General features: G+C 42.9%; 1 protein-coding gene across 1 annotated transcript; it reads left to right on the top strand.

The window, feature by feature from the left end:
* The first annotated feature begins 49791 nt into the window (after positions 1-49791).
* LOC147437053 (Transducin/WD40 repeat-like superfamily protein) lies at positions 49792-108479 on the top strand. Its single transcript, XM_086486466.1, has 10 exons — positions 49792-49939; positions 55064-55164; positions 55276-55376; positions 55540-55606; positions 55693-55792; positions 55866-55982; positions 56067-56204; positions 92804-92888; positions 107713-107762; positions 107835-108479. The coding sequence occupies exons 1-10, from the start codon at positions 49850-49852 to the stop codon at positions 108006-108008; spliced, it is 1023 nt and encodes a 340-aa protein (XP_086342592.1). The 5' UTR covers positions 49792-49849; the 3' UTR covers positions 108009-108479.
* Positions 108480-140366: the final 31887 nt, after the last annotated feature.

Genomic DNA, 140366 nt, shown 5'->3' with positions numbered 1-140366 from the left:
ATGGATATGGCGGGTGTAAGTAGCAATGTGTAACGAGCCTTATTACAAACTAGTATGTGATCCGCGCGTTGTTGCAGCCAAGGAAACATCGTTTCTATTTTCATAGGGTTATTTTCTCTTCCAAGTAGAACACTATTAATGCTCTCTTCCTACATGTATAGTCTATTGCATTTTTTAAAGTGATGCATGACACAATCTCTTGACAAATTCTAACAAACATGAATATATGTAAGATGCTACAAAGCATTCTTTGATAACCAAGCTTGGGAGTTTCTTATAGACATTATTTTTCATGAGGTCCTTGTTCAACAAAATTAGGAGTGTTCTACCTTTATTGGGGTGGAGAGAGAGAGAGAGAGAGAGAGAGAGAGAGAGAGCTCCTTTTGGTCTATATTGGTCTAACAATGCTACCAAGGTTGATTATACATATTAAATAAGTTAACATGGTGTAAAGAGATGAAAGCTAAAAGAAGTCAATTGTAATCATAAAACTTTTTTTGAAAATGAAGTAGATTTTAGAATTCGTTTCAACAATGGTAACACAATTGGATTTAATGTATATGCTCCACTCTCTTATTTTCTTCTATCCTTGCATCTTTCTTGTGAGCAAGACACGGTAGTAGTGCACATCATAACCTCCTATATAGTAGGAAGGACATCTTTCCCTAGGTCTACCTAGGGTTGGCAAAAGTGCTACCAAGTCCTGAAGTACAAAGTGGGTAAGTCGGCAAGTTTTGAAAGATGAGGACCCATAACTGTTACACTTTGTAATCATAAAACTTTTCATGTCCAGTAGTGGAGTTGTGAAAAGATTAGGTCTCATAATGTACCAAGAGCGCTTCAACTTTCAAATATATGAGTTGGCTTTCTTTAATATCAAGAATGTGATTGACCCTTCCATCTATGTTTCTCTATAGATGCCTCACTTGCTTGCATCTCTTTCCATGTTTTGTGCTCAAGCATGGTAATAGTGTACAACATCACCTAATCACAAAAATGCATAAGCAACTTAGTAGTATGATACGGTACACACTACTTGTTAATCACACTTTCACGCCGTTTGCACCTAACAATGTGATAGAAATGAAAACAAAATAAGGTCGCTCAATTGTTTATTTTTGGAAGAGTTTCGGCCATTATGTTAAACTGAAGAACGTGGTGCAAAATTCAAGTTGTGACTTGAAATCATATATATCATTGATCTCTATCTCCCTCACTCCCCAATTTATAGAGAGAGCAGACTGTATTCAACCATTCAAATGCTTGAGCCTATTGCCTTATGCACAATCTATACCATACAATCCATTCGGCCTAGCTCCTACTCCATTACATGTGAGACCGGACAATGAGGTAGTGTAGAGGAGCCTCTTTTTGTATACACAACCACCATTAATATCCATAGTCTTCAAGCATGCTACATGTTGTGTTTGTTCCCATAAGTCAATGTAGCCTTTAAGGACAATGAATCTCTCTCTCTCTCTCTCTCTCTCTCTCTCTCTCTCTCTCTCTCTCTCTCTCTCTCTCTCTCTCTCTCTCTCTCTCTCTCTCTGTGTGTGTGTGTGTGTGTGATTGCTTCTACATTATTAAAAAATCCCTTCCCCCTCTCCCTTTGTGAGATAATATGCAAGCATGCAAGCACTTGCGTTCAAGAATCAAAACTCATTGACTACATTTTTTACGTCTCATGTGTATTTCTTCTTCCTCCTCTCTCTCTCTCTCTCTCTCTCTCTCTCTCTCTCTCTCTCTCACACACACACACACACACACACACATGTAAGTTATGCAACGGGACGACTCCTTGCTAGCAATGTTTTGAGAAGGTTTTTCTAAGCTTAGTGGGTGAGAATCTATATTAACCAATCTCAAATCGGGTCCATGTGAAGTAAAGAGGGAGAAAATAGCTAAAAACTACTCTAAAATTACAAATTTTTGGTGTGCATCTTAATGGGGAAAAAATGTGAATTGTAGATACATCAACGAAGTTAAGGTCATCTTGGCTACAAAGGGTAGGTGCAAGAAGGTCTTAAGGGCTTGTGCGCGCACACACACACACAACACAGATCATCTGGTCAAAGGAAGACACACATGGGGCCGTCACTCTTTGTTGATATGTTGGGCTACAAGCATCCTTTCTCATCGTCACTATGCACAGATAGAAGGGGAGGGTTACACGTGGATAGGTCAAGAGTTTATGAAACTTTTAGTGTCAATAAATAAGCTATAGAATATTCCAATGTCATAAAAAGACTCTCAGATATTTCAAAGATTTGAAGCATCCGATAAAATGGGAATGATACAGAGATGACATGCATAAGCTAAGATCTCTCTCTCTCTCTCTCTCTCTCTCTCTCTCTCTATATATATATATATATATATATATATATATATATATATATATATATATATATATATATGTGTGTGTGTGTGTGTGTGTGTGTGTGTGTGTGTGTGTGTACACATACATATGTATGTACGTATGTATATATGTGTCTGTACATACATAGATCTTGAAGCCTTTTGATATTGTGTCAATATGACAACTATGATATTCGAAATTTCTATGCTTCCCTCATTCCCCCCCCCCCCCAAGCCTCTCTCTCTCTCTCTCTCTCTCTCTCTCTCTCTCTCTCTCTCACACACACACACACACACACGCACACACACATCCATGTGTTGGGTGGATAGCAGCTTGTGTGTGCAAACACATACAACTTGTCATCGTGGCAGAGTAGCTGACAAATTGGTGCTATGGTTGAAGAGACGGTCCCAAGTCGATCCATCGATAAGGCGAGCGAGAAAAATGTAGATGTCTATGACTTGAGAGAGAGAGAGAGAGAGAGAGAGAGAGAGAGAGAGAGAGAGAGAGAGAGAGAGAGATCCCATAACATTTTCTCCTCACACAAGTTGTCGCATATATATCTTGGGATTGTTCCTATGGAATTAAGATTTCTCTCCTTTGTCTTCTTCTTCTCTCTCTTCTCCTCCCCATAGGTATTCGATCGTTGAAGACTTGTCATGTTGAAATTTAATGTCACTTTGGATTATTCCTACACCCATAACATTTTTCTCTTTCTTTCTCTCACTTCCCTTCTCCTTGTCATGCCATTTGTTGCACACTAAAAAATTAAATTCTCTCTCTCTCTCTCTATATGATTTTTGATATGCACCTATGCTTGTTAAAATTCATAGACATTATAGTTTTTTACATGTGGCCTCTCTCTCTCTCTCTCTCTCTCTCTCTCTCTCTCTCTCTCTCTCTAAGTATAAATGTGTGTGTATGTACACACACACACATATATATACATACATATATATATGACCTATGTATGCATATGTGTGTGTGTACATACATATATACATAAATAGATCTTGAAGCCTTTTGATAATATTGTTTCAATATGGTAACTATGACATTTAATATTTTTATTCTTCCCTCATCTTCCCCCCCCCCCCCCAAAACCTCTCTCTCTCTCTCTCTCTCTCTCTCTCTCTCTCTCTCTCTCTCTCTCTCTCTCTCTCTCTCTCTCTCTCTCTCTCTCTCCCTCTCCTCTCTCTCTCTCTCTCTCTCTCTCTCTCTCTCTCTCTCTCTCTCTCTCTCTCTCTCTCTCTCTCTCTCTCTCTCTCTCTCTCTCTCTCTCTCTCTCTCTCTCTCTCTCTCTCTCCTGCGACCCTAGCCTGCGACTCTGCGAGTCTGCTCACGCGATGGAGGCGCGTGGGTGGGCATCTCTCTTCACCCTCCTGTCTAGCTAGAGCCAGCCCGCGGCTGCGCTACAGCCCTGCCCCAGTGCGACACTGCACCCCACCTGCCCGGCGCTTATCTGCTGCCCGCGTCAGTCAACACACCCAGAGGGGCGCCCTGAGCTTCGGAGCCACTGCAGCATCCTGACGACGTTCCCCCTGCTTGTCGCGGCGCCTCCTTCTCACCCGCTCAACCCAGCCACAAGCCATGGCTTTCAAAAAACCTATTAAGGTTGGACGAGGGCCTGTTCCAATGCCGACTCACAACCGCCCAATCTGCTCCCTCAGTTCAGTATTGAACCAGGCATCGTCTCCAAGTACCCCCCTCTCCAGCACCATCACCACGGTTGGGAGAAAAACCTTTGCATCTGTGTTGCGTACCCCAAAGAAACCGTCCGACATACGAACCTCGGATTGGGATGCCCTCCAAGCACAAATTGAGGCGTTACAAGAGGAGAACCTCCTCCTTCGACAACGCCTAGATACAGTTGAAGGACGTCTCACGAACCTCGAACAGAAGCACTCCACCAACGAAGGAGAGATGGAGGCAAAAGCCTTAAACACCGTTCAAGCACAGGTTCAAGAGATCACCGCAAGTCTTCCATCCCAAATCAAAACTCATGTTAACAAGGAGATACGCGAGTTGAAACGCCGAGATGTTGCATCCCTCAACCTGCGGATTGGAGGATTGCCTCAAGAGTGGTACACATCAGGTAATTTTCACGCTTCAGTACATCAGCTTGCTAGTTTAATGCCAACAGTCAAGTGGGATACAACGCTCGACACATCGCAGGTTCATTCCATAGCCTCACATGTCACCAAAAATGGTGGCTCTCATGGAATCATAACATTCAAGTCCAAAGTAGCCCGTGATACTATGTTGTACCAATCAAAAAATCTCAAAGACACAGAGTTCTGGTTTGCAGAGGATTTGACTCCTTTGCAACTTCGATGTAAGAGAGAAGAGCTTACCAAGGTCCGTGAAGCCAGAGCAGCTAGGAAATGGGCAGTTTACCGTGGAGGACGTGCAATCATTGAGGACTTTCGGTCTACCAAGACAACCCCTAATGATACCACATAACTAGGAGTTTCTCTTCTATTTGTAAAACGGAGTTAGACACTGCCACTAAGTCCGTCTAGGAGATGGCTAGTAGTAAGACCTCTCCATTGCAGGTTGTGAACACCGCCCTCTCTCACGAGAAGAGGACGTACTTTCCACCCTCCTCTTCTAGAGAGGAAATCGATTTTGTATGCATCTTTGGTCCCATGGGTCATATGTGACCTCAGTGGACGATAATGAATCTATCTCTCTCTCTCTCTCTCTCTCTCTCTCTCTCTCTCTCTCTCTCTCTCTCTCTCTCGCTCTCTCGCTCTCTCTCTCAGTCGTTTTTTGACCTAGTAGACAACAGTTCACTCTTTTGATCATAACTTCTTCATTTGAACTCCAATTTAGGTGATCTATAGCCTCAATCGAAGAGCACGAAGCCCTCTATGCATTGATGTAAAGACAGAATTTTTTTAAGCAATAGAAGGCTTTGCTATAACAGCATCTTGGAATTGAAAAAACTATCAAAACTTTGCGTTTTTGTTGCCAACTTGAAGGCAACGTTGGACAAAACTCGCAAGGGTGGAAAATGATGCAAAATCTCCAAGAAATTTGGATGCTAATCCAAACACATCATCTACAACAACAGAAGCAATGATCATGGCTTACTTGGTCTCATTATAAGAAACTGTCAACAAGCAAGGTAAAGAGTTGCGCGCACTTGCAATGGAGAATGGCACTTTGAGAGTTCTTGTTGTGGAGAATGAGCACCTCAAGAAGGTTCTTAAAATGCAAACAACACGCTTGATGCATCTTGAGAATGAAGTTCAAGAATGTAAGCGCTCTCTCATTGACATGAATGTATTGAAAGAGCGCTTGAGCAAAGCTGAGAGTGATCATGTATTGAAAGAGGAAATGATAGATACAATACGACATGATGTATGTGAGATGAGAAATGCATCCAAATCATGGACTTATATATGTAAGGATAATGTGGTTCCTACATCTCCTATCCAAGCAAAGAATGTAGAGAATGTGGACACTCAAGAATGTAGAGAATGTGGTTTCTACATCTCCTATCCAAGTAAAGAATGTAGAGAATGTGGTCACTCAAGAATGTAGAGAATGTCGACACTCAAGAATTGCAAGAACGGCAAAAAGGCTCAAAGAACATCGTCATTTGTGGAATCAAGGAGGAAAGCATGGAAACACCTCAATCTCTTGCGGTTGCTATTGAAGAGTTTTTTGCTACATACTTTGGCATGTCTGGAATCATGGCTTATGGTGCACATCGAGTTGGAAAACAAGGAGTCCCTCACTCGGGAGAAAGACCTATTGCATGTACCATGGTTGATGAGATAAAGAGAAAGATCATCCTTGACAATAGTTGGATCTACCTCAAAAGAACAGGTTGTAATGTATATGAGAATCGCACTCTTATACAACAAAATGTACGTCGCAAAGCATACGAGGAAAGAAACAAGAAGGTTAAGGTATCATCTCAAGAAGAAAAGTCACTTGAGGAGGATGCAAAGTTCACCCAACAAATAGGGACACGTGATCTATGAGACCAACTTACGCTTGCGAATAAGCTTTTGGAATTGTAACAGGTATCCATGGAATTCGGGAATTGGCATTGATGAGCTTACCAATGACTCCGATGTGATACTTTTTGTCGAAACATGGGAGCATGATGCGCAATGAATTCTTGGATTTGACAAATACAATGTGCATTCTTTGATGTGGACCAAAAATGCAAAGCGACGTAGAGGCCAAGGAGGCGTAGCATGTATGACCAAAAAGGGTTTGAAAGATGTTTCCATTGTCAAAGAAGATAAGTATAAACGCTACTTATGGCTGAAAATCAGCCCACCAAATGGTCAAGTCATGTTTGTGGCTGGTTGCTACATTCCTCACTATGACTCCAACTTTTATGCTCGCTTGGACATGAATGGAGATCAGCCCTTTGTTGAACTAGAGGAAGACATTGCTCATTACAAGGACCTGGTGAAGTCATTGTCTTTGGAGACATGAATGCTCGCACAAATCCGTTATAACACGGCACACAACAAGTCGACATGCCGCATCTCTCAAGAAAAATAGATGACTCATACATGTATAATCGAAGTTCTAATGATGCAAAAGAACTAGAACACTATGGAAAGTCACTTTACATATGTGCAATAGTACCGGAATGCTCATTGCAAATGGTGTATCTTTATGGAAAGGCACCAATGACTTTACATGTAGAAAGCACAATGGTGATAGCGTGATTGACTACATGTCGTTTTCGGAAGCCACTCTAGAATGCATACAAAGCTTTACACTTGGTGAATGGATTCCGGAATCGGATCATAGGATGTTATGTATTGACCTCAAGTGTGGTAAAAGACCCGAGCGTGTAGCCTCCAATCATGATGTGAATCATTCGTACCTACGTCTAGACTTCAAACGAGCACTTATATATGCTCATATGGTGGACCAAATGTTAAGCATGACAGAGCATCAAGAGAGCCCAACATTAGAATGCAAGTGGAAAGTTTTCAAAGAAGTAGTTTACTATTGTGCAAAGGAATGCTTTTCGGTGAAACACATGTCTTGCAAAAGGTCTAAGAAGAAGGGTAGCACCAAGAAGAAATGGAGTCAAGCCCGAAAACACTTGCTAAGGTTGGATGCAAGCAAAGACAAGGAACAACTTGGAACGTTCACAAACATACAAAGCACTTGTTCAAAAAAAGAGCAGAAGGTGGGAAGTCAAAAAACAACTTCTTTTAGCGCAAGAGAAAACACATGCATGTGGCAAGTTTTGGCAAAATCTAAAAGGCAAGCGTGTTGAGAGCTTTAGTGACTTGACTCTTGAGGATATGTATACGCATTGCAAGAACCTCTATAAGCAACCCGATGTTGATAAGATGGAGTGTTGTGGCTCCCTGTCGTTTATGCCTCCGTTCTTTACCATTGAAGATGTATGCCGCGCGCTTGAGAAACTTGCTACTCGCAAGGCAAGGGACTTTCAAGGTGTCAAGGCTGAAATGATTAAATGGACAATCAAGAAAACACGATATTGGATACGTGATATGTTTAATCTTGCACTTCAGCATGGCATGCTTCATGATTGGAGTGCAAATTGGATTAAACCTTTGCACAAAGGAGGAGATGTAAACAATGTAAACAACTATCGCACTATAATGGTTGGTTCTTTGATGGCAAAGTTATTTGGATGTATCATGGAGGTGAAGATAAGTGAATGGGTTGAAAGAATGGCAAACATGCGCTTGGCCAAGCAGGTTTTTAAAAGCACCATAGCACTATTGATCACTTTGTCACTCTTTAAGTTCTTATGGAAGCGTCTCGATTGAAAGGAAAAAAGTTGTATTATTGCTTTGTGGATTTTAAGAAAGGTTTTGACATGGTACCGCGAGAAAATATTTGGAGACGTATACAAAGCCTTCAAGTGCCGAGAGAATTTATGCATGCGGTCTTCCGCATCTATGAAAAAGTGATATGGTGACTACGTATGGGAGAAAGAATTTCAGAAACAAGGATGCCCACTTTTCCCAACTCTCTCTGGGCTACTCATTGATGAATTGGAATGCATGGTTCTTGATTTTATGCAACAAGAAGGCATAGAAGAGGTTAAGATCGGAAATGCAGTGATCATGCTCTTGCTTTATGCCGATGATGTAGTGCTCTTGGCACATGCTTTAGGAGATGCACAAAAGCTTATGAGTGTCTTGGAACGCTTTTGCCTACATAGCGGGCTGATCGTGAATGGGTCCAAAACCAAGGTTATGCTTGTAAAGACCCTCAATGACGAAAATCCATGCAATGTATACAACAATGAGCAACTTGAAGTGGTAGATAGCTTCAAGTACCTTGGCCTTGAGGTTCCATCCAATCATAAATGGAAGGATTGTGCAATGCATCGCTTGGAAGCCGGAAAGAGGGTTTATTATTCATTTGAGAACATGTGCAATGCTGGAGAGATCAAGTGTTGGGCTCTCAAAAAGTACCTCTTTGACACATTGGTGACATCGGTGCTTCTTTATGGAGTGGAGGTGTGGGGTGGTAGCATCAGGATGTCTACTTGGAAAGAGTTTGAGAATGTCCAAAAGCGTTTTCTCACCAACTTTCTCCCAAGTCAAGACACAGACACCCTACATGCTCTTACTTCTTGCGTCTGAATCGCTTCCCATTGAGGTCTTGGGCATGTAAATTAGGGTTGTGGAGTACATGCTTAAGACACAACGTAGCCCTTTGTATCGACTTCCTAGAATCGCATATGAAGCAAGTCAAAAGGTCCAAAAGACATGCAAGAGCAAAATACTAAGTTCAAGGTGGATGCTTGACATCAAGAAATGGTTTGGAAGATGGGATGCATGTCACTTGGTCAAGGATACGTCAATTGACTCCCAAGTTAATGAAGCCTTCTTACAACACCAATGTATCACGGCTTGGGAGAAATCCAGAGGTTCTCGCTTCAGCCATTATAGCACACACATTGCCCCAAACTACAAATCTCTCTTCTTCTCCAAATGAGGTAACCGAACCCATCCCTACATCCTTAAGCCCATCCCGTTGAGTGCGATCCGTACCATTGCCTCCATTCGTCTTAGCTCCCATTCTCTATGTTGCGAGACAGGACGTTGGGGCACTGGCGAGGAGTCTCATCAACTTTGCACCTTATGCCCTCGTCAAGTGCGAGAGAGTGAGTAACACACACTACTTGAGTGCTCAGGTTTTGACCACATTAGGTCCTCTTTTTCCCTTATATTCAGCCATGAGCTCTCCCTACATAGTTTCCTCTCCCAACCACAATGTGGACTCTCTATTGCGACGCGCATTTCAATCATTTTTGAGCATCGAGAGTCACTTATGATCTCCACTCACACCACGTGACATGTTCATTTGGTCCCATAGGTCATATTTGACCTCCGAGGACGATAATAGAACTATTTATCTCTCTCTCTCTCTCTCTCTCTCTCTCTCTCTCTCTCTCTCTCACACACACACACACACACACACACACACATACACACACACATGTGTGTGTTGTGTGGATAGCAGCTTGCTTATAGCTATACACGTACAACTTATCATCGTGGCAGAGTAGCTAACATATTGGTGCTGTGATTGAGAAGACAGTCCTAAGTCCTCCCCCAAGTTGGTGCGTGGGTAAGGCAAGCGATCTCCTTTTCTCAATATTTCTAAAGAAAAATATTGATGGTTATGATTGGCTATGACTTGAGAGAGAGAGAGAGAGAGAGAGAGAGAGAGAGAGAGAGAGATCCCATAATGTTTTCTCTTCACACAAGTTGTCGGATATATCTTTTGGGATTGTTCCTGTGGTATTAAGATTTCTCTCCTTTGTCTTCTTTTTCTCTCTCTCCTCCTCCCCATAAGTATTCCATTGTTGAAGACTTGTAGTATAGAAATTTAATATCTCTTTAGATTGTTCCTACACCCTTAAACATTTTGCTCTCTCTTTCTCTCTCTCTATCCCCTTCTCCTTGCCATGTCATTTGTTGTGCACTAAAAATTTATCCTCTCTCTCTCTCTCTAGGTGATTTTTGATATACAATTGTGCTTGTTATAAATCATGACATTGTAGATTTTTAAGTGTGGCCCACATTTTAACTCTTAAAAATAAAAAGTCCCATCAACTGGGTAATCCCTCTCACCCCATTCGGAGTCCAACATCAGAGTTGGTTTTTGTTGGGTATTTTATCCATTTCAAGACATTTTTCTTGTTTTCTATGGGTGAAAAAAGTTAGCTACCCTTTAAATAATACACTATAATGCTAAGAAAATCATAATATCTTGGAAATTTGAAGGGCAAGGGTGCCCTTGGTGAGACATAATCCTTATGCACTTGATGGTAAAATCTCTCTCTCTCTCTCTCTCTCTCTCTCTCTCTCATCACAACCCCGACATTTGCATGCATCACCTCAAAAGCAAGACAACCCCCAAGTCAACGCATAATTATGTGAGCTTTTTTTTAAAATCTCTTAAAAAAACTCGTACCAATTTCTAAAAAATATCAATATTGGTCCTCAAAATAGTCCCTTCAAAAAATAAATCCAAATATATCTTCAAAAATTACATTTTTATCAAATAATAAAATCTGGCTTAAAATTATCTTTTTTTGTTATGTGTATTTAGAATGGTACATCAATGTATGTAGAGTAGAAGGTCTTTTCACTTCACATTGTCAAAACGCTTTTCATTTTCTAGAACTTACCCTTCACTTTTGTATTATAAATCTTACCCTTCACTTTTGTAGTTTAAATTAGATGTTTTGTAAGGTTGATTTTAAAGTGAACCAATGAGTGACAAGTGGAGGGCCTCTCCTTCCTTGAAAATTTCAAACTCCATTATATATAGTATAGATATAGATGAGTACCAGGGACACCAAGGTATTGATCACATTGGACGTAGGGTACGAACTATTATGCCTTGATTGGATTGCTTTGGTTAGAATGTAATGTGCAAGGAGTGGGATGAGAATATTGAACGTTGATCAATTTCAAACTAAGATAAAGATGGTAAATGTGTACGCTTCCCCAATGACAACACGTTTTATAGACACTTCTGAGTGAGAAGAAAAAATCACAAGGACCTAATAGGATGCACACTCGAAGCTCACGTAGAAATCGCAAATATTAAAGGACGTAGCAAAACATGTAAATGACATAGCTAGCATTTAAAAAGTATAAATTTAGCACAACGAATAATATCTTGTTGTTTAAGAGTTTGACTCTTGTCTGTAGTCATTCGCACCAGCGAGGACGGCTATAGGTAAGTACTCATCGATTTGCTTGAAATAGGTTGTATTGCTTAAAGTCGCTTAAATTAGAGAATGTCAAACAATGTAGTAGACTGTAGTGATTGCTAATGAATGAGAAGAAACATAAGCATGCCATATCACGGCTATAAATGAGGTTGATCGGTTGGAAATTTGGAGATGGGGAGCTCACATGCGTGTGATTTGGGATTTGTTGGTGCACGTGGAAAAGATGGTGATTATAGCACATAAGCAACTCTCAAAAATTCAAACTTTTAAATGTGAAAAAAATTGAGTGGACAGTTGCTAGAAGTGCCAAGGGACCTATAGATTGTAGTTGGTGCACAAGGCGAAGAAGGTTTCAGCTTTCAAGTGAGGCCTCCACTGAACTCTGAGCATACATCCAAGGCAGAATGAGACTCCCCAAATGATTTTAGACAACAAATTAGTAGTATAATAACGTACTTGCAGAGGGGAGGTTGATAACCAGACCTCTCTCTCTCTCTCTCTCTCTCTCTCTCTCTCTCTCTCTCTCTCTCTCTCTCTCTCTCTCTCTCTCTCTCTCTCTCTCGTGAGGCCGCAGCGTGGGCAAGATGCTTTGGGTTGAGGACAAAGGCAAGAAAGCTCGAACGTAGCACAAGCAATAACCCCAATACGAAGGGGGTGTGTGTAGGCACCCTGTACCAAATCGTGATCTCTCTCTCTCTCTCTCTCTCTCTCTCTCTCTCTCTCTCTCTCTCTCTCTCTCTCTCTCTCTCTCTCTCTCTCTCTCTCTCTGCAGGCTTGTCACTGCAGCGGTCTACGTTGAGCGGTGTGGCGATTGTTCACTTCCTCTCTCTCTCTTTGGTGTTGCTTGCCATTGTCATGGAAAGCTCAGAATTCATTATTTTGTTTATTTTTCACATGAAGTGCCCGTTAAGGGTTGGTACTCCCCTCCAAATTGGTTCAAGGGAGCATGCCCATCCCGGGCATAACCCCCTCAAGACCCCTCTCCTAATGGATACAGAGAAGGGTGAAGTATTCTTGGCTAAGCGTGCACTCCACATCAACGTTCTATTGCAAAATATCTACAATTTCAGACATTGCAAAACTCCAACATGGCTAAGCATAGAGAGGAAAATTGGCAAGAGCCGAGGGTGACAAGATCAACTTTGTGGAAATGCATAACAATTTTTTCCTTGAACTAGTCGTGCGTCGCTTGGAAATTGGAAGCTCAAAAACTGCAAAGCATGCAAGCAACAAGTATAGATTGCACAAGCCTCAACTTGGCTTAAAAATCGGGCAAGACCCTTGATAGCAAGAAGTAGGAAATCTATCGAGAAACAATAGATGTATTATATGAACCAAGCAACGGTATCGCACAAAGAATTTCTTGATTTTTTTCCTCTTGATTGAAATTCATTCAATTATTACAACGGCAGGGCCAGTCGATAGGAGTTCTTAATGAGGTACGCAATTGACTTTTTATTGAGCATGCGCTTGATAGCTATGGCATGCAATGGACGTGTGTGCTTCCATAATAGTTTTTTCATAGTTGTGTAATTTAAGTATTAGCAAAACCGAAAGAGTAGTGTGAAGACAACGGTGAAGCGGGGCTTGAGTTTGAATCAGGCTTCATAAGAAGCATGGCTTCTCCCCATGCAACACTTCGGCCCCAGTACCTTGACTCAGTATGATCATCAGGTTTGAGGTTTCCTATTTTCATGAGTTTCTTAGCGGTATGTATATTTTCATATTGTAGGATGTCTCTCATAACATTTCAAAAGTTCAAGCAAAATATCTTGTTCCAAAGTAGTCAAGCATCATCATGAAAAATTTTCAAGTATACGCAAGGCATGTGGCTTGTAGGGTCAACAAATTCGGCAGGGCAAACCAATTATTAAAGAAGTCGACAAGCATTTTTTCCTCTAGCTCGAAGTTTTGGGTTTGCTAGGGCATAGCTCCTACGCAAGTTATTTGAACTCCATGATGTAAAAAACGATTATAATCAACCCATTGTTGGCAAGCGTGATCCGATAGGTTTTGAAGGCTAATTGGCCACAGGTGCAGGCAAAGTAGTATTGGGCAGCTCAATTATGCGTTGTTTGTGAAGATATTGTAGTTATTTTTCTGCTTTCGGTACGATGTCCTCCTCGACAAGGTTGACAATCAATAATACATCATGGTACATGTTCGACCTAAGGAGCATGGCTCCACAAATTTGGTTGGCCATATATTTCATTGGCAACTATCTCTTTGATATGTCCTCCTTGCTATCAAATAGAGGGGAAAAACAAGGGTTCTAGGATTACGGCTGCATATCTATGTACATGCATTGGATGCATGGTCATTCCAAAGCATTTACAGCTTGCCAGCATGTAGGCAAGATAAGTATAGGAAGCAAATTTGAAGTACAATTTTTGATGCCAAGGGTGGTGGTTATAGAAAATCGATAAGTATCTTAAACTTAAGTTTCAATTACTCTTGCAGAATTTCTACAATACCAACTTGACAAGCCAATGTTGCTTTGATCAAGTGGAGTTTGGCAGTTAGATGACATTTGATACCTAAACTTCATGAGCTATCTCTTGTAATATCGGGCAATCTCATGATTCTCCATAAGCTGCATGATTTGGCAAGGTCATTCCTCTCTAAAAGATCAATAATTTTGATTCTCTTTTGCTTTGAGATTTGTGTGTCAACATGAGCACTTGTTAGCTATGAGCACTCAGGTTGCGTTCCATATCACCTTTCAATGAGTATGCGAAGCAAGGCTTCACTTCAAGGAATATTGCATGTCAGCTTCCAAAGTTTGGAATATGCTATTAGCATACAAACTTGGGGAAACTTGGCAACATGTCTACCTGACATTTTCTTGGAGGTCGGTATGAACCAAGTCACGATGGCATGCAAGGTACATCTGATATCTCTAAATTCCTCGGCATACATGGCTATGAGTCAAATTCAAGCGAAGGCAACTACTTCTAGAGGGACTACAAGGTTAGACAATTTCAAGTTCTACTTGTATTTCTATCTTTAACATTTCATTTGAAAGGATTTCTCTATTGTTCAAAGCAAAGTGCTTTGATAGACTTACTACAAACTAAGGCTTCTATTCCTTGCCACCATACTATCCATTGACTTAGGATCAAGGATATATTTGCAAATGACCAACATTGATGTATCCATCCTAGTACACATCGTGCAAGGCACGTATGCTATCTGCTTACATTGTGGAGGCCTTCATTGAATCCAAGGGCTTATCACACTATTTTTTTGATATGCATGCATCGCATGGCAGTATTATGGACTCATTCCACTAAAGCATGGTTTATGCTTCCGCTATAATATCAACTACTCTGTTCAAAAAGATGACACGCGTATATTTTCTAGTGATCATGTATATGACTACATCGGCAGGTAATTTCTCTGCACAAGGTGCTGGAAATACAGATGATTCTTTTTTGTGGATAGCAAGTAGGCATGGCCTTGCTATCAAGCACATAATTCATGGGACGATATGAAGGGACTAAGAGAGCCTTAAAGTAGGCGATCTCTTGTTTGAACACCCAAGAAACTTTAGTATGACTACCTTGTTTGGGGTGTTGATAATTTTTCTCTTCTGTTCATTGAGAGACACAATTCCTTCAAGATCCAGTTGCAAATAAGATTCCAAGTTTGGGACGATCTATGCTTAGTTGCACCACTAATTGTGTCTCTATGATTGGTAATTTTAGGAGTATGGCCCATCAAATATACGATCACTATGTAGGTGTTGAGGGTCACAATTTGATCTCATCACAGTTGTACTTTCAAGAAAGAAGTTTGCAATCTGCCAAGGGGTAGTGAGAAAGTTCAACTTCCCATGTTGATTTCAATCCTTATTAGACACGGTAGACTTTGTTGGTCACCGCCGTTAGTTGCTAGTTTGAGAAGTTTTTATATAGAGTCTAACAAGGGAGTTTGACATTATAGATTTTAGCCAAGGGGTTTGGATTGAAAGGGAAACACCCAGGGTTATCAATGCAGGACTACTCGACAATCTTTCAATTAGTGTTACTAGGCCTTTTCAGGTAGAAGATCTAGTCATGTTCATTTGACTATGGGCAAGAGAACATTATGTTCAACCTAACAACCCTCCAAAAGAGACTATTAAACTTGGGATCACGATCACTCATGATGTTACTTGGCAATCCATAAAAGCGGTATAGATTGTCCACAAATAGTTTAGCTAGTTTCGAAGTCTTAATGGTTGACTTGGTTGAAATGAACTTGCAAAGTTTAGTCAACCAGTCTACGGCCACCCATACTGAGTCATGACATCATATACTGGTTGGTAAACCCACAATGAAATCCATAGAGATACTTTCCCATTTATCATTAGGAATTTCCAATGGATACAAGAGACCTTCTGCCTTTAGGCACTCTACTTTATTAATTTGACATTTCTGGCAATTTAAGATGATAGGGGAGCCGAGGGTTAGAACAATATTACAAACCGACAGATGTTTTGATTTCACAACCAAGTGGGAAAGAATTCGAAGGTGTCAGATTCCTATAACGATAACTGGTGGTGCATTAAAGCCCAAATATTTTGGGGTATCCCGCCAATAATCATGAGCAAGACAGACCAATGCATGTGTGATACATCATATACGATGGGCATAACTTTGAGGATCTAGAGAAATGGTGCATTCATGACCAAATAAATATGAGGCGCATACATGACCTTGTGTTTATTTCTTCATCTCCTTTGTGTCTTGCACCCTACCCTCTAGAGCTCTCTCCTTGCGTCGCATGCATGTGGAACCACACTTGCATCATCCTCACCTTCACCTTCCCTAGCTCCTGCTACACATCCTGACCCACCCACTTACTCATGAATTGCATCGCCACATATTCAAGTGAATTTTACTTCTCAACACAAAGCTTATTATAGATCTTAGCCATCCAAAAGAAGGGACGGCTATTGTCACAAACCATGCAAGCTACCATAGATAAGCAGACAACAGAATTGAAAGCATTGCTGCAACCTATCAAGGAGCCATGTTTGGTACCTCACCAAAACATTGGCAAATATATATTTCAACTTAATGAAAGATCCTTGTTGAAGCTATGGGGCATAGAGGTAGTGATCAAGGCTACCAAGATTTCTTTTGATGCTGGTATTATTCAATTGGTAATCTACACATTTGATTTTGATACTTAAACAATAATAATCAATGGTAGATTAGTACAAATGACTATAACAGCCTTATCACATGTCACTTGCCATTTGATTCGAAACGCAAGCCATGCTTAGCCAATAAGGTCAGTGGTTTCTAAAGAAAATCGCACAAACCAAGAAGAAAAGAAAGGATGGGGGCCAGGGCATCCCAGTATCCACCCTGGAGTACAAACCAATGTATAAATCTGTGTTTGACGCAGTTAGTGTAAAAAACAACCCTACATATGCGTCTGAAAATTTGTTCAGTATGTTGCTTGCTCGGACAAAGAACTCTCATGCACAAATTAATATGAGCTCCATACTGCTCAACAATGTTACCATATACATGTGGTAGTGATGTGTGTGAACACACTTAGGAATGTCGGGGCATTTTTTCCCTCTTTAGGAGGTTTTTTCCTCGTGCATTGTATATACGCCCATTCATTCTAGGGCTATCTATCTTTCCATTGCACACTATGTAAAACACTCTCTATTGTGTGCCTTGAGCTTGCTTCGTCTTCTCCGAGCTGTGTGTGTTTTCTTCCAGCCCTAATTCCAACAATTGGTATCAGAGCAGGTTGCATCCTCCCGAGCTTAGTTGCCAGCAGCTCCAACACATGCATGCTCACTTTCTTCGATTTGTGTGAGCTTTGGCGAGCGTTTGCAGGTCAACAAAATTTTTGGATAAGCTCGTAGAGCTTAGTCTATTCAGATTTTTGATTTGGGCTTGTTTCGGCCTCCATTTCCACTACAGGCAGTACTACATAGGCTATTTCGTCATTTTGTGCAGAATTTCTGTCAGTGCCATTTTTTGCATAATAGGTCTCTTACAATCTTCTATGATTTGTGCTATATAGCACGTGCTGTTCTCGCCTCGTTTCTCCTCTTTTCGGGCAGTGTTACCATCAGGTGCATCATTTACCATGGCTGACAACAACACAGATGTGTTCAAGAAGAAACCTGATCAAGCCAGTACATCTAAAAAGACTATTGTAGTAAGCTCTTGCATCACGATTACGCTACTTGGCAGATTACAGGTTCTATAGAAGAAACCTATGGTTGGAAATCTGGTAATCAAAACATCTAGAAGATTACTAGTACCTTACCAAACCCATGTTCTTACATATGAAACATATCTTAAAAAAAGGGATACCATAACACATGGATGTGCATCCATCATTCAGACACGGTTGAATGCCATAGTAAATGCGATAAGGTAGATGATGGAATTTTAGGACTCCATCCAAGAATATGATTTATGCCATCTAGAAGTTGAATTGACAAAGGCAAGGGCTACAACCAAAGAACATAGACAACAAAATTTACGCATCAAGGGCCTTATGCTTGAGATGGAAGCACAACAAGAAAAGGATAGGAAGATGATGCAAGAACAACAAAAGCAATAGAGAAATTGATTGCACAAAATCCATCCCTAGATAAAGATAAATCCCAACCCACCAAAGCTAATAACGCTTAGAGGGTATTGATCAATCAAAAAATAGTGGCATTAAGTAGTTTAAAAGAAGTGCATACCATTTTAAAGCAATCTATTTTGGATAATTACATCTACCAATATCTAGTGGATATATCAGATCAGGATGTTATCACTGAACCTTGAAGATCTTCGCAATCTAGTTGATACTATCAAGATAGATTTTGGAAGAGAAAATTGAGGTATTCGTAGCCACCCTGCTGAATCAGGCATTGATGGAACATCTTACTCACAATGTGGAGGATGACAATGATGATGACAAGGATGAGGAGCCAAAATAGGATAGGGATGTTGGAGAGGGGACGACTAACTAGTGAGATGATGATGATGACCAACCCCCTCCACCTCCTTTAGCAACAAGGTTAGCAATGGATGGGAATGTGATGGGGACCACACTAGATAAAAAGGGAATTGACCAACCGCCTACAAATTAAAGCCAACATAAGGGTGATCAAACTCAATCTATCAAACTGATCAGCAAACGTAGCAAGTAGCAACTAGAAAACAACCATATGGGGCTTTAATTAGAGAAAATAAGGGTAAGGCTGGTTGATGTAGAATCAAAGGATGACCTTGAGTACTTCATTGAGTGCCTCAATTTGAATAACAAGCTAAGGGGGGGAAGGCTCTCCAAATATAGAATTTCCTCCATGACAACGACACATACTCGGACTTGAAGAGATTTTAGATGTTGTATGTGGGAGCTAAAAGAATGGTCGATCAATGGAAGTTGATTAGTTGCCACAAACATGCTACTTGCAAACTTTCCCCTCATTCCAATACCATCCCAACTATTATCATGAGTTCCTCAGTATGTGTTGACACAAGATGATGTGCTAGTCAATCCACAAGTGCAACAACCCACTACCATTAATATTCATAGTCTAGGGTTGGAAATGCTTCGGGTGGAATTTTCCTTCATACACATGTATGAAAGACATAAGTCTAGAAATGCAAGCACTAATCACAAAAATGTAGATTGCTAGAAGGATACTAGGTAAGGATGTTGCTAGAGAATAAAGTATATAGTGGTAAGGGACTCGAAACTAGAATGACCCTTCGAGAACAGAAGATGGCCTTAAAAGGTCTATTTCATTTGGCTCAAATCCTATGAAAAATGATGATGAAAGAAAATCAGATAGTTTAGGCATCTAATTCCTTCCTAATTCACCGACTCTCATGTACGCCTTACCTGTGAAGGATGATGAACTATTTTACCTTGCAATGTATTCAAAATATCAGTAGATCAACAAAGATACCTTGGAATTCTAGATTAGCTCAAGTAATGGTATGAGCAAAGTAAAGCTATTTGGGTTACTTGGAAGAATTTTCTTGATGATATTGAGCAAAAGACAACAAAGTCAAAGCTGAAGGATGACTTGCACAACTTCATAGGCATGACGACACAATGGAGGGATAAGATTTGCACATTGATTAGGTGCACTAATGAGTTACTCTAACTATCTATTGAAGCATTTAAAGTTTCAGAGAAGGAGTTGGCCAAGAACGCAGCGTCAAAACCTCAGTTTAGCAAAATTGTTGTGTCATGCCTAGGGTAAGACCGAGCATGCCAAGGGCCAGGACAGACATGCGTTCAAGGGGTGCTATGAGTCTGTATATAGCAAGCTTGCGTGGAGGGTTGCATGGTCTAGTCCCTTATGGTCTTAGATTGGTATCACAGCTCAGGGTAGCCATGGCAAGGAAGGAGAAGGATTGTGGTGCTTTGCATGGCGATGCATTGCTTCTTTCTCCCTCTCCTTCTCTCTCAATGTCTATCTCCCTCTTCATGAAGCATAGAGGCATGGTGTGGGGATGAAGGCTTAGCATACTGAGGATGAGGAAGACAAAGTTGGCAAGCACCGCGTGTAGGGCCGCTTGCACCGAAGGAAGAGGGAGAATTGACCCTCGCAAAATTGAGTCCTCTCTCTCTTGTTTGGGTCGCACAACCCTACTAAGGACAATTTGTCACTATAGTAAAGGCCAACGAGAAACATAACTCTCTCTCTCTCTCTCTCTCTCTCTCTCTCTCTCTCTCTCTCTCTCTCTCTCTTTCCCTTCAGCGGCATGTCTGTGATGCAATAGCAAGTTCTTGGCTTCATATTCATACATAGGCACCCGATAGGCCTTAAACCCTGGCTACCATAAATTCATCTAAGGGTGTATACACACCTCAGGGACTTCGATGATTGACACTTCAAAACCTATGAGTTCCCTCGAGAATTTTTTTGAGATTTTTGTAAGAAATTCTTGATTTTAGCCTATAGAGAATTTTTGCATACTTTGGCCCATGATAGTTATTTGGTGAATATTTTTTATTGATAGTTTTGGAGCTTTTCAAAAGGAATTGGCTCTTGTTTGAGAAATATTATACAGCAAGGAAGTGCTTTGAGGTGGTCTTCGACAACCATAATTGGCTTTAAAAGCACTTTTTCTCAAGCTTTTATTGGTCATCATAACCTATTGATCAAGCAAGTCACACTTGTTCTTATTCATGGAGGCAAGCAACACCATCCATTATACCTAATCAATACTTTGGAGCAAGCAAAGCAAGGTATAGATGGTCAATATTTTAGGTGCAAGGATTCAAGCAAAGCTTACATTCTTTGAAGGTAAACCTATCTTAAGCAAGAAACGGTGTCAGGGCTATTTTAAAGAACTGCAAGCGGCCACCAAGACCTAAGGTATATAACAGTCAGTTGGAGGTTTTGGCAAGGGAATCAAGATGACGACAATTTGCAAGGCATTTTATTGAGTACTTTCATAACACCAGGGGCAGCAGGTATGCCGTTTCATTTATGTGGATTTCTTAATCCGTTTATGACTTTATTTTATAGGATTTTACGGATGGATTTTTGAAAGTTAAAAATTTCATGCAAAGGCAAGGCATGTTGCTAGTTTTGATCATGCATACAAGAAGCATGGTTACAACTATGAGCTAGGAACAAGGCTTAAAACCTCGCGGCCAAAGAGCTCCAATTTGTTAGGAAATAAGACATAGCTAAATAGATATTTGAGTAGATTACTTAATGGAGAGAGATAGATTTCACACACGAGAGATTATAGAGTAGAGAGAGAGAGAGAGTACACACGATATACCTGGTTCACCCAATGTGGGCTACATCCACGGGAAAGCAGCCACTCAATGGCTTTAGTACTTCAAAACAAGAAGTAGTTTACAAAGGGATTATACCCTTAATGGAGCTCCCGCCTTGCTTCACTCTCACCACCTCACACTCACCTTGTTGCATCAACTTCACACTATGAAATGTGTGTAGAAATGGCCTCCTTTTATAGGCCAAAAGGGCTGCCCTCTCTTATGAGAGGCAGCAATGTGTAGCTGCCCTTGTGTGAATAAGTCCAAATCGAACCCTCCAATCCGCCCATGTGTGGCCGCCCTTGTGTAGACAAATCCGCTTTTGAATTCGGCCACCGGCCATTGAATTCCGACCACCGGCCACCGGCCATTGACTACCGGCCACCGGCCAACCGACCGTTGTTTTTTGACCACTTTCCGGCCGCCGGCCGGCCATAATATTCCAGCGAAAAGGAATATTCCGACGAGGGGGGAAAAAAGTCTCGGGGGCTTCCGCCCCTGAGGCCCCTAAAGTTGCCCCTGATTTTTGGCCGTGAAAATTATGGTTTCCGGCGAGTGATTTTTCATCACGCACGATGGCTTCTCCTCATAATGGGGGCCTTACAAATGTGCGCTTTTACCACAGAAGATTACAAGGTAAATCAGGCTCCATACTTAACACAATTGGACATTAAATCAACAACATGCAATGAGCATGGCTTTGTGCAAGGTCGATACTAATTCCGATGCCAAGTGTATTGATTCCACCAAGTCGGTAAGTCAAGTAACTTTCAATTTATGCGTTTTACCTTATTCAATTTTCTTGAGTTTTCTCTAATGCAAGCTTGGAAAGCGAATGTTGCTTGGCTCAAGAACGGTCTGCTACATTTCCTGAGATATTTCCTTCCCCTCTTGGGAAATCTAGGGTACTTTTATGATTCCCAACACAACGTGCAATTTGACAGGGTCAACTGACAATGCTTTAGTATCTCAAGAAGATAACTCTTGATCTAGAGCAGTCATGGATACTTGGCAATTGTTAGTGTAGGTCTATTACTAGTCCGTTAGTTACATAGATGTTTGGCATGGTCATGTCTTTGTAGTTCAAGACATCGGATACAACATGGAAAAACATTTAAGGTAGGCATGGCTTATGATTGCATTACAACAAGATTGTAAGTCCATTCGGCCATACATTTCATTGGTCAATATTTCTTTTGATATGTCCTCTTTGTGCTATCAAGCAGAGGGGAAAAGTAAGGCTTACAGGAGCATGGCTCCATACCTATGTATGTGCCTTGGGTGCATGGTCACTCAAAAGCATTACAGTTTGTCACAATGTGAGCAAAATAAGTACATGAAAAACATTAAAAGCACATTGCCATCCATTGTAATGGAAATGGCCTATGAACTTTGAGAATAGCGGAATTAAGAGAATTAGAGTGAGCATTTTTGTGAGATCACTTTGTGAACATAGAGGGTGAACTTAATTGATGGTAGCAACAAAAACATAGTGCTTAATTAACTTAGCATGAAATACTTTTGTAAGAGAGAGAGTATTAGAGAACATGACAATAGTTGAGGACTGGATTTACTTGGAGCAGGTCCCCCCCTCCAAAAGGCGTTTGTATTATAGAATCTCCCATCAAGAGAGACTTGGTACAATACAATCTTTGTGTTCCTTGTGACCTTGGTGATGCTATGAAGATGGAAAGATTAATGCATCATGATCATAGCATAAACTTTGCAAAACATGTTAACTATCCCAAGCCTCAGTCCCGAGCCCTCAAACACCTTCGAAGGGGGAAAGAGCTAGCAGGGAATGAGGGTAAGGAAGAGGAAGAAGAATCATCCACAGGAGAAAGAAATAGTTCCTCACTTACCATCACTCTTCTTGCTTAGCATAGCATATTAGCATAGTAATGAAGATGAAGAAGATGGCAAGCTTAAGCATTGATGCATGGCTCTTGATTGGATTTGAATTCCATAGCCAAGAGTGTTGGTGTAGTCTCTCCACTTCTCAACAAGCTTGGAGAAGGAGATGGAGCTCTTGCACTTTGCACTTTACATGATGAGTGTGTGTGTGTGTGTGTGAGAGAGAGAGTATACCCCCGCTCTCATGCTTGGTCCACCTCTCTCTCTCTCTCTCTCTCTCTCTCTCTCTCTCTCTCTCTCTCTCTCGTATTATTTAACTATATCATTTGGACATGTGTCCTCTTTTTCCTCTTTGAGAGAAAGAACTTAATTATTTATTTGTATGCATCTAAATTCTCATTGGACCCCTTTAAAGCCTATCCGATAGGATTCAAGCACATCATGAGGGCGACATGTGGAGGATTTTGACATGTGTCTTTTGTTCTTCTTAAGTCATTTGGTTTGAATTGAACACTTCAAGCACTTAGTCAATTAAGCATGGAAACTGTTTATGCCTCTTGAAAGTTTATCTTTGAATTGAACACTTTAAGAACCTTAGTCATTTAAGCATGAAAATCAGCTCAAGCTTGGGCAAGGTTCCCACAAACACTTTAAGCACTTAAATTAGCAAGCTGACAAGCACCTCATGCTTGGGTAGGATTCCCACCTCAAGGTCAACCTTGCCTAAAGTCAAAGGACTTTTTAACACTAACTTTTGGAGGTCTTTAATGAAGCTAACCCTAAGGTCTTTTAAGCTCCATTAGATGCGCGTTGCTCTTTGATAGACTACCTCCTTTTGGACCCCTGTTGAGATGTAACCATCTCTCCTCTTGGTCCCTTGCTGAGGTATACCTAGAAGCACTTATTGCACATTGCTCTTTGGTAGACCGTCTCCTTTTGGACCCCTATTGAGATGCAACCATTTCTCCTTTTGGTTCACTGTTGAGATAGGTCTAGAAGCACATATCTATATCCTAACTCTTGTTCCCCTTTTATCTTCCCATATTAAATGATCAATATGAGAAAATCATTTGGTAAAGTTAGATATTATATTTTATGACATCCATAGGTATGAGTCGATTCCAACGTTGAAATCACACGATAGGATACTACGACTTTTGATGCCAAGGGCGGCAGTCACAAAAAATCAGTAAGTACCTTAAATTTAAGTTTCATTTTTGAACTTATTCCATCGTGAAGATTTTCTACAATGCCACCTTGACAAGAAAATGTTGCTTCAATCAAGCATAGTTAGGAAATTAGATGACATTTGATAGCTAAGCTTCAAGAGCTATCTCTTGTAATATTAGGCAATCTCATGCCTCTCAATAAGCTGCATGATTCAGCAAGGCCGTTCCTCTATGAAAGATCAACCATATTGATTCTCTTTTGCCTTGACATATGTGTGTCAACAGTTGCAATTGTTAGCTATGAGCAATCAGGTTGCATTCTATCTCACCTTGTCAATGAACTTATGCAATCAGGTTGCATTCTATCTCACCTTGTCAATGAAGATTTTCTACAATGCCACCTTGACAAGAAAATGTTGCTTCAATCAAGCATAGTTAGGAAATTAGATGACATTTGATAGCTAAGCTTCAAGAGCTATCTCTTGTAATATTAGGCAATCTCATGCCTCTCGATAAGCTGCATGATTCAGCAAGGCTGTTCCTCTATGAAAGATCAACCATATTGATTCTCTTTTGCTTTGACATATGTGTGTCAACAGTTGCAATTGTTAGCTATGAGCAATCAGGTTGCATTCTATCTCACCTTGTCAATGAACTTACGCAAAGCAAGGCTTCACTTCAGGGCGCAGTTTATGAAGGTCCCTCTCACTCATGTTGTCGAGTGTTTAAAGTTACCTCCACATATAAGTACATCTCGTACTTGATGGATGTCATTTTTTGAGACATCCTTATATGAGACATATTCCACATGTGGACAATGTGAGTCTCTCCTCAGGCTGGCACTAGTGCCTGTTATTTCAAATATGTGTCATGAGAGAGTCCCTTGGTGCTGGTCAAATTCGCTCATTAGACTATTCTGAGCACATCGTATCGAGAACAATTTCAATGGCAAAAAATTGTCAGATACCTAGTAAGACTTTTAAAGGTTACAAGTATTGATAAACAACTCTAACGGATGGTTGTTTACACAAGTAGAAAATTTATGTTCTCTTCATGAACATGTTGTATTATTGGCACCTAGATGTGACTAATTTTCACATTCCATCACGGTCCAACTAAGTTGGCACGACTTTGTTGGAATTAGGGTTGCAGAGAAACACACACAGCTTGGAGAAGACGAAGGAAGCTCTAGGCACACAATAGAGAGTGTATTACTTAGTGTGCAATGGAAAGATAGATAGCCCTAGAGTGATGGGTGTATATACAATGCACATGGGAAAAAACCTCCTAAAGAGGGAAAAAATGCCTCGCTGGTCCTAGTGTGTTCACACACACATCACTACCACATGTATATGGTAACAAATCCCCCCTGGAGTGATGCGGTGAACGAGAGCTGGCACATGAGTAAAGGGAAGTGCCATGCCCTGAGGACATGATCAGTCCACAAAGGGGAGTAAGCCCAAAGCTTTGCGGAAAGCTTCAAGCTTCTCATGAGACAATGCCTTTGTGAAAAGATCTGCAAGGTTGTCCTGTGTTGGCACATAAGCCAAGTCGATCTCTCTTGCTGAGAGCCTCTCCTTGACATAGTGGTAATGCATCTCAATGTGCTTTGTGCGAGCATGAAAAACTGGGTTCCTCGCAACTGCCAATGCGCTCTGACTGTCAGAGTAGATAGTGTTGGTAGTGTCCTGTCCAACATCCAAATCAACCATAAGGCGTCTGAGCCATACACACTCAACCGTAGCTGTGAAGACTGCCCTGTACTCAGCCTCACAACTCGAAGTGGCCACACTTGTGGACACTCGCGTGTCAAAACAACCAGCCCAATCTGAGTCCGAAAAAGCATGTAAGTCTGGCGACAATGATCCCCCCTTGGGATAAAACAAGCCAAGATGTAAAGTGCCACTAAGGTAGAAAAAAATCCTCTTGACAGCCTGCCAATGCTTAGACCCTGGGCTATGCATAAATCTGCTAACCTGTGAGACTGCAAACTGAATATCCGAACGAGTACGACTAGACAAAGGTGCATCCAATTTACTGTCACGCAAAGTGTGCACCAGCCATTTTGGCATACCTCTAGCCTGCTCATTTTCAACCCTTTCTTCATCAAGTACATCATGTACATCTACATCAGTAATAGGCTGATCTAAAACATTTTCAGAAACCCCCATATGTTGTACATTTTCCTCATTGGAACTTACATTCGTATTTCCACCATTGAAAAGAGGCAACAAAGTGTCATAAATGTCCTGTGACTTTACATTACTGTCTCTAGTACATGACACTAAGGGCTGAATAGAATCTTCCACAAACACTACATCCCGTGAAACTAGAATACGTTTTGTTTACGGATTATACAACCTGTAACCTTTGCTTTCAGCACTATAACCAACAAAAATACATTTGACAGCCTTATCATCCAATTTTCTACGCTGCACTTGTGGCACCATAGCATATGCCAAATAGCCAAAACACGCATGTGCTCAATAGAAGGCTTTCTATCATGCCATGCTTCATATGGAGTAATAGACTGCAAAGCTTTCTTAGGACACCTGTTAAGTACATAAGTGGCACACATGATGGCCTCAAGCCAAAAAGAATGCGGCAAAACTTGACTTTGACCATACATCGTGTCATTTCCGTAAGTGACCTGTTTTTCCTCTCAGCAACACCATTTTGTTGAGGTGTATAAGGCACTATACATTGGTGTTTTATCCCAGGACTAGCCAGAAATGCAGTAAAGTCATGAGACATATACTCCCCCCTTTGATCGGAACGGAGGGTGCCCATAGTACATTTTGAGACATTTTCAGCCATAGCCAGAAATTGTTTGAAGCACATGAAAACTTCGGACTTTGTTTTAAGCGGAAATACTCATGCATGCCTGGAGTAATCATCAATGAAGGTCACGAAGTACAGGTAATTGACCAAGGACGGATTTTGCATGGGCCCACAAACATCACTATGCACAAGCTACAACCTGCATGTGGCCCGAACTGAACCATCCTTTGGAAACTTAGAATGCTGCATCTTACCCAAAATACAGCCTTCACAAACATGTTTGACAGGTGCTTCAAGAGGTGGCAAAGAAGCAACCATATCAGATTTCTGCAAACACAGCAAACTGGCAAAATTCAGATGACCAAAACGTGCATGCCAAAGTTTTGCATCTGAAATAGCCCTTGAATCTGCAACAACATTTGCAAAATTTTGTCCACACTTGTCATACAAAGTGAGCTTATACAGCCCACGACACAAAAGGCTCTGCAGATGCAACAATTTCATCACCAAAATTGAGATCATGAACTATACATCTGTCATCCACAAATTTGACTACAAGTCCAAGTCTAGCAAGTGCAGATACAGACAAGAGATTCTCCTTGATCCCAGGTACATAAAATGCATCAACAAGTGTGAAAGAACTGCCATTAGCAGCAGTAAGCACAATCGTTCCAACTCCCTGAACTGGATAAGAGGCATTGTTGGCACAAGTGACTGAATTCCCATGAGGGACAGACTCGAGAGAGAGGTAAACAATTCACGATGTGAGGTAATGTGCTTTGTAGCACCACTATCAAAATACCACACATGTGAATCTGCAGCAACTGACAAGCATGCATCATGGACAACAAGATTGTAAGTGCACTCTGCACTAAAAGCCCATTCTGCATCAACATCAGCATTACAGTCTCCTTTCACAGAAGACTCAACAATGGCTGCATTTGTAGTGGAACCAGCATTTGCATTGGAACCACCCGCTTTCTTCTTAGCCTCTTTTGCCTTCAACTTAGGACACTGCTTGATCAAGTGATCATTAGCTTTACAATAATGGCAACGCATCTTCTTTTTGCCCTTATCACCAGAATTGCCAGACGAAGTACTGCCAGCAGAAGCATTGAGAACAGAAGTTTTGCCACTCGCAGTAGAACCATAAGAAGTGGCTGCATTGTTGTTACGTCCCTTTCTTTGAGAAGCAATAAAAGCCTGTTCAACTGCACGCTGTCTAGTCCTGTTTTTTCTGGAAAGTGACTCTTGCAACAACAATGTGCACAATGCATCAAACTTGATAACTTCTGGATTTCCTTGGGTCATAAGTCTCCAAGTACTAGCAAAAGTCTGGTAAGAATCTGGTAAGGCATCAAGAACAGTCTGCACAAGGGAACTGTCTGAAATGACTTCACCTGCAGAAATAAGATGCTCATTGATATCCTTGACACTAGCAAGGAAAGTGTCCATATCATCTTCCTCATGCATAATCTTCGACTCCGGCTCTTTACGCAACAAAGCAATTATAGCCTCATTGCGACTTGCATAAAGACCAACCAATATATCCCAATCCTGTTTTGCAGATTTTGCTGAACGGATGTGAGGAACAATGGTGCGCTTCACAGACAACGCAATCAATTCATGATCCTGCGCATCCTTTACATCCCAACGAGCTTGTTCTGCCGTAGGCAAAACAACTCTAACAGCAGCAATCCTTGCAGCAAGACCTGCAACATCCTCAACATCACCTACATCCTCAGAACCAAGACGTACATCAATGCCATGCACAATGTTCAGACGCCCTTTAACACAAGAACAGGTTGCATCATATAAGCCCACATAGGGTAGTTGTCCCCATCCAACCTGTCCTCAGCAGCAAACATCTTGAACAAATCCTTGTTGTTGTTGTCAGCCATGGTAAATGTTGCACCTGATGTGAAAGCTGCCCAAAAATAGGAGAAACTGAGTGGGAACAACACGTGCTATATAGCACAAACCGTAGAAGACTATAAGGCACCTATTATGAAGAAAATGACATTGACAGAAATTCTGCACAAAATGACGAAATAGCTTGTGCAGTACTGCTTGTAGTGGAAACGGAGGCCGAAATGAGCCCAAAGCTCACTGAAATCAGAGAAAGTGAGCAGGCGTGTACTGGAGCAGCTGGCGACTAAGCCCGGGAGGACGCAACCTTCTCTGATACCAATTGTTGGAATAAGGGTTGCAGAGAAACACACACTGCTTGGAGAAGACGAAGGAAGCTCTAGGCACAAATAGAGAGTGTATTACTTAGTGTGCAATGGAAAGATAGATAGCCCTAGAGTGATGGGCATATATACAATGCACGGGGGAAAAAACCTCCTAAAGAGGGAAAAAATGCCCCGGCGGTCCTAGTGTGTTCACACACATCACTACCACACGTATATGGTAACAGACTTTCATGTAATTGCAAAGGACAGTATTTGGTTCTTTCCTCGTGAGCTATGAGCATAACATTAGCCATAAGCATTGGCAAGTACAATTATGGATATGCAAGCTGGAGTTTTTTTGCTAAATGCATGCATACTAAGTGTCATTTTGCACTATATGTGCAATATCTCTATGAGATTAATTGTAGATCTACCAATCACCAATAGAGGTCATGGATTGGTTTGGGTGCTTGTAGATCAACTCACTAAAGTTAACTAAAATGGTTGTTCCTAACATTGTTGATTAATCATCAATGTTGCAAGTAATTGTGATCCCTATTTACCAATCATTTTGGAGGACTCTGTGTAAATGGTGAGGATACACATATCAGTTTTTCCAAGTCATCTAGTGAGGTTAGGAAAATTGCAAGTGTTAATCTTGTGCTAAGGATATGCTAACAGCATACATTAGCACCAAGCAGTCCAATTGGAAAGTTTATCGGAGTTTGCTTACCATGAGGCAAATCATGTTGCGAGACTAAGTTTAGTATCTTCATCTTTACATCACGCTCTCAACTTCGATCAACAGTTACGGTGGGGTTTTTTTATTGATGAAGAATGATATTAAGTCATAGACTTATCCTTTGCTGATGAGTTACATCAGCTAGTTACTTTCATGGAAAGTGAAAAGATGTACTCTTTCACATACATCTTACTTGTGATAACTTGTTTAGCATACTCAAGAGAGCTTTAAATGGAGCCTATATGCTATGTTGGTGAATATGGGCCGGTTACACAAGACGGTTGCAAAGGGACAACAATGTGGAAAATCAAGATGCTTCTCTTCACTTCTTTGAACCTCCTATTGAATTGTGTTTGGTCAAATGGATAGTTGGATCCATGAAGATGCCACTACAGAAAACACGAGTGTTCTTATGAAGATATCACCACTTTAGTTTTTGAGGACGGAAACGCTTCTCCAAGGGGGAGTAATGTCATGCCTAGGGTAAAACTAGGTAGGCTAAGGGCTATGACAAACATGCAGTCAAGGGGTGCTATATTTTAGCAGGCTATGAGTCTATATATAGCGAGGTTGGGTAGAGAGTTGCATGGCCCAGTCCCTTCTAACCTTAGAGACTGAAATTTGTTTCAGGCTTCAATTAAGTCTAACCATACACATCCAAATGGTTAGATTCACATTGCATCATTTTTCCATAAGCTAGCAAGAGCCAGACTCACCGGGGAAAAGAGGACTCTCTATGATGTTAGAATAGAAACCTGGAACACAGTGACACTATATGAAGTCAAGATGATGACTGATCACACAAAGCAGCAATAGCAAGAAGCTATCTATTAGCTCATTCAAAAGGACAATGCTAGAACCAATGTTCAAGAAACGAGTCAACTTGAGACACTTCAGGTCCCACCTCATGCGATTCAAAAGACAACACAAAAGAAGGATTCAAATAAGAGGAAGTGGTGACATCTTAGCGAAGAAGAGATCGTGTATGGAAAGCCCACGAACCAGGGTGTTACACAATTGAAGTTTCATAGGAGTATGAGATCAGTTGCAGAAGAGCATGCTGGAAGGAAAGTGGGTGGATTCAAAATAACCATCCCCAAGGATATCAATTATTGCTAGAGGCACCTCTATAATTTTGGTATACACCAAAATTCAAAGAAAGGGGAGGAGGAATGTAGATGGTGGGAACAAACCTTAGTTACGTGCTAATGCATGGTGGACACCACTTAGTCAGATTATCGGATGTATTTATCGTCGTAATTGTATACTGTACAGTCAGTCAAAACCCAATCTGGGTACCTACAAATAGGACCCATTACTTCATTTTTTGTGCCTTCATTCAGTAGTTGAGAGCTAAATCTTGAAATCATTGAGCATTTGCTCAGTATCATTGAACTCTCTTATAGCTTTATCTGGTGCCATTGTACACTTTCCAATATATAAACATATGAATTCTAGTCTCATGTCTAGTTTTGTCTTCGCATTTCCATTTTATTTTTTATCTGGTCCTTGTGCTATGTGAAGTTTGAACCTAGTTTCACGTCTGATATGGTTTGATTAACTCCAAGTCTCTAGCCTAGAATAGCTATCAAAGATGACCAGCTCACTCCACTCTAGGACAAGGAAATGACCTAGAGGCTCCCATCAACCCCAACAAAGGCAACCAAAACAAAGTATGACAAAGGAGCAACCCTTGTGTGCTTCTACAACACCAAACAATTTGGATTCTTGAGCCATACTATATCATTTGTAGAAGAGCAAGAACCACAAGCATGAATTGTCAATCCATGGGATGTAGCTAAACCGACTAGTGTATGGAGGCTATAAGAGAGTTTTAAAATCTTGGACAATTTGGTTACAACTCGTTTCTAATCATGTATTAATCTCAAGTGTTTCTCAGTCAACAGAAGCTAGTCCTCCAATCGTCAACTCACTTGCACTTTTATTGAGCTACAATGCTTGAAATAGAGCCAAATTTGATAGGCAACTGAAAGAGGAAGAGGAGAAACACACAATGTAATAGTCAAAAATTGATTTGGATTACCAAAAATGAATATATGTTTATTACAAGTTTGCTTTGTGTAGCAGTAGCTCAACTTGTACAACACATCCAGTCCTTTATAACTAGGGCTTCCTAAAAATGGCCTTAGGCCTAGTTCCCATGGTTTACAACTCAACATTGATGAAAAAAGGATTTACGAGCTACAAATTTTGAGTTGGACTTCTACAGGTTAATATTACATTTGGGTTGTTTAGAAGGAATCTTCCACTAGAAGGGGTTTTTGCATCAGCATTTGTAAACACGCCCGGTTCCCATATGAGTTTCACCCTCAACATTATTTAACTGAAGTTGTAGTGCTAGTATTCATCTAGTGTATTAAGAGCACACCCAAATTTTTATACTATTCCTTCAACTTCAGCTTTGTGTGCTATGTACTGCAATGGGTTTGAAACAACTCGATTTTAATAGGCAATGTCCCATGCTTGAAGGTCCTTTGTTAGTGGATTGAAAATTGATGAGTCAATTTCAAAGTATCCTATAATGAACTCTTCAAATGTTTGTTTGTAGTGGCTAGACAGACACATTAATCTTCCATAACATCCCATTATGATATTTCTAGAGGGTGTTTTGGCTAGGTCCTAGGATAGGCCTTTGCTACCTTCAATAAAGACTCTCCAAAGATGGCCAGTTGCTTCCATATCATTGAATATTGTGATCATAATGATGAGAATCTTAGCGATCTTACGTAGCATTTGGCATGATAAGTATGGTACATACCTCAACAAGTCTAGGGTAGCGCTCAATTTTTTGAACATATAGGTTTCTAAGGACACAATGTGTGATGAAGGGCTTGTCACAACTGGGTAGTGCATAACTAAATTTCTTTTATCTTTCTTCTCTCATCATCTCGTCTCTTCTCTAGCCACTTCTTTCTCCAAAAAGGGTTGTCTAAGATTGTATGAGCCTCTTCTGGTGTGATAGCTACACCTTTCTAAGTCCCCGAGGGTTGGACTCTCGATTTGGAAGCATCTTGTTCTGTCATAGCTAGACTTCATGCTTAAGTAGTGGTGGTGGCGGGGGAAGTAGCTCATGTCCAACATTTGTTACTTGTTCATTTGGCTTGATAAATTGTAGGGTAGCTAATGAAAGTACTTTGAGTGCCCACTTCATGTATTGATTTTTTGACCCTTCAGGCATGTCTTCAATCCACTTTGTCAGTTTGTTTCTTTAATCAATCTAAGTGGTCGGTAGCTCTATTAACTCCAATGGAACAAACTATATTATCAATGTACTTGGTGCATTTGCTTTAGATGCTTGTAGGTCTTTTATTAGCATAGCTTTTGCACACAATTGGTCCTCCTTTTCTTGTAAGTCCTTTTTGTGTTGTGACGCATGAAGTTTCCAGTTTTGTTTTAAGCTTGGCTACTTGCTCCTCCATCTCCTTGATTTTTGCTTCATTCTATGAGATGGTGGCCATGATGCCACTCACAAACATTTTCCTTTGGATTTTCTCTTCTTCTAGCTCTTTCTTAGGCTTTCCTACCTCTTTGTTGTGTTGCAAGCTTGGAGTGCTCACCTTAGATGACTCTGTCATTGGGTTCATGAGAAGGCAATGAGTGTGGACTTGATTGAGTCGTAAGAGGTCACCAACTTCTTAGGGGCCTTCTGTCATTCTTCATGGGCTCTTCTCAAGTCTTTGAATCTCTACTTGATTTTCACTATCCCTTTCATTTAGCTGTTCAATGTTGGTGTATGCTTCATGCAGGTCTGTCTCCAATCTTTTCGTCTCCATTTGTAGGTTGTCTTGTTGGATTTCAAGCTCTCTAACCTGCTCATTCAGTGTATTCTTCTCAACCACTCTTTCTTTGTATGATGCTTTTGATGACTGCTAGGTCCCTTCCTCTAGTGTTTATGACATTGTGGTGGCATAGAAATTGGAATTCTAAACAATCCATGGTACCTTATAAGTCAAATTCTTTGACCATCTTCAACTCTTGTTCAAACAATTTCCTTTCCATGTGAGCCACTTCCTCTTCGGTGATGCTTGTAGAAGGCCTTGCATCTTTGGATGTTTTTACTTCTTTCATTTTGTAGGTCTTGAGTGCTCTCTTTTGGTGGTGCATTGGCCTGTTCCTTGGAAAGTGTGTCTTTAGGTAATGTGGAATGCTTAGGTTTGCGACTGCATCAAGGTGTTATTCTTCTTGAGACTTCATTTTCTTTTATTCTAGCATGTGTGCTTTTGCTTGGCTTGATTGTAGGTCTTCTTATTGATTTGGGGGTATTTGCAACGATGGTATCCTTTGTTGTCCTTCAATGGTTGGTGTATTCTCATGGGAAACCTATTCCACTAATGAAAAATCTTTGTCCAATGAGGAGCCTTCAAGATTGGAGCAAAAGTGAGGTAGTTTTTCAACTTTTGAAAGGCCGCTTCACATTCCTCCGTCCAATCAAATTTTGTAATCAATTGGTAAAGGATTGTGCAACAATTGCATACATGTAGATAAATATCCATAGTGATCCATGAAAGCTTGTACTTCCCTTATTGTAGTAGGTCTTGGAAAATCCACGATCATCTGATCTTTTGTAGATCTGTAGATATGTCATTTTTTGACACAATGTGGCCAAGGATTTTGCAATGTTGCACGGGTTGAAATAGATTCTATAAGTTATGCACTTCTTGGTTAATTTCTTCAAGTGCTCAATGTGGTCCTCTGAATGAACGCAAAGGTTGTCCATATAAATTTTGAAGAATATCTGTAGATATTCTTTGAATGCATGACTTATCAATAATTGAAAAGCGGTTGGAGCATTGATCAAGCCCAAAGACAGAACTCAACAACCATATATATCCCATTTTATGGTCAATACTATTTTATTATGGCCTTCAAGTCGATAGGCAATTGCTTATAACCTGAAAATCCATCTAAAAAGTTGTATGCTTCCTTGCATGTCATTCTTTCCAATATAGGGTCCATAAATGGGAAGAGGATAGTAATCCCTAATGGTGGCAACATTTACCTTTTTGAAATTCACGCAAACTCTGAGTTTTTCAATTTTCTTGGGTACCACTACAATTTGTGAAACCCAAGACGTGTACTCAATCTCATAAATGAAGTGTGCTTTCTTTAATTTGTCTCTCTTCCTTGATTTTTCTCACAAAAATCTCATTATATGTGTATGGATGTTGTTTACTAAGCTTAGCATCACTCTTAACAGGGATGGTGTGCTGACAAATTTTAGGGTCCACACTCTTAAGAGCTTTGTAAGAACAAGCAAATATGTTTTTCTACTCTTTAAGCGTTGAAATCAAGATTCAAAGGTTAGGTCAGTTGCAATGTATGCCAGTTTAAGTTCTTTACCCCATTCTGCTAAGTTAATTTTTCTTGGCATTTTTAGGCCCATCGTATGATGTCCCCAATTCTCACTTTTTGTATACGTTGTTGTATGACAATCTGTCTATCTTGAATCGTGTACTGAGTATGCGTACAATAATACTATCCATACTACTATGGGAAAGGAACCTTTTGAGATCATTGAGGGAAGACCAAAAAGTCCCTTGCTACTTAAAGTACATGGGAAGATCTTTGCTATCGATAAGTATAGGCGTGACCTACAAGAGTCTTTCCAAAAGATTAAGGAGGCCATATCCATACCTCAACAAAGGCAAAAATTGTTGTTGATAAGCACAAAAGGGTCTTAACATTCAAAGAAAATGATTGGGTCTTACTCAAGTCTCCCAAGGCTCGATTAAGGCAAACAACGGGCAAAAATCCTACGGGCCATCAAAAACATTATGCTAACTAGCAAAAAGATACTATGGTCCTTTTCAAATCTTGAAGCCAATCAATGACATGGCTTATCAACTCAAGTTGCCCAACCATTGGCTCATACACAATGCCTTTCATGTGAGCCTACTTAAGCCCTACAAAGGAGAGCCACCAAGAGAACCAAGTATTGAAGACCCTCCAAAAATCGACGACTAAGTAGAGGTGCTACAACCCGAAGTTATCCTTCGGCATGAAAACGAGGTACTATGACATGGTAAGATTATCCATCGGTATCTTATTAAGTTAAAAAATTATCCTTTTGAAGATGCTAGATGGATGCAAGGAATACAGCTTAAGGATAGTATGAACCTTGTCAATGCTTACAATGCTACATTAGAGTAAGCAAATGTACATGTTTCTTCTAAATGACCAATGTTTTTGTCTTATAAGGCTAATTCTCTTTTTCTTGTGCACAAATTAAGTAGTATGCATGCTTAGAATCATGTTTGTGTTGGCGACGTCTCTCAAACACCAAGAAGAAATTGTCACTCTACTTTGGAACTATGATATGGACTAAAAAGCACACATGCTTGCGGCAACTAAGACTCCCAAGCCCCAAATGGACTAGTCATCCATCTTGGAATGATGTTGTAGGGCAAAAAGGGAACCTCTACCCGCTAAGAAACATCGACTAATGACTAAGGCTTTATCTTCTACCTCATAGTCGAGGATGACTATGATTTTAAGAGAGAGGTAATGTCATAAAATCTAATATCTAACCAACCAAAATGATTTTCTCGTATTAAACTGATCATTTAACGTGGGAGAATAAACAAGAACAAGGGTTATTGTCCGCGTCTGTCGCACGTGTCAATGCAAGGGACTTGCCGTACACTGTGGCGAGCCACAAATAGCTGTAAGCACACAACCAGACTACTCTAGCAAGCTCAAGAGAGCAAGGGTGTGTCACTCATCGCCCTACGCTCGCCTTCGTGGAGGATTCCTTGCCGCGAAGAAGAAGGAGCTATCGTTGTGCCGCGCTCAACCGCCTCGTCGCCACCGTATCGTCGTCGCAATGCTCTATCACACTCTGTCTCTCTCTCACGCATACACACACACCCAAGGAGATGAAGAAGAAGATGGAGGAATCCCCTTGCACTACAAGAGGTTGTGTGCTCTTTGTGACGCTGTTAGCGACGGAAATACACTGGGTTTTTATAACCCCCGGCGTCGCTAAAACCGTCGCTAATAGCATCGCTACGAGAGCGTCGCTATATGCGTCGCTATGGCGTCGCTATATAGAGACGCTCATAGCGACGGTTATAGCGATGTTTACACAGAAGTCTATAGCGACGCTTATAGCGACGCTCCAGAGCCATAAATAGCGACGGTTATGGCGACGCCCGAGAGAATTTTTTTTTGGTGACAGGGCATTGAATGCCCTGCCACCCATCAACCATATTGTACTTGATTCACTTTTTTTAAAAAGTGCAAGGGTAAATAATAGACCCAAAATAGTTACCCACAAGACGCATTGTTTGCAAAATTGACAAGCGTAAAATTGACAATTGTACACATCATAGGCAAAATGAATTGATTGGAAAATGTAATAATGACAATTGTATAACATCATAGGCATAAAGAATTGATTGGCAAAATGAACTGCGGTGACAAATGTAATAATATATATGGTTCAAAAAGACGTATAAAATCCGTCTCATGATACATAAGCTATGAGAAACCCTAAACTAATGCTATCTAGGTACGGCTAAACTGACGTCGTCTAGTCAGACGTCTCATCGCGTCCAAGCGGCGTATCTGTCGGATTCTGCAAAAAAAGACAATAAGACAGCTTTCAGTAAGTATAAACATATAACGACATTTATAAAACAATACAAAAAATAGAAAAGAGTAAACCCTAATACTAACCATGCCGCCGCGAGAACTGAGAATGTCCATCAGGGCGTTTAAGCCCTTCCTGCCTGCGTTCTCGCGCTCGTACGATGTGGGATCACGTCCTGTCATCGACCACTGTCAAAACATACAAAGATTTCATTATGTTAGAATTAAAAAACTCATAAACCCTAAACTATCGAACATAAAGAGCAATGCGAAAGTACTTACAAAATCGGCCTCAAATGATGCCCATCCACCGCTCCCCAAGTGGTGCGAGCTCCCTGCCTCTACTCGCGCTCTGGCTGCATCCTTTTGTTGCTTCCACTTGTCGGGATTCTCGCGCGCTACTTTCTTCGCATTCTTCCAATCTTCTTTGGCCAGCCAATCTGGCCTGTTCCACCCATGCTTGATTGCTTTTTGCACTTCGGAACGCTTGTGTTTGTAATATTCATGCATTCGAATCTTCATCATGTCTTCATTGAAGCGCTGATCCCGTGTTGGAACGGGAAACTCATCATGAAGTATGCTGATGACTCTGGCTTTTAAATCACTTGGTACTTCACTCCATTTGTTTAGTATGTACTGTCTAAACAGCTGAGAGCAAAGACCACGCATGCGCGAGATCACCTTCTTGCCGTCATCATCCATGATGATGCCGCCGCTCAAGTCGACGGAGTAAGGCAAGCCCTCTGGCCGGTGACGCGTGAACCTGGGTGTCCCGGCAGGGGTCTCTAGCGGCGTGTCGATGGGGGTACGGACGTCAGGTGTCTCCACCGGCGTCTGGGCCCCGAAGCGAGGAGTGTCGAGTGGGGTGGCTCCTGGCGGAGTAGGTAGAGGTGTGTAGCTGCTAGGAACAGTCAGCCGTGCAAAACCTGGCGTAGATGGCGATGTTGTGGCTGGTGTGGGGGCGGGCAAAGAAGGGGAGGGTAAAGATCCTTGTCGAACACGAGGCGGTGTGGAGGCATCGGCGGCGGAATCCCCACAACAACCGCCACCGCCACCACTAGAGCGCCGGTGTCTAGACGAGTGTGAAGATCGTCTCGTCGACACCGAAGCTTCGGAGTGCGCCGAATGCTCCGAAAGAGAGGGAGATGCGGATGGACCATACACTGTAAGATGTTGATCTTTGACCAAATGGATTTACGCCATCCATAGCCAGGCCTAAGTGCAAATTTCGAGCTTCCCTGGCAAAATCCGACCATGTTCCATCTATGGCTGCGCAATCTACAGAAATTCGTAGCACACCATCCGAAGATTTATTCTCCTCATGCCATGATGCTAGGGCGGCCATGGACTTACATTCGAAGAAATGCTTGATGCGAGGAAGCAGAGGAAAATGTCGCAAAACCTTTTGTGGAATTTTTGTCCCGTGGAGATCTACTCGATATCTTTCGGAATCACATTTCGGACACTTCTCCATGTCTATGTATTCCCCTCTGAAAAGAATGCAGTCATTAGGACAAGCGTGGATAGAATTGTAATCCATCCCCAAGTTTCGCAAAATCTTTCTTGCTTCATCTCGGGAATCTGGCATCACATTGTCAGCTGGTAGTATGTGCTCTTTAAGCAATCTACACAACATAAAAATACGATACAATTGTGTAAAAATCTATCAGATCATTATACATTTAGAGTTTTATTAAAGTAAACTAATTGTAATAGATCACCTGAAAAGCGCTGTGACGCTAGTGTCACTCCATCCAAACTTTGCCTGCATGTTGAGAAGAACCAGGAGTGCTTTCAATCTAGACATACGTGCTCCATTATACAATGGTGTATCGGCTTCACTTTTCATATCATCATAGATAAGCCTTTCTGAATCCATGATCATCTCGATCATTTCATCAATCTCGGGCTCAAACATTGCCTCGTTGGGAATGTGCTCTGCATGATCATCCCCCGAGCTGTCAGAGGCTACATCTTGTGGCCTCACATATGCTGCTTGACCAAAGCGCCTGCGAACACGTCTATTGGGTTGCAAGATTGCTGCTTGTTGGCCAGCGTCAGAGTCCGACGAGTTATAATTGGCAACAACTCGATCTATAATAGATGGATCGAACTTGCCAAATTCGCGAACGTGCTGCAAAGAAACACGTCTTGTCCGTCACACAACATGCTTGCATTGATTACAAGGACATAAGACCCTCGTTGAGAGATAGGTGTTTCGGTTGGACGGTCCCACATCCTCGTCACTACTCCTAATGAGGATAAAAATCTTATAACCTGGACAACAAATTTAATATTCTATTGGCATTCTTCGTCTTATCTCTCTCTCTCTCTCTCTCTCTCTCTACCTCACATTCTCTAGTCATGTCCAATCCCCGCACACCTCGGTCTAGAGGTGCACGGAGATCAGAACCACCGGGTTATAATCTCGTCTTTATTGGTCAATACCTATATTTGTGGGTACAAGAAATCTACAGACCCACGTCTACATGATACTGCATGTAGTGGACAAAACCCCTTTGCCTCTTCTCTAGCTGTAGCACTTCACAGCATCTTAACATCTTTTCACAGTAGATCTTTTCACTGTTCGTCTAACTCTAAACCCTAAACCGTAAGTAATTCTTGCGTGGACTCGATCTAACGTAAATAAGCATAAATCTAAATAAACGTAAATCTAACTAAAAATAAACCTAAATCTAATTTAACGTAAGTCTACATCTAACCTAATCTTTAACGTCTTTTGGGATAGTTTCCTACGACGTTAAAACTCTCTTCTTATGTGTGTGTGTGTGTGTGTGTGTGTGTGGGTAAACCTAAATAAACCTAAGTCTAATCTAATATAACATAAATCTAAATCTAACGTAAATTATGTTATATTAAAAACAAAGAACTAAACTAACAGGGATTATAAGAACCTTAAAACTGATTTAACACATAATTTTTCACATAACTCGGCAAGAGTTGGCATTCTCATCACTAAAGATGTGAGAGTTAACTTCCGACGGTGACGCTGCCTCATCTCCATCCACATCTGACGACAGCAATTGGCCCTTTGGACCGTTCTTGCTCTTGTTACTAACTTTGAAGTTACTGTTGAATGACTAGAGGTTGTCTAGATGGTCATTGTCGGGGATGTAGTGACTCTTGCCGCCCTGAAGATCCACCTTCTTCCCTATCTTCTGAAGACATTTCACCAGTACTTTTGGATCGACGGAGCCCACCATGAGTGAAGGCAGCAATACCCTATATTCCATTGAGGGCTTTCTTCACCCGCTTCATGCAGGCATCGCAGTCTATGGAGACCTAAATCTAATCTAATATAACGTAAATCTAAATCTAGCGTAAATAAATGTAAATCTAACTAAAAATAAACCTAAATCTAATCTAATTTAACTTAAATAAACCTAAATCTAATTTAACGTAAGTTTACATCTAACCTAATCTTTAACATCTTTTAGGATAGTTTCCTACGACGTTATAACTCTCTTCTTCTTGTGTGTGTGCGCGTGTGTGGATGTGTGTGCCAATAAAAAGAGATAAATGGTATAACCTTTCTATCACCCATGCCAAGTATGATAGATTGGTTATGCCATTTCCCTCTTGAATAATAGGTCTTGAGTTCAACTCCTCGTCGGCTAGATCTTTAGGTCTTTTAACTTTAATTAGTTTCCTACGACGTTAAATTAGTTTCTCTCTTTTTCTCTCTCAATGTGTGTGCGTTTTTTTGTTTATGTATGTTTTCTCTCTCTTTTCCTCTCTCAATGTGTGCGTTTTTTGTTTATGCATGTTCTCTCTCTCTTTTGCTCTCTCAATGTGTGCGTTTTTTGTTTATGCATGCTCTCTCTCTCTTTTCCTCTCTCAATGTGTGTGTGCATTCTTTGTTTATGTATGTGTGTGTGCGTTTTTGTTTATGTTTGTACTCTCTCTCTCTCTCTCTCTCTCTCTCTCTCTCAAAAACACTATGTGTGTGTGTGTGTGTGTGTGTGTGTGTGTGAGAGAGAGAGAGAGAGAGAGGGAGAGAGAAAGGGGAAGGGAACATGAGAGTGAGGAGAGGGAAGGAGCATACCTGGCTCTCCTTCCTCTCCTCGTGTGTGTATGTGTGTGTGTGTGTGGAGAAGAAAGAGAGAGAGAGAGAGAGAGGGAGAGCGTTACCTGCTCCTTGCTTGAGGGCGCCGAAAAACTCAGATATGAGATCTGAGTTTTTGGGCGCTCTCTGTTATTTTTTTTAGCCCAGCCGGCGTCGCTATGAGCGTCGCAAATTTACAAGTAAATTTGCGACGCTCATAGCGACGTCAGAATTTATTTTTTTTTAGCGTCGCTGTGTGAGCGTTGCTAATATGAATAGCCTCTTGTAGTGTTGTTCTGTCTCTCTAGCTCAATAACCCTATGGATGACCTCACAAACTCTTTGTTGTTGATCCTCCACACTAGAAGCACCCGTTGTGGATTGTAGGACATCTAACCAACCCACGTGATAGGTGTGACCTGTGTATAGGTCGGTTAGAGTTTCTGTTTGTAGTTCGTACTCTCAATTCTCATTTAGAAACGCTCCATCTAGGATTGAGGTGCTAGAGGTGTCCTTTGAACTAGATGCAATGTGGCTCTCTGTGGGTTGATCCTTAGTGGTCGTTAATTGAGGAGCACTCGATTGCTCTCCTAGCAAGGATATTGACATAGGGGCTTTCGCTTTTAACTCTCTTCATTGCTCCGCCTTGCGTAAGCTCTCAATTTCCTTTTCCCTAGCTGCAATGATATACCGCTCAACTTCTTGTACTTCGGCAAGGCTTCTACCATCAGGTAATATAACCTCGGAGGGGAATAGCTCTGAAGAGTCAGGGGGTGCAGTGAATGGAGTAATCACGTGCACACTCTCTAAGGGCACAGGGTCTATGTTGGTCATGAATGGAGAATTTACTTCCACACCCCCCTCATTTACATTGTTAGTTCCATGTTCGGAGCGAGTGGCTCTACTAAAGGTTTCCTTCAAGCGGCTAAGTACGCTCGGCTCGGACCGTGGGTCCATGGCATGCATGTCTTGGCTTGAGCTATCAGGATTAGGTATTGGGTAACCCTCCATGATGTCGTAGTCAGAGGAAGAGTCATTGACGCAATATGCAGGTCTTGAGTGGTACTACCTTGGGTCCCGGCCGAGGGCCCGAAACCTAAGGTAGGTGGGTATTGAGAACTTGTGTAAGTCAAAATGATTGCTAGTTGCTCGGCCTCTAGCACATGACCAGAGCACAGATGCATGTGCCTTTGGCACCCTACAAGTGTCAACAAATACCCTCGAAAGGTTAACCGCTTGAATTTTTAGGCGTTTTGTACCCCGTTTTCACTCGTTTTTTGATGTTTTTTCATTGTTTTTTAATGATCAGTTTCTGGATTAGAGTGTGTGATAGCTCAAAACGAGCGTATCTCTTAGGGGATCATGGTGTGCTTTACAGCACAACATTCGGTTACTTGAAGCTCAGTTGGTCCTCAAAAGGGTCAATTTTTACTTACGCGTGAGGCTAAAATAAGTAATTTTAAAGGGTGACTGAGGCCTGAGCCTGAGCGTGGGCTTGGTCTTAGGCTTTTGGACCTAGGGAATATTCTCGATCCCGGTCCTACCTTTAATTATTATTATTATTATTATTATTATTATTGGGATAAGGTCGCCGTAGCCGCGCCGCGCACGCGAGTACACACACACCTAACTTACCTACTTACAACTAACAGAGCTATTGTTACACACTAACACATTACTACAACAACTAATTAACTAACTGATCTACTTACTGTACCTTATAGAACTAACATTATAGCTCTACTATCTTAATTCTAACACCTTATGAACAGAAAACACAGTACATTGAAACACCTTATTAATAAAAACAGTACACTGCAGCAAAACCAAATCCTTCTCAACAAGCCACACACCTTCTTTATCTACCTTTCCTACATTTCATAATGCATCACAAAGCAGCATAGAGTGCTATTCGAGCTTAATGTGGGGCATTTTCCTGGCAGCGGCACAAAAAATGTGTGCATCTGTCGCACGTGTCAATGCAAGGGACTTGCCGTACATTGTGTGCGAGCCACAAATGGCTGCAAGCACACAACCGGACTAATCTAGCAAGCTCAAGAGAGCAAGGGTGTGTCACTCACCGCCCTACGCCCGCCTTCGTGGAGGATTTCTCGCCGCGAAGAAGAAGGAGCTACCGCCATGCCGCACTCAACTGCCTCGTCGCCGCCGTGCCGTCATCGCAATGCTCGATCACACACACACTCTCTCTCTCTCTCTCTCTCACGCATACACACACACACACACACACACACACACACACACACACACACACACAAGGAGATGAAGAAGAAGATGGCGATGGAGCAAGAGCACTCTTCAATTGCACAAATGACAGAATGAGTGATTTTTAAGTTTATGTCACTTTTATATGAGCTCGCCCATTCACACTTGGGCGCCCATGCTTAGCCAACTAACCCTTGAATGTTCCAGTTAGCGTGCACCTCTCATCGGCGATCACTCTTACCCTTTTCCTATTGGACCGACAATCCTGGCCCATGACTACTAGAAGTGGACGCAGGTGGTTAACAGTTAGAATATAGACGTGTGCTTATGGATCTATCGCAAACACGGGACCAAGGTTAAAGGGATCCAAATGAGAGATGGTCTGTTAGCAAGGCTAGCTAATGGAGTTGAAAGACCTTAGGGTTAGCTTTATTAAAGACCTCCAAAGGTTAGTGTTAAATGTCCTTTGACCTTAGGCAAGCTAGGGTTGTGCTTGAGGTGGGAACCCGGCTCAAGCTTGAGGTGCTTGTCGTGCTTGCTGACTAAGGTGCCCAAAAGAATAAAAGAAGTTTGAACCTAGAAAGTGCAACCGAGAGGCCTAAAAGGGGTTAGGAATTAAAAACATACCGCCTAGTGACTCAAAGAACTTATGGAACATTGTCCATGGAGCCTAAACCCAAAAATATCAAAAGATTGAATTATGGGCTGATTTTCATAAATTGCGATGGTTATCACGTGGCATAGTTGTACGGATTTCATAGTTTTGCACTTGCAGTAGAGCTAGCAGTTTTGCATGAGCTTATGGTAGCAGAGGCTTTTGGGTACTGTGATTTTGGAACTGAAGATTTTCAAGGTTATGTGTTTGGCCATCCCTTGTAAGTTTATAAAGAAACTTGGGCCTTCAACTCTATAGAGCATTTGGACGCAGAGTCTGACAGCAAAGCACCCTCATAAGTTGTACAATTGCGACTCAAGAATAAAGAAATAAAGAAAGGGGTGTGAGTTTTTGGGTCCAATGCATTTGGATGCAAAATTCTTCCGTCGTGTGTCGACTCTCCTTTTCTCACCCTCTCTCTCTATTGAAGTTTTGCACAGTTATTTGAGGATTTGTACGTGTGTTGCCATTGATTTCTAGCTTGAAGTGTCCAAGCCTATATCATTGGTATCAAAGCTCAAAATGATTCTTCTTCTACGCTGACTTTTAAAAATGCGTGGAAATATTTCAAAGCTTTGAAGATTCTGAGAAATCTTCGTCTCCAAAAGCCGCGTCAAATTGAATAAATGCTAACACTTTATCAGTTTCTCCAAAGGTTCCATCATAGGTAAGGAAAGTGATGTTCTTTCCTCCCTCTTTGAGCTTTTTCAACTTATGTGACCTCTTCCATGCCGCATAGCTCCTCCATTTACCCCTTCTCTTTTCTCTCTTGGGTGTTGAATCATTGCTCTTTGTGTCAAAAGATGGTGATGATGAAGAGAAAGAAGAAGAAGAAGAAGGCTAGGATGGTCATCGCTTTCTTTGCTTCCTCCTGCTTGGATTTATTTCTCCCTTCATTGAATTTGCATGGGAGGGTGTGCTCGATGACTTTCTCCTCTTTTTGGGAGGGCTAGGTGAACGTCGTGCCCACCATCTTCTTGGGGAAGCATAACTTTTAGAGGTAAGAGGGGTGTCTATTTCATACGTCTCCCTTGAAAGTTTAGGACCCACTTCTTCTTCTTGCACATTTGAACTCACACTCTTTTGGTTTTGTCTTGAATTTGGTAAGGGCACACACACACACACACACACTTCCACAAAGCAAGTGCAAGCTACTTTGGGCATGTGTCCTAGCCAAATTTGGAAGAGAAGGTTTAGGGTAAACTTACCAAAAATGGTTGGATTGATCTAACCTTAGACTTGACCTTGGAGGCTTTATGAAGCTAACCCGGGATTGAGCCTACCTGCTAATTTAGGATCTCCTAAATTACAACGGACTTTGGTAAAAATAAAACTCACCCTTGGGCTTTAGAGATTTACCTCACGTGCAAAACCTTAGCACGATGCTTTAGAGGTGCCACCAAGCTAATCCCAAATCCTGCTAAATTTAGACTATTTGTGGCAAGTTAGAAATTTACCCTAAGGCTTCTCATACGTCATACTTGGAGTTTAAAGATTTATTTTAAATTACTTGAACTTAGCACAACTACTTTCTCTTTTTAAACTCCTATAATTGCTCTAGGTAATCTTTTTTGTCTTGTATCTTTGATCAAGGCTACTCAGGATGTATTCATCCTTCCTTGACTTGGTCGTATGATTGAGATAATTAAACAAAAATTACCTTTTCTCTTTCATAAACTTCTCTCCTTTTGGTCCCAAGTCTTTGACCGAGCTCGTCCATAAGCAATTAAATCAACTTCACTTGTTCTCTTTTTATTTTCCCAAACTTAAATGGACAAATTAAGATGGAAAATATTTTTAGAAAGTTAGAATTAATTTTTAAAAAATCTTAAGGAGGAATCGTGGATACTCCTTGAGAGGAAAGTAGTGGGTAAAGAACTAAAGGAAAGGTCAAAAAGTGGTTGAAATGCCAAAAGGAGACCCTAGTGAGGCTAATTTAGAAACATCTCATGATAGAGAGCCAATCTCTAAAAGTGGCCCGCAATCTGGATGAGAAATGGCGAGGTAAAGAACTTTTGTGTTTGTAAAGAGGAGCAAAAGAGGGTGAAAAATGTAAATTACTGCTAGATAGTAGGCTAATCGTAGCATGTAGAGCAAGGCTTCTTCCTCTCAAAAGGCTCACTCTTATCTCTCTCTCCAGCAAAGATCTTCATGGCTACTATGCTCTCCTATGGCACTCTTCAAACTCTACACATCTATGGTATCAATTTCATGTTTTAATCATGTCTACTAGTATTTGTAGAAACATCTTTGCTTGCTAGTTTTGGAGAAAATGATAGAGAAGTGATTTGTTAGGCATGAACCATGCATGGAACTCTATAAGTAAAAATCTTCTAAAGAAAAGCATGCACATGTCTCTGAAGAGTTTTGTGTAAGTTTGTGATGCTTCTATAGTAGAAAAAAGCGATGTTAAAGAAGGAAGAAGATGAGATTTCTTCAAATATATGAGTCTGTGAGTATGTTTTCGAGCGGAGTAGGCAAAAAATGTTGACTTGATCAAAGAACGCCATTATGTTGGCAAGATGATATAGCCACCTTATGGGGGGCAAGGAGATGTATCGTGACTGTATTTAGCTTCATTGAAAGATCTTATAATACAAAAAGCCCTATGGGGGGTCAACCATTCTAGCCCTCAATAGTGTTCTCTCTCTCTCTCTCTAATTTTTCTACTTATGGCTATGTGATTATGTTATGAATCTCTTATTTTGGTGATGTTCAAGTGATGGTGACTGTCTATTTCTCCCAAATTTTGTTGCAGACAAAGTGTGAGGACAAGGGTCGTAAGGGACAAGGTCCAATGGCTAGGAGTCTCAACCAACTAGTAGCCACATGGTAGCTACAAGGAATAATACATAGGGAAAGCTATATATGGATGGACAACTAAAAAAATAAGACTATCCCTTCTCTATGTTTTAGGATTGAGGCTGGAGGAGGAGCATGAAGGTCATGCTCGCTTCTTGTGGCTCTATAGAGAGAGACATTACGATGGCAAAGAGAGAGAGAGAGAGAGAGAGAGAGAGAGAGAGAGAGAGAGAGAGAGAGAGAGAGAGAGAGAGAGAGAGAGAGAGAGAACATAAAGAACTGAAAAGAAACCTCCAAAATGCACCTACTTTGTAGGTCACTTAGAATATAATTGCCAACCTTTCTCATCCAAAACAATCGAGTACATGACTGTGCAATTGTGACTCTCTCTCCTTAGGCAAGAGGTGGAGCAACATGGTACACTCTGGAAGACAACCTCACTCTTGTTTCCTGCACAAAGCAAGGCAAAATGTGTGCTAAATGGAGCTTTAAAATAAGTCCACATATAGTTTGAAACAATGATCACTCACACTATTTTAAATGGGTCCTCATCTTCTCAAATGCTCTTTCAATGTGCAAGCTCATTGGAAATTTTTCCCCCTTCTTTGATTGAAGCATTGCACCACCCTATTTTGTTCAGGGTAGTGCCAAAGCAACGATGCTCCACACTTATCAAATCTTACAAATAATTGTGTTTGCCCAATATAGGCGGGGCTTAGTGAATGAAATATGGGTAACTTGACCCCTCCAACAAAGAAGATTGTACATTCAAGAGGCATGATAACATCACTTTACAAGGAATTCTTAGGGTTACACTAATCACATGGGTGAATGCTAGCCAAACACCTTCTCTCTCCCCCCCTCTCTCTCTCTCTCTCACACACACACACACACACACACACACACACAACTTAATGAAATACATTCTAACAAATAAAGAAATGTTACAATGATAGAATGGCTTAAAAAACCACCAAACCAATGTTCAATATCTCAAAATTGATAAATATGAACATTATTTTATAATCCTTCAACATAGTATCTTAAAATGCTTGTTTGGATGACATTTGCAAGGATATTAACTTAATGATATCTAACAAAAGAACATTCTCTACTTGGAAGAGACATAGTAAATGTAAGAATGCTCATGAATAAGTGACACCTCATGAACCTGCAAGATGTAGAAACACATTGATTCAAAATGCATGGGCCTCATTCTTGCTTATTAACTTGTAAGCCTTAAATTGATTTTGAAAATTTCCACATCCAAATGCAAATATGCTAAGTAATAAAACAATTATTCAATTCAAAAAATTTGAAAGAATTACCAACATAAACTAGTCATCATAATATCAACAATCATGTCTATCAAATTAGGATACATTTATTGACACACCTAACAATTAGATGATACTCAAAACGCACACCTCCCATCAAAGCCTCTTCACATATCTCAAAAAATTTCCCAAGGAGAAACCCATGGAACAAATTTGAGATATGGGTGTAATGTTTGCATTGCTGGAATTAAGGTTGTAGGAAAACACATACAACTTGGAGAAGATGAAGGAAGCTGAACACACACAACAGAGAGTGTATTACTTAGTGTGCAATGGAAAAATAGATAGCCCAAGAGTGATGGGCGTGGATACAATGCATGGGGAAAAAAACCTCCTAGTGAGGGAAAAAATGCCCCGACGGTCCTAAGTGTGTTCACACATCACTACCACATGCATATGGTAACATGCATGTGTGCACAAATGATATGAGATATAGAGAGTAGAGTGAAGAAGAAGAAGAGGAAGAAGACAAGAGGATATTTTATAACATCGTAGGAATTAAGCCAAGAGACCTCAAACATCTATGCATATAGTTTTGAACCCAATACTTAATACTACGAGAGAAGAAGAAGAAGAATATTTCTTTTTATCGGGCATAAGAACCATCCTAAGAGACCTCAAAGATCTTTTTGACAAGTCTTGAAGTCTGGACATGTTGGATATAAAGCGAGATGTATGTGGGCGACTCTATCGTGACTTAATGAGGATTGAGTACTCTCTCTCTCTCTCTCTCTCTTTATATATATATATATTATATTTATATGTGTGTGTGTGCGCGTGCGCGATCTATGAACGTTTTAAGTGACACCTTTTTAGATGCTAAATACAATTTGTCCAAAGGAGCTAGCTTGGTTGTTTGAGCATTCATCCTTGGTGTCCATGGTCATTGGTTCGAATGTGATCAAGTGACTCACCGGATGTACTTTGTCACTTCGCACAAGAGTTCGCACAAGAGTTGTGCGATTTGACAAAAAGAAAAAAGAAAAAAAAAAGATGCTAAATACAATTTCCGATTACTTACCTAATTGAGCAGTAAATTCATGAGTCATATTAAAGACAGTATCACTGCGCCTAACAATAAGCACAGCCAACTTCGACATGGAGCCGAGCAAGGAGGATGGAGGACTACGGACGTTAAGCGAACCTTTGGTGAATAGTATGGCGGTGGGCGCCGTTTTCAAAGACTACGTAAGCGCATGTTGCTGAGAGAGAGAGAGAGAGAGAGAGAGAGAGAGAGAGAGAGAGAGAAGCTCTTCTCAACAGCCCATCGGCCTGGTTCTGTGTGAAAACTAAGCAACGAGCTATATGACAGTATATCAGTTGCAAAACTGGCCACTGAAATTTGGCCAAAAGTTAATATAGCCAGCTGCAGTAGCTTTGCAAGCAAAGAGAGAGAGAGAGAGAGAGAGAGAGAGAGAGAGAGAGAGCTGAGCTTTATGAACATCTTATAGAGGCCAAAGTCGGCCTCTAGGTATCCAGAAAAAAGGACAAAAGTGTTGATAATAAACCTGCTATAGAATAAAAGAGATTGATGTGGTGATGTATAAACATGTGTACGAGGGATGAAAGAGATGGAACATTAATTCTAATGGATGTGGAGCTATATGTACATGGGAGTACAAATCACTCTGCATGCCCGTGTGATTTACAGAGTGGCTATGCTGCATGCAATGAATAGCTCTTTCCACCATCACGGTGGTAAAGAAAGTGGACATGGCCGGGGGTGGTGTTAAGGTGCAACGGAAAAGGGTGAATCGGGTGATGATCTTGTGCAACTGCAAACAAACCTCCTCGCGGGACCGGGCAACCAATGGATCTATCAAGAAAGTTCTGTCCCTCTATTGCATATCGTCCACCGTAAGGCACCGGTAGCAACACTTGCAATGCAACTGGGGAAGCACAAAGAGAAACAAGCGCTAGCGGGAGAGCGCAAGAGAAAATGCTAGATGGAGAGATTGGTAGGTGGAGAAAAATGCTAGAGAGAGAGGTGGACACACAAAAGCTAGAGAGAGGGTGTGGGTGTGGGCCTCCCTGTATAGAGAAACCCAAAAACTGCCCTACATGTAGCCATAAACCCCACGATCCATAAATATTTTCCTAGACCCTAAAAATGTGAAAAGTTATGAAAGTGACTACAATTGCATACATGAATCGGAAAACTACAGAACAATGGAGACTCTGACCTTGAGTAACCTCGGTGAAGATATTAGTAGGGTTATCTGACATAGGACAATACTCTAGCCGATTAGATCCATCTTTGGTCTTCTTAGGAACAAAATGATACTGTATCTGTATATATCTTTATATGCTTAGTTTGGGCATGAAAGAGCGGGTTCCTCCCAATGGCTATAGCGGGGTGCATCGGAAGGTTTTAAGTATTTTAACTCAAATCTGGTACTTCGCACGAACACAAGGTTGCTTTACTTCATGTTGAGAGAGAAATTTAATTGAACACAATGAAACAGAGAGGGAGAGAGAGAAGAGAGATGACACCGCATGCCTTGTCCAAACCACCCTCAATGGCCCCCTTACTCTGTTGCCATAGCAAGTACTTGCTTTACATTACTTGCGTACAATGGCTAAATGCTGAATAGTGAGTGTTGATGCTTCATATGGATGAAATGCAAAATGCTAAGGCTGATCTGATGCAAAAACACTATGCTGATCTAGTGCAAAACGTTGGGCTGATCTGATGCAAAAGGTTGGGTTGAACTGATGCAAAAACGTTGTTGATGTTGGGGTGCTGGCGATGGAAACGCTAGGTGTTGTGGGCGTTGGATGCCCTTGCAGGTGTTGGTTTCTGATTTCCTAAAAACTGAAGGCCAAGTGACTCTTTTAAAGGTTTTTTTACCATTTGCCCTACCTACTTTTTATAAATGTCATGTCAAAGTCACTAATTGATAAATGACTTAAGTGACTGTTCATGTGCCTATATGCTTAAGTGACTGTACTGTGCAAGTGAGGGTATGCAACTATGACCTGCCTGATCATGCACGTCCTTCTAGAGGCTCACAAGGTGCCGGGCTAGATCCTAAGCTAACTAAGACTGATGCGGACGTGTAGCACTAGCTTGTCTACTTGGCTCAAGTGCAATTCGCACGTGACATCCCCCCTTGTTAAGGTGAGACACAACTACCGAACTTTTGCTGTGGATGCTTTTTGTACTACTGTTTGAGATGTAAACATTGACCATACAAGCTACTAGGTAGCCTTGCTACTGTCGCAGGATACTAGCCTTGATGTTGACTTTGCCTTGTGAGAAAGTACTACCACCCGCACAATCCTATCGTGAAAACATTGCGGGTGAAGATGAAATGTAAGGGTGCTCGGAGGAATATCCAAGTGTTCCATGTCAACAGAAGTGGACGCACGTTACATGCGAATGCAAAAGAGGGTTAGGGATCCTATCTCTAGCTCTTTCCATATTTGCATACATCGTACGAGGCAAGCAAATCTTGGTACTCAAGATCTGGATCTTCATGTATCCGTTTTCGATCTTTCTAGGTAAGTTATCTTAGTCAAAAGAAATTCCGACGCTTAGCTGCAATATACAGCGGCACTCATCTATACGAGCTAAAACCTTCTCTACATCCCGTTCATGCTATTCTCGTGATGCAAAACAAATGTGAATGTCATCTAGAAAAATAAACACACGTGCCGATCATGTCACCGAAACGACTTACCATAAGACGGTTGAAAGTCCCCACGACACCTGCCAATCCAAAAGGCATAACAACATACTCCCATTGCCCTTGCTCGGTTTGAAAGGCAATCTTGTAGGTGCCACCCTTGAATACCCTTACCCTTACTTGATGGTATCCACTCTTGAGATCGACTTTGCTGAAAACCTTAGCCCCATTGAGCCTATTGAAGATGTACTCAATGCGAGGCATAGGAAACTTGTTCTCAATAGCCATCTTGTTGAGTGTCTTGTAATCTACACACAAACGAGAAGACCTATCTTTCTTACAAAGAAACAAAATAGGAGCAATGAATGGACTTACACTAGGTTGTGTGAATTCCCTGGCCACCAACTCGGTTAACCGCCGCTCTAACTCCTCTTCTTGAGACTTGTTCAAGCGGTAGGGAGCCTTGCTGACGAGCTGCGCTCCTTCCATGAGTTTGATGTGATGATCCTTCAGACGCTCGGGAGGGAGACAGGGTGGGAGATGATCATGCAAGAATAGATGCTGATACTATTGAAGCAAACGTGAACCCTGTTGAGGTCTTGAGCCAATGGAGTGGCAGAAATTAATGCCGCTTGAGCTCCTCGTTGTGGCTCTGCACATGAGAGATTAGAGGCAAAGAATGTATGTCATGCTCACTATGATGAGAGTGAGGTGCTTTCTTTCCAACTAACTTGTGGATCATGCTCACAAAACCACTTAATGCCTAAATTCATATTACATCCAACGAGAGGAGTACAACAAACTTGTGATGGAAAGATACTTGCTGAACAGAGACTAGCACACTAGGACATTCGTGTATGATTAAAGAGGTTATGCAGGGAGCAAAGCCAAACACCTCAATGGGAGTTGCCGAGTAGCTTCTAAGCAGGCCCTCTTCAGACGAGAATCTCTAATCACATAATGCTCACTACCAGGATGAAACAAGATCACAAGACATTGACCATTAACATGACCATAACATTTAATGAGAGATTCATTAGGACGATCATTAGAAACTTGGGGCGCACTACTTGGCTCAAGCAAGACATAAGATGTTAGTTCTTTCTTAGGACAATCTCTTTTCATTTGACCCTTAGTTTGACACTTAAAACATCTTCCTTCTTTTCGCAATGTCTGTGCGCTTCTTCTGTGTTTTTGTGATCTGTGTGTGCATACGTTTCTTTCTGTGTAGGGTTTACTTACCAGAATGCCTTGTAAGCTTAATATTGATATTGATAGTTTTTGTGCTTTCCATTTTCCGACCGAGACTTTTAAAAAGTACAAATCACGTTTTAATTGACAAAAAACATGATCCAAAATAAAATTAGAAAGGATAGTTTTTTTTTTCGAAGGCATGGAAAATGGCCCTTTTCCAAAGCCCATAACTCAAATTTTAACAAGAATTTGGAGAGGCTTGTGAGAACTTAAAGCTTTCGTCTTGAAAAGTTCTACGACCATCGAGAGATCAAACTTTTTGAGTTTTGATTTCCTTTTCTCCAAAATTAGCCTGCAATTTTCACAAGTCTAGAGAGAGGCGGTTTGTTCTTCAATACTTAACCATCCTCCTACTATTTTTTTAGCAGATTTTTCATCAGGTGTTAACTTAGGGGTTTCTTGATTTTTAGCCTTTCCTTTATTATTGTTGTTAGATGAAGAGTTCTGCGCTTAAGTGTAGAGGAAGATTGAGAAGAAGAAGAATTACCATTGTTCTTACCGTTTTGTTGGTTTTGAGAGTTTTGCGAGATACTAGAAGATGACTTGTTTTCCTTGGGCTTACCTTTGTCGTGAGAGAGAGAGGGAGAGGTGAAGCCGGAACTCAATATCTCCAGAGGCAGAATGATACAAGATGCCAGTATAGTGGACAGGTGCTACACATATAGTGAGCCAACTTTGGGTCGGGAAAAACCTTTAAAAATACCGAACACAGAAAATCCACGACTCAGTTCTCGGGAGATTGATTACGCCTGTCGGCCCATTGTAGAGGAGTGGCATAAATGAATCTGTTGCCATTGTTGTGGGTCATTCCCATCCTTCTTCCGCTGCCATTTCTGGAACTCGTGAACCTTGAGCCACAATATAGAGAGACCCACCAATCAGTTTTATCATCAAAATAGGCTCCAAGACCTTTAGAAGAAGCTCTTTACATCTAGGTGTATGTAGTACATGTTTCAAGACAGTATCACCAGAGGGATACCAGAACCATCAACAATATGCACGGAAGACGAGAGAGACCAATAGTGCTCTAGATTGTGAGAGGAATGAGACGTGTGCCCCGCCCCCACTATCTCCAAGTCACCCCTCCTTGACATGGTCTTGAGTTTTGGCATTGGAGGGAAAGTAACATGAGAAAAGACTCGCAAAGAGAGAGAAGAATGAGAATGAGTAGGATAGGCAACTTCAGCCTATTTTTATATTCTCTGGTCATTTTTTTCCCTTTAGTTTTACCGTATTCTGTTTCTTGAATCTTGTGACTCCATATCTGTTATATTGTTATCTCTGCCAAGTTGGAATTCTTCTCCTCTTATCTACCAAATAGCGCATCTATTAGACTTATGTAAGGGTAATAGGCAGGGCATGCCTCGTGTGCTTATTTGTTCATACGCATTTGTGGTTTTAGTCCAACGTATGCTTCTTTCTATTGCAGACAGGGAGGATCAATTCATTGGATTTTCATCGCACTGAGGATCTTTTAGTGACAGCTAGTGATGACGAATCCATACGGCTGTACAATACAGCCAATGCATCGTATATCATAAATCTTTTCCTTCTATTATGAACTTCTTGATAAGTATCTAACTATTGCAGTCGCATTCTGGTGCAAAGTACCCCTTTTGAATTGATTGTTGAATGTTTCAGGTTGGTCAAGATGGTACATAGTAGAAAGTATGGAGTGAGTCAGATATGCTTTACTCATCATGTAAATGCGGTGCTCTATGCATCAAAAAATGATTGGGATGGTAAGTTGATTAGGTGCTTTCACCACATTACCATGTAGTGGTGATGTGAACTAGGAAGCATGTGTCAAAATCTTTTTAATTCATGTTTTGAAGTGACGACACAACAATGGACTGTCAATTTTAACTTCTATATTGATGGGTGGTCTCTGTTTTTCCTTCTTAGATTCTTTGCGATACCTGTCATTGTATGACAATAGGTATTTGCGGTACTTTAAGGGTCACAATGACAGGTGTGATTGGTTATGTTCTTTTTTTGATCAAGTTGTAAATTATGGATCATTGCCTGAAAGCAAGACTTGTGTATAACTGGAAATAGGGTGGTATCTTTATGCATGTCCCCAAAAAATGACTGCTTCATGTCAGGCTCTCTAGATCACACTGTGCGATTATGGGATTTGCGTGAAAGTGCATGCAAGGTATGCCAATTGCTGTCCTAATTATGTTAACATTTTTAGCACAATGACAGAGAGTGAACTTTTTGCACAACAGGGATTGCTTCGTGTTCGAGGCAGACCTGCAGTTGCATACGATCAACAGGGTCTCGTGTTTGCTGTAGCCATGGAAGGAGGAGCTATTAAACTTTTTGATGCCAGATCTTATGACAAGGTCCTCAAGACCTATCTTTCTTTTTCTTGGTGAAATAGTTATGTCGAACGCACCAGTAATGAGCTTGAATGCTTGTCAATGTAGGGACCATTTGATACATTTTTTGTCGGTGGTGACACTGCGGAAGTTTCAGGAATGAAATTCAGTAACGATGGCAAGATGATGCTCTTGTCCACCACAAGCAGCCATGTGTATGTACTTGATGCATACAGTGGCAAGAAGGTGAGAAACTCTCTTTGTTGAGTTTTGCAAGGGCATGCTATTCTATGAGTTTAGCGAAATAGCCTAGTATGCTTCATACTTTTCCTTCAATATATACGTGTATCATGAGGCTATTCTTCAGAAAACTAACTTGAACTCAGATTCTGCCATCATTGCAAGAACTGTTTCGCAGTTTTGAAGATTACCAATCAAGTCTACAGTTTGAACACTTTATTTGCCTAAAGCTATATCAAGGTTTGGCTGTTATGGACTTATTGTGGTGCTCAGACAAAAAGGTCAACAACCTACTGTTTTGTAGATAGTTTGAATTCTACTATCACATGACCAATCAGAGCCCTAGAATGTCATATTAGAGACCAAAACCCAAGGCCTTTGTCATCCTGTCGGTACATGTGGTCATCCATCTTTCCTCTTCCATTGATTCCTCAAGTACACTTTTTTAATTGGTTCAGGCCCAATCTCTATGTTGGCCAATGGACCACTTTGACGAGCTGACCGGTCATTGTCACTCTGGTTCTGGAAATAGTATGTATTTGAACTGCACAATAGTAACCTAGAAACATAGCAAACACTGAATTGACCAATGTTTCTCTAATGAAAGAAAGCCATAAATGGAAATGGGGTTGGAGTTTCCTTATATACAATGCGTGCACATGCATGTGTGCACGCGTTGCATACATGCACACACGCGTGTGTGCATGTGCGTGCATTTATACATGTCCATGCGTGAAAATAAGAAAGTTAAATGTTGACTGGATTGGGGTTCAAGACAAAAATTTGATGTATAAAGTGCATGGTTCCTTTGAATGTCCTAAAAAGAAAAAAAGAGTACAATGGAAACGCAATCAAATAATGACAGTGAAGTGAAGCATATTCAATGTTCAATGCAGTACTATCCACTATCATGATATGTGTAACTAAATCTGTCGGGAATATTAGGATGCAACAAGCTAATGGGCCAAAAAGCTTCGAAATTCTGCTAGTGCCAACTTTCAAAGTAGGGCATCTTTTTGCAGCTCAATGGTGTCTGGTGAAGTTATGATGAAAGATGGTCGCTGGATATAGTGCTAGGTTCTATTAAATAGCTTGAGCTCTTGTGACACCAGCAACTCTTGGGATGTTTATTACCACTAAAGGTGAATCTGGGCTAATCCTGGATTCATCTAGGTATATTTTTTCTGATGCCCATCAACTACCTCATTTTTGTGCTAATTCTTCCAATTTAATGCTTCTTTTAGTGCTAGGGTCATTATGGCTGAGTCTGCCCTTGAGCTCCGGAGTCTTGACAAAAACTCAGTACGTGTTGATGTATGCTTATGTGTGTGCGTGCATGTGGTATGTGTTGTGTTTGGGAGCATATGTTAGCTCCTAGTTCTACACCCACTATTGGGCACTGACGACGTTAATGGTATTTAGTCAATACTGTGCATGATGGAGCTGATGGTGATATTGTCTGGTGGTTGACTACCATGGGTCTATACCTTGCACTTTCCTTTAAAGGTGAATCTGGGTTAATCTTGGATTCATCTAGGTATATTTTTTAGTCGTATAGCGGACATGCAGACTTCACATTGTGAAGTTTTCGTCCGATTTATGACCAATTGATATTGTGCTAATTCTTTCTATCTTTTGTGGTGCGTATGCCCTATCAACTACCTCATTTTTGTGCTAATTCTTCCGATTTAATGCTTCTTTTAGTGCTAGGCTTCATTATGGCCGAGTCTGTCCTTAATCTCCGGAGTCTTGACAAAAACTCAGTACGCTGAACTTTGTGTTGATGTATGCTCATGTGTGTGCGTGCGTGTGGTGTGTGTTGTGCTTGGGAGCATATGTTAGTACCTAGTTCTACACCCACTATTGGGCACTGACGACGTTAGTGGGGATGTGGTGGTATTTAGTTAATACTATGCATGATGGTTTTATTGTCTTGTGGGCGACTACGATGGGTCTATACCTTGCACTTTCCTTTAAAGGCGAATCTGGGATTATCCTGGATTCATCTAGGTATGTTTATTACTGCTAAAGCTTAACATTTTATAACAAAGAGTTAATCACTATTTTCTCACAAAAAATTAGAGGCCATTATTCCACTTAGTTATGAATTTACTATTTTATTGAGTGATTGATGAAAGCAAATACAACGCTGACTTCCCTTTCTTCCTGGCTTCTCTAACTGTTAACAACTCTGCAGCTTTTTGGGGTGAGCTCATTTGAAATTCAGACCGAAGTCTCTTACAGGGATCTTGTCTGTTTTATGACAACTATTTTCTCCTTCAAGTTCGAAATATCCCACCTTTACTTGGACTCTCTCAAGTTGTTGAAAGGGACTTTAGTTAACCTTTGCTTGAGGAAATTTATCTATTATTTAGTCTGGATTTTCCTGTTCGTGCTTTCCCTTTTCCAAACCTTGTCCATTGTACACTCTTCACACTTTCTTTTTTCAACAACATTGTTTGACTTGTGGTTTGGATTTTTGTCAATGTATCCAACAGTTTCTTTACCTGGCATGTACTCCTCTGCAAGTGTTTGTTTAATGCCCGTCCTTCGTAACTTTGCTTGAAGGTGAGATCTGCGAGGTTCGGGACTTGTTCTGCGATGTCTAAGTGCTGAAAACTGAAAACGTTTGTGCTTGTGTTGGTTCTGTCGCGGTAGATCTGCAAAACGCTAGAATGCCTGGCAGATGCAAAAATGCTAGGGCTGAAAATGGTCTGGCTGTGGGTAATCTGCTAACGCTGGGAGTCTTCTGCTTCTTGCTGTCGCCAATGCAAAAACGCTGGCTGATTTGGTCCAAAAATGCTAGCCTTCTGCTGTGATGCAAAAACGCTAGGCCTCTTGGGGGTTCTGCTAAGAACTTGCCTGTTGAGCGTGTGCTCCTGCTGCCTCTTTTGCCAGAAAGTGCTAGCGCTAGGTTTTCTTTTATACTTCCTTGTAATATTGCCCTACCTAGTTCCCAACAAAAGTCACTTAAAAATAGTAAGTGAAAAATGTCAAAAATAGGGAAAATAGGTCTATGCACTATAAAAATGCTCCTGATGGGTTCTGATGGAAATCTGATGATCATGCTGTGTGCAACCAGAGGATATGCATCTAATCTAAGTGTCTGGACATGCACGTTCTGCGAACAGACTCACAAAAGATCACTTCCTATTCTAGACTGACTTGACTGAACTGAACCCTGGTCATGCTGTAGCTTGTCCACAGATACATAGGCTTGGATGTGTCATGTGACATGATTACTTCATGTTCTTGAGAATGTAAAGCTCCATGCAATCATCTTAGCGCATGCTATTCTGCAGCCGCTTACCCGCTATACCCTACGCAGCATTGTGTGCCCCTCGTGTCCTCTCCCCACTCACACACTCACAATCGTGCGTAGGCACTTGCATGCTCTCGCTCGCTCGCGTGCACACACTCACCCCCCAGCTCCCCTACATTGATTTTTCTCGTAGCTTGAGTTTGGCCTTAAAAACGTCTATAAAATCTCTCTCTCTCTCTCTCTCTAAATTATAAAAAAATTGTCTTATTAAAATGAATATCTCTAGGACGCAGCCTCAAGATCAATGTACAAAGCTGATCACCTTAGAGGTGTGATCCCAAATATGTCCATGAAATATACAATGAATGACTAAGACTATTTCTTGGTTTTTAAAATAAGTCTCTCAGATCTCCTAACATATACATTCTTTTGTGATCCCAAGAGTGGGGAAGCTCTCTTCATACTGTGCCATGAGCACAACAAGAGGAACATCATTTCTGTCAGAACTACATAAAGGTACAACAGTATCTCCAAAAATCCTAGTGGTATCTCTGCCGAAGAAGAGCAAGCTTAAAGAGGTGGATCTTATGGAGGTTTCTTGCACCCGCAGACCAGTCTGATTGGAGGCACACGTGCCTACCTTTGTCACCTTCTCCTCCTCTTCTTTGCTTCTCTCCTCCTACCTTTGTCCTCTTAGAAGCTCATGACGTCTCCTACCGCATAGCGCGCGCACACACACACTGTAACAATGTCAGACTTTGTAAATAATTAATTTATTTACGAGGAAATAATTATTTAATTAGTTGTGTGCACATCAAAATAGATCTAGCAGTTCTTGGGCCTCAGGCGTGCCCAAAATTTGGGCCAGAGCACCTCAGGAAGACCCTAGCAGAAAATACCCTGAAACCCTATTGATTGGGAAATGGGGTCTTCAATGAAGGTGTAGATAGTAGCCTTAGATTTCAGGCTCAGAAAAATATGCGCGTTAGTGCGAGCACAGGAATGCGATGGGGTCCTTAAAACAGTACCCCTATGGCTTGAATTATTTTTACGACCTTAGGATAAGTCAGTTAAAATGATTTTAAATTGTTTGTGCCGGACCAAATGGCCGGACAAATGCGAACAGGTAATGCCAGAGCAGTGTCGGTACGACATTGTGCTGGGGAGCAGCTAACATTTTACTAGTATCATCCGTGTGTGCAGTTGCGAGTTGATTTGCACATTTTATTAATAGCCTAGGGACTTTTAAATGTGAAAGTTGAATGGTTTTAAAGTTATTAAGTAAGTGTGCCACTTTGCACACTTACCAATGCAAACTAGCTCCCTCACTCACTCTCACTCTCACTCTCTCTCTTGCTAGCGCCCCCTTCTCTGGCTGGCTTGATAAGAGCACCCCCTCCCCCACTTATTAGGTTGGCAGTGCTCCTATCCCCCTATTGTGATTATGCTTGACGCATTGGAGCCCTCCATGGAAGCTTGAGAGCAGCCCCTTGCGACATATGTGGTGGTCTCGTTGCTCTTGTCTAGAACAAGGGTTCTCATAGCCATAGCTAGCTTTTGGTGAAGTTTATTCGCGAGAAGTTGCAACTCTCTTCGTAGAGTGTGGTGGCTGTAAATTCTATGTTTTCAGCCCTTAATCATCTCTTTTAGGGTGAATTTCAGCAAAGTACTCATAGAATCTCGTTCTTCTCTACCTACACTACGTGTACACAAAGTTTGGTGCGATTCCATCGCGAAAAGGTCTCTATTTCGGTAACATTTTCACATTATGTGCAGAAAATTACAGCAAGCATGCGTGCGTGCATTTTGCGTGTTTCTCCCTTGTTTTTAATGCAAGAATGATTATGCATAAAGGGACACAGTTAGCGGAAGGTAGACTCTCACTTTCCGTTGAGTTTTGTGGGAGATAGACTCTCGTTTTCAAGAGCTTCCCAAAATCTCATAGCAGAGGAAAAATCCTCTCAGTATTCAGAGAGTAGCTTTCGCGCGCTCTTAGTCAGAAGGAGAAAAGAAAGAATAGAAGACGGGCTATTGCCCCGTTCCTGTGCTTGTAAAGATTCTCCCTTAGTAATAAAAATCTCTTTATGGGGGGGGGGGGGGGACCAGCCCATCTTCTAGTCCCAATGAAGTGTCAAGCTTTCTCTCTCTCTCTCTCTCTCTCTCTCTCTCCAATTCTCTTGAGTATTTGAAGTATAATTAAAAGTCAATTTATGCTTCCGTATTTTTGTGTCAGTGGTATTAGAGCAAAGTCGTCTCTCTCTTTCTTAAGGGATTGACGACTCTTGGCAGACTGCAGAAATGGAAGGACGCAAGATAGAGTTCTCTATCCTTCAACAGCAGGTGGCAGAGTTGCAAAAAGCTCTCTCCCATCCAGAAGTCCAAAAGATTCTCCATACCCTTGAGAAAGGGAAGGAGAAAGTGCAGATGGGGTCGGGAGAAATCCCGCAGAACCCAAAGACGCAAGAAACAAAGAAAGATCCTTTAATTGGAACCTCTCGCATGCACGAGAGGCAGAGGAAACCTCCAGAACGTCATGTGTTGTTTAATCCAAAGGTTCAAGAGCAAGATCCTCCTAATTCTCCTAGTTTTCTTTCATGAAGAATCTGGATGACATAGTCGCTCCAGAGGACATGTTTCTTGACGATCCGTCACAGCAGGAAGTGCATTCAAGGGAAAGGACTTGTGACCACAAGGAGTCTAAGCATAGAAAGAAGGAGCATCATAAGAGGAAACACCACAAGCAGAAAACATTCAAGTCAGGTGACAAAGATGTAAAATTCGACACCTACAATGGACGGCGTAAGCTTTGGCTTTCATCCGCCAATTTGAAGTTGCATTTGCAGAAGGGAACTTTAAAGAAAGATCCAAGCTTCGCCATGTCAGTATGTACCTGAAAGGCATCGCCAGTAGTTGATGGTTAACCCTGATCCTAGAAAAACGCAAACCCCAAGATTGGATTGCTTTCAAGAAGGAGTTTTACGCACAGTCCCTTCCTCCAGACTATGAGGAAGAGGTAAAGAAAGAATGGGATCGACTTTCACAGTCAGAGAACGAAATTGTTCCACGCTATGTGGATAGGTTTTCGGACGTTCTCTTAAAAGTCACTCCATTCAAGAAGATTGAAGATTCAGAGAACATGTGCAAGTTTGAAGCAGGATTGCATGAAGCCTTGCAAAAGGCTATGAAGCTTTACCCTCGAGGTAACTTGCAGATACTTATGGGATCAGCTCGCATAGCTGATGGAATACATGACAAGGGTACTCCCATGAAGATGGAGCAAAGCACCTATCATGCCAAGCAGAAGGCTCTCCCTGAACAACCTACCTCTACTTCTTCTTCTTAAAAGAAGAAAAGAACCGCCTTCGATGCAGAAGTAAAGCCAAATTAGCCCAAGAAAGGGAAATATCTCTCTCCTGCTGAATTGAGAACCTACATCAGTGAAGGAAGATGCTTGAAGTGTGGACAAATTGGACATATGAAGGGTGATTGTCCTACCAAAACCCCGCAACCACCCTCTTCCAATGCAGTCTCAGATGTACAAGGGAATACAACCAAGGATGGAAAAGAAAGAGCTCTTCTCAAAGCATGGGGTAGCATCAACAACCAGCGGGCTCTTATTTTGTTTGATCCTGGCAGTACAGACAATTTCATCTCTACAAAGCTAGCTGATGACCTGAATTTACAGCCCAACCGTGTTGGAGTTTCTATTCAAGCACAATCTATTGTCAAAGGCCCAAAGGGTAGAACTCCAGTTTTACTCCAATCATAGGGAAGCTGAATTTAAAGGTCGACAACTACAAAGATCAAGAGTTTTTCTTACTAGCTTCTCTTGAAGGGTGTGATGTCATCTTGGGAATGCCTTGGCACTACAAGTTGCATCCCATTCCTGACTATGTTCAAAAAACTTTATCCTTTGATCATAAAGGAAAGCAATATACTTGCGGATGCAGGTGATTGGCGTATCCCCATCGCCAAACACATTGCAATCAAGAAAGTAATGAAAGTCTTTTCCAGCGTACTTAATTTTTGCAAGAGAGAGAGATGTGTCTGCTTCACAACTTTCTTCCTCTTTAGAGCAAAAAAGAATTAAGTTATTAGAAAGTTTTGAAGATTGTTTTGCAGATGAACTTCCAAATGAACTCCCTACCTTCTCAACCTGAGGATTATACAATTGATTTGATCCTAGGAAGTTCTCCTCCAAATCAGCCCCCTTATCGAGTTAGTTTAATGCAACAAGAGGAAATACTCAAACAGGTTAACAAATTTTTGGAGAAGGGCTTAAAAAGGCCTAGTACTTCTCCATATTGTTGACCTGTCTTGCTAGTACAGAAAAAGGATGGCACATTTCACATGTGCATATCTTTAAACAAGATCACAATCAAGAATCGATTCCCAATCCCTCGGATTGATGACATTCTTGATAAGTTACAAGGAGCAAGTGTCTTTAGTCGTATAGACTCGAAAAGCGGGTATCATCAAATCCGCATAGCTCCTCAGGATGTGCATAAGAGTTCATCTAGAACAACCTTCAGGTTGTATGAATTCTTAGTGATGCCTTTTGGACTCACTAATGCACCAGCCACATTCAACAGAATGATAGATAGAATCTTTCACTCATATAGAAGATTTACAGGAGTTTTCTTCGATGACGTCTTAATCTCCTCAGAGACGGAAGACGAACACTATCAGCATCTCGCATTAGTATTTGAAGAATTACGCAAACACAAATTATTTATGAATGTTAAGAAGAGTGAGTTCTTTCTAAAAGAAATTCACTATTTGGGCCATATAGTATCTCACAACCAGGTGAGAATGGACCCTGATAAGATTCAAGCACTTGTAGAATGGCCTACGCCAACTACAGTACATGATGTACGAAGTTTTCTCGGCCTTTGTTCCTATTATCGGCGTTTCATTCGAGCCTTTGCCACCATAGTGGGTCCTCTCCATGATTTGACAAAGAAGCGGATTCCATTCCAGTGGGGGCTTGGACAAAAACAAGCTTTTGAAAAGCTTAAGTATCTACTCAGTCACGGACCTGTTCTCACCGTCCCTGATCTTTGTAAACCTTTCGAGGTGTACTGCGATGCATCTGGAGATTGTGTAGGAGGAGTTTTGTACCAAGAGGGTCATGCCATAGCCTACGAAAGTCGGCGCCTTAGAGATGCAGCGTTGCATGCTTCGATGTATGAAATAGAGCTAATGGCAGTAATTCATGCTTTTTCCATTTGGAAACATTATCTGTTAGGAGTTGATTTTATACTCAAGACAGATCATCAGAGTCTCTTGCTACTTTCTCACACTGAGAAAGTTATCCGAAAAGTAGATGAGATGGGCCAACTTTCTTTCAACGTTCCATTTTCAAATTTTACACACTTCAAGAACAAAGAATGCGGTTGCAGATGCTCTCTCCAGGCATCCAAAGATCAATGCAATGACAACAATTTATCATGAGGAACTAGAATGTCTCAGTGAGATGTATCCTCAAGATCCAGACTTCGCTACAATTTGGGCAGATCTTTAAGCTGGTCACTCAAGGCCACCTTATTCCATTAGGGATAGTACACTATATCGTCAACAAGCAATATGCATAGCTCAGCCCTTATGACAGAAGGTGATGGATGAAGCACATAATTTTCCTTATGCCGGGCATCGGGGAATTGCTGCTACCACTAGTGCCCTCGAAAGATATTTCTTTTGGCCAACACTCCGTGCGGACATTGAAAAATATGTACGCGAGTGTTTTGTTTGCCAAAAAGTGAAATATGACAGACATAAAGTTTATGGCAAGCTTCAGCCACTCCCTGTGCCTAACACGCCATGGGAAAGTATTGCCATGGATTTTATTACGGATCTTCCTAGATCCAAGAATGGAAATGATGCAATTTGGACTATAGTAGACAGATTCAGTAAGCAAGCACATTTCCTTCCAGTTAAGAAGACGATCAAGGCTGATCACATGGCTAGAATATTTCTAGCTCTGATTTTTAAACACCATGGATTGCCGAAAGACTATTGTCAGCGATAAAGATCCTCCCATGACTAGTCTATTTTGGCAGGCGTTGTTCGAGAACTTGGGAACTAAGCTTCATTTTTCATCAGCTTATCATCCTCAAACAGATGGTCAAAGCGAAATCGCCAATGCCACTGTTTTAGACCTCTTCAAGTGCTATATTTCGGAAAGACAATCTGAATGGGAACAGTACTTATGAGTTTGCGTATAATAATACCATACATTCCTCAACTGGTAAAGCTCCCTTCGAAATTATTTATGGGAAGCCACTCTTACTTCCCATTATGGTTATCAAAGAAAACATCTTTGCCGCAGATGAATTTGTGCGCAATATTGATACTGCCTACCAACAAGTAAAGCAAGCGATTCTTCGTACTCAAGAGTAGCAGAAGAGAAAAGCAGACAAGCACAGAAGGACGCTCAATCTTGAAAAATGACAATATGTCCTACTTAAGTTTGAGAAAGCTAGATTGAAAAAGCGGGTCGGAAAAGGGAAAGTGGTTAAACTTTCCCATAGATTTTACGGCCCTTTCAATATTACAGATAAAGTCAATGACATGACTTTTAGATTGGATTTGCCTTTTCATTGGCGCATCCATAATGCTTTTCATATAAGTCTCCTCCGACCATATGTTGGACCTTCTCCAGTGGCGCCAGTACAAGAAGATTCTCCAGAAGTCGAAGAGACTGAGGAAATCCTTCTACCTGAACAGATAATACACCACTTTGAGAGACAACTAAAGTCGGAGAGCTTACATCGAAAGTATTTAGTCAAGTTCAAAAATTACATGCCTCTAAATGCAAAGTGGATGACTGAGTCCGATCTCCAGGACTACCCAGACATCTTACACAGTTATGTTAACGCTCTATAGTTGAGGTCAAATGTTTAGAACCAAAAGGGATGTAACAATGTCAGACTTTGTAAATAATTAATTTATTTACGAGGAAATAATTATCTAATTAGTTGTGTGCACATCAAAATAGATCTAGCAGTTTTGGGGCTTCAGGTGTGCCCAAAATTTGGGCCAGAGCACCTCAGGGAGACCCTAGCAGAAAATACCCTGAAGCCCTAGTGATTGGGAAATCGGGTCTTCAATGAAGGGGTAGATAGTAGCCTCAGATTTCAGGCTCAGGAAAGTACGCACGTTAGTGCGAGCACAGGAATGAGATGGGGTCCTTAGAACAGTAACCCTAAGGCTTGAATTATTTTTACGGCCTTAGGATAAGTGAGTTAAAATGATTTTTAATTGTTTGTGCCGGACCAAATGGCCGGACAAATGTGAACAGGTAATGTCAGAGCAGTGTCAGTACGGCATTGTGCTAGGGAGCAGCTAACATTTCACTAGTAGCATATGTGTGTGCAGTTGTGAGTTAATTTGCACATTTTATTAATAGCCTAGGGACTTTTAAATGTGAAAGTTGATGGTTTTAAAGTTATTAAGTGTGCCACTTGGCACACTTACCAATGCAAACTAGCTCTCTCACTCTCACTCTCTCTCTCTCTCTTGCAAGCGTCCCCTTCTTTGGCTGGCTTGATAAGAGCACCCCCTCCCCCACTTCTCAGGTTTGCGGTGCTCTTACCCCCCTTATTGTGAGTATGCTCTATGCATTGGAGCCCTCCATGGAAGCTTGAGAGAAGCCCCTTGCGACATATGTGGTGGCCTCGTTGCTCCCATTGTCTAGAACAAGGGTTCTCATAGCCATAGCCAGCTTTTGGTGAAGTTTCATCGCGAGAAGTTGCAGCAGGCACTCTCTTCGTAGAGTGTGGTGGCTGTAAATTCTCTGTTTTCAGCCCTTAATCATCTCTTTTAGGGTGTGTTTCAGCAAAGTACTCATAGAATCTCGTTCTTCTCTACCTACACTACGCTTACATAAAGTTTGGTGCCATTCCATCACGAAAAAGGTCTCTATTTCGGCATTGGAACGTGCTCAGGTAACATTTTCAAGTTATGTGCAGAAAATTACAGCAAGCATACGTGCGTGCATTTTGTGTGTTTCTCCCTTGTTTTTATTGCAGGAATGATTATGCATAAAGGGACACAGTTAGCGGAAGGTAGACTCTCATTTTCGAGAGCTTCCGTTGAGTTTTGTGGAAGATAGACCCTCGTTTTTGAGAGCTTCCCAAAATCTCATAGTAGAGGGAAATTCCTCTCAGTATTCAGAGTAGCTTTTGCACTCTCTTAATCAGAAGCAGAAAAGAAAGAATAGAGGACGGGCTATTGCCCGTTCTTGTGCTTGTAAAGATTCTCTCTTAGTAATAAGGATAATCTCTTTATGGGGGGGGACCAACCCATCTTCTGGTACCCAATGAAGTGTCAAACTCTCTCTCTCTCTCTCTCTCTCTCTCTCTCTCTCTCTGTTTCAGTTGGATACCCAGAGGTGTCAAAGGTGTACCGGAAAAGGGTGACTCCGGTGATGATCTCGTCTGCAATTTCGAGCAAACCTCCTCTCGGGACCGGTCAGCCAATGGATCTCGGACCTATGGCAATAGATCTCCTTGTACACAAGCTCCTGGGGTGAATCATCCACCGTACGGGCACGACAACCACCTGCAGGCAATCACGCGTTGTGTAGTGTGTCTACATGGCAAGGAGAGGGAGTGCTAGCAAGAGGAAAAGAGATCGCTATGTAAAAATGCTAGAGAGAGATTGATGTTGGTATGTAAAGATTGATTGATGTTGGCTAGAGAGAGAGAAAGAGGCTGCACACACACAAAAAACGCGAGTGTGCCCAAAACGTTGGAACTCTACAGAGAAAAACATGCCAAAAAATACAAGGGGACGGGGGGGTGTTTGCATATATAGGGAATTGCTAGAATTGACCTACCTACTCAGAAATCCCATGATCTCGATAAATGGCCTAAAAATGCTAATAAATATGTAAACTCACTAAAAGTAACCTGGGACACATATTTAGTAGCAAAATTGCAGAACACTAGAAACTTTGATCCCAGGTAACCCTAGGAATAGGGATCCAAGCCTCATGCCAGCCTATCGGGTGGGCAACACCGTGGAGTGCATCACCAAGAAAAGGTACGTCAATCTCAGATACGGCGGGCACAACCACAAAACAACAGTCACTTCCTAATCTGATTCTAGGAGATACTAGAGCCACTATCGGATAGGAATCTGAACTGTAACACCCCCCCTCAGCTTCTAGACGGGAAACAAGTCCAAGGGAGTTGGCATGAGAGGAGAATGTCGTTCGTGGAAGAGGTTTGGTGAAGATATCAGTAGGGTTATTTGAGGTCGGAATATACTCTAGTCAAATAGAGCCATCCTTGGTCTTCTCACGAACAAAATGCTACTGTATCTATATATGCTTGGTCCGGGTCTCGAACATTGGATTTCTCGCAATGGCTATACAACTTTGGTTGTCAGAGTACCATAATTTGATTTGCATTAGTAAAAGACTTCCCAACAATGATTGAAAACCAACACGTACTCCCACCTTCTCATCTTGCTCCTTATCTTGTCCTTGATCACCTTTGGCATTCCACAAATAGTTTGTAAATACATCATGGTTGTATTCTGCAGCCTATGTGGAAGATAAGGCAAAGGCTTTGTATGAGTCGAAGACCGCCATCATGGTCGCTTTCCAAATGGCATAGTTCTTACCATTCAATTGCCAATCCGAGGGAAAGGTAGGGAGGGTAGGTATCTTGATTGGTTGATCACCTACGTCGGAGTAGAACTAGAACCAAGCTCCCTACTATTCATTGATGGGTGGTTCACCACCACCGCCGTTAGCAACCTTAGGTTCTACTTCTTCATCACGGATCGAATTCATGTCAAAATCATCACTCCTGTCACGAGTCTGTGGCAACTAACTTTACTTGTTGATTTCTTTTTGGGGGAAATTTTATTTGACTTGTTTTAAGGCACCCCTCTGGAAATGCCAATGCCCGAGTTGCATGGTGTGAGGTGGACAGTGAGAGTCTAGGCCGGACGGCCAGTGAGCACTAAAGTTGGACAAATGGATTAAGGTTAGCCATGATGGGGCTACGAATGTAAATCACTTGATAGCTGGCCCGACATAGCATTTTTCGATGTGGTTCCAGTGGTGATTGATGGTCAGACGACCCGTGTGAGTGCCATGGAAGCATTTCCTAAAATTTAGGGAATTGCTATTTTGGACCAGAAAAAGTGTTCGCGTCATTAGCTCTGGAATGACAAGGGGAACATTTTATTGCTCTGCTGCCAAGTCAACTGACGCACTAGTTGAGATATTTTTAGCCAAGTTGGCCAAAGTCGAAAACTGGGCAAGGTGTCACTCTGTGAGCATTTCTCCCACTCTGGGAGAGCTGGGGCGAGCCTACAAGAGAAAGGGGCGCATTTTTCAACATACAGGCGGATTGCAACAGGTGCAAGAGATATGGAGTGCTTCCTTTCCCTCTTATGTACAGTGCGGTGCCAGGAGTGATGCCCTGCACGCTACGCACTGCTCTCTCTCTCCCCTACGAGCAGTTATGTTATGCCCCTCAAGTGGGCTTCTCATTTGACCAATGTACAGTTGTGTGGGTTCATGCGCGATTGCCGAGGCAAGAGCCTCTTGCACATGCACTAGATTCGTTAGTGGCTAATCCCAAGCAGGTACAGGTGAATTCGGAGAGGTTTCACGTGAGAAATCTCGTCCGATTCAAAGGGCAAGTAGCCCTACAGGTGCGAGAGCTCGAGGACTTGCTATGGATGCGACCGGCACGCGAAACGGAGCCCAAAACAGTCTGCGGTGTATTTTTGCAGGTTTAGGGTTTCGGCCCTAAACGGTCCCTAATACCCTTAGGAGGTTCGGGAACGCGAAAAGACCGTTGTAGAGGTGATCTGGCGCATTTTTCGTGGCAGAAAACAGAGAATTCAGCGTGCTGCAGATTCTTGCCAGGTTTTGCAAAGTGTCCGTATGCGTCGAGATAGTCATCTATTGCGTGGGGATACTGATTGCGAAGCGTCCTATTATGCTTACGAAATCGGGCCAGAACAGATGGAATTCAGCCCGGATTATGCGGGACCGCTTGTAGGAAATCACAGGTTTTATTCCCTCTGTTAAAGAATAAAGAAATACCGAAAGGGGCGCCAACCTTTGGGGCCTACAGGTGTCTCTGTTTGCTTGGAAGCATTCCAGCTTCTGGGCGGTGCTTTTGTTTTGAAGTGTAATCCCATTCCCAGTTACAGGTTCCTTTTTAAGTCATTGCTTTGTGTCGTAAAGTCAAGTGTTATAGAATCAGTTGAAAGCTAATGTCCACCGCACCACGGGCCGGTTTTAACTCCTCTCCATCGTGTGAGAGAACTTGGGCATGTGACGAGGCTAAGTCGAGGTAGAAGAGAGGAAACCTTCAAATTTGCCCACTATAGCCAGAATCAACCTGTCACAAGACTGTCACAAGACGGGCACCACGTGCCAATAGAAAAGAACAGACTGAACAAACTTTTAGCACTTCAATAACAATTGAACTGAAAGAGAGAGACGACACGCGACACGGAGTGGCGGAATTCCACCCCAGAGAGTATTGGTCCCACACCTTGGCGCCCCTTTCGGTATTTCTTTATATTACTGCCAATTCACAAACTACAACAGTCAAGGAGCACCTGCTCTGCAATCTGCGCGCTCAAAAGTGCCAGAGAGGGCCCCCAAGGCTCATATTTAAAGGCCCAACGCCTAAAAGCATCAAATATGAAAAGCTGACTCGAAAAAAATCACTTTCCTAAAATTTCGGGATTTCCGTAAAAATCCACCGCGAATTCCGGGACGTTCGTACAGGTGCCACATCATCATATTTTGATGTGCAAAGTCTTTTGAGTGTGTTCTGCTTTATTTTTAATGCCTTTATGTCACTTGGGGCCCCATCGGACGGGGTCTCCATAAGTTGGTAGGACTTCTTCTTCTGTTGCTTGTTCTTCTTAGGGTTTGTAGAATTAGGGTTTGCAGGTTTTAGGGTTAGGGTTTCCAAAATAAGGGTTTCAATAGTTAGGGTTTCTGGCAGAAATTAGGGTTAGGGTTTTCGCTCTCGGGTAGCCACATCATCTGTAAGTTGGCTCCATTCTTTAGGCTTTGACACGTCAGCGGTTTGTTACATCTCCCCTTCTTGAAAGAGAGTAATCGTCCGCGATTACAGATATCTGCAAAACAACTCAAGTTAGCTCAAAAATTTCCGATGGTCATTCCGAGGGACAATCAATTTGCTCTTTTTATTAAGGAGTTAGCTTCTCCTTTCTCCTCTTTTGATCAAGGAGTTAGCTGCTCCTATGGGTTGTTTTAATCAAGGAGTTAGCTTCTCCTTTCGTCCAGATCGGAACTCTTGATATTCCGGCGTAGTAAAATTAGCCATCACACCCAGACCGTACTGATCTTCCTCGGGTGTCTTGATGCACTAAAATTACATACCCAGGCAATCTCATCCAATTAGGAATATTCAGTGGTTGGCACATCACAATGCAACACAAATGCTCACATATGCATGTTACAAGACATAGAAACATAAAGCCGCCGATGAACACTCCTCTCGCATAACCTAACAAGGTCCGGGCCGGGAGATATTCAACGACTTCCTCCTCACTTCTCCCGCATAACCTAAAAAGGTCCGGGCTGGGAGATATAGAGGCCTTTTACAACCAAACGCCCCCCCAGACCGCAGCCTGCGTCTTTTGGAGGTGCTGAGAGTAACCATTGCTCAGACTTCTTAATACTCCTCCCGCATAACCATCCAGGTCGGGGCCGGGAGTCACAACAACAATTATTTTACAAGCATACAACCAAACGCTCCCCAGGCATCGGCCTGCGTCGTTCGGAGGTTTTCAAACATACAACGAAACGCTCCCCAGGCATCGGCCTGCGTCGTTCTGGGGTTCAAACAATACCAAAACAGTATTTCTCACTTTTCCACCCGAGAGTAAAATCAACAATCATTAAAACCAGTATCAAACTAGGGTGAAACAATTCAAATCGGCAAAACAGGTTCAAAACAGATACCATCCATTTCAAACAAATTCCAAACAGGATCACCAAACAAGATCAAACAAAACTCAAACTTAAAAAGCAATCTCGACATTAGTCGAGCTCGAAAATTCGACTGACTTTCCATCTTGAAACCTGCACCAAAAATTAGGATTAGGTTCCTTCCACGAGGTCGTAGCCCAGCATGGCATGGTCCATCAGCTCTTGGACAGACAGTGTTTCTTTGGCGGCGATGGTAGTCCCAAGAGATAGCAATCACACTAAACCTCCAAGGTCATCTGCTCGTGAAGAGACATCTATTGGGAGATGTCAAGAAACTTGAAGTTATAATCTGCTAGGGTTTCCATGGCAAGCATTTCAGGATACCCTACTCTGCCAGAAGTTGCACTCCGAAGGAAGATGTCAGAAACCGTATAACTTCGGGCAAAAATTTTCTTGAAAGCTTGCCAAGTACTTGGAGTATGCTGCTTGGTAGCTGTAGACATCAACATCTGCATGGCACTGCTTCTGAGAAAAACAGTGACTTGAAACAAATCTGGATCCTTCTCTTGCACGGGATCTTAATTGGCTGATGCCCTGTAAGACATGAGCGGTGAAGATGGGAGCGCGCCCGATGCGCGATGAAGTAAGGGTGGGAGTGGCTGATACCTCAAATATAATTCAATTCCAATAGCTCTGTCTGCTCTTTTGTACGACCAGTATGCTTTCAGAAAAGCACACGCCTGATGCTCTGATACCACTGTCACAAGACGGGCACCACGTGCCAATAGAAAAGAACAGACTGAACAAACTTTTAGCACTTCAATAACAATTGAACTGAAAGAGAGAGACGACACGCGACACGGAGTGGCGGAATTCCACCCCAGAGAGTATTGGTCCCACACCTTGGCGCCCCTTTCGGTATTTCTTTATATTACTGCCAATTCACAAACTACAACAGTCAAGGAGCACCTGCTCTGCAATCTGCGCGCTCAAAAGTGCCAGAGAGGGCCCCCAAGGCTCATATTTAAAGGCCCAACGCCTAAAAGCATCAAATATGAAAAGCTGACTCGAAAAAAATCACTTTCCTAAAATTTCGGGATTTCCGTAAAAATCCACCGCGAATTCCGGGACGTTCGTACAGGTGCCACATCATCATATTTTGATGTGCAAAGTCTTTTGAGTGTGTTCTGCTTTATTTTTAATGCCTTTATGTCACTTGGGGCCCCATCGGACGGGGTCTCCATAAGTTGGTAGGACTTCTTCTTCTGTTGCTTGTTCTTCTTAGGGTTTGTAGAATTAGGGTTTGCAGGTTTTAGGGTTAGGGTTTCCAAAATAAGGGTTTCAATAGTTAGGGTTTCTGGCAGAAATTAGGGTTAGGGTTTTCGCTCTCGGGTAGCCACATCATCTGTAAGTTGGCTCCATTCTTTAGGCTTTGACACGTCAGCGGTTTGTTACATCTCCCCTTCTTGAAAGAGAGTAATCGTCCGCGATTACAGATATCTGCAAAACAACTCAAGTTAGCTCAAAAATTTCCGATGGTCATTCCGAGGGACAATCAATTTGCTCTTTTTATTAAGGAGTTAGCTTCTCCTTTCTCCTCTTTTGATCAAGGAGTTAGCTGCTCCTATGGGTTGTTTTAATCAAGGAGTTAGCTTCTCCTTTCGTCCAGATCGGAACTCTTGATATTCCGGCGTAGTAAAATTAGCCATCACACCCAGACCGTACTGATCTTCCTCGGGTGTCTTGATGCACTAAAATTACATACCCAGGCAATCTCATCCAATTAGGAATATTCAGTGGTTGGCACATCACAATGCAACACAAATGCTCACATATGCATGTTACAAGACATAGAAACATAAAGCCGCCGATGAACACTCCTCTCGCATAACCTAACAAGGTCCGGGCCGGGAGATATTCAACGACTTCCTCCTCACTTCTCCCGCATAACCTAAAAAGGTCCGGGCTGGGAGATATAGAGGCCTTTTACAACCAAACGCCCCCCCAGACCGCAGCCTGCGTCTTTTGGAGGTGCTGAGAGTAACCATTGCTCAGACTTCTTAATACTCCTCCCGCATAACCATCCAGGTCGGGGCCGGGAGTCACAACAACAATTATTTTACAAGCATACAACCAAACGCTCCCCAGGCATCGGCCTGCGTCGTTCGGAGGTTTTCAAACATACAACGAAACGCTCCCCAGGCATCGGCCTGCGTCGTTCTGGGGTTCAAACAATACCAAAACAGTATTTCTCACTTTTCCACCCGAGAGTAAAATCAACAATCATTAAAACCAGTATCAAACTAGGGTGAAACAATTCAAATCGGCACCAAAACAGGTTCAAAACAGGTACCATCCATTTCAAACAAATTCCAAACAGGATCACCAAACAAGATCAAACAAAACTCAAACTTAAAAAGCAATCTCGACATTAGTCGAGCTCGAAAATTCGACTGACTTTCCATCTTGAAACCTGCACCAAAAATTAGGATTAGGTTCCTTCCACGAGGTCGTAGCCCAGCATGGCATGGTCCATCAGCTCTTGGACAGACAGTGTTTCTTTGGCGGCGATGGTAGTCCCAAGAGATAGCAATCACACTAAACCTCCAAGGTCATCTGCTCGTGAAGAGACATCTATTGGGAGATGTCAAGAAACTTGAAGTTATAATCTGCTAGGGTTTCCATGGCAAGCATTTCAGGATACCCTACTCTGCCAGAAGTTGCACTCCGAAGGAAGATGTCAGAAACCGTATAACTTCGGGCAAAAATTTTCTTGAAAGCTTGCCAAGTACTTGGAGTATGCTGCTTGGTAGCTGTAGACATCAACATCTGCATGGCACTGCTTCTGAGAAAAACAGTGACTTGAAACAAATCTGGATCCTTCTCTTGCACGGGATCTTAATTGGCTGATGCCCTGTAAGACATGAGCGGTGAAGATGGGAGCGCGCCCGATGCGCGATGAAGTAAGGGTGGGAGTGGCTGATACCTCAAATATAATTCAATTCCAATAGCTCTGTCTGCTCTTTTGTACGACCAGTATGCTTTCAGAAAAGCACACGCCTGATGCTCTGATACCACTGTCACAAGACGGGCACCACGTGCCAATAGAAAAGAACAGACTGAACAAACTTTTAGCACTTCAATAACAATTGAACTGAAAGAGAGAGACGACACGCGACACGGAGTGGCGGAATTCCACCCCAAAGAGTATTGGTCCCACACCTTGGCGCCCCTTTCGGTATTTCTTTATATTACTGCCGATTCACAAACTACAACAGCGGAGGAGCACCTGCTCTGCAATCTGCGCGCTCAAAAGTGCCAGAGAGGGCCCCCAAGGCTCATATTTAAAGGCCCAAAGCCTAAAAGCATCAAATATGAAAAGCTGACTCCACAAAGACACTTTCCTAAGATTTCGGGATTTCCCTAAAAATCCGCCGCAAATTCCGGGACGTCCGTACAGGTGCCACATCATCATATTTTGATGTGCAAAGTCTTTTGAGTGTGTCCTGCTTTATTTTTAATGCCTTTATGTCACTTGGGGCCCCATCGGACGGGGTCCCCATAAGTTGGTAGGACTTCTTCTTCTGTTGCTTGTTCTTCTTAGGGTTTGTAGAATTAGGGTTTGCAGGTTTTAGGGTTAGGGTTTCCAAAATAAGGGTTTCAATAGTTAGGGTTTCTGGCAGAAATTAGGGTTAGGGTTTTCGCTCTCGGGTAGCCACATCATCTGTAAGTTGGCTCCATTCTTTAGGCTTTGACACGTCAGCGGTTTGTTACATCTCCCCTTCTTGAAAGAGAGTAATCGTCCGCGATTACAGATATCTGCAAAACAACTCAAGTTAGCTCAAAAATTTCCGATGGTCATTCCGAGGGACAATCAATTTGCTCTTTTTATTAAGGAGTTAGCTTCTCCTTTCTCCTCTTTTGATCAAGGAGTTAGCTGCTCCTATGGGTTGTTTTAATCAAGGAGTTAGCTTCTCCTTTCGTCCAGATCGGAACTCTTGATATTCCGGCGTAGTAAAATTAGCCATCACACCCAGACCGTACTGATCTTCCTCGGGTGTCTTGATGCACTAAAATTACATACCCAGGCAATCTCATCCAATTAGGAATATTCAGTGGTTGGCACATCACAATGCAACACAAATGCTCACATATGCATGTTACAAGACATAGAAACATAAAGCCGCCGATGAACACTCCTCTCGCATAACCTAACAAGGTCCGGGCCGGGAGATATTCAACGACTTCCTCCTCACTTCTCCCGCATAACCTAAAAAGGTCCGGGCTGGGAGATATAGAGGCCTTTTACAACCAAACGCCCCCCCAGACCGCAGCCTGCGTCTTTTGGAGGTGCTGAGAGTAACCATTGCTCAGACTTCTTAATACTCCTCCCGCATAACCATCCAGGTCGGGGCCGGGAGTCACAACAACAATTATTTTACAAGCATACAACCAAACGCTCCCCAGGCATCGGCCTGCGTCGTTCGGAGGTTTTCAAACATACAACGAAACGCTCCCCAGGCATCGGCCTGCGTCGTTCTGGGGTTCAAACAATACCAAAACAGTATTTCTCACTTTTCCACCCGAGAGTAAAATCAACAATCATTAAAACCAGTATCAAACTAGGGTGAAACAATTCAAATCGGCACCAAAACAGGTTCAAAACAGGTACCATCCATTTCAAACAAATTCCAAACAGGATCACCAAACAAGATCAAACAAAACTCAAACTTAAAAAGCAATCTCGACATTAGTCGAGCTCGAAAATTCGACTGACTTTCCATCTTGAAACCTGCACCAAAAATTAGGATTAGGTTCCTTCCACGAGGTCGTAGCCCAGCATGGCATGGTCCATCAGCTCTTGGACAGACAGTGTTTCTTTGGCGGCGATGGTAGTCCCAAGAGATAGCAATCACACTAAACCTCCAAGGTCATCTGCTCGTGAAGAGACATCTATTGGGAGATGTCAAGAAACTTGAAGTTATAATCTGCTAGGGTTTCCATGGCAAGCATTTCAGGATACCCTACTCTGCCAGAAGTTGCACTCCGAAGGAAGATGTCAGAAACCGTATAACTTCGGGCAAAATTTTTCTTGAAAGCTTGCCAAGTACTTGGAGTATGCTGCTTGGTAGCTGTAGACATCAACATCTGCATGGCACTGCTTCTGAGAAAAACAGTGACTTGAAACAAATCTGGATCCTTCTCTTGCACGGGATCTTAATTGGCTGATGCCCTGTAAGACATGAGCGGTGAAGATGGGAGCGCGCCCGATGCGCGATGAAGTAAGGGTGGGAGTGGCTGATACCTCAAATATAATTCAATTCCAATAGCTCTGTCTGCTCTTTTGTACGACCAGTATGCTTTCAGAAAAGCACACGCCTGATGCTCTGATACCACTGTCACAAGACGGGCACCACGTGCCAATAGAAAAGAACAGACTGAACAAACTTTTAGCACTTCAGTAACAACTGAAGTGAAAGAGAGAGACGACACGCGACACGGAGTGGCGGAATTCCACCCCAAAGAGTATTGGCCCCAAACCTTGGCGTCCCTTTCAGTATTTCTTTATATTACTGCCGATTCACAAAGTACAACAGCGGAGGAGCACCTGCTCTGCAATCTGCGCGCTCAAAAGTGCCAGAGAGGGTCCCCAAGGCTCATATTTAAAGGCCCAAAGCCTAAAAGCATCAAATATGAAAAGCTGACTCCACAAAGACACTTTCCTAAGATTTCGGGATTTCCCTAAAAATCCGCCGCAAATTCCGGGACGTCCGTACAGGTGCCACATCATCATATTTTGATGTGCAACGTCTTTTGAGTGTGTTCTGCTTTATTTTTAATGCCTTTATGTCACTTGGGGCCCCATCGGACGGGGTCCGCATAAGTTGGTAGGACTTCTTCTTCTGTTGCTTGTTCTTCTTAGGGTTTCTAGAATTAGGGTTTGCAGGTTTTAGGGTTAGGGTTTCCAAAATTAGGGTTTCAATAGTTAGGGTTTCTTGCAGAAATTAGGGTTAGGGTTTTTGCTCTCGGGTAGCCACATCATCTGTAAGTTGGCTCCATTCTTTAGGCTTTGACACATCAGCGGTTTGATACATCTCCCCTTTTTGAAAGAGAGTAATCGTCCGCGATTACAGCATATCTGCAAAACAAGTCAAGTTAGCTCAAAAATTTCCGATGGTCATTCCGAGGGACAATCAGTTTGCTCTTTTTATTAAGGAGTTAGCTCTCCTTTCTGCTCTTTTGATCAAGGAGTTAGCTGCTCCTATGGGTTGTTTTGATCAAGGAGTTAGCTTCTCCTTTCGTCCAGATCGTTACTCTTGATATTCCGGCGTAGTAAAATTAGCCATCACACCCAGACCGTACTGATCTTCCTCGGGTGTCTTGATGCACTAAAATTACATACCCAGGCAATTTCATCCAATTAGGAATATTCAGTGGTTGGCACATCACAATGCAACACAAATGCTCACATATGCATGTTACAAGACATAGAAACATAAAGCCGCCGATGAACACTCCTCTCGCATAACCTAACAAGGTCCGGGCCGGGAGATATTCAACGACTCCCTCCTCACTTCTCCCGCATAACCTAAAAAGGTCCGGGCTGGGAGATATAGAGGCCTTTTACAACCAAACGCCCCCCCAGACCGCAGCCTGCGTCTTTTGGAGGTGCTGAGAGTAACCATTGCTCAGACTTCTTAATACTCCTCCCGCATAACCATCCAGGTCGGGGCCGGGAGTCACAACAACAATTATTTTACAAGCATACAACCAAACGCTCCCCAGGCATCGGCCTGCGTCGTTCGGAGGTTTTCAAACATACAACGAAACGCTCCCCAGGCATCGGCCTGCGTCGTTCTGGGGTTCAAACAATACCAAAACAGTATTTCTCACTTTTCCACACGAGAGTAAAATCACCAATCATTAAAACCAGTATCAAACTAGAGTGAAACAATTCAAATCGACACCAAAACAGGTTCAAAACAGATACCATCCATTTCAAACAAATTCCAAACAGGATCACCAAACAAGATCAAACAAAACTCAAACTTAAAAAGCAATCTCAACATTAGTCGAGCTCGAAAATTCGACTGACTTTCCATCTTGAAACCTGCACCAAAAATTAGGATTAGGTTCCTTCCACGAGGTCGTAGCCCAGCATGGCATGGTCCATCAGCTCTTGGACAGACAGTGTTTCTTTGGCGGCGATGGTAGTCCCAAGAGATAGCAATCACACTAAACCTCCAAGGTCATCTGCTCGTGAAGAGACATCTATTGGGAGATGTCAAGAAACTTGAAGTTATAATCTGCTAGGGTTTCCATGGCAAGCATTTCAGGATACCCTACTCTGCCAGAAGTTGCACTCCGAAGGAAGATGTCAGAAACCGTATAACTTCGGGCAAAAATTTTCTTGAAAGCTTGCCAAGTACTTGGAGTATGCTGCTTGGTAGCTGTAGACATCAACATCTGCATGGCACTGCTTCTGAGAAAAACAGTGACTTGAAACAAATCTGGATCCTTCTCTTGCAAGGGATCTTAATTGGCTGATGCCCTGTTAGACATGAGCGGTGAAGATGGGAGCGCGCCCGATGCGCGATGAAGTAAGGGTGGGAGTGGCTGATACCTCAAATATAATTCAATTCCAATAGCTCTGTCTGCTCTTTTGTACGACCAGTATGCTTTCAGAAAAGCACACGCCTGATGCTCTGATACCACTGTCACAAGACGGGCACCACGTGCCAATAGAAAAGAACAGACTGAACAAACTTTTAGCACTTTAGTAACAACTGAAGTGAAAGAGAGAGACGACACGCGACACGGAGTGGCGGAATTCCACCCCAAAGAGTATTGGCCCCACACCTTGGCGTCCCTTTCAGTATTTCTTTATATTACTGCCGATTCACAAAGTACAACAGCGGAGGAGCACCTGCTCTGCAATCTGCGCGCTCAAAAGTGCCAGAGAGGGTCCCCAAGGCTCATATTTAAAGGCCCAAAGCCTAAAAGCATCAAATATGAAAAGCTGACTCCACAAAGACACTTTCCTAAGATTTCGGGATTTCCCTAAAAATCCGCCGCAAATTCCGGGACGTCCGTACAGTTGTCACATCATCATATTTTGATGTGCAACGTCTTTTGAGTGTGTTCTGCTTTATTTTTAATGCCTTTATGTCACTTCGGGCCCCATCGGACGGGGTCCGCATAAGTTGGTAGGACTTCTTCTGTTGCTTGTTCTTCTTAGGGTTTCTAGAATTAGGGTTTGCAGGTTTTAGGGTTAGGGTTTCCAAAATTAGGGTTTCAATAGTTAGGGTTTCTGGCAGAAATTAGGGTTAGGGTTTTTGCTCTCGGGTAGCCACATCATCTGTAAGTTGGCTCCATTCTTTAGGCTTTGACACATCAGCGGTTTGTTACATCTCCCCTTTTTGAAAGAGAGTAATCGTCCGCGATTACAGCATATCTGCAAAACAAGTCAAGTTAGCTCAAAAATTTCCGATGGTCATTCCGAGGGACAATCAGTTTGCTCTTTTTATTAAGGAGTTAGCTTCTCCTTTCTGCTCTTTTGATCAAGGAGTTAGCTGCTCCTATGGGTTGTTTTGATCAAGGAGTTAGCTTCTCCTTTCGTCCAGATCGTTACTCTTGATATTCCGGCGTAGTAAACTTAGCCATCACACCCAGACCGTACTGATCTTCCTCGGGTGTCTTGATGCACTAAAATTACATACCCAGGCAATTTCATCCAATTAGGAATATTCAGTGGTTGGCACATCACAATGCAACACAAATGCTCACATATGCATGTTACAAGACATAGAAACATAAAGCCGCCGATGAACACTCCTCTCGCATAACCTAACAAGGTCCGGGCCGGGAGATATTCAACGACTCCCTCCTCACTTCTCCCGCATAACCTAAAAAGGTCCGGGCTGGGAGATATAGAGGCCTTTTACAACCAAACGCCCCCCCAAACCGCAGCCTGCGTCTTTTGGAGGTGCTGAGAGTAACCATTGCTCAGACTTCTTAATACTCCTCCCGCATAACCATCCAGGTCGGGGCCGGGAGTCACAACAACAATTATTTTACAAGCATACAACCAAACGCTCCCCAGGCATCGGCCTGCGTCGTTCGGAGGTTTTCAAACATACAACGAAACGCTCCCCAGGCATCGGCCTGCGTCGTTCTGGGGTTCAAACAATACCAAAACAGTATTTCTCACTTTTCCACCCGAGAGTAAAATCACCAATCATTAAAACCAGTATCAAACTAGAGTGAAACAATTCAAATCGACACCAAAACAGGTTCAAAACAGATACCATCCATTTCAAACAAATTCCAAACAGGATCACCAAACAAGATCAAACAAAACTCAAACTTAAAAAGCAATCTCGACATTAGTCGAGCTCGAAAATTCGACTGACTTTCCATCTTGAAACCTGCACCAAAAATTAGGATTAGGTTCCTTCCACGAGGTCGTAGCCCAGCATGGCATGGTCCATCAGCTCTTGGACAGACAGTGTTTCTTTGGCGGCGATGGTAGTCCCAAGAGATAGCAATCACACTAAACCTCCAAGGTCATCTGCTCGTGAAGAGACATCTATTGGGAGATGTCAAGAAACTTGAAGTTATAATCTGCTAGGGTTTCCATGGCAAGCATTTCAGGATACCCTACTCTGCCAGAAGTTGCACTCCGAAGGAAGATGTCAGAAACCGTATAACTTCGGGCAAAAATTTTCTTGAAAGCTTGCCAAGTACTTGGAGTATGCTGCTTGGTAGCTGTAGACATCAACATCTACATGGCACTGCTTCTGAGAAAAACAGTGACTTGAAACAAATCTGGATCCTTCTCTTGCACGGGATCTTAATTGGCTGATGCCCTGTAAGACATGAGCGGTGAAGATGGGAGCGCGCCCGATGCGCGATGAAGTAAGGGTGGGAGTGGCTGATACCTCAAATATAATTCAATTCCAATAGCTCTGTCTGCTCTTTTGTACGACCAGTATGCTTTCAGAAAAGCACACGCCTGATGCTCTGATACCACTGTCACAAGACGGGCACCACGTGCCAATAGAAAAGAACAGATTGAACAAACTTTTAGCACTTTAGTAACAACTGAAGTGAAAGAGAGAGACGACACGCGACACGGAGTGGCGGAATTCCACCCCAAAGAGTATTGGCCCCAAACCTTGGCGTCCCTTTCAGTATTTCTTTATATTACTGCCGATTCACAAAGTACAACAGCGGAGGAGCACCTGCTCTGCAATCTGCGCGCTAAAAAGTGCCAGAGAGGGTCCCCAAGGCTCATATTTAAAGGCCCAAAGCCTAAAAGCATCAAATATGAAAAGCTGACTCCACAAAGACACTTTCCTAAGATTTCGGGATTTCCCTAAAAATCCGCCGCGAATTCCGGGACGTCCGTATAGGTGCCACATCATCATATTTTGATGTGGAAAGTCTTTTGAGTGTGTTTTGCTTTATTTTTAATGCCTTTATGTCACTTGGGGCCCCATCGGACGGGGTCCCCATAAGTTGGTAGGACTTCTTCTTCTGTTGCTTGTTCTTCTTAGGGTTTCTAGAATTAGGGTTTGCAAGTTTTAGGGTTAGGGTTTCCAAAATTAGGGTTTCAATAGTTAGGGTTTTTGGCAGAAATTAGGGTTAGGGTTTTTGCTCTCGGGTAGCCACATCATCTGTAAGTTGGCTCCATTCTTTAGGCTTTGACACATCAGCGGTTTGTTACATCTCCCCTTTTTGAAAGAGAGTAATCGTCCGCGATTACAGCATATCTGCAAAACAAGTCAAGTTAGCTCAAAAATTTCCGATGGTCATTCCGAGGGACAATCAGTTTGCTCTTTTTATTAAGGAGTTAGCTCTCCTTTCTGCTCTTTTGATCAAGGAGTTAGCTGCTCCTATGGGTTGTTTTGATCAAGGAGTTAGCTTCTCCTTTCGTCCAGATCGTTACTCTTGATATTCCGGCGTAGTAAAATTAGCCATCACACCCAGACCGTACTGATCTTCCTCGGGTGTCTTGATGCACTAAAATTACATACCCAGGCAATTTCATCCAATTAGGAATATTCAGTGGTTGGCACATCACAATGCAACACAAATGCTCACATATGCATGTTACAAGACATAGAAACATAAAGCCGCCGATGAACACTCCTCTCGCATAACCTAACAAGGTCCGGGCCGGGAGATATTCAACGACTCCCTCCTCACTTCTCCCGCATAACCTAAAAAGGTCCGGGCTGGGAGATATAGAGGCCTTTTACAACCAAACGCCCCCCCAAACCGCAGCCTGCGTCTTTTGGAGGTGCTGAGAGTAACCATTGCTCAGACTTCTTAATACTCCTCCCGCATAACCATCCAGGTCGGGGCCGGGAGTCACAACAACAATTATTTTACAAGCATACAACCAAACGCTCCCCAGGCATCGGCCTGCGTCGTTCGGAGGTTTTCAAACATACAACGAAACGCTCCCCAGGCATCGGCCTGCGTCGTTCTGGGGTTCAAACAATACCAAAACAGTATTTCTCACTTTTCCACCCGAGAGTAAAATCACCAATCATTAAAACCAGTATCAAACTAGAGTGAAACAATTCAAATCGACACCAAAACAGGTTCAAAACAGATACCATCCATTTCAAACAAATTCCAAACAGGATCACCAAACAAGATCAAACAAAACTCAAACTTAAAAAGCAATCTCGACATTAGTCGAGCTCGAAAATTCGACTGACTTTCCATCTTGAAACCTGCACCAAAAATTAGGATTAGGTTCCTTCCACGAGGTCGTAGCCCAGCATGGCATGGTCCATCAGCTCTTGGACAGACAGTGTTTCTTTGGCGGCGATGGTAGTCCCAAGAGATAGCAATCACACTAAACCTCCAAGGTCATCTGCTCGTGAAGAGACATCTATTGGGAGATGTCAAGAAACTTGAAGTTATAATCTGCTAGGGTTTCCATGGCAAGCATTTCAGGATACCCTACTCTGCCAGAAGTTGCACTCCGAAGGAAGATGTCAGAAACCGTATAACTTCGGGCAAAAATTTTCTTGAAAGCTTGCCAAGTACTTGGAGTATGCTGCTTGGTAGCTGTAGACATCAACATCTGCATGGCACTGCTTCTGAGAAAAACAGTGACTTGAAACAAATCTGGATCCTTCTCTTGCACGGGATCTTAATTGGCTGATGCCCTGTAAGACATGAGCGGTGAAGATGGGAGCGCGCCCGATGCGCGATGAAGTAAGGGTGGGAGTGGCTGATACCTCAAATATAATTCAATTCCAATAGCTCTGTCTGCTCTTTTGTACGACCAGTATGCTTTCAGAAAAGCACACGCCTGATGCTCTGATACCACTGTCACAAGACGGGCACCACGTGCCAATAGAAAAGAACAGATTGAACAAACTTTTAGCACTTTAGTAACAACTGAAGTGAAAGAGAGAGACGACACGCGACACGGAGTGGCGGAATTCCACCCCAAAGAGTATTGGCCCCAAACCTTGGCGTCCCTTTCAGTATTTCTTTATATTACTGCCGATTCACAAAGTACAACAGCGGAGGAGCACCTGCTCTGCAATCTGCGCGCTAAAAAGTGCCAGAGAGGGTCCCCAAGGCTCATATTTAAAGGCCCAAAGCCTAAAAGCATCAAATATGAAAAGCTGACTCCACAAAGACACTTTCCTAAGATTTCGGGATTTCCCTAAAAATCCGCCGCGAATTCCGGGACGTCCGTATAGGTGCCACATCATCATATTTTGATGTGGAAAGTCTTTTGAGTGTGTTTTGCTTTATTTTTAATGCCTTTATGTCACTTGGGGCCCCATCGGACGGGGTCCCCATAAGTTGGTAGGACTTCTTCTTCTGTTGCTTGTTCTTCTTAGGGTTTCTAGAATTAGGGTTTGCAAGTTTTAGGGTTAGGGTTTCCAAAATTAGGGTTTCAATAGTTAGGGTTTTTGGCAGAAATTAGGGTTAGGGTTTTTGCTCTCGGGTAGCCACATCATCTGTAAGTTGGCTCCATTCTTTAGGCTTTGACACATCAGCGGTTTGTTACATCTCCCCTTTTTGAAAGAGAGTAATCGTCCGCGATTACAGCATATCTGCAAAACAAGTCAAGTTAGCTCAAAAATTTCCGATGGTCATTCCGAGGGACAATCAGTTTGCTCTTTTTATTAAGGAGTTAGCTCTCCTTTCTGCTCTTTTGATCAAGGAGTTAGCTGCTCCTATGGGTTGTTTTGATCAAGGAGTTAGCTTCTCCTTTCGTCCAGATCGTTACTCTTGATATTCCGGCGTAGTAAAATTAGCCATCACACCCAGACCGTACTGATCTTCCTCGGGTGTCTTGATGCACTAAAATTACATACCCAGGCAATTTCATCCAATTAGGAATATTCAGTGGTTGGCACATCACAATGCAACACAAATGCTCACATATGCATGTTACAAGACATAGAAACATAAAGCCGCCGATGAACACTCCTCTCGCATAACCTAACAAGGTCCGGGCCGGGAGATATTCAACGACTCCCTCCTCACTTCTCCCGCATAACCTAAAAAGGTCCGGGCTGGGAGATATAGAGGCCTTTTACAACCAAACGCCCCCCCAAACCGCAGCCTGCGTCTTTTGGAGGTGCTGAGAGTAACCATTGCTCAGACTTCTTAATACTCCTCCCGCATAACCATCCAGGTCGGGGCCGGGAGTCACAACAACAATTATTTTACAAGCATACAACCAAACGCTCCCCAGGCATCGGCCTGCGTCGTTCGGAGGTTTTCAAACATACAACGAAACGCTCCCCAGGCATCGGCCTGCGTCGTTCTGGGGTTCAAACAATACCAAAACAGTATTTCTCACTTTTCCACCCGAGAGTAAAATCACCAATCATTAAAACCAGTATCAAACTAGAGTGAAACAATTCAAATCGACACCAAAACAGGTTCAAAACAGATACCATCCATTTCAAACAAATTCCAAACAGGATCACCAAACAAGATCAAACAAAACTCAAACTTAAAAAGCAATCTCGACATTAGTCGAGCTCGAAAATTCGACTGACTTTCCATCTTGAAACCTGCACCAAAAATTAGGATTAGGTTCCTTCCACGAGGTCGTAGCCCAGCATGGCATGGTCCATCAGCTCTTGGACAGACAGTGTTTCTTTGGCGGCGATGGTAGTCCCAAGAGATAGCAATCACACTAAACCTCCAAGGTCATCTGCTCGTGAAGAGACATCTATTGGGAGATGTCAAGAAACTTGAAGTTATAATCTGCTAGGGTTTCCATGGCAAGCATTTCAGGATACCCTACTCTGCCAGAAGTTGCACTCCGAAGGAAGATGTCAGAAACCGTATAACTTCGGGCAAAAATTTTCTTGAAAGCTTGCCAAGTACTTGGAGTATGCTGCTTGGTAGCTGTAGACATCAACATCTGCATGGCACTGCTTCTGAGAAAAACAGTGACTTGAAACAAATCTGGATCCTTCTCTTGCACGGGATCTTAATTGGCTGATGCCCTGTAAGACATGAGCGGTGAAGATGGGAGCGCGCCCGATGCGCGATGAAGTAAGGGTGGGAGTGGCTGATACCTCAAATATAATTCAATTCCAATAGCTCTGTCTGCTCTTTTGTACGACCAGTATGCTTTCAGAAAAGCACACGCCTGATGCTCTGATACCACTGTCACAAGACGGGCACCACGTGCCAATAGAAAAGAACAGATTGAACAAACTTTTAGCACTTTAGTAACAACTGAAGTGAAAGAGAGAGACGACACGCGACACGGAGTGGCGGAATTCCACCCCAAAGAGTATTGGCCCCAAACCTTGGCGTCCCTTTCAGTATTTCTTTATATTACTGCCGATTCACAAAGTACAACAGCGGAGGAGCACCTGCTCTGCAATCTGCGCGCTAAAAAGTGCCAGAGAGGGTCCCCAAGGCTCATATTTAAAGGCCCAAAGCCTAAAAGCATCAAATATGAAAAGCTGACTCCACAAAGACACTTTCCTAAGATTTCGGGATTTCCCTAAAAATCCGCCGCGAATTCCGGGACGTCCGTATAGGTGCCACATCATCATATTTTGATGTGGAAAGTCTTTTGAGTGTGTTTTGCTTTATTTTTAATGCCTTTATGTCACTTGGGGCCCCATCGGACGGGGTCCCCATAAGTTGGTAGGACTTCTTCTTCTGTTGCTTGTTCTTCTTAGGGTTTCTAGAATTAGGGTTTGCAAGTTTTAGGGTTAGGGTTTCCAAAATTAGGGTTTCAATAGTTAGGGTTTTTGGCAGAAATTAGGGTTAGGGTTTTTGCTCTCGGGTAGCCACATCATCTGTAAGTTGGCTCCATTCTTTAGGCTTTGACACATCAGCGGTTTGTTACATCTCCCCTTTTTGAAAGAGAGTAATCGTCCGCGATTACAGCATATCTGCAAAACAAGTCAAGTTAGCTCAAAAATTTCCGATGGTCATTCCGAGGGACAATCAGTTTGCTCTTTTTATTAAGGAGTTAGCTCTCCTTTCTGCTCTTTTGATCAAGGAGTTAGCTGCTCCTATGGGTTGTTTTGATCAAGGAGTTAGCTTCTCCTTTCGTCCAGATCGTTACTCTTGATATTCCGGCGTAGTAAAATTAGCCATCACACCCAGACCGTACTGATCTTCCTCGGGTGTCTTGATGCACTAAAATTACATACCCAGGCAATTTCATCCAATTAGGAATATTCAGTGGTTGGCACATCACAATGCAACACAAATGCTCACATATGCATGTTACAAGACATAGAAACATAAAGCCGCCGATGAACACTCCTCTCGCATAACCTAACAAGGTCCGGGCCGGGAGATATTCAACGACTCCCTCCTCACTTCTCCCGCATAACCTAAAAAGGTCCGGGCTGGGAGATATAGAGGCCTTTTACAACCAAACGCCCCCCCAAACCGCAGCCTGCGTCTTTTGGAGGTGCTGAGAGTAACCATTGCTCAGACTTCTTAATACTCCTCCCGCATAACCATCCAGGTCGGGGCCGGGAGTCACAACAACAATTATTTTACAAGCATACAACCAAACGCTCCCCAGGCATCGGCCTGCGTCGTTCGGAGGTTTTCAAACATACAACGAAACGCTCCCCAGGCATCGGCCTGCGTCGTTCTGGGGTTCAAACAATACCAAAACAGTATTTCTCACTTTTCCACCCGAGAGTAAAATCACCAATCATTAAAACCAGTATCAAACTAGAGTGAAACAATTCAAATCGACACCAAAACAGGTTCAAAACAGATACCATCCATTTCAAACAAATTCCAAACAGGATCACCAAACAAGATCAAACAAAACTCAAACTTAAAAAGCAATCTCGACATTAGTCGAGCTCGAAAATTCGACTGACTTTCCATCTTGAAACCTGCACCAAAAATTAGGATTAGGTTCCTTCCACGAGGTCGTAGCCCAGCATGGCATGGTCCATCAGCTCTTGGACAGACAGTGTTTCTTTGGCGGCGATGGTAGTCCCAAGAGATAGCAATCACACTAAACCTCCAAGGTCATCTGCTCGTGAAGAGACATCTATTGGGAGATGTCAAGAAACTTGAAGTTATAATCTGCTAGGGTTTCCATGGCAAGCATTTCAGGATACCCTACTCTGCCAGAAGTTGCACTCCGAAGGAAGATGTCAGAAACCGTATAACTTCGGGCAAAAATTTTCTTGAAAGCTTGCCAAGTACTTGGAGTATGCTGCTTGGTAGCTGTAGACATCAACATCTGCATGGCACTGCTTCTGAGAAAAACAGTGACTTGAAACAAATCTGGATCCTTCTCTTGCACGGGATCTTAATTGGCTGATGCCCTGTAAGACATGAGCGGTGAAGATGGGAGCGCGCCCGATGCGCGATGAAGTAAGGGTGGGAGTGGCTGATACCTCAAATATAATTCAATTCCAATAGCTCTGTCTGCTCTTTTGTACGACCAGTATGCTTTCAGAAAAGCACACGCCTGATGCTCTGATACCACTGTCACAAGACGGGCACCACGTGCCAATAGAAAAGAACAGATTGAACAAACTTTTAGCACTTTAGTAACAACTGAAGTGAAAGAGAGAGACGACACGCGACACGGAGTGGCGGAATTCCACCCCAAAGAGTATTGGCCCCAAACCTTGGCGTCCCTTTCAGTATTTCTTTATATTACTGCCGATTCACAAAGTACAACAGCGGAGGAGCACCTGCTCTGCAATCTGCGCGCTAAAAAGTGCCAGAGAGGGTCCCCAAGGCTCATATTTAAAGGCCCAAAGCCTAAAAGCATCAAATATGAAAAGCTGACTCCACAAAGACACTTTCCTAAGATTTCGGGATTTCCCTAAAAATCCGCCGCGAATTCCGGGACGTCCGTATAGGTGCCACATCATCATATTTTGATGTGGAAAGTCTTTTGAGTGTGTTTTGCTTTATTTTTAATGCCTTTATGTCACTTGGGGCCCCATCGGACGGGGTCCCCATAAGTTGGTAGGACTTCTTCTTCTGTTGCTTGTTCTTCTTAGGGTTTCTAGAATTAGGGTTTGCAAGTTTTAGGGTTTCAACAGTTAGGGTTTCTTGCAAAAATTATGGTTAGGGTTTCTGCTCTCGGGAAACCACATCATCTGTAAATTGGCTCCATTCTTTAGGCTTTGACACGTCAGCAGTTTGTTACATCAGCCCCACATCAATGAAAAGCACAGAAAGTTAGGTAACCGTCTCTTTTCGTCAGGGAAATTAAGCACGAAAAACTCGCACAGATCACCAATCGAATTGGAGAGCACGGCGTGGCTCTGTAGCGGAAAAGGGTGTATCGGATGATGATCTCCTCTACAACCGTAAGCAAACCTCTCTTGGGACCGGGCAGCCAATGGATCTTGGATCTATCTCGATAGATCTCCTTGTACACAAGCTCCTAGCTTGAACCTTCCACCGTACAGGCACGGCAACAACCTACAGGCAATCACACAGCGTGTATGGTGTCTACACGGCAGAGAGAGGGAGCGCTAGCAAGAGGAAGAGAGATTGCTACGCAAAAACACGAGAGAGAGAGAGAGAGAGAGAGAGAGAGAGAGAGAGAGAGAGAGAGAGAGAGAGAGAGAGAGAGAGAGAGAGAGGCCGTACACACAAAAAACGCTAGCAAGAGAAAAACGTGAGAGAGAGTGTGTGCCCAAAGCGTCGGATCTCTGCACTGAACAACATGCCAAAAAGTTCCCGGGGCGGGGGGGGGGGGGGGGGGGGGTGCATATATATAGGGAATTGCTAGAATTGCCCTACCTACTTAGAAACCCCATGATCTTGATAAATGACTTAAAAATGCTAATAAATATGTAAACTCACTAAAAGTGACCTGGGACACATATTTAGTAGCAGACGTGCAGAACAGTAGACACTCTAACCCAGGTAACTCTAGGAATAGGGGTCTCACCTCATGCTAGCCTATCGGGTGGGCAACACCGTGGAGTGCATCACCGAGAAAAGGTACGTCTACCTCCAATACAGTTGGGCACAACCATAAAACAACCCTCACTACCTAATCTGCTCCTGGGAAGATACTGGAGCGACCACCACACAGGAATCTGAACTCTAATAAGACAGTCTATTTAGGAGCTAGGCACGAAGATGACCTCATTTAGAAAGCATTTTCTCCAACTCACAAAGGATGGGTTCGTATCTAGGCCTGCCTACATGGACACTCAGTCCCATGGCTTACGATGCGCTATTGGATAAATTTGGACATCATGATTCATAACACCAGTTGGACATCATCACACCAGTTGGAAATTGAGATTGGCTGATCTTAAGGCATTTGAGGCTAGGCTGTGTTAGTTGTGTGAGAGAGAGCCAGAGATAGAGCTCTCAACATATGCCACTATACAACATACTATGAGATAGGTGGCCGCTTTCACTACCTCTTTAGAGAGGGTTTTGGGACTCTATCTAAAGTTATGAGATTCAGGATGAGAGATGTCTTGGCCTCTATCTATTGGAGATTCAGCAATATCGATCAGGGTTACTGAGAGAGAGAGGCCTGAGAGACACCAAGAGATAGATCATAGTGTCCTTCCATCGAGAGATCGAGCAGAGACGAGACCAGCTAGAGAGGAGGGATATAGGGCACATCACTAGCAAAGCTATATTGAGTGATCGGGTAGCAGTGCTGGGGAGATCCAGGAGGCCAAGGATGAGGGGACGCTCCCATCGACGACGGAGGTTGCAACAGAGGATCAGATTTATATTGGTGAGACATGGGAGACGCCTTGTGCAGACTCTCACCATGGAGGATATTGACACTATCATGTAGCGACCGATGCGAACCATCTCCCGATTCTGATACACATATCCTATGTTTTGTATCTATTCTCTGAGATACACACCCACTTTTTGTATATGTGTCTCTTAAGCTCTTGATACCCGCCTTTTAATATAATATTTCAGGTCTCTCTCTCTTCCTTTTTACAAGAAAAAATATTCTTATTAAATAAACATTTCAAGGGCAGTCTCAAGATAAATGTACAAAACCGATCACCATAGAGGTGTGATCCCAAAATATCTATAAAATGTACATTGATTGATTAAGACTATTTCTTGGTTTAAAAAAAAGAGTATCTCAGATCTTTCACATTCACACTTCAGTGATCCAAGAGGGGGAAAAGTTTTCTCTTATCATGAACAGGAGGAAGAAAGATGAACCAAGGAGGATTCTTCACGAGAGATGGATGAAGAGTGAATTATAGGGTCGGGAGCATACTATCTTCTATGTGACGTTTTCTAGCGTCTGAGACCTGTCTAGTCTAGCCAAAATTTTGTCGAACGATTAGAACCTTCAAGTAGCCCAGCTCTTAGTACAATTCCTAGTCTAGTGTATGACTGCATTCCTCCAGTTGGCATTTCAGCTCCATATATTATCCCCTTGTTACAATGGCTGGTTTTAGTTTCTGTTTTCAATAGATAAATTTTTGGGAAAAGTGTTTTTGGTTTTTGAGGGGCGCGGGGGGGGGGGGGGGGGGGGGGGGGGGTAATGTTTCTTTTTGCTGGAAATATCTGGAGAGGGCAGGATTGCATACATAGGGTAAGATATCTAGGCTTTTCCTGGGTTCATCAAGGTGGGTGGATGGATGTGTCGCTTGTGGGAACAATTTTCCTGGTTAAAAAATGTCCGAGTCTTGTGCATTTCAAGTAGAAAAATGAGATCAGCTATGGGTTTGCATGGAAGCTTGAGACAAAGAAAAGAATTTCTGAGGCTGCAATGGAAGTTTTGTGGGCCTACGGCATGTGTGTGTGTATGTGCGTGCCTTGTATCAATTCTGTATTACTTGTATTTAATACTGCTGCTGCATCTGTGACCTCTCTGATTGGTCTCTGACTTGCATCAACCATGGGTTTCTTGTGCAAATGACTATTTGGCAGCTACATGGGTTCACTTTGGAGGCAAACCCAGAGGGCGGGGTATTAGAGGCTTCCTTTAGTCCAGATGGCCAGTTTGTCGTTTCAGGTGAGTTGTGTGCAATTGTCACTTTTTTCTGTCTCTCTCGATTGTTTTTGTTATTTTATACAGTCATTTAAAAAATTGACTCCAGGCATCAAGCCTGTTGTTTTACCCCTTTTATTTGAGATTGGCATCTAGAGGCTTTCATCCCACTGAGCATATCTAGAACATGTCCAATGATGGCAGGGTACCTAAAATCGACAACCACATTGCGTAGCCACGACCACCAACATGCTGGTCACATCTGGCCCGATTCTTGCTCAAAAGCGGTGCTCCTGAAGCATAAGAACATTGAGGGGCCCATTGTTACCTCCCAAGGCATGGATTGGCACGTGCACAATGACTGGCCAGTTAGGAGTCTTTTTAGGGCAGTAAAGAATCCTATAAATAGGACCATGGGCTCATTTATGAGTAATGTTGTATGATCACCACACTTGGTCTCAATTTCAACCACATACTAGCAAGTCCATTCGGCACAGTCTAGACCAGGCCCTTTGGTTAGCACGGTTAAGGAATCCTATAAATAGGATCCTAGGCTCATTTTTGAGCTATCTCATGGAAACGAACTCGCGGGATGATCTCCTGGCTACACAGACCGCCTATGGACACGCCTTGGACGAACCACCCAACCATAGCCACCATCCGGCAACACCCCCTCGTTGGGGCCAACGTCCGAGGACATAGGCATGCACATGTAAGACCGGGCGTCCCATACCACTCGGTCTCACCTCCTCGAGGTGACCTCGGACACTCCTAGCCTCATGGGCTAACCATTGGCACCCTACCGGTGGGGGTCGATAACTAAAACGAGGCCTTTGGCCTCCTTTTATAAAATTGACCGACCACACTAACCGGGTTCACACTGCGTCGGCTCGGACATTGGACACCCATCTCGATGGTGTCATAGACTAGATCCCCTCTCTTGTGATCTGGACATAACATACTTCCCCATCTTAAGAACCATTGATGTCCTCATCAATGAAGTAGGGATATTGAGCTTTTAAAGCTCTAACCGATTTCCAAGTAGCAAACTTTTCAAGTAGATTTGTGCGAATGACGGGTACAATGATTTAAAATGGCTTCCGATTCTCGAGGAATATATTTAGTTTGGATATCTTCTTATACGTTTTCCTCGATAGGCACAACAAATGTGAGAGTGCGTGTGTGCGGAAGCGTGAGAGAGGAGAGAGAGAGAGAGATATGGAAATATATGTGGGCGCCCGAACAATAGTGGGCGGCCGGCCTCAAACTCGAGCGGTTGGACCAGGTACAACCTAGACTATGGGTGGCCAGCCCGGAGACATACTAGCCGTACAAGTCTGCCCTAGATTTGTGAAGCAGCACAGTGGTGTAAGTCTAACACCCCCTCTCAACACCTGATGCTGAACAAACCGCATGAAGCCGAAGATGTGAGGCAAATGATGAAGATGTCTGTTGCAATGTCCACTGAAGGACAATACTCCATGAGTGTAGCAGCAGTCTGGGGTGTCCCGATCGTCGAGAGATCTCCATGGTAAAGTGCCGTCACGAGCAGTGTAGCAAACTGCTGTACTCTGCCGATACAATGTGTTAGTGTGAAGGTCCCGAACTGAGTGTGAAAACAACTCCTTGTCATGAAAGAAAACAACTCCTTGTCATGAAAGAAGTGCAAATAGACCTGCAAGTGTCTATAGTCAAACCGTCTGGAGAAAATTGAGAAGCCCAGGAATCGTCATGAGAATGACCGGAAGCCTGTCAATGCATGAACCTGTAGCTCAGTGTGGCCAAGTGGCTAAGCTGTGCATACTCCAGGAAGGCCAGATGTATTAATCTCCACCGTAAACTCCTCCGAATCAAGGAAAGCCAAACTAAACAGTCTGCACTATAGAAGCTACCGTAAGCTGCAGCGGTCACCGAGAGATCGCATGGACCACCACCGGATGGTGTCCTGTTAGTAGGTAGGGTTATCCAAGATGAGGGGAAAGCCAAACTAAACAGTCTGCGCTATGAAGAGCCTTTGAGAATAGGTGTGGTCAGACCAAGCTGTTTGCAGTGTAATCATCTTGTAGAAGTAAGGAAGCCAGATTGAACAGTCTGTGCCGTGAAGATCTTCTGAGAAGAGAAAAGGCCAGACCAATCTGTTTGTGCCATCTTGCTTGTATCTCCTACCTCCAATCCTCCGGTGTCAACTAAAATGGAATCCGCGCCAACAACGCCACCAAACCGCAACTTGGTGTGGCTCTCAATGTGAATGAGCTGGGAGTGGCCTACTGCCCAGGTCGGGGGATAAGTCTGCTGTAAGGTTACCGAGGGTGAGTGTAAGCAACTCTGAAGGTAGCAATCCAAATGATCAGGAGTGTAGAAGAGCAACTGCACTACCATCTAAGCCAAGTTCGCGGTGACTCCGGATGTAGTCGTGGGATGCCTGATCTCCCGCATCTCACGGGTAAACTCTCCAAGAGAGTCCAAAGCACTGAAGTCCCACTCCAGTCTGTAGATCCAAGCTATGAACCTGTTCAAGAAGAGATCCAAGGTCCTCTCCCTAAGTCCATAAAGATGCTCCTGTGTAAGCAAGTGATCTGACGTGTCGAGTTCAAGTGGTAAGTGTCTGTCCACCAAAGATGGTGGTGTCTTCTCTTGGAATGTCAGAATCCCATATGCCATGAGCATGGCCATATCTCGTGTGAACTCCTCTGATGAGTACATAGGTGTGTCCATAACAAACCACAAGTCACCACCCCCTTTGGACTGTGCAACCTGCCGAATGATGGCTGGAATGAATGGATCTCCCAAGGATTGTACGCCTGTAGATGATCAAGCCGATGTCGAAGATACCGTGTACTGCAGTAGTCACTGAGAGACCACATGGACCACCACCGGATGGTATCCTCGCAGGAGGTAACTTCATCCTCTGTGAAAAACACAAGCCATGTGACTACTGTCCACCCAAAAACACAACTGCGACGTGATGAAAATGCTGCTGTCCAGCGATTTTCAGCGTGCAGAGCTCCGGCATGGTCCGGGTGGTGAATCAATGTAGCAACCCCAGGTGGGCTGAAAATAGAGAAAACAGCAAGGGGTAATGGCTGAAATCTGATGAAGACGAAGAGGATACTTGCCGGCAATGCACCTGATGCAAAGTCGGGTAGGTGGTGGTGAGATCCGGGGTCCAGAAGCTGAGCGCTACCCTCCTGCTGCAAAAACGCAGGTCAATTTGCAGCCCACTTTTGCAACACTTTTTGGCACCAAAATTCTTCTGTTTGCTGAAAAAACAAAGGCTTGATGGGTACCCTAGGTGCCCAACAACTTGTGGAAGGTGTCAACGACACAAAGTGACCAATAAAACCGCCGAAAATGGGTTGAAAACCCAAAATCACAGATGAAGGTCAAAAACGCAAATGGATATGGGGGGGTTTTCCGCGACAAAGATGTTCAGAAATGGTAGCGTTAGCAGGGAAATCAGCAGATATGATGTTTCTTGCAAAAAACGCAGGTTGAGGTGAGGTCCTCCACGACAGTAAAAGTGTATTGGGTATGCGTAGATCTCTGTGCCAGTCAAGTTGTGCTAAATTGGAATGAGACGGTAAACGTGAGGCGAGCATGATCTACTGCTACCCCAATAGGCTTGGGCCCGACTGTAAAGTCCTGTATAAAGGGTATGAAACTGGGCTGAGCCAAAACAGTCCACTGTGCTAGCCCCATGTCTATAAGGAAAACAAGTGAACCCACTCGATGCGTGGAAATCTTTGGAGGCCATTCAAGATGGCAGTCCATGTGCAGTCCCCAAATCTGTCCCATATCCAGTGTGCTCATTATCGTGTGAACACCTAGCCAATCTTATATCACTGATATCCAATTCTCTCAACATTGCCTTCGAGGTATCATAGAAAGTTGTGTGAGACTCGCCCGTCCTGCCATTAAACTGTCCCCTGGGCGATGCATAATGAGATGTGCTGGGGGGGAAATAGCATATTGCTATGTAGAGTGGCCTCCCTGTCTCGGCTCTCACTCTGACCCACATATATCTGGCATGTTCATCTCTCCGAACAATACGAATGAGGGGTTGAAGCTCCTGCCTGAATAGGACTGCCACACCTCCTGACCCCCATCCTCTATGGATTGATCTCACTTCTTGTCTACAAGTAAGTCTCCCAATGGTATCCCGTCACTCTAGGTAATGTGTTGCCAGGAGTCTGATGCGTTTCCAAGTAAAAAACAACATCTCTTCCATTAAAAGCTATCCTCAAATGCGCCTACATCCAACTTCATTGAGAGAGAGAAAAAATGAAATGAAATGAAATGATATATTAACGTCTACAAGAGGCCAAAATGACCTATGAGACCAACTGATTACAATGATGAGTCTAGTACCAAGTCTGGGTACAAACAAGAAAACTACAAACAAAGAACTGATAGGAGTGCTACCGACTCCTATGGGTGGCTGGTAGGCTGAGCAATGGTATCATGCCATAAAGGTACAAAGTGGGGATAAGTGTCACCATGATACAATATAGCAGTAGCATGAAGCCTATCCCGATCGACATTCTGGGTGTCGTGCTAGAATCCTGTGGATCCTCTGCCGCAATCTCTGCCGGTGCTGCGTGGCTCCCCTCCTCATTCGCGGTCGTCTCGATCTCCCTAACTCTGTAGCTCGATCAATGAGAGTACCGCTGATGTGTGTATGGGTGGGAACCGAGCTCTCTGGTGGTGGTGTCCCCTCTGACTCTGTGGTACTCAGACTGAAGAAATCTGGGATGCGTCTCTGGGACTGTCTCTGTCTTTGCCCATTCAATAGAGCGTCTCTATGTCTCTGAATCTCAAGTAGGAATAATCCGAGACATCTTTGATCCTGATATCTCATGACTCTGTCTAACGAGTCAAAACCATCTCTGAATAGACAATGAAAGCGTCCCCGTATCTCATAGTAGATTGTGCAGCGACATATGTAGTGAAACTCTGTCTCTGGCTCTGCATGGCATAACTGACATATCCTACTGTCTGCTGGTATGCCTTTGAATCTACCTGTCTCAATCCCAAGCTGGTGTGAAGATGTGCGAATCTGGCCAATAGCACATCATAACCTATGAGATAGATGTGTGTCCATGTAACTGGGCCGTGTGACAAATCCGTCTGTCGTGAGTTGAAGAAGATGTTCTCTATAGAAAACCCTCTTCGTACCCAACTCCCGTGATGGTTCTATCCATGTCCTCTTGCTATCAAGCTGGATAAGATCCTGCCGAATGAGTCTAGTAGTCTCCATCCGTGTAAGAGCCAAGGATGGTGCATCAAGAGAATACTGGAAAGGGGGCAGCCTGTCCATGCTGAAACCATGCCTCTGAAACCATGAGTTCATCTGTGCATACCAACATGATGTATCTCCCTGTAATGCCAGCTGTCTGGATGACTCGAGAGCAAGCCTGGCATACCTGTCCCTGGTGGTGTCCCATAAGCTGTGTACAAATGATACTGATCTGGTGAGTGCCTCAACCTCCATAGGTGGGGCAGCCAGCTCCGCTCGTATGATGTCATGTGGGACTGAGGCCTTGGCTCTAATCAGCCTAGAAATCATAGATATCAGGGGTCTCTCCATATTAGTCCATCCAGCACTGTCAATAGACGGTCCCCAAACCTGAACCGCGTAGTGCATAACTGAAGCGACCAAAGTATCGAAAAGCCAGAGCTTTGTTCGAGGTTCCTGGAACTGAACTTGCGAGCAAATCCTCTCTAAACCACCTAGGGCTGCATAGGCACGAGTCAATCTAGTGTCTGCTGCTACTTTCAGTGTGAACCTCGGTCCACTAAAGACCACCCCAAGATATGTGTATGCATCAGTGTACTCCATACTGTCCTGTCCATATGTGAAAGTAGGTGCTGATCTCCTAACCCACTGTGGCGTGGTATTAAATACCATGACCTTGGTTTTACCAAGGTTGACAGACAATCCACTATCCTCTGCAAAACTATGCAATGCGTCCAAATGTCTCTGCATACCCTCTGGCGATTCTGATATCAACACGATATCGTCAGCATACAATAAAAGAGGGATCCATGTCCCTGCAAGCTGAGCACCTCTATCACCTCCTCTGTCAATATAATCAGAGACCCCATCAACATACATACCAAATAAAGTAGAGGACAGTGGGCATCCCTGTTTCACTCCGATGGTGGAGTGAACTATGTCGGATATCCCCTCTGATGTGCGTACATGACCCATCACTGAACTGTACAATGCCATGATCCCCCACATCAGCTCTGTGGGTACCCCCAATTCCATAAGCCGGTGCATCAATCTGGCCCTCGGCACTGTGTCAAAGGCTTTGCGAAAATCCACAAAGCTGCAGTATATCCGTCTACCATGTGCTCGACCCTCCTCAATGATAGCTCTGAGTGTAAAGACATGATCTAGTGTGGAGAAACCCCTTCTGAAACCAGCCTGCCCAGGTGCTCGTATGCCCATAATCTCTGCCCAACTGCTCAGCCTATGTTCTAGGATGGATGCATATAACCATGCCAATGTGTGTCCTACCATGATAGTACGGTAATTCCCCGGCACTGTGGGGTCACCTGTCTTGAAGATAGGTACAATAGTAGATAATCTCCAAGACTCAGGGAGACCCTCACACATGACACGGTTGAATATCCGTGCAAGCATCTCTGCCAACAAATCCCCAGCATGTATAATGTGCTCTGCTACCAAACCCTCATGATCCTGTGCCCGTCTGGTCTTCATCCTGTCAATGGCCTCCTTTACCATCTCAGTGGTAAAGAAGGTGCTTGTAGCCGGACATGGTTGTGGTGGGTCTGGTAATGGTGGTTGTCCAGGTACAGTGTATAAAGATGTTGCATACTGCCCCCATATCTCTGTAGAAGTAATCACTGGTGGGGGAGACTTCTCATGGAATAGACGCCAAGCCTCTCCTGAATCTCTACTAAGGAAGAGCTGATATAAATCTTGCTCCATCTGGACCAAGAAAGCTCGCTTCTTCCGCCGCACTAGTCGTCGTGTAGCAATGCGAGACTGTCTATAGGTGATCACTCCCAATGTAAGGTCCCGCTGTATCTGAGCTCTCCTCTGTCGACACTCCTCATCATACCAGTTGTTCTGAGGCATGTGCCCAGAACGACGTCTCTGCCCAGGCTGAGTGTGTGGATATGCCTCTGTCGCTGCCCCATGTAATGTCACTGTCAGCATAGATGTGATCTCCTCCACTATGTATACTGGCTCTGATGTGCATAAAAGCCTACGTATCTCCTCTACATAGACTGAGTCAGTCTCTGGTGTAAAAGTATAGCGTGTATGTCCACCATCCCGTGAGGCCTGAGATGTATTGTACTCAAAAGAGACTGATAATGTTAAAAGTGCATGATCTACTGCTATCCCAACTGGCCTGGGCCCCACTGTGAAATCCTGAATGTGAGAGATAAAGCTCGGATGTGTCAGAACATAGTCAACAGTGCTGGACCCATGTCTATGTGGAAAACAAGTAAAACCTGTAGACAATGGGAAAGTCGTTAAGCCATTCAGTATGGCTAAACTGTGAGTAGTCGTCATCTCTCTCAGGTATCTCCCATACTCTGTATGCTCTCTGTCGTGTGAGCATCTCTCAAGTCCCAACTCCTCTGGCTCTAGCTCTCTAAGCATCTCCTCTGATGTGTCACACACAGAGAGAGAGAGAGAGAGAGAGAGAGAGAGAGAGAGAGAGAGAGAGAGAGAGAGAGAGAGAGAGAGAGAGAGAGAGAGAGAGAGAGAGAGAGAGAGAGAGAGAGAGAGAGAGAGAGAGAGAGAGAGAGAGAGATGAAATGAAATGAAATGTTATATTATCATCTTCAAAAGGCCAAAGTGACCTATGAGACCAGAAAGTTACAATGCGGTGTATCTAATACAAAGGTAGATTAACAAAATAAGTTAAACTAGGATAACAAAATATAAATACTGCGGGATCCTAAACTAAGCAGTACAATGTGAAGACAATATGGGAGGGGAGTAGAGATCCATCTTCATCTGCACTCTGGACGGCGAGAGAGTATGGCTCGAATCCTTTGCTGTAGCCTCCTTCGAAACTGTGTAGCTCCTCTTCTCCATCGGGGTCATCTAGATCTCCCTAGCTCCAATGCTCGGTCTATGAGAATGCCAGTAGTGCAGGTAGACCTCTCCACTATTGGCTGCTCCTCTGTCTGTTCTTCTTGTGTACAATATCTAGTGTAAAGAAATCTGTGATCTGTCTCTGGGGTTGTCTCTCTTCAGCTCTCCTAAGTAAAGTTTCTCTATGCCTGTGTAACTCAAGTAGATATAGCCCAAGACATCTTTGATCCTCATAACTCAATGAAAACGGCCTCGTATCTCATAGTACACTGTGCAATGACATATGTAATGTACTTCTGTCTCTGTCTCTAGATGGCATAAGCGGCATATCCTGCTATCTGTTGGTGTCCCTCTGAATCTGCCAGTCTCAATCTCGAGCTGATGTGAGGACGTGCGTATCTGGCCAATGGCACAACGAAAACCATGAGAAAGATGCGTGTCCATATAGCTAGGTCGAATCACAAACCCATCCCCCGTGAGGTGGAGAAGATGCTCTCTATAGAAAGCCATCTTTGTGCCCAACTCCTGTAACGGCTCTATCCATGTCCTCCTCGTGTTCAGCTGGATCAGATCCTGACGAATGAGTCTATTAATCTCTACCCGTGTCAGAGACCTCAAGGGTGCCTGTAGAGAGTATTGAAAAGGAGGCAACCTGTCCATGGTGAAACCATGATGCCATTTGTGCAAACCAGCATGATGTATCCCCATTAAGAGCTAAATGTCTGGAGGACTCTAGAGCCACCCTAGCATATCTGTCTCTGGTAGTATCCCACAGACTGTGTACAAAGGAGACTGGTCTGGTAAGCGCCTCAATCTCCATGGGGGGGCAGCTAATTCCGCTTGAATGATATCATGCGGTACGGAAGCCTTGGCTCTAATCAGCCGAGAGATCATAGATACCAAGGGATTCTCCATACGCCTCCAACCATCCTGGCCTATAGAAGGTCCCCAAACCTGCACCCCATATAACATAGTAGAGGCAACCAAAGTATCAAAGAGCCATAACTTTGTCCTAGGTTCCTGGAATTGAACCTGTGAACACATCCTCTCCATTCCTTCAGAGCCGCACCAGCTCTAGTTAGTCTAGTCTCGGCCTAGTAAAGACTACCCCCAGGTAAGTGTATGCATCTGTATACTCCACAATCTCCTGACCATATTTGAAAGTAGGTACTGATCTCCTAACCCATTGTGGTGTGGTGTTAAACACCATAACCTTGGTTTTACCTAGGTTTACACACTGTCCACTATCCTCTGCAAAACTGTGTAGTGCATCCAAATGTCGTTGCATACCTTCTGGTAAGTCAGATATCAGCACAATATCATCAGCATATAGCAACAATGGGATCCACCTCCCTGCCAGCTGGGCACCCCTGTCACCCTCTCTGTCAATGTAATCAGACACCTCATCAACATACATACCAAATAGAGTAGGAGACAATGGGCAGCCCTGTTTCACTCCAATAGTAGAGTGAACTAAGTCAGATACCCCTTCTGGAGTGCGTACATGTCCCACCACTGATCTGTACAAAGCCATAATCCCCCAAATCACCTCTATGGGCACCCCCATCTCTTGCAGTCTGCGCATCAATCGAGCTCTTGGTACCATGTCAAATGCTTTGCGAAAATCCACAAAGCTACAATAGATCCGTCTCCCATGTGCTCTGCCCTCCTCAATGATGGCCCTGAGTGTCAGAATATGATCAAGAGTGGAGAAACCCCTCCTGAAGCCGGCCTGACCCTTTGCTCGTACACCCTCGCCCTCTGCCCAATTACTCAAGTGTTGCTCCAGAATAGATGCATACAACCGTGCCAATGTGTGTCCAACCATAATAGTGCGGTAGTTCCTAGGCTCTGTAGGGTCACCAGCCTTGAAGATGGGCACAATATTAGACAACCTCCAAGTCTTAGGTAATCCCTCACACATGGCACGAGTGAACAACACTGCGAGAACCTCCATCAGCATATCCCTGGCATGTATAAAGTGCTCCGCTACTAGACCGTCATGATCATATGCCTTCCCGGTCCTCATCCTGTCGATGGCCCTTTGTACCATCTCAGGTGTAAAGAAAGTGCTCGTAGCTGGGCAAGGCTTGGTAGGGTCTGGAAGGGGTTCCTGTCCAGGAACCGTATATAATGATGTCGCATATTGGCCCCACACATCAGGTGAAGTAATCACTGGGGGAGGGGAGTGCTCATGGAAGAGTCGCCATGCCTCTCCTGAGTCCCTACTCAAGAACATCTGATATAAGTCTCGCTCCATCTGAGCTAGGTAAGCTCGCTTCTTCTGTCGCACAAGGCGTCCGAAAGCAATCCGAGATTGTCTGTAAGTGATGACTCCTAAAAGAAGATCCCTTTGAAGCTGGGCTCTCATCTCTCTGCACTCCTCAGCATACCAACTATTCTGGGGCATGCTCCCAGAATCTCGTCTCTTGCCCGAGAGAGAGAGAGAGAGAGAGAGAGAGAGAGAGAGAGAGAGAGAGAGAGATGATGAAATGAAATGTAATATTAACGTCTTCAAAAGGCCAAAATGACCTATAAGACCAAAAGGTTACATGTGGTGAATCTAATACCAGGTCTGGGTACAAAAAGTACAAAGAACTGAGAAGAAAATAGTCGGTAGGGGTGGAGTGAAAGCTGATACAAAGGGGATACAAAGGGTGAGCTAATGCAATGGAGCTCTCTGACAGTATAGGCATCATATACATATACATCAGTATCCAAAAGACTGTAGAGGTTCAATGTCCTCCAAGGTACTTTCATAGACTTTTATTAGATGAAGGAACTGCCTCACGTTGGCCTAGCCTAGTAAGCACTCTGTCGAGACGGCTCCTATGTCGCAATCTGCGTCGATTGTTGAGTGGGCCCCCTCATCCGTGGGCGACGGGATCGCCCCAACTCTATCGCCCGATCAAGAGTATGCCTCTAGTGCCTCTGGTGTTGCTATGCTTTGGGGGCTGCTCGAACTCCTCTGTGCACTCTATCGAGACGGCTCCTATGTCGCAATCTGCGTCGATGTTGAGTGGGCCCCCTCATCCGTGGGCGATGGGACCGCCCCAACTGAAACCGGCCCGTGGGGCGGTAGGCGTTGGCTTTCACCTGAACTTCTTGACTTTAGACACACACACACACGGCACTTTGCAAAGAGAACCTGCGACGGGAATTAACACTCGACTACACACACGGCTCGGAAGCTAGAATGCCCCGAGCAAACGCCGACAACCTGTAGGCCCCAAATTTGGCGCCCCTTTCGGTATTTCTTTATTCTTTGAGAGGGAAAATTACAAAGTAAGGTCCTGGGAATCCTTTACTTGTATCACACTAGATACTACCTGATTTGGCCAAATTTCTGCAGCATAACAGCCCCAAAACTTGTGCGAAATCAATTCCCTTGCTGGATCTCACTTGCACTGGCATAAACCCTCTGATTCTTTCCCAAAAACAATAAATTCAGCACGCTGTATTTATTGGTTGTTGCCCTGTTTTCAGCCCCAAATAGTCCCCTAGCTGTCCTCTGCCAGTGGGGCACGATTCCCAATGGTTCTAGCGTCCGTACACAACGCTGAAAACGCACTTGTATGGTGAGGTTATGACCCTCACTGGTGCCTGCTTTGGAGTAGCAGTTAGCTACCCCTGTTCCTGCTCAAGGAGGCTCTTGGCTCAGCACAAAAGCATGAAACCACACAGTTGTACATCAGTCAAATGAAGAGCCCTCTTGTGGGGCATCACACAACTGCACGTAGGGGAGAGAGAGAGAGAGAGCAATGTGTAGTGTGCAGGGCATCACTCCTAGCACCACACTGTACATGGGAGGGAAAGAAAGCACTCCATAGCTCTTAACCTGTGTGACAGGTTCTCAATGAAGCATCCTCCCAGCATAAATCGAGCGTCCCCTCTTCTGCGCTGGACCTGTAATGCATCTGTGAACAAATAGATGCAAAAAGGGAAAGATTTCCATGGCTGCCAAAACCTGCGTATCACTGAAAACGCAGTAAAACAGCCCTGTAAACACGCATTTGATGCCTTCCAATGCTGAAAATGAGCTCCTTGGTCCAAGGTAAAGTCATGGGAAGCTCAAAAATGGAGAGAAATGGTTGAAAATCATAGTTGATAGCCTCCAAAACTGCTCCAAAAAGTCAGTTACGAGTTTTGTTCTCCCAAACTTGGTAAATTAGCCAAAAAGTGCCACTTGGCACTCATACATGCAATTTTCCCACATTGGGCTTCCTGCTTAAAAATCTCTCAATTGGTGCATCAATTGACTTTGCAACAGAGTAATAAAATGTTCCCCTAGTCATACTGGAGGTAATGACGCAAACACATTTCACGGCCCAAAATAGCAGTTCCCTAAATTTTAGGAAATGATTCCGTTGGGCTCCCATTGGTCATCTGACCATCTATCCTCATTGGGACCGCATCCAAAAGTGCAATGTGGCCCAACTGTCGGATACTTTCTGTTGGTAGTCCCACCTTGACTTTATGCCTTTATTGAGTTCACTTCCTAGTATCCACCAACTTGCTAAGTGCGACGGGGGGACCTACATGATCTTGAATTGAGCCTAGACATCCTTTTACTTTACGAGTTCCAGTGCCGACCAACTTCCCGTCTGCGGATGAAACTACCGTTCACATTGGCCATACAATGTCCGACCATTTGCAACTTCAAAAAGAGGGTCTCAAAAATTAAACAAAAATCATTGGAAAGAAACCAACAATTAAGGTTAGCAGTTGCCACGTCCTCGTGACACCAACTCTATCGCCCGATCAAGAGTATGCCTCTAGTGCCTCTGGTGCTGCTATGTTGTGGGGACTGCTCGAACTCCTCTGTCTGTGGCTAAAAGAAATCTGTAATCTGCCGCTGTCGTTGGATCTCTCTCATTGTGCCCCTCTTCAAGAGGTCCTTTCTGTTTGCGAATCTCCAGTAAATATAACCGAGGCATCTCTGATCCCGGTATCTCATGACTCTAGAAAGTGGTACAAAACCCTCTCTGAATAGACAATGAAAGCAGCCTCATATCTCATAGTATACTGGGCAGTGACATATGTAATGTAGCTCTATCTCGTGCTCTATCTGGCACACTTGACAAATCCTGGACTCAGCGGGTACTCCTCTAAATCTGCCTGTCTCGATCTCTAGCTGATGTGAGGATGTGCATATCTGACCAATAGCACATTGTATCCCGTGGGGTAGTTGAGTATCCATGTATCCTGGTCTGATCACAAAACCATCCTCCGTGAGCTAGAGAAGATGCTCTCTATAGAAAGCCATCTTCGTACCCAACTCATGTGTAGGCTGTATCCATGTCTTCTTCGTATCCAACTGAATCAAGTTCTGTCTGATGAGCGTGGTAATCTCTGCCCTAGAGAGAGGAGAGTAGTAGTAGGAGGAGGAGGGTATATACAGGCACTAGGCAGTTTGCACTATGCAAAAGACCTCTGCGGTAGCAAACAGAAGCACTCAGGGGGGAAATGTATAGGTTCCAAATTGACAGAGGTAAAGAGGGCAATTGAATTTTACAAACGCCCTTGGGACATCCCATCATATGCCGATTTCAATGGGTACAAGATGGATTGTCCTACTCCTCACACAAAGCATCTTTGCAACTTTCATTGGAGTCTTTTTGTTTACCCGGGGAAATGTCTGAAAGTTATACATAGTAGTTAATTAAAGGAGATACCATAGAACCAAACAACCCCCCCTCCCCCCCCTCTCCCTCTTTTGTTGGGGCAAAAGAGAAAGAGGAAGGAGGGGAGTGGAAATGGAAAATAGTTGAAGCCCGAAGGTGTTTGATTATATAAAAAGTTGGGTGTCATCCTGTGATATTTTATTTTTGCGTCAAGTTTTGATACCGGAAACAGGCAGTGTTTTGTCGTATTTTTTGCATACCTGCATGCATGTTTTGTGGTGTTTAGAATTGTTTGCGAATCTCTTGCTTGGCAGTGGGCTGTGACTACTGAAGTTTCTGGCAATTGATACATTCCCACTCACATGCTCAGCCATTACAAGTGAGAGAGGGAACATGGCAACCATCCGTTAGTTGTCTGGTCCTAGTTGCAACCTTAGAATTGGTGGATTTTGTCCAGCACTTCAGCGTCCACAGGAAAGCGCTGGCTTTCCCCTTCTCCAAGGAAACAATCCTTATCAAAATTTTGGTAATGGAGTGCATGGCAAGGCCAAAAGCTGCAAGGCATAAGCAAGATAACCAGCACCTACTGAGATGAGTGGATGAAAAGAATTGAACCACCTTCCTGTGTTTTCCACACAAGGAACCACAATCAGGCTACATTCAAGACGAGCTGCGAATGAAGTTGGATCCGAAAGCTGAAAGATGTGCGTTCATTGGTTATTTCTTGAGCAAAAAGGGTATAGATGCTACAACCCTGTCATACGGCAAGTGAGGGTGGCTGAGCAGGGATGTGGTTTTCGATAAGCTGAAGAGCTGGTATCCTGATGTAAAAGATGATCTTGAGGCTGATGGAAAGGAGAATGTGGCTGCAGAAAATGCAGGTGCGCAGTCTCAGTTGAGCAGACAGCAAGGGTCACCCATGTTGAGAAGCCAAAGTTGACAGTTTATCGTTTTGTGGTGAGCAAGGGTCTCTCTAGTATCGTGTCCCTTATTATGTAGTAGCCGCCCTCTAGTTGTGCCTCATAGGTGTCCCTGCAACGGTGTTTGCATTGCAACATGATCAGCCGAGCCTTTTAATCTAGCTCGTGTGCTGAAGTTAGATTTAAAACTTGTATATTCAATGTGTCTTTGTTCATTTTCATAGGCTCTGGAGATGGGAGTTTGCGTGTATGGAGTACAGTGACGGGCAATCAGGTAAAAGCTTTGCCTCTCTTCCTGTTCGCCCACATTATTGAAGCTGCCTCAAAGTCGGTTCTCGTTCTGCAGGTAGCATGTTGGTTAAACCATGCGGGTATTCCTGCTGTTGTTAAATGGGCACCTCGCCGTGTCATGTTTGCAAGTGCCTCTGTGGTGCTTGCATTCTGGCTGCCTGATACTTCCAAGCTGTCCCATGCCGGAGAATCAAATCATGGCACAGCAATGGATGAAGCGCCTGGCTGATTGTTTCGACTAGAGGGGGCTACTTGCTGCACTTTACCATGCATTCTGATCGAGGCACACGGTGAATGGCCAGCAGGCCAGTGCGTGTATATAGCAGTGCGATCTTTCTTGTTGCTGCTTTTTCTCGCACCTCTCTCTCTCTCTCATACACACGCACACAGATCCCCTGTTACAAGGAGGAAGAAAACAAGCCAGCTAGCTACCTTGCTATCCAAAGTGATGGTTGCTTTCAGTTGTCCCTAGAAGGAAGAGAGGAGTTTTATCAACACATTTTCTTCTTTCATTTGCTGAAGTTTCGAGACTGGTATATCAGGTTTGTAAGAGCCTACAGTATGCTGAATGCTAGCACCAACATTTTTTGTGTAGTTGTAGCTGGCTGTTTTATAGCTTTGCTTACTGTAGCTATGATTAACCATCATAAGAGGTTCTTTTCTCACAAAGCAAAAGGGGATTAAGTTAATGAGCAGTGGAGACGAGTGTATAACAAGTCATACAAACCACCAAAAATTGTTAATCATCTGAGAAGTTTTGAGAAAGTGAGCACTTCAGCAACATATGCACATTTTTGGGTAGAATGTTGAGAGCTTAGTGAATTGTGTACAAAAGAATATGTTTGAAATGCATGGTAATCCCCCCTCAAAAAAGGGACCACACTCCACTAATAGAACCAAATTAAAGACCAAAGCTAATGTTTATCTCGTGTGTCACTTCCCCAATGCTAACATAAATATGCATGTTGTGTGTATTGGAGTTTGCTAGATGCTTGATGCCCTAGCTTTCTTGGGCAGATTAAGGTAGTGTATCTAGCAATCAGAAAGTATATTGTAGGCCGACTTTTAGCTGTCCAATGTGTAGCAAGTGTAGTATGCGTGTGGACGATCGTGTCCCCTGATATATGTTTTTTTTCTTACATACTCTCTCGAAACTAATGAAGATTACTGTTACTGTCCACGTTTGTTGAGTAGTACGTACCACCCATTTACCTGATGAAATCGAAGGTTTTTGTAGCTATAGTGTCTTCAGTTGCCTCTTGCTACTAGAATGAAAGTGGGTTAATATAGTAGCTTAGCTCAAACTTTTGGAAGTCTCTCTTCCTGTAAATAAAAATGCACCAAGATCAAGGTAGGATATTTGACATAAAGCCCTTCATGCTAATGTGGATTTAAGACGCTACTCTTCAGCTTGAAAGTCCTTAGCTTGTAAATGAAAATAAGTGATCATTGATTCCCTTCAACGTTCAATTGTAGTTTCATGGGCTATTTCACCCTAGTTACCTAACCTTTTTAAAAGTGTTCCATTTATAACCAGGTCCATTGCTTCAGGTGTGGATAGGATGGAAGTGGCATGCATGAAGTTTCGTGATAAAATATTTGAAAAAAGCTCTAAAATCTATTTCGGCATGATTGTCTTCATAACATGCCCAGATGCTTATCATCAGCTTTTGCATTGCATATCTGTATTTCCATACTTTGACCAATAGAATTCGATGTAGAGACGCTACCCAAAAGTTATAATTTGCCTATTTTCTTTTTATCTACATCCCTATACATGATTTTGAAGCTTGCTACAAATGGTTGGTGTTATTAATTGCAAAAGAGTAAGAGTAGATTAGGGAATTTTCATCCTTGAAGCACGCTTGCTTTATGCAGTTAACGGAGACACCGTTGAGAGCTATGGTCTTAATAATGGAGTCCTATGTGGCTTGCCTATGGCTTAACCATTATTGAGCTATTAGAAGCTTGACAAGAACCGGTGCTATCTTGGCTCTGTTGAACCTTCTCTTCTATTCCTTGTAATTAATACTATTCGAGCCATGGGTATAGATGCTTGAGTGCTTATCTTTGAAGGTAAAGAGGAGTTGCAACTAGGGTTTAAAGTGCCAAAGTACAAGTAAAAATTTACACCTAAAATTTGCTAGTATCGTTGAAAAGGGAAAAGAGATTGAAACGAATGTTGATAGCTTTGAGTTTTCTAATGGAAGGGCAACTAATGATGTCCCTATGTTGGTAAACTATCTTGTTTCTAGGCTTCAACAAGCTAGAATTGATAAGTCAAATAAATACTAAGGCAAATGTTCTTTCTACCATTGTCCCTAATCAACCTACAAAAGTACTGAGATTGTGAGGTCAAAATGCACTAGCCTTAGTACATAGAGATCTAGCTGTCAAAGTCTGTGGTTTGCCAATGGAACCATTGTCAATTTTTAAGAGATGAACTCAAATGCTGGTGTACTTTCATAAAATCCCAAAAACCCAATTTGTAAAGAGGGTAGTTAAACAATTTGTATATGAAGAAAACATTTTCTCCTTGTTGAGTCGTGAAACAGATCTTGTAAGGAGAATTTTTTGTTTCATTTAACTACTTCACACCATGTCTACAACCCATAGTATTTACCTTTTCCTAAAGAATACAAAAGTTCGAAGCAGCCAGCAAAAGGTGTTGGTTGTTAGGCAAACATAATTACTACTAAGTTTTAGAGATCTTATATAGATTACCCTAAAAACTTAGTTAAGGTTCTATGTCATAGTCTAATTGTCATATTCAAGCCTCATTAAATATTTAACACAAGAATCAGTGGGATTATGGTTTGAACAAACAAAATGTAGATGTATGCATAAAAAAAAGTGGGTCTTTTAAACCATTTAAGCTAGCATCTTTAGCACATCGTTAAAATTTCAATGCACAAATCAAATATCTCTTGGTCAAGCATAAAGCCCAACTATAGGGTAATAAATGGATTTTAATAGTATCCTTACCAATCAAATAACCAGGTATGAGCTACCTAACAAGTAAATGAATGTTTAGAATCAAGACAAAAGAACAATGATTATAAGTAGATTGCCAAGACCTCCAAATACAAAAACCATAAGGTTCTCAAAAGTAGAGAGATTTTTGTTTGTAATTTTGTCCCTTAGCCAATATTCTCAACTTCCATCAGTGGTGCTCTCCAAAGGACTATAAAGCTTGAGCCAAATATCAAACACAAGCTCTCATAAGGGCCATCAAAACCACAATCAATCTTATAGATGCTAATATTATATGTTTGATATAAATGTTAAAAAAAGCCTCATGTGCCATCAAAGCTTGTCTAGTTTATAACAAGTCGAGTAAGATAGTCAAGAGACACAAAGAATCTCAAATATGAAAATCCTTCTTATTTCATAGAGAAGGAGGCAACAGGACCCAAAGGTCAAAAATGTACTTTTGATGGATCGGAAGAAATATTTACAAGTACATTGACACCAAATGCAATTGAATCAAAGTGCAAACTCACCCTCCTATGCTAGAAACCTTGTTAATAGAAAACTCAGATAAATCAAATTACAACCCAAATTTAGGAAATGTAATAGGCCTTATAGTATCCAATTAAAAGTATTAGCTATAAAGACAACGATTTGATCATAGTATAACCCTAGGATAGCGATCCTACCAAACCAACCAAATTCATTTAAAAAATGGCTCTAAATCCTTTCATTACCTAATATCTATACCCTACAAAAAAGGTCAAAGGAGCACCAAGATTTTGTTGGTGTGATGCTTATCCCAAAGCTTACTCAAACTTTGCCAACAACTAAACTAAATAAGCAATGCAGACTAGTTCTTGGTAAATTGAGTAAGTGGCAGAATTTTACTTAGACTTTTGAGAGCCAAAGAGCACCTGACAATAGCATCAGTAATTGAGTTATTTCATATCACCATGTAAAAGGTGCAAACACCTTATTCCAATATGGAACTTTACATTGGTGTTTTATCCCACGACTAGCCAAAAAGGCATTAAATTCATGAGACGTATAGTCCCCCCCTCAACCTAAATAGAGGGTGTCCATAATTCATTTAGAGAAATTAACAACCATAACCAGGGATTTTTTTGAAACACTTTAAGTGGATATACTCATGCATGCCTGAAGTAATCATCAATGAAAGTCACGAAGTACACGTAATTACCCAAGGATGGAGTTTGCATATGCCCACAAACATCGTTATGCACAAGTTGCAACCTGCATGTAGCCATTACCAAACCATCCTTTGGAAAATTTGAACGCTATATCTTACCCAAAATACACCCTTAATAAACATGCTTTCAAGTGCTTCAAGAGGCGGCAAAGAAGAAATTATATCGGATGTTTGCAAATGCAGCAAAGTTGCAAAATTGAGGTGCTCAAAACATGCAGGCCAAAGTTTGGCATCTGAAATAGTCTTTGAATCCAAAATTGCATTTGCAAAATTCTACCCACACTTCTCATACAAAGTGATCTTATACAAATCACAACACAAAATGCGATATGCAATAGTTTTATCACAAAATTTGATCATGAAGTATACGCCTATCGTCCACAAATTTGACAAAAAGACCAAGTCTTGCAAGTGTAGATATAGACAAAAGTTTCTTCTTGATCTCTCGTACATAAATTGCATCAACAAGTGTGAATGAACTACCATTTGTAGCAATCAGCACAAGCTTTCGAAATCCCTTTACCAAAATAGAGGCATTGTTAGCACAAGTAACTATATTCTTATGAGGGACAACCTTGAGAAAGGCAAACAAATCATGATGCAAAGTAGTGTGCTTTGTAACACCACTATCAAAGTACCAAACATGTAGCTCTACCAAAACTCAGATACATGCATCATGGATGGAGAGAAGGATCATAAGTACACTCTGGTCTAAATTCCTACTCTACATCTATATTAACATCTCAATCTCCATTTACAAAAGATTCCACAATAGCTGCACAGGTAATAGATCCAACCTCTTTCTTCTTGGCTTCTTTTGCCTTCAACTTAGGACATTGCTTTATCACGTGATCATTAACCTTGCAATAATGGCAACACATCTTCTTTTTTCCTTTTTCACCATAATTCCCATACGTGTTGCTACCAGCAGAAACACTAGATGTAAGTGATTTTCTACTCACAGAAGAACCATGAGAAGTGGCTGCATTGCTCTTACCACCTTTTCTTTGAGCAGCATACAAATCCTTTTCAATTGCATGTTGTTTAGCCCCATTCTTTCTTGAAAGTGACTCCTGTAAAATTAATGTACATAATGCATCGAACTTGACAGGTTGGGGGTTTCCTTGGGTCATAAGTCTCCAAGTACTAGCAAAAGTTTAGTAAGAGTTTGAAAAAGCATCAAGAACAATCTACAGAAGCAAATTATCATAAATAAATTCACCTATAGAAATGAGTTTCTCATTGTTATCCTTGATACCAGCTAGAAAATTGCCCATCATCATGTAAATTCACATTGGGTAGTATCCCCATCCAGTTTGTAGCAGCAAACATCTTGAGAACATCTATGTAGTTATTGGCCATGGCGAGTACCTATATTCTATGTGAAAACTACCAAAAGAGGAAAAACAAAGTAGTACTAACACGTCCTATGTAGCACAACCCAAAGAGGAATGGAAGGGGCATGTTCTACAAATGACATATATTTTGCACAAAAGGACAAAATTACCTGCGTAAAACCGCCTATTGTGGAAATGGAGGCCGACTCTTAATACATTGGACATGATAACATGCATAGCAAGGATCCCAAGCACATTTGAAGGGGTGAAGTCGGTCGATGAGGCTCGAGTTTGCTTTTCTAATGTTGCTTATAGCAATCTTTCCATGGACAAGATCTAGAGTACTGTCATTTGCACATTTGGCACCGCACCCAAATCAATCATGTTTTGACTAGGTTGGCATGCGAATGTGCTACACGAGAGAGAGAGAGAGAGAGAGAGAGAGAGAGAGAGAGAGAGAGAGAGAGAGAGAGACTCATGTTAAAATAAAGATTAAGAAATTCTCAAGCCAATGCTTTTTGTGTACATTAGATATTAATGAAGGTTTCTCAAAGATATACACAATTTTTTATCAAATTTATAATTGGGGCATTATCAATGATCAATTAAACACATGTAATATAGAGAAGTTTTTTTAATAATTGATCTCCTTGAAAAGTTGCAAGGCTTATGCGCGCACGCACACATACACACACTAACACAAACAAACACTTATTGAAAAACTAAATTTCAACTCATTTTGTTGACTTTGTGGTTTGTTGATTGGATCAGAATGATACCATTACTGCAACCTGCTCAAAATTTAATACTCGCAAATAGTCATGTTGCCCCTAGGTGTTTTGTTTGGAATGCACATAAAAACTACATGCTGGTATTTATGCCTAAAACTCTATTGTTTTTGGTTGAAATACACGCATATGGCATCGATATGGTGTCTAGATAATAAACTTGACATTGAGATATTTTTTTGATTCTGTAATCTTGATTCAATAACTTGCTTATTTAAACTTAAGAGCGAGTTACAACTTATGGTGCTACACATAAGATCATTGAACAAATACGCTAGAATATCGAGGACGTCCAATCTTAGGATGAATACCTTTAAACCCATGACAAGGTTTGATTTTGGTCACAATATGCAATTTTTTCTTTAATTCTTATAAAGGTGACCTTATTTAGGTGGCTTACACTTGGATCTAAGAAAACTTTATATACACTTTGTAGATCTCAAGGATAAAAAGCCATTGACCACATGCACGTTTTTTACTGTTTAGCTTATGCTTTGGTGCCACAAATGCAACACCTAAAATTGGATGGTAGAACTGTTGAATGCAGTTTTTTCATTACAGCCTTGAAAGTAAATGTCACAGGTTACACCATCTGCAAACAAAACGTAACTTGGTTTCACGAGGTATTGTATATGTGGAAGATTTTATTCCGCCTATGTTATCATGTACTAGAGAAAGTAATGTAAGCTCACATGACATTTATGACACTTTGTGTTCTCTTTTTAATGGTGGAAACTTGAATGTAAGTTCCGATGAGGTAAATGTACAACCTATAGGGGTTTCAAAAAATGTTACATATCAGCCTATTACTTCTGCAAATGTACATGATGTACTTGATGCGACAAGGGCTAAGAATGAAGAGGCTAGGGATATGCCAAAATGCCTAATGCATACTTTGCTTGATAGTAAATTGGATGCACCTATGTCATCGTACTTGCTCAGGTTCTCACCATGCATCATATGCACTAGATTATTATGCTTTGACTATTTCTAGTTAATGTGATGTAGAGGACTTTTTCTTTTGATGAATCACTAAATTTAGGAAATTGGATGGCTGCAATGCAATCAAAATATGATGCACTTTAAGAGAATGAAACATGGACTTTATGTGATTTTCATTTTGGCAAAAAGGCCATTGGTACGAAGTGGGTTTACAAGTTGAAATGTAAGCTGGACATGTTGTGCGCGTGCACGGGGTGTGTGCAAGAGAGGGGAAGAAGAGAATGGGGAAGGGGATGATACACAAACAGCCTCTATTTGGGTTAGTGGAGAAGAAAGAGAGGAGTCAACCCTCTCTCTTTCTCTCCCTATATTGATTAGGTGAAATCAAGTGTACAAGGGTGGTTTCCCACGGCCACCTGGCCTACACCCCAACAACCTCCCACTTGAAGGTCATGGTGGCCAATAGTGGCATTAGTATAGTTAGTCTATACAAAGTTGATGAAGCATTGCCGAGGCTTCATCCTACACCCATAAGTTCTATCCACTGTGTAAATTGCTCCGAGGCTAGGCTCTTTGTGAGAGCATCTGCGGGGTTGTCATCAGTGTGAACCTTGACAAGCTCGATGCGCTTGCCAGCCAATGCATCTCGTATGACATGGTATCTGACCTCTATGTGTTTCGACTTTGAGTGAAACACCGGATTCTTTGCCAAAGCAATGGCACTCTGACCATCACAATGTAGTACTGGAACCTCGTGAATGCCCAAATCTCCCACTAGACGAGCCAACCATATGGCTTCCTTGCTGGTGTCAGACACAGCAACATATTCTACCTCAGTGGTAGATGAAGACGTGCAATCTTGGAGACATGATCTCCAAGAGATAGCTGCTCTAGCAAACATGAACACATAGCCAGATGTGGATCTTCTACGATCCACGCAACCCGCATAATCCGCATCCGTGTAACCTACAATAGATGCATCACTGTTTTCGAAGTGTAAACACTTGTTAGCTGTACCTTTCAAATATCTCAGGATTTTCTATACTGCTTCCCAATGCTTCTTGCCAAGGTTTGCCATGTACCTACTAACCACTCCCACTGCATGTGCAATGTCTGGTCTTGTGGCTACCATAGCGTACATCAAACTGCCATTTCCTCTTTCTCAGCCACTGTCTTGGGAGAGTCTTCCTTGCTAAGTTTGGAGTATGCTTGCATTGGGGTACTCAATGACTTCCCCCCCTGCATACTAAAACGTTGCAGGACTTTGTGAATGTACTTTTCTTGAGATAATTCAAGAATTCCACGTTGTCTGTCTCTCTTGATGTGCATACCAAGAAAGTGATTGGCATCTCCCAAATATTTCATGGAAAACTTGTTGGGGTATAAAGCCCAATGTGGTCGCCCAGGCAAGTGGGCGGGCCGCCAGGTATGTACACATATTCTTTTGTAAAAACCTAATAAGAACTCACTATGCTCTACACATTACAACAGAGCGAGTTCACCATATCATCGTGCTCTTCTCTTCGCACTCTCTCTCGCGTCGCACTTTCGCTCGTACTCCTTCAACTGGTATCAGAGCTCAGATTGAGGCTCGGGGCAGCATTGAAGGAAGCTAGAGTCACTTGCTTAGATTGGAGTGAGATTCGACAGGCAAAGACACGGCCCCAAATCCTGTGGGAGGACTCGAAGGCCTCGGTGCTCTCAGAATTTCATTCTGAGGTCATCTCGGCCACCGTTCGGCTTCGACAAAGTTCTGCGCATGCCATTTTCGACTACATGGTCTAGGCGGGTGCAGATCCGACTCTGCAAATTTGGGGTTTCGGCCTACGACTGCAGGTGGTGAGGATATCAGCACTCCCAGAGTGCTGATTTGTGGTTGTCTACACATCGAAGGACGGCTCACAGTTCTTGGAGGCGTGTCACATACGATACGGGCGCGTCTACACACAGATTGTAGGCGACATCCACTAGTTCATTAGGTAGCTTGTGTTTGCTGCTTGATATTCCAGATTTCATCCTGACATTGTAAGGTACTTCCACATGGGATGTATTGTCAGAGATGATGTATGTTTGTTGAGGGTTTGCTGGCTGTGAGTCACGCAACAAACAACCGCAGCGGTTACAGCATACAGTGGGAAATTTGTGGATGTATGACTTTGTGGGAAGTCTATGTATTGTCAGATTTACTCCAGCCTTTGTTGAGGGTCGAGTGAGGTTTTATTGAGCTGGGGAATTCTCGAATGTTGAGATCCTTTCCGTGATACAGGTCTTGGAGCGATCCCTCGAGCACCCTTAGATAGGCAGCTAGGATGTATTGAGTGTGAGTTAGATAGTTGGGATTGCATCTTTGTTTTACTGCCGTTGAGGCATTGTCGCAGTCTATGCTTACAGGACAGTGACAGACAGTACAGGTGCAGGACAGGTTTACCCACAGCTTACAATGTTAGAGAGACAGTGGGTTTTTGAGCTATTTTTTTGTCTGTTTTTTGAGTACACTAGAGCCATTTTACAAAGGAGACTCTGCCAGAATTTCTGCAGAATCTGAAGCTTTCTTGGTTCATTTGACAAGTTGATATTGGTTCAGAGGTCAGTTTACAGGGGAAACTCTGCCGAATTTTTCCCAGGAAAGTAAACTACTGTGAAGCGTAGCTATGGCTGGATCACAGGACACTGCTCTTTACAATATCAAGAAGCTGGATGGAACCAATTTCCCATTGTGGAAGAAGCAGATTTGGCACGTGTTGGTACAAAAGAAGCAGATAAAACCTATAAAGCTCAAGGGGATAAAACCAGAAGATATGGACGAAGATGAATGGAGCAAACTGGATGAATTGGCACTTTCTACCATTATGCTGACTTTGGCAGAAAGCGTTTACTTCAATGTAGCGGACAAGATGTCGTCTTATGAAGCATGGACAAGCTAAGTGATCTTTATGAGAAGCAGAGTGCAGCTTCACAGGTATACTAGCTTAAGAAGCTTGTTGACTTGAAGATGAAAGAAGGGACACCTGTGTCCAATCATCTGAATGAATTCAACACCATCTACAGTCAGTTGTCAACTCAAGGTGTCAAGTTTGATGAACCTGTTAGAGCTATGTTCCTATTGATCACATTGCCGGAAAGTTGGGACACTTTTCGCACAGCTTTGAGTAATTCTGCACCTCCAGATGGTTTGACCATAGCAGGTGTAGAAGGCAGTTTGCTTACTGAAGAAACCAACAAAAAGACAATGGACAAAGGCAAAGGAACAGCCTTAGTTGTCAGGGGAAGGACCAAAGAAAAGTACAAAGGTGGAAAGAGGAATCGGTCTCGTAGCAAGTCCCGCAGTGCTAAAGGCAAGAGTGACATAGAATGCTAACATTGTGGCAAGAAGGGTCACATGAAAAGAGACTACAGAGAATGGAAAGCAGAAAAAGGCAAAGAGAAAGCTGAAGACCATGGTGAGAAGAACAAGTCCTCAGTGAAGATTCAAGAAATAAATGTGACAAACATTGTTGCAGAGGATGACAGTCTAGTGTCAGGAGACATCTACTTCTTGAAGAATACAATGGACTCAGCTCTTCTTACAGCATCTGATGGACATGCACTGAGTGACTGGATTATAGACTCAGGGGCATCACTTCATGTATCTCCAAACAAGGAGTGGTTTAGCTCTTATGTGACCACTAAAGATCATGTTCGGCTGGGCAATGGGCAGACATGTGAGATCTTAGGTGTTGGAGATGTTCAATTGAAGTTTCAGAATGGCTCTTCTTTCACGCTGAAGAATGTGAGACATATTCCCGCAATTACAAAGAGCTTGATTAGCACAGGTTTACTTGATGATGCTGGCTACGTCACCACTTTTGGACAAAACATGTGGAAGATATCCAAGGGTTCTATGACAGTAGCACATGGAGTAAAGTCTGGAAGACTTTACATGATTTATGTATCAAATGTCTCTAAAAATGTAATCAATGTAACCGAGCAGCCGAACGTTTCTTTGTGGCATAGCCGGTTAGGACATATGTCCAAGAAGGGAATGGAAATCTTGTCTCGTTCTGGTTATTTGCCTAGCTTTTCATTTAATGATTTTGAATTCTATGAACATTGTCTGTATGGTAAGCAAACACAGTAGCCACATAAGCATAGAAGCAATAGAAGAGATACACAGTTGGCACTTGTTCATAGTAATTTGTGTGGACCTATGCCTAACCTATCTCTAGGGGGAGCTTCTTACTTTATGACATTTATAGATGATTACTCGAGGAAAGTATGGGTTTACTTTCTCAAGCACAAGGATGAAGCATTTAGTGTTTTCAAAACGTTTGTGACACTTGTGGAGAATCAAAGTGGCAAGAAGCTTAAATGCTTACGCACTGACAATGGTGGAGAGTATGTTTCAAAGGTCTTTCAGGACTTTTGTGAGTCAAAAGGTATAACACATGAACTTACTGCTCCTGACAATCCTCCTCAAAATGGTGTTGCTGAGAGGATGAATAGGACCATACAAGAGAAGGTCATAAGTATGTTGTCTAATGCACAACTGCCAAATGGGTTTTGGGATGAAGCTATATCAACAGTTGTTCATCTTATAAATAGATCTCCTAGCAAGGTTTTGCAGAAGGATTCAGTGACAGAGATGGTATGGTCAGGCAAGGTGCCCTCATACAAGCATCTCAGAGTCTTTGGCTATGAGGCATATACTCACGTTCCAAAGGAATTTAGGAACAAACTTGACCCAAAGAGTAGAAAGTGCATCTTTCTAGGCTATGGTAATTTTGGTGAGATGGGGTACAGACTTTGGGATCCCGAATCCAGAAAGGTTATCCGCAGCAATGATGTTCGCATTAATGAAGCCAAAGATCATTCTAAACTAGAGAGGGTTGAGGAGATTAGAAGAGTTGTCTTCCAAGAAGATGGACCTGCACGTGCAAGACAAAATGTCAGGGCTCAAGAGGAGCAAGGACAGGATAGAGTGGAACCACAGGTTGTGGCTGAGCCTGAGCCACCTATTTTGCATAAATCTGGACGTATCGCGTGACCTCCTGATCGGTTTGTTCCATCTATGAACTATGTCATGTTGACTGATTGCAATGAGCCTTCATGTTACAAGGAAGCAGTGCAAATGAAGAACTCCGGGAATTGGCAATTGGCTATGCAGTCAGAGATGACAGCTCTGCATAAAAACCAGACATGGAAGCTAGTTAAATTACCACAGGGCAAAAAGGCTCTACCTTGTAAATGGGTTTATAGGTATAAGATCACCGCTCATGATATCATCCAAAGTACAAAGCAAGGCTTGTTGCCAAGGGCTTTAAGCAAGAACAAGGCATTGACTTTGATGAAGTCTTCTCTCCGGTGGTCAAGATGACTACATTGAGATGCTTTCTTGCATTGGTTGCCATATTAGATTTGGTGTTGCACCAAATGGATGTCAAGACAACGTTCTTGCATGGTGATTTAGATGTGGAAATTTACATGCAGCAGCCAGAAGGGTTTGTTGAGAAAGGCAAGGAAGATTTGGTATGCCAGTTGTTAAAGAGTCTTTATGGCTTAAAACAATCACCGAGGGCATGGTACCATAAGTTCCACAAGTTTATGCTTTCTCAAGGCTACAAACGTAGTGAGTTCGATCACTGTCTATATACAAAGAAGGCTAAGGATGGTAGTTGGTTGATGCTTATTTTGTATGTGGATGACATGTTGATTGCTGGCAAGCACTTGGAAGAAATTTCAGCTTTGAAGTCAAAGATGGCAAAATCGTTTGAAATGAAAGACATGGGTGAGGCAAGTCATATACTTGGTATGCGCATTGAGAGAGACAGATCAAAGAAGTTGATTTGGTTATCTCAAACAGAGTATATTGACAAGGTTTTGCAACGTTTCAATATGGAGAAGGGAAAGGCATTGAGTGTTCCATTGCCACCATATGTGAAACTTAGCAAACAAGATTGTCCTATGTCTGAGGAAGAACACGCTGAAATGGATAAGATTCCATATGCGTCTACAATGGGTAGTTTGATGTATGCAATGATTGCTACTCGCCCAGACATTGCATTTGCAGTGGGAGTAGTAAGTCGATACATGTCAAACCCAGGCAAGAAACATTGGGAGGTAGTGAAAGGAATATTGAGATACCTGACAGCTACAAAGAGTACGCGTATATGCTATGGGAGTCAGGAGCTAAGTGTAAAGGGTTTTATAGACTCAGATTATGCAGGTGACTTAGACAACCGAAGGTCTACATCAGGGTATGTCTTTACATTGGCTGGTGGAGCAGTATCATGGCGTTCTAGATTACAAGATTGTGTTACTCAGTCTACTACAGAGGCTGAATATGTTGCAGCATCAGAGGCATGCAAAGAATCAATTTGGCTTAATCAACTAGTAACAGATTTGTGAATCAAAGAAGAGATGCCTGTGTTATATTGTGATAGTAAGAGTGCTATACAATTGGCTCGCAATCCAGTTTATCACTCAAAGACAAAGCGTGTGGATGTGAAGTATCATTTCATCAGGGAAATGCTCGAGGATAAGCAAAATGTCAAAGTTCACACCACAGAAAATCCTGTTGATCTACTTACAAAAGGAATTCCCTCAGAGAGCTTTGTGCATTTTCGCAAGCAGTTAGGTGTAGGGTAGTACATCACTTCTCTACATCTCTTGTATAGTAGCTTGTATAGTAGCTTCTCTCACACTTAAAGTACCACATTGGACTTTAAGTGGGAGGTTGTTGGGGTATAAAGCCCAATGTGGTCGCCCAGGTAAGTGGGCGGGCCGCCAGGTATGTACACATATTCTTTTGTAAAAACCTAATAAGAACTCACTATGCTCTACACATTACAGTAGAGCGAGTTCACCATATCGTCGTGCTCTTCTTCTCGCACTCTCTCTCGCATCACACTTCCGCTCGTACTCCTTTAAAACTGAGTGCTTAGCATCTTTTTCAATTGATTGATCTACGATAAGCATATCATCTACATACAAGATCAAGATGATTAAAGAACCATCATTCAATCTTGTTGTGTATAAGCAATGATCCTCTTGACTTCTTATGTAACCCTGAGACTGCATGAATTTGTCGAATTTTTGATACCATTGCCTTGAACCTTGCTTGAGGCCATAGAGTGCCTTTTTAAGTCTACAAACCAATTCTGTCTTCGTTGGTTTTTGGGTTTCACATACGAAGCCCTCTGGTTGTTTCATGTAGACATCTACATCTAGATCCCCGTGAAGAAATGCTGTGTTCACATCCATTTGGACAAGTTCCATGTCCTGGATAGCAACCAAGCCAAGCACAGTGCGAAGTGTGGTCATCTTGACTACTGGAGATAAAATCTCATCGAAATCCACACCTTTTTGTTGCTTGAAACCCTTGGCAACTAGACGAGCCTTGTATCGAGGCTCGGGATCTTCCGTTGTATACTTCTTTTTGTATACCCACTTGCAAGGTAAATCATTTTTGCCTTTTGGTAATTCAACCAAATCCCATGTCTCATTATCCACAATCGAATTGTATTATGATTGCATAGCCTGTTCCCACTTAACACTATCATCCATTTGTATAGCTTCTTTGTAGCAGGTTGGCTCTCCACTGTCAGAGACCAAAATGTGGTGTATACCCAGCTCAAACCGCTCGGGCGCACGTGATACTCTCTCAGAGCGTCTTAGTGCTTGATCGGCTGGACTCTGCTCTCTCCGAAGCAATAGTAGTTTCTTGCACTTTAGGAGTAGGTGCAACACTACTGAACTGAGTTGGTTCGGAGGCTACATCCTCAAAATGAACACGTCTGTAACTCAACATCTTTGATGGGCTTCTTGTGCATTTTTGACTCATTGAAAATCAGATGTGGGCTACGAATGACTTTGTTTGATTCTGGGTGCCAGAGACGATATCCCATCTCTCCATTTGCACTATAGCCAATAAAAATACATTTGTGTGATTTGGGATCTAACTTTCGACAAAGTTCTTTGGGCACATGTGCATATGCCTCACATCCAAATACACGTAAATGCTCATAACTTGGCCTTTTGCCAGTCCATAATTCGTCATGAATTTTGAAATTCAAAGGAGAACTAGGTGACCTGTTGATGATGTGCACTGCTGTTAGAACAGCTTCCCCCCAAAACTCTGGAGTAAGCTTCGCCATAGACATCATAGAGACAACTTGCTCTTGAATCATACGATTCATTCTTTCAGCTATCCCATTTTGTGCAGGTGTGTATGGAGCAGTAAACTACCGCTGAATGCCTCTTCTATTGCAAAAATCCTTGAACTCCGTGGAGATGTATTCTCCACCATTGTCCGTGCGAAAAGCTTTGAGCTTTTTTCCTGATTGGTTCTCAACCATGGTGAGGAATTTTTGGAATGTCGAAAAGACTTCTTCCTTACGCTTAAGGAGATACACCCACACCTTTCTGGTAGAATCATCTATGAACATGAGAAAGTAGTTCGCCCCCCCTAGAGTTTTATGTGGCATTGGACCACACAAATCACTGTGCACCAAGTCTAGAGGTTCTCCTAGTTTCTTATTCAATGGCGAAGATGTCAATCTAGTCTGTTTGCCATATAGACAATGCTCACACAATGGAAAGTGCGTGTAATCTAACACAATTAAGTAGCCAAAACGCTGAAGTGTTTTCATTCCCTTTTGGCTAATATGTCCTAGCCAGCTATGCCACAACTCAGTAGACGGCAACTCGGCAACATAGATAGAGTGTTTGTCGACACTCGAAACAAACAAAGAGTACATGGATCCGTTTTTATTACCTTTCATCATGATAAGGTTGTTCTTGCGGATCATCCAAGAACGATTACCAAAAACTGTAGTGTAGCCAAGATCATCCAATTGCCCTATAGAAAGCAAGCTTTTCGTAAGCTTGGGCACATGTCTCACATTCTGTAGCACAAAAGTAGTGCCATTATGCATCTGAAGTTTCACATCACCAATGCCAATAATGTCAAGCTCATAGGAATCACCAAGCTTGACTATTCCATGCATGGATGCATAAGAGGAAAACCACTCTCTATGCGGTGTGACATGAAAACTTGCACCAGAATCAAGAATCCAATTCTGTGCATAACCCTCATCCTGTGCAACCAAAGCATCTGGAGTGAGATCTGAAGTGAAAATGAGAACATCTGAGGGATCTGTTGTCACCTCGACACGAGTCTCTGTGGGCATAATGAGCATCACTGGAGGAGGAGCATCCTCTACTGCAGTGGTAGGTATGGGAGACTCGACAACATTGAGCTCTTCAATCTTTACTGTACTTTTGCCTTTGCCAGAATTATCCTTTTGTATGTTTTTCTGATCTCTTAGGAAATTGCGACAATCCTTTTTGTAATGACCCTTCTTGTGGCAATAATAACATTCGACATTTCTGGCATTGCGGTCTCTACTTTGGTTTCTGTGTCTGCTAGGACTACGAGGATTTCGCTCTCTACTTTTGCTTTTGTATTTGTTCCTGTCATGGCCTCTTGCCTTTTTTGAACTGCCAGCCATATATGCATCTCCATGACTAGCACCTTCAAGAGATTTACGACAAATCTCTTCAGTGAGCAACGCATATGTGATAGCATTGAACTCTAACTTGCCATTCGGAGCCGAATTGCTAATGGTTGTGGAAAAGATATCCCATGAACTGGGTAGAGAGCATAACAAGAATATAGACTTAAGTTCATCATCAAACTCCTTAAAGCTCTGCGATGTCAGCTGACTTAACAAGAAGTTGAACTCATTTAAGTGACCAGAAACTGTGCTACCTTCTTTCATGTTGAGCTTCATAAGCTTTTTCATGAGAAAAACTTTGTTGGATGCACTTTTGCTCTCCCATGCTAAACATAAGCTATCCCAAAGTTCCTTGGTTGTTTTATTCCCTATGATAGTGAAGAAGACTGACTCGGCTAGATGTAGACGTATCGTAGCCATGGCTTTTGCATCCAAAAGCTCCCATTGAGCTTGTGTATAATCATCATCCTCTACGCGCTCTTTCAACGGTTCTAAGAGGCCTTTGTTTATCAAAACATCTTTCATGCACTCTTTCCACATGGTGAAGTTGCTGCCATCGAACTTCCAAATGAAATACTTCTCCTTTTCTGAAGAAGAATCCATCGCTGACAAGAGGGTTTGAGAGGTGCCAAACTATGACGAGAAGCTATAGAAATTTGGACAGAGTAACCTTTGTATCGGGAGTAAAATCTCAACCAAAATAGATTCAAAAGTGCCAACAATAAAAGTCACGACTCGCGGGAAGTAAATCCGGAAGAGTCTCCTTTGTATGAGGAGTCAAAACTCAACTCAAAATACACATAAATGTGCCAACTGCACTAATTGGGTATCTGCTGCACAAAACCACTGTTGTGTGACTGCCAACTCGGTGTCAAAAGCATGAATAACCATCCAGATAGATATCCTATGGCGAGGGTACCGTAAACGGGAACTCCAACTACCTGTATCACCGAAGGTGTCTCAACATTTGAGCACACCCCAGCTCAAAGAAAACCTCACGCTATCGACCCTCCAAAGGCTAATGCATAAACAAATGGACTAGCCACAATCTCAGAAAGGGCTTTTCCGGTCCGAGTCTCAGAAACGGCCGGGAAAAACTGCCAAAATAGTCAAAAATGGCTCCACACATAGTACAGTGGGAAGTGTCTGCAACTCAACGTACATGAGTAAAACCGCACTCAAACAGGCGCCAAGAACTGCTGCATGCAGTGAAAGTGATCCCTGCAGGGATATCTGCTCTCAAAAGAGCTCAGTAGCACTAGGTGTGCTCACAACAAAAATGCATCTGTCAATGCATGTGTCCGCAGAGAATCTGCTGTCGAAATGACTACCAAATCGCCTGTGAAAGCATTGTGTCTTGTAACCTGCAGAATCTGTGAGTGAATGGGCTAGAAAACCCCTTGTAACCTGTAACTTGCATGTCGATGTCGCTATGTGCCGATTTCTGCCGCCGGGCAGAAATATGCTAGTCAAATAGCCGCCAAAGGTGTCATATTTGTAAACTGTGTCATACAGAGCGATCGGTGCGCTTGATGCCGATGTCGGGTGTCACTCCTCTATAATAGAGGTACCTCACCCGCGCATGTCGCAAGCACGTTCGTCGATCGCGAGAACGCGCTCGTCTGGGGAAACGCCCGGTGTCTTGGGTCGGATGTCGGAGATCTGCCAAATGAGCAGTGTCGAGCCGGTGCGCATGAGCGGTGTCGATGTCGCCTTCCGCCGTCGGGCGGAAGTGGCTAGCCGAGTAGCCGTAAAACGCTAATGCTCGAAGCCGATATGTCAAGATCGCTCTCAAGCTCGTCGGACTCGGTGTGCGGACGTCGAAGTCGGGTGAGGATGTCGAAGAAGTCGATGTCAAAATCGGAGAATCGCTGATGTCGATGATAAGACCCTGGTCTTTGTCTCTCACTCACTCGCTCGCTCTGTGTGTTGCTTGGGCTCGCTCGCAAGCTCGGTGTCAAGCTCGCCTTTTTGTTTTTGTTCGAGAAAGTATCTTCCAATCTCTTAATCAAGTTGTCTCTCTCTCTCTCTCACAACTGCAATTTCTGAAAAACTATCTTTCTTTTCACAAGCTCGAGGAGAAGGGTCGATGGATTTAGTCGCAGGCTCGGTGGGAATGAGCCCTTGCACACACACTATGAAGTTTGAACTTTAAAAAAATCGATTTCGCCATTCTTTGTTGAAAGCCTGCTCTCTAACGAGATGACGAGCATGCTTTGTTTGTGCCCCCCACAATTCCTTTCCACTGCAATATCTCTCACAGCTTTGGGACCTACTCGACCTGCTTCCCCGAAACGGCTGCTCCTCTCGACCTTGCTCGCCACTGTTGGCTGCCCAAATTGCCTTTGTTATGATCTATTGCATGACCTCATTGCTTCTTGGTCGATTGCCTGCATAGAGTTTGTGTTCAACACAGTGCTGAGCTACGAGTAATAGCCCCTTGGATGCATTTCCTCTTGCAAGCCTTCAAACTCCAAGCCAAGCTCCCAATTTCTGCTCAATTGTACTCGGTTGCATTCAAGTGCTCACCATCTCCAAGCTCTTGCACTGCAGGATTTGCTCAAACTCGAGTCCTGCTCCAAGCCTCTGCTTTGTTCGATGCCCTGTTTGCAATGCCGCTTTGAGATCCACTTTGATTCCACATGCTGCTTGATTGCCTCAGCTCAATTCAAGCCTGCCTCGGATGCTCGTTGTCAAGCCGTTGCATACAAGGCTTCATTCCTGTTGGGGTTAAGGCCTATGTGCCTTGACCGATCGCCCAGGTCATGGGCGCCCGCCCACTGTTACCCTATACTTATAGTGAGTATATTGTATAGGGGGAGCTGCCACTTCACAGTCTCCCCACCCACATCGTGTGTGTGCCTCCTTCTCTCTCTCTCTCACTCTCTGTCTGTGGTGCTCCCCGATCCCCTTCAATTGGTATCAGAGCTATGGCGACCGCGGAGAGCACGACGGCTTTGAGAGCTTCGAGGCGATAGCTCGCTCGCTCTCGACGGTAGAGAGATTAAGAAAGCTTGGAAGCTTTGTGAGAATGCAATGGGATCTTGTGATCTCAGTTGAGAGTGATGTATGCTCTTGTGGAAGCTCAGAAACGAGTGTGGAAGATTGTGTGTAAGTGAAGGTGCTGCCCTAAAACTGTGTACGCAGCAGAACTGTTTTCAGATTCGTTTTTCTCCTTGTAGAATGCAGATCTGAGAATTCTGACCGCACTACCCATCCATTTCGAAGTGGTCTACAACTTTGCAGAAGAAACTTTTTGCAAATTCCTCATCGTTTTGCTGATATTCAGCTCAGACTGACTGTATACAGAAATTCCAGATTTTCTGTTGTCGCATTCTGTGCGAGTTTGATGCACTTTTGGAAGCACGGGAGATGCTTAAAATTGAGTGCATAAATTCTGAGTTGAAGATGCAATTGCAGCTTGTGTTAAGCTTGTGGTTTGAGGGTTTTTTGGTAGACTTGGGCAACGAAGTACTGAGGCGTTTACACACCACCGAGGCAGTCTCTTGAGAGACACGGTTTTTTGGAGCACACAGGTGGAGCTTCTTTCACTGGTTTTCACAGGATACTTTGGCAGTGATTTTGTGCTTGGATTCATGGTCTTTGTGGATGGTTTGCATATGGTTATGGCGCATGGTTGATGCCCATTATACATGCATTTTGGCGAGCACTTTCAAGTGCATGTGAGCTCTCTTGAGAGCATTGTTTTCGCATTGATCAAGTTTCCGGATTGCAAATCTTTTGGCGCTTGCTTATGTGCGGTCACTCCGTTGATGTACGTTGAGTGCGGATTGCCATTGTATATGAAAATGTGGAGCCATTTTGGCATTTCTACTTATTGGCATTGAGTAGTGTTATTATGGTAGAGATTGTACTTGAGTTTTTGCTCAGTTTTCAGGGGAAACTCTGGTGGATTTTTCCCAGATTCTCGCCATAGTCTGTGATTGAGTATTTACTCTCACTTTGACAGTTTTGTCAGTTTGGACACAGTTTTGTGTTTTTGTATCCACTCTCGCAAGAGTGAGGAATTGTGTATCTTTCTTTGCTTGAGACAGTGGTTTGCTCTCGGGTGGGAGAGTCTTGTGATCTCGAGCATTGTTTGCCATAGTTTTACAGAGCTTATGCATGTATGTTGAGTGTAGTTTGATGCGCATTGATTGCTCATTGTATTGAGCTTGCAGGACAATGGTTATTTTGTGTTGATAGCCATTGTGCGTCGAAACTCTGGCGAAATTTTCCCATGAGTTTTATGCGTATTATTTATGCGATCTAGGTAGAGATTGCGGGTTGCACTCAGCATTTGCGTGCGGTGTTCTCTGCAGGTGGGAGACTTGTGCGTGTGTATGCATCGATACCGCATAGTGTGGGCTTGTGATTAGCTCACAGATTGCAGTGTGATACTAGAGCAGACGAGGCTTGTATTGACATTGCAGGAGCTCTATTTTGGAGTGTGTCTCATAGGTTTTACATTGTGTTTCTGGCCATATTTGTAGACAGTTTTCAGGTGTTGTTGGTGAGGTGGTTTTGCTTTCTAGTTTGCTACATTGTGCTCATGGCAGAGACAGGTGATCGCTCCGATTATGATCTCTCCGAAATGTGCATGTTTGTTGGGCCAGACTTTGCAGCATGGAGAGAGTGTATGCTTGATGCATTGACACAGCGAGGGTTGCATTGACCATTGAGTGGTGATGCAAGTAGACCTTCAAACATGTCTGACGATCAGTGGCAGGAGCTAGAGGAGATGGCACTATCTACACTCTTTTTGCACCTTGCGGAATCTGTATATGCTCTTGTTATGTATGAGACTACTTCGAGAGCACTTTGGCGCAGATTACATGATATGTACGATAGATCTGAGTCATCAAGGACTCGTGTGAGACATGTACATTCACGAGTACGCCGACAGGTGATATGTTGGTATTGTGGTCATTCTGGACACGTTAGACGACGTTGTTTTCGTCGTATGCGACATCGTAGGAGACATGGCAGTCTCAGAAATGTATGTAGTGATGCCATGGAATCAGTTGCTTTGACAGTTGAGGCAGATGTAGTGTCGAAGTATACTAGTGACGGGGATGTCACTTTTACCTCGAGCTATGCACAAGATGCTATACATGTGGATAGTGCACTCCCTTCGCAGTGGTTGCTAGACGCAGATGTTATGTTTCATGTCACGCCGCATCGTGAATGGTTTTGTAGCTATTCTAGCGGGATGCTTGGTAGTGTACGTTTGAACGATGGATCGGTGCATGCGATACCAGGTGCAGGAGATGTGAGACTGTCATTACCGAGTGGTGCATCTTACTTGTTACGACATGTACGCTATGTACCAGATTTGATAGTGAGTTTGATCTCGATTGATCAGCTTAGAGATTGTGGATGTCAGATTTCGCTACGAGAGCGAGATTTTGTGATGCATTTGGGTTCGCTAGTAATTGCGAGAGGTGCCAGGAGTGGTACAGGTTACCCATTGCATGTGGATCACAGGAGAGACGGTGTTGTCTCTGTGATCATGCAGCCAGGTAAAGAGAGAGAGAGCAGGCGAGTCTCTTTTGCTTGTGGGTTGCAGGATGCTTTGCATGGAGTGCAGAGCAGTGACCTTGTTGTGCAGGTTGCGTCTACGGATGCACAGGTAGAGCAGGACAGCTCTAGTGAGTCATAGCAGGAATAGTCATCAGAGGTGATGACAGAGATGACTCACATGTATGCTGAGATGTCGGCTATTGTGGAGTCATTTCTTGATATGCTTATGCCAGAGCTTGATGCAGATTCAGGACAGATGGATACTCTTGGTACACATGTGATATGTGGTGGGCACGAGGAGTCACTCCAGAGCTCAGAGTCACAGTGCCATGGTCTCTATGATAGGGGACAGGATTGCCATGAGTTGAGTTCTGAGTTGGAGGTGGCAGAGATTGCTAGGGTTGCATCAACGTTCGGTGTCCTCATGTACGAGATACCGATCTCGAGGCCCGACATAGCAGCTATAGTGGGAGCATTTGCAACAGGGTTGATTAGTTGTTCGATGACTGATCTCGGCATAGAGCATAGGGGAGGTTTGCAGGTATTGGATCGATACTTGCAGGAGTGCATGAGCTCTTGTAGACTCTTTGCAGAGCTTGGAGCTAGCTCTGTGTGGCTTCCGCAGCGGGATGTTTGTCTATCAGTAGAGCCGGATGCACTAGCTCATCGAGAGTTAGTGGGCATAGGTTGAGAGAATATCTTACCTTCTATTAGTTGTACACTAGTAGATCTTGCTTAAAGGCACATTGGCCTTTAAGTGGGAGGTTGTTGGGGTTAAGGCCTATGTGTCTTGACCGGTCGTTCAGGTTATGGGCGCCCGCCCACTGTTACCCTATACTTATAGTGAGTATACTGTATAGGGGGAGCTGCCACTTCACAGTCTCCCCACCCACATCGTGTGTGTGTCTCCTTCTCTCTCTCTCACTCTCTGTCTGTGGTGCTCCCCGATCCCCTTTAATTGGCTCCCCCTATACAGTATACTCAGTATAAGTATAGGGTAACAATGTGGGCGGGCGCCCATGACCTAGGCGACCGGTCAAGGCACATAGGCCTTAACCCCAACAACCTCCCACTTAAAGGCCAATGTGCCTTTAAGCAAGATCTACTAGTGTACAACTAATAGAAGGTGGCGGGCGCCCATGACGTGGGCGATCGGTCAAGGCACATAGGCCTTAACCCCAACAACCTCCCACTTAAAGGCACATTGGCCTTTAAGTGGGAGGTTGTTGGGGTTAAGGCCTATGTGCCTTGACCGGTCGCCCAGGTCATGGACACCCACCCTTACTGTTACCCTATACTTATAGTGAGTATACTGTATAGGGGGAGCTGCCACTTCACAGTCTCCCCACCCACATCGTGTGTGTGTCTCCTTCTCTCTCTCTCACTCTCTGTCTGTGGTGCTCCCCGATCCCCTTCAATTCCTTCAACCGCTGTCGACCAAGCCTTGCTGCTTCAAGGCTTGCAATCCTGCTGCTCCTTGCAAAGGCTTGAACACCTGCTCGACAGTTGCAGTCCAAAAAACCTTGCAAATTCGATTGCCGAGCTTCAAGCTCACATGCTTCCTTGGGGTTGCTGCGTGCATGGTAAGTCAAGGCTCGAGAGTTGGGTGCCCGAAGCTTTGATACCAATTGTTGTGCGCGTGTATGGGGTGTGTGCAAGAGAGGGGAAGAAGAGAACGGGGAAGGGGATGATACACAGACAGCCTCTGTTTGGGTTAGTGGAGAAGAAAGAGAGGAGTCAACCCTCTCTCTTTTTGTCCCTATATTGATTAGGTGAAATCAAGTGTACAAGGGTGGTTTCCCACGGCCATCTGGCCTACACCCCAACAGGACAGTGAGATTGATCGCTACAAGGCTAGATTTGTTGGAAAAGGTTATGCACAACAACAAGGCATTGACTATGAAGAGACTTTTGCTCTCAATTTTTGTTGTTCATTTTCTATGTGCATTTGCAACTCATTTTGGATGGAATGTACAACAATCTGGCATTGTTATTGCTTTCTTGAATGGTGATATATTTGGGGAAACATATGTGTGAAAATGCAAGAAAGATTTGTATGGGTTGAAGCAGTCTCCTCGTGCTTGGTATGGGAAAACTGACACTTATTTGGTTAAACATTCTTTTGTAACACTCCAACTGAAAGCACTTTGTATGTCAAACGTGAGGGTGATGTATATCTCATAGTATTTTTGTATGTAGATGATTTTCTTTTTACTGGTTGTTTTGTATGTAGATGATTTTGTTTTTTTTGGTCGTTTTGTATCTCATAGTCATTTTGTACGTAGATGATTTGCTGATTACTAGTCAAAATGAGATGCACATTGCATAATTGTGAATGCTACTTTCAAGACGAAAGACTTGGGGTTTTTGCATCATTACTTGGGCATACAATTTAAGTAGTTTGATGGAGGTATTGCCTTGTGTCAAGCAAGATACATAGAGACATTACTATGTGAGTTTGGACTCGAGGACTGCATACCTATTACTACTCCAATGGAAACAAGTTTGAAATTGAGTCTTTCTGATGTCGGAGATCTTGATGATGTCACTTTCTATTAGACGCTTCAGGATGCCTTATTTACGTATGCAATACAAGGACAGATATTCAGTTTGCAATCTCATAGGTCAATAGATTTATGCATAGCCGAGGGTCTAAGCATTGGCAGGTTGTTAATTTGCTACTTGATTGGCACTTTATAACTTGGGTTGCTTGATCCAAAGGGGGATCATTTCGCCAGATTTGCATGCTTTTTCGAACTCAGATTGGGCCGTTTGTTACGACCCATGAGTGTCTCCACAAGTGGTTTTTGTTTCATGCTCGATAGTTCTTGCATATCATGATCGAGCAAGAAGCAACCTACCGTGGCCACTTCCATTTGTGAAGGTGAGTTCAAGGCAATTTTCAACAGCTATGGTTGAGTGTATGGCTCAGCCACATTATGACCGATTCGGGTGTTGGAAAAGACACTACCAACATCATCTACCTCAACAGTCAAAGTGCATAGGCATTTGTGAGGAACCCACTTTTTCATGCATGCATGAAGCACATTGAGGTGCATTATCACTATGTCAAAGAGATATTCTTATAACAGGAGAGATCAGCTTCGCTTATGTGTTGGCACAAGACAATCTTGCATATTTATTCACAAAGGCATTGCCTCGTGAGAAGTTCAAAGATTTTTGCAAAGCTTTGGGCTTGCTTTCCTTTGTGGATTGATCATGTACTTAGGGAATGGCACTCTCCTATACACTATGTGCTAGATTTCGTTCACCACATCACTCTTGGGGGGATTTGTTACCATATATGTGGTAGTGATGTGTGTGAGCACACTTAGTATGGCCAGGGCACTTTTTCCCTCACTACGAGGTTTTTCCTCTGTGCATTATATATATGCCCATCACTCTAGGGCTAACTTATCTTTCTATTTATGCAGTAAGCAACACATTCTTTGTTGTGTGCCTTGAGCTTCTTTAATTTTTCCAAGTTGTGTGTGCATCCTTGCAACCCTAATTCCAACAAATACACACAGATTTAGATCACATTTTTAATTCATACTATTTTATAAAAACAAGGAACATCATAAATATGTTTCATAGGAGATTCAAATTTACCTTTTTGTTCATGTCACCCCACAAGTGCATGTTATACCTCCAACATGATTGGAGAATTTGTTGTGTGCCTTGAGCTTCTTTAATTTTTCCAAGTTGTATGTGCATCCCTACAACCCTAATTCCAACAAATACACACGGATTTAGATCACATTTTTAATACATTCATACAATTTTCTAAAAACAAGGAACATCATAAATATGTTTCATAGGAGATTCAAATTTACCTTTTTGTTCATGTCGTTATACCTCCAACATGATTGGCCAATTGTAGCATCCAGAAGAGTATACTTGATATATTTCACAATTGCTTCACTAAATCTGTGGTGTCAACGCTGCCATATCTAATGTTAACCACTGACGTCCACTTCTAGTAGTCATGGGCCGGCGGGCTTGTTGGTCCAATAGGAAAAGGGTAAGAGTGATCACCGATGAGAGGCGCACTCTAACTGGAACATTCAAGGGTTAGTTGGCTAAGCATGGGCGCCCAAGTGTGAATGGACAAGGTCATATAAAAGTCACCTAAACCTAAAAATCACCCATTCTCTCATTTGTGCAATTGAAGAGTGCTCTTGCTCCATCTCCATCTTCTTATTCATCTCCTTGTGTGTGTGTGTGTGTGTGTGTGTGTGTGTGTGTGTGTGTGCATGAGAGAGAGAGAGAGAGAGAGAGTGATTGAGCATTGCGACGGCACAGCGACGGCGAGGCGGTTGAGTGCGGCAGGATGGTAGCTCCCTCTTCTTCGCAGCGAGGAATCGTCCACGAAGGCGAGCGTAGGGCGGTAAGTGACACACCCTTGCTCTCTTGAGCTTGCTAGATTAATCTGATTGTGTGCTTGTAGCCATTTGTGGCTCGCACATAGTGTACAGCAAGTCCCTTGCTTTGACATGTGCGACAGATGCGCACATTTTTGGCGCCATTGCCAGGAAAATGCCCTGCGTGGCAGCACTTTATGCCTCTTTGTGGTGCAATGTGAGATGTAGGAAAGGTAGAGAAAGAAGGTGTGTGGCTGTTGAGAAGGATTTGTAAACTTTATTTTTATTGCAGTGTACTGTTTTCTCTTGATAAGGTGTTCGATTTTTTTGCTGCAATGTACTATTTTCTGTTGATAAGATGTTAGATTTAAGGTATTAGATGTATAATATAAGATCTGTAAGGTGCACTAAGTAGATCTGTTAGTTAATTAGTTGTTATAGTACTGTGTTAAATAGTGTGTAACAATAGCTCTGTTAGTTGGTAGGTTAGGTGTGTGTGCGCACGCACGACGCGATCGCGATGACCTTATCTGTATATATATAAAAGGAAGGACCGAGATCGAGAACATTCCCAAAGCCCAAGACCAAGACCGAATGCTATGTTGTAAAGCCCACCACGACCCCCTGAGCGATACGCTCGTGTCGAGCTATCACACGCTCTAATCCAAAAACAGATTTTAAAAAGACATTAAAAAACATCAAAAAATGAGTGAAAACGGGGTACAAGACGCCTAAAAAATCAAGCGGTTTTCGTCGACGCTTGTAGGGTACCAAAGGCACATGCATCTGCACTGTGGTCGTGTGATAGAGGTCGAGCAACTAGCGAGCACTTCGACTTATGCAGGTTCTCAATACCCACCTACCTTAGGTTCCGGGCCCTCGGCGGGGATCCAAGGTAGTACAATCCAAGACCCAAACATAGCGGTAGTGACTCTTTATCCGACTACGATATTATGGAAGGGCATCCTACACCAAACCTTGAGCAAGTAAACAAAAACGTACCTATCTGGGCCCCACAGCTTCGATCTAGTGTGTTTAGTCGCTTTATAGAAACCTTTAGTAGAGGTACTCGCTCTGAACATGCGGCTAGTGAAGTTAATGAAGGTGAGGGAGAGGTAGATTCGCCTTTGGTATCTCAGGGGGAGCCTATACTCTCCAAGAGTGTCCACGTCGGTATCCTATCCCCTTCTTTCATGGAAGACCCTCCAAAGCAATCACCCCCTGAATGTCTACTACCCAATGGTAGGAGTCTTGTGGAGGTGCAAGAAGTTGAGTGCTATATGTAAGCGGCTAGGGAGAGGAAAATGGAGATTTTCCTAGAACAACGCCGAGCCATGAAGGGAAAGACCCCTGGGACAATAGGCATAGCAATTGAGAAATCAAGTGCTCCTGAGTTAGTAGGCAATGTGGGTCAAACTGTGGGGAACAACAATGCTTCCACCTCAAGGGAAACCTCTAGAACGCCGGGCCTAGAAGGGTTATTTCTCAACAAAAATTGGAAACATGACCTACAAACTGAAACCTTGACTTACCTGTACACGGGTTACACATACCATATAGGTTGGTTAGAAGTTGTACAATCTACTTCTAGTGCCACAAGTCTAGAGGAGCGGCAACAACAGATGGTCTGCAATGTCATCCATAGCATCATCCAATTGGAGAGGCAAAACCGAGGGATTAACATTCCTTCAATGGGCCTTATGAGATTCTTGGATAGGGGCAAGGCCAGACAACCGGCACTATCACAAATGGAAACTCCTTCAATGAGTCCAATGGACCCTTCATATATTGTGTCGCCTGGAGTTTTGGTATAGTCTGAACCCACAAGTAGTAGTTTTACTTTTCCGAATCTAGCTCATCTGTCTCTCAAAGACACTACGGCTACGATACCTACTCCGGTGATGAGTACAAAAAGTACACCTTGGACCTCGCTTGTTAGCACTGCACCGCTACCTAGTAGCACATTGCCCCCAACAATACCTACAGATGTGCATCAAGCCTATATACCTATTGCACCTCATGCCCACGTAGCTCCCACACCCCCAATTATGCCAAGGGTTTACACTCCACAATGGAATTATCCGAGCTCTTATTCAAGTGGGGCCATACCATTTAGAAATAACATGTCGTATCCGGCACCGGCTATGCCTAAGGCCACACCTATGAACTTTGGACCACCACGTGGTACACCACCATATGAGGTATGGGATCTGAGGGAAGCGCGTATGCCAAGGCCAAGGCAACTCCCATCCCACATGTAGTTCGAGGAGTGCCTGTACCTGCGGCCACTATACCTGCTTATTTAGGAGAGTTGGCAGAATTTGCTCAAACCATCGGTCGATCTATTGCTGAGAATATGCGTAACATGCCTGATAGAGACCCTAGAAGTAAGGTAGTACAAATAGCCAAGCTCACACAAAAATCTAGTGGAGACGGGATGTGAGAAAGCATAATAATCCATTGCTTGATAGATTCATTAGGGAATTACGACATGAGGATATCTACAATAGCCTAGTCATTAGAGGTATCACCACTTGGGAAGTAGTCACCACCAATGCAATCCAATTGGAGGATAATTTAATGATTCAAGGAGAAAGAGTGTCCGTTGAGCCTAAATCTACTAGCTCGCAAGCATCAGGGCATCAGCCCATGACTGTAAAGCGTATTGCTAAGGAGCCAAAGATATCTGAGATGACTTTAACAGATCTCACCAAGGCCATTCAAGAGAGTCTTAGAGACAATCATGCTCCACAAAACAATCATATGTATCTAAGAACGGAGGAACAATGGTGCTCAGCTATGGTCCGCATAGTACTGAATGCCCTACATTTAGAGAAAAAATCAATGGAAATTCCAATGCATGTGGGAGGTATGGTCATCAAGCCAAGGATTGCATAGTATTTAAACATGCGATGGCCAATAGACCAACCTTAGCATGGACTGATACACCTTGAGTGTTTGCATTGATGCCGGCCCCACCTCTTGGAAAAACGTCACAACACATGGTCCCTAGGGCCCAAAATGTTGTTCAAACAACACCCTTACCACCTCCAATGCTATGACCGCAACCACCACATCCGAGAATCACTTCTGTTAATCAAGTGGGTTGTGAGTCATCTATTGCTTGTTTGGAAGGCTGTGAGGAAGATATAGACCCTAATATTGTGTATGAGATTGATGCGCTTGAAGAAATTCCACAATACTACATGGAGGACTATTAGGGACAAGTCAAACCTGTCTATCAAGTAGCTGCTCTTGCTGCAAGAGGCCAAAATATCAATTACACTACCAAGAGACCACCTCTTCAATGCTATGAGTGTGGAGGTCCATTGTGGCCGAGTGTCCTATTAGGCTACAAAAGAACACCACACTAATGCAAACCAATCAAGCGAGCACGTCTACAATGCCAATACTCATGTGTAATTAATGTGGCATAGATCATTTGATTGCCCAATGTCCAAATAATCCAAATGTGCCAAAGATCACGCCATTAAACTTGATTGAGCTATTCCAGGAGCCATCACAAAGTACACATGTGGTACCAGTAAACGTACTCACACGATCGATGCTCCAAAAACAAAATTATATTCTTGAAGAAAGAGACACGGCATCAATTGCCCAATCTCAGAAGAAGAAGAAAACACGAAGGAAGAGATCGCAAAAAGCAGCGAAGTCAGACCCTAGTTCAAAGACCAACACAGGGACTGGTGACGACCCCGTATATATGAACGATGTTGGAGAGGATTCTGATTCATGTGAAAACATGGAGATCAAAACAATCACTAAGAAAGAAACCAACAAGGCAGATCTTCATGAGCCACAATGGCCAGGATCCAAGAAGAAGATAGGAACTTATCCAAACCCTACAGAGGAGATCGAGCGAGTCAAGCAATTAAGGAGTTTGGTAGAAGATACCCAAAGGGATCTAGAACCAGCACCTAGGTAGATCCAGATTACAGAGTTGTTCCCTACGCAACAACAACCTCACAAAGTCCATAGACCCCTAGCCATACCTAGTGTCATCCAAGAAGAAGCGACTTAAATTCATGGGAAAGTGGGCGGACTCACTTCTTGTTGGAAAGAATGTTTACAGAGGGACTACCTGACCCTATCAAAGAAATGGAGATCCCATCTTCCCTACATCAAGGGACTAAAGCCCAAAAGGTGTCGTTAAACATTGCCAAATTGATGGATTTCATGGCTTTAGAAGTTAGAACCACCATCATGTCCAAACTATATTGTGCTATTCTTAGCTCTTCGAGGTTTCCTCAATGGAGAACTGAAGGTTAGGCTACCACAATTTGCACAGATGGATGGAGCTAGGGAGATGCCAATAGAGGAGGAACACTTACATCCACAATCCAACCTAGATGAGAACCCTGATACCTGTTAACAAGTTGGGATAATACTTTGAGAGCGATGAATCCAATGCAACCATACCAATCACTACCAAGGAATTAACTGTGAAGGAAATTCTTGATGGTGGCGCTGGGGTTAGCATTGTGACGAAAAATTCATGGAAACTATGGGAAGACCTCACCTTGGGACCACAACCATAGTAGTAAAGATGGCCAATGGGTCTATTGTTAAACCTATGGGATGATAGAGACTCAAGATCAAGGTCTTTGGACATAAAATAAGAAATACCTTCATTGTTATGGATTTCTCCAAGCACACTATGGCATCTTAGATGATCTTAGGACGTCCTTTCATGAGGGATGCAAAAATGGTGCATGACTAGTCTAAAAACCATGTCTACTTGCAGTTCCAAGATTCTGTCATTCGGGTGGATCTTGTAACTGGTCGAGCACATCCTCTAGGAAACAGGTTTATAATTTATCATGGATCTGACACCACAGTTCACTCGGTCCCATTGCAGTATTGTTACACATGTAAAGTGGACACTGATGTTGGGGAAGATTCTCCTTATATGGATGTACTACCTGGGATGGAGTCGGATAATGTACATTGGGTCCACTTAGCAGCAACCATGGACACTCGGGGAAATAGAGGGACGACCTGGGTAACACCTGAGGAGGTGAAATGCCACCACTCATACCCTTAAATATGCGAGAAGCAATGCATATAGCTTCTGATGACCTACAAGATGAAGGTTTGACTTGCATTGGAACCAATGGCGTCTCACAAGACTGTAGCCCACACGATTTGGGGTTAGAATCATCAATTGAAATTGACTATGAGGACGAAGAATCTGAGTTAAATCTTAGTGCAAATGTGGGGACAAACAATTCAGGGCCCAGTGGTACCCTAGATGACAATCTATCCAAGGGAGCAGAAGACACAAGTAGCGATTCATCTAGTGACTCTTTACTAGAGATCGGCCGTAATAAAAAATTAGACGAGAAGAGTAAGAGATATAAGAGGAGACGATATCAAGAAAATGTGCGTGCTAGAATAAATGAAAAGAAATCTACTGTAGAATGGCTTAATTATATAGAAGCATGTGATACTCATCGGAAGTTGGTAGATAACTAGGGTAAATACCTTCAAAGTGTTATGTGGTGTAGTCCACAACCCATTGACATCGCACAACTAGAGGCTACAGAGGAGCCAAATGTGAGTCGTACCGTAAGGAGACGGAAAAATCAAGAGTTAGCTCAGCAACAAAAGGAATCGCAAGTGAAATCACAGTCCACAGAACAATAGGACCCCACAGACTTACACCCTGCACTGAACATTTCAAATCCTACACCACAGAGGAACATAAGGTTGTGTATACAAAGGCTCAAAGAAAACCTATCGATGGAAGTAATGGAGTTTATGATGTTCCAACGATAGTTAAGAAAATAGAGTTAGCAGACCTAGGAGAAGAGTCCAAACCTGTTTTCATTACCCACGATTTGACAGAGACTGAGGAGTGTGTACTTAAAGGAATTCAGGGATATATTTGCTTGGACATATCATGCTATGAAAGGTGTTCTACCTTCTGTGGTGC

This window comes from Adiantum capillus-veneris, chromosome 17 (assembly GCF_014529385.1).
Source record: "Adiantum capillus-veneris isolate H3 chromosome 17, ASM1452938v2, whole genome shotgun sequence".
In the NCBI taxonomy this organism is placed as follows: Eukaryota; Viridiplantae; Streptophyta; class Polypodiopsida; order Polypodiales; family Pteridaceae; genus Adiantum; species Adiantum capillus-veneris.
This window is presented reverse-complemented; position numbering and strand designations above follow the sequence as displayed.

What these genes read in the sequence shown, in the direction of transcription:
- LOC147437053 (XM_086486466.1), top strand. Translation starts at nt 49,850, where the DNA reads ATGGAGCCGAGCAAGGAGGATGGAGGACTACGGACGTTAAGCGAACCT. An exon ending in TTTAAGGGTCACAATGACAG is followed by an intron (nt 55,607 to 55,692) that starts GTGTGATTGGTT and finishes AACTGGAAATAG; the next exon opens with GGTGGTATCTTTATGCATGT. An exon ending in ATGCATACAGTGGCAAGAAG is followed by an intron (nt 56,205 to 92,803) that starts GTGAGAAACTCT and finishes ACTATTTGGCAG; the next exon opens with CTACATGGGTTCACTTTGGA.